The sequence below is a fragment of the Bos mutus genome, chromosome 3 (genome assembly GCF_027580195.1).
Source record: "Bos mutus isolate GX-2022 chromosome 3, NWIPB_WYAK_1.1, whole genome shotgun sequence".
Classification (NCBI taxonomy): domain Eukaryota; kingdom Metazoa; phylum Chordata; class Mammalia; order Artiodactyla; family Bovidae; genus Bos; species Bos mutus.
In genome coordinates, this window is record NC_091619.1 from 103622150 (window position 1) to 103762752 (window position 140603).

The 140603-nt window shown below is 53.6% G+C and overlaps 2 protein-coding genes across 8 annotated transcripts in view; both read left to right on the top strand.

The window, feature by feature from the left end:
* The first annotated feature begins 17191 nt into the window (after positions 1 to 17191).
* On the top strand, positions 17192 to 101486 carry PTPRF (protein tyrosine phosphatase receptor type F). Of its 2 annotated transcripts, XM_070368324.1 has the most exons (34): positions 17192 to 17387; positions 24257 to 24333; positions 31397 to 31532; positions 40184 to 40329; positions 40515 to 40656; positions 52537 to 52725; positions 61176 to 61286; positions 70715 to 70984; positions 72500 to 73081; positions 73296 to 73432; positions 73874 to 74018; positions 77456 to 77761; positions 78440 to 78633; positions 81589 to 81615; positions 82919 to 83036; positions 83116 to 83694; positions 84362 to 84459; positions 84621 to 84874; positions 84971 to 85064; positions 85620 to 85838; positions 86115 to 86269; positions 88792 to 88907; positions 92701 to 92798; positions 95818 to 95941; positions 96087 to 96262; positions 96988 to 97107; positions 97399 to 97553; positions 97629 to 97914; positions 98017 to 98195; positions 98409 to 98535; positions 98718 to 98843; positions 99092 to 99246; positions 99326 to 99461; positions 99812 to 101486. In XM_070368324.1, the coding sequence occupies exons 3-34, from the start codon at positions 31442 to 31444 to the stop codon at positions 99878 to 99880; spliced, it is 5724 nt and encodes a 1907-aa protein (XP_070224425.1). In that variant the 5' UTR covers positions 17192 to 17387; positions 24257 to 24333; positions 31397 to 31441; the 3' UTR covers positions 99881 to 101486. The 2 variants fall into 2 exon arrangements, with proteins under 2 accessions (XP_070224425.1, XP_070224426.1); XM_070368325.1 differs by lacking the exon at positions 81589 to 81615.
* A 30873-nt stretch (positions 101487 to 132359) lies between these two features.
* Positions 132360 to 140603, top strand: part of KDM4A (lysine demethylase 4A) — a 42269-nt gene continuing 34025 nt past the window's right edge. For 2 of the 6 annotated variants that reach the window (XR_011463750.1, XM_070368328.1), the window contains exons 1-6: positions 132369 to 132580; positions 134723 to 134899; positions 135557 to 135732; positions 138108 to 138222; positions 139604 to 139797; positions 140125 to 140216. Coding sequence is in view for 5 of the 6 variants with exons in the window: in XM_070368328.1 (XP_070224429.1) it covers positions 134762 to 134899; positions 135557 to 135732; positions 138108 to 138222; positions 139604 to 139797; positions 140125 to 140216 (715 nt within the window). In the remaining variant the exon portion in view is untranslated. Of the gene's footprint in view, positions 132581 to 132704; positions 132777 to 134722; positions 134900 to 135556; positions 135733 to 138107; positions 138223 to 139603; positions 139798 to 140124 lie in introns of those variants that run through there. The other 4 variants (XM_070368327.1, XM_005898355.2, XM_005898354.3 and 1 more) reach the window with 4 other exon arrangements.

The following is a 140603-nucleotide window of genomic DNA, read 5'->3' on the forward strand; positions in this document are numbered from 1 at the left end:
TATAATTTTTTGTATGGCAAAGACTAGGAGTAAGTTGGAAGGTACAAGGAATAGGAAGAGAGAGAATATTAACCATATGGAGTTAAGATCTTATTTCAAATTACATTTATTCTTATTTTGTATCTTGTCATGATGATATTGAGTAGTTTGTATGCAAGAAGCTGTCCTATAAAATTCTATTCTAACTACAATCGTTTATTGTTTTATAACCCTTAACCTTGAGACTATGATGCCTGTTTATTGTAGGAAATTGTATTTACTTATTGTAAGTTTGTTATAGAAAATTGAACTTTCCATCAACCTTGTAATATTTAACCCGCTGAGTATAAGTTCAGTGCTTTTGTTTTATTTAAACCAACCAGCAAATGTAAGTGTGGTAGAATTTCTTGGCATTTGGAAAAAGTATTTGTAAGTTCTTTCCCCCTTGTAGAAATTATACAAGGAAAACAAGTATTAATTATAGCTGACTCACATTAAAAGCACAATGCAGAATTTAAACTTTTTCTGCCACACCTTGGACTTTTCAGTTACACAGAAGACCAACACATTGTCCTTTCTCTGCCATGTGTAACAAAGAATCCTAATTAAAATACCTTCCAAGGAGGAGTGGTGAGGGAGGTGGGTTAGGTGGATTGGCGGGGTCATACAGGAGCACAGATTAGCCAATCTGTGGGCTTCTGCATGCCCTGTCCTCATTCAGGGCCTGTGATTACCCTAGACATCTTAGAGACCACTGGGCATCAAAGCTGATCTAACGTTGATTCCCAGAGATCCAGATGCCAATAAACTCCAATAGAGTGGGAGTGTGTGGCATTGGGGGCAAATAAAGATCTGAACCTGAATCCACATCACATAAGTTCCAGTGAGGCCCAAGCTCTACCCTGTGATCATTCCCCAGTTTGTGAGGTGTAGCCAGAACTCACAGCTCCAGCTGCTTCTGATCCCCGCCCTGTATGGGTGAAGAGGTCTTTTTTCAAGGGAAAGACCTAGTGTGAGCCCCTGGAGTCTCCCTCTCCATCTAAACAAAATAAAAGGTATCCTATCTTCCTGGGACAATTGCATATGTTGGCAAAACCACTAACAATGTGAAATATACAGGATTAGTGACTCCCATCGCATATCAATACTTCCTCATTTCTTTTGGCCACAGCCTTGGAGAACGGCAGTGGATCATCACACGCTTCCTTAGTGACGACTGTTTGCATCTGTTACTCCAGATGTGCTCAGATCATACATGTCCACACAGCTCCCTGCACGGCTGCCTCCCCTCCATGTTGTCTGGCGCTGCTTGATCAAACCATCCGTTTTCAATAATTACACCTTCCAGCTGCTCCAGAGCCAGGTGTGACTGTAACCTCCCGTGCCCTCCCGCCCTGCACTGTCACCGCCACCCCCCCGCCCCCCCGCCCCCGTCTCTCTTCTTCTTCCATCCATTGCTGGATGCTCTTTGCTCCTCAGTATATTCCTTATCGTTCCTAGTGGGATGATGGGGTTGCCAGCCTCGGTCAATACTTCCGGGCAGTTTTTACTGACACTACTCACCATGACTCTGTGATTGTGGAAGTGAGGGAGAAGCAGAGTTTACTATAAATAACTGTAATATTAGTCAGAAAAAAACACACACCTAAAGCGCTAAAATCACTGTTGACTTCTTTTTTAATATTTACTTTTATTTATTGACTTATTTGACTGTGCCAGTTCTTAATTGTGGCATGCAGGATTTTTTTTAATAGTTGTGGCGTGTGAACCCTTAGTTGCAGCATATGGGAGCTAGTTCCTCGACCAGGGGTTGAACCCCGAGCCCCCTGCACTGGGAGCATGTAGTCTTAGCCACTGGACCAGCAGGGAAGTCCCCATTGTTGATTTTTGACTTGAGTTTTTCTTCCAATCTATACAGAATGTATCCAGAGAATTTTCAAGGATAACTGGACCCTAACAGCACCACAGTCTACAAGGGCCTTTTCCTGCAGGCTCTCAGTGTAGTCAAAACCACCACGCTCTGACACTGGGATGAACAAAACCCTCACCTGAACCCTCTCACTCTCATCTCTGGCTTGACCTGTCCGTGTCTGGTCATTCCTTCCATCCTACAGAAGCTCCCTCCTTGGGCTCTGGTTCAAGCTGTCAGTTGCTCAGTTCCATCTGGTTTCACTCTAGATATTGAGGGATGGGGATGAAGACGAGGGCTGTTGGCTGGGAGAATATCAAGAAAGACAAACTCTTCCTACCACCGTCACAATCTCCTCTTGGCACCTGGCCAATGTGTTGTTATGTACAAAGAGCTCTTGTCTCTGTGGTCAGGAGTCACATGGCCATGTGCCCTTTTGGTCACTCTGGCCTTTGTGTATCTCAGGCTTCAGGAAGGCAGATACGGGCCCGGAGGGGGCCTTGTGATACCACCACAGCTGTCATTTCTATCTCGGAGTGGTTTCCACAATTTCCCTCTGACTTTGAAGTGGGATTCTAAACCTCATTACAGCTCAGGCCTGATCAATCTTCATTTCTTTGTGCCATAAATCTGCAAGCTTGACAGTCAGAGTGAGGTTGGACTCTGGAGTGTGAGAATGGTTTAATCTAAGATGCAGGTAAGTAACACCCATCAGGTGAAAAAAATCCCAGGCAAGACCCAGCCTTTAACCCCCACGTGACTAGATCTCCCAGAGCCACTGCTTCTGTCACCATCTGCCAGACAGGAAGTTGGTCTCTGCACATCATAAGAAAGTGAAAGTCACTCAGCTGTGTCTGACTCTTTGCGACCCCATGGACTGTATAGTCCGTGGAATTCTCCAGGCCAGAATACTGGAGTGGGTAGCCTATCCCTTCTCCAGGGTATCTTCCCAACCCAGGGATCGGACCCAGGTCTCCTGTATTGCAGGTGGATTCTTTACCAGGTGAGCCACCAGGGAAGCCCCTGCACATAAATCCCTGCATAAAATCCCCCTAAGCACATAAAATCCCCCTAAATACAAGCCCAACTCCCCTGTGACTAAAAGTTTCCTGGAGCTCTGGAAGAGAAAGGTGTGTGAACCTCGGCATAGCAGAATCCCCTCAGGTCCCTACTCCTTCATCTCTGCTCAAGGCAGAACCCACATTCACCCCTTCTATCCCCATCCATCCACATCTCAGCCTCTCTCTGCCAGCCTGGCTGTACTCCTTCCCTGCTCTGTATATCAAAATCCTGCAAGCATGAACATACCACTCAGCAAACAGAAGCCCAGTCGTTAGCTGAATAGCTAAACTAACCAATTGTTGTTCCTCAAGGGGGCATGACCCTGGGGGGACCCCAGTTTATCCCACCACTCCACGTTCAAAGGTTAGAAAAAGTCAAAATGTTATCTATGGTAAAACAGTTCCTTGTTTTTGAAATGAAATTTCCACTCATCCCCAACCCAGATTAAAGAGTTCCATCCATGCCAAGGTTGGGACAGAACCACTCTTTCACCGCTATTCTCAACTGTAGGCTTTTATTTGTTTTTACTAAGCTCTCCTCTAACAGCAGCACCAACAGAACTTTCTGCAGTGATGGAAATGCCTCACAGATGCACTGTCTAATATGCTAGCCACTAGCCCAGGGGGCTCCTGAGCACTTGGAATGTGACTTGGGTGACTGAGAAATAAGATCTCTAATTTTGTTTGCAATTTTATTTATCTATTATTTATTTTTGGCTGTGGCGGGTCTTCGTTGCTGTGTGAGGACTTTCTCTAGTTGTGGCAAGCGGCGGCTTCTCTCTAGTTGCAGAGCTCAGGCTTCTCATTGCAGTGGCTTCTCTTGTTGCAGAGCACGGGCCTTAGGCTGGAGCTCCAGAACTCCATCTCAGTAGTTGCGATGCACGGACTCAGTTGCCCTGTGGCGTATGGGATCTTCCCGGACTAGGGATGGAACCCACTTCCCCTGCATTGGCAGGTGAATTCTTAACTACTGGGCTACCAGGAAAGTCCTAATTTTAATTTCAATAACCACATGCAACTGTGGCTACCACTTTGGGCAGCACAGTTAGTTCAGTTCAGTCGTTCGGTCGTGTCCGACTCTTTGTGATCCCATGAATTGAAGCACGCCAGGGCTCCCTGTCCATCACCAACTCCCAGAGTTCACTCAAACTCAGGTCCATCGAGTCGGTGATGCCATGCAGCCATCTCATCCTCTGTTGTCCCTTTCTCCTCCTGCTCCCAATCCCTCCCAGCATCAGGGTCTTTTCCAATGAGTCAACTCTTCGCATGAGGTGGCCGAAGTATTGGAGTTTCAGCTTCAACATCACTCCTTCCAGTGAACACCCAGGACTGATCTCCTTTAGGATGAACTGGTTGGATCTCCTCGCAGTCCAAGGGACTCTCAACAGTCTTCTCCAACACTACAGTTCAAAAGCATCAATTCTTCTGCACTCAGCCTTCTTCACAGTCCAACTCTCGCATCCATACATGACCACTGGAAAAACCAGAACCTTGACTAAACGGACTCTAGCCTAATTCTACCAGTTCTACTCTTCTTAATTCTAAGAAGCTGTCAAAGAAACTCAAAATTGAATTGACTGTAGGATAGTGCTCAAGATGTTGACTAGTTCCTACAGTGTCCTCTCACTAGGAAAAATTTTTCTCAGGTCTAAGTACCTGAAAAAGCAAAGCTGCTCTTAACAAGTGAGTCTTTTTTTTTTTTTTTTCAGTCTTAAAGACACTATGAATTGCATACTCAATTTGTTTCCTTTTTCTCTTTGGCTGTTAGGAAGCTCAGTCAAATTTAGAGGCTCTACCTTTGGTGCCTTTGAATATTAATATCATCCTCAGTTCCATTTATTTCTTTCCTACCCCATTGTCTTGTATGGGATGGGATGCATATAGAATGCCAACACCCTTCTCCACAAGAATAATCTTTGGGAGGAGGTGTACATTCAGGCATTACTGATCAACTTGGTGAAGCCTGCAGACATGACTCATGAGTTATCTTGGGGAACTGAATGAGGGAAGGGAAGGGATCCAGGGAGTGAAACCCTTATGCTGGTGGGGAAGGAAGGGATTTTCTTTGTTGCAAGGGGGCATTGATAAAGGATGTAGCCCAGAGAAAAAGGAGGGCAGGGGAGTGAAGTTAGCATTTGCTTCCTGAAATACTTAGCTCTCTGGTCTCAGGGAAAGTCCTAGTTATTACCCAGTTGTAATTTTTCTGCTGTGTGTGTGTAGCATTAAATGATGGGAGAAGACAATGGCACCCCACTCCAGTACTCTTGCCTGGAAAATCCCACGGACGGAGGAGCCTGGTAGGCTGCAGTCCATGGGGTCGCTAAGAGTTGGACACGACTGAGCGACTTCCCTTTCACTTTTCACTTTCATGCATTGGAGAAGGAAATGGCAACCCACTCCAGTGCTCTTGCCTGGAGAATCCAATGGACGGAGAAGCCTGGTAGGCTGCAGTCCATGGGGTCGCACAGAATCGGACACGACTGAAGCGACTTAGCAGCAGCAGCAGCAGTAGATTTACAGAGCTGGGCGACTATCACCACAAAACATTTCCATCACCTCGAAAATAATCCTTGTGCTCATTTCTAGTTACTGCATATTCCCACCAGCAACCACTAACCTACTGTCTGTTTCTGTAGATTTGCCTTTTCTGTACTTTTTATATGTATGGAATCATACAGTATGTGACCTTTTGTGTTTGGCTTCTTTTGCTGAGCGTAATGTTTTTGAAGTTCATCTGTAGAAGCGATCAGTACTTTATTCCTTTTTATTGCCAAATAGTACTCTACTGTGCAGACAGACTACATTCTGTTTATCCATTCACCAGTTGATGAACATTTGAGCTGTTCCTACTTTTGGGGTATTGTAAATACTGCTGCTGTGAACTTCCACACATATAAGTTCTGTGGACATATGTTTTCATTTCTCTTGGGAAGATACCCAGAAGTGAAGTTGCCGGGTCACGTGGTAAATTTGTGTTAAGAATCTCCAACTGTTTCCCCAAGTGTTGCAGTATTTCACATTCCCACAATTAATGTGTGAAAACTTGTTTCTCCATATCCTCATCAGCACTTGTTACTGCCTGCCTTTTTTATTACAGCCATTGTAATTGATGTGTAGTGGTATCTCATTGTGCTTTTAATTTACCTTTCTCTAATGACTAACAATGAGCATCTTTTCATGTGCTTATTGACCATTCATATGCCCTCTTTGGTGAAATGTTTGTTCAATACTTTGCCATTTTTAAAAACATTTACCCATCCATTTGGCTATGTCATGTCTTTGCTGCAGCACACGGGTTTATCTAGTTGTGGCATGGGCTCAGTAGTTGAGGCCTGTGGGCTTAGTCACCCCGTGGGATGTGGGATTTATTTCCCCGATCAGGGATCACACCTGCGTCCCTGCATTGGAAGGTGGATACTTTTTTAAATTAGTTATTTATCTGGCTCCGTCTTCATTGCATCATGTGGCTCTCTCGTTGCCGAGCACACACTCTAGCTGTGGTGTGCAGGCTCAGTAATTGTGGCTGGAGGGCTTAGTTGCTCTGCAGCACGCGGAGTCTTTCCAGGCCAGGGACGGAACCCATGGCCCCTGCCCTGCACATCAGATTCTTAACCACCAGGGAAATCTCACCCATTTTAAAATTGAGTCATTTGTCTTATTATTGAGTTGTAAAAGTTCTTTACACATTCTAGATACAAATCCTTTTATTAAGCGTAAGATTTGTAAATAGTTTCTCCTAGCTTGTAACTTGTTTTCACTTTCTTAATGGTGTTCTTCGAATTGAAAAGTTTTTAATTTTTGTGAAACCCAATTTATTATTTTTTCTTACATTGCTTGTGCTTTTAGTATCATATCTAAAAACTCTTTCTAACCCAAAGTCCTGAAGATTTGCTCCTATGTTTTCCTCTAAAAGTTTTATAGTTTTAGCTCTTAGATTTGGGTATATGACCCGTTTTGAGTTACTTTTTGAGTACAGCATGAGATAAGAGTCTAAATTAATATTTTTGCATGTGAATATCCAGTGGTCTCAGAACTGTTGGTTGAAAAGACAATCTTTCCCCATTGAATTGCCTTGGCACCTTTGTCAAAAATCAATTGACCGTAAGTGTACAGGTTTATTTCTGGGCTCTAAAGTCTGTTTCACTGATTAGTAGGTCTATCCTACAAAGTCTTGAATACTGTCCTTGTTTTGTTTTGTTTTTTTTCATCCTTTTCCATTTTTGTTAACTGGGAGAATAGGCCAATCCCCTTCTCTTTCCCCAAATTGATATTAGCTCTTGGCAAGAATGTAATTGCCAGCGTCCTAAAATCAAGCCATCAAATCCTCTCTTGTGAAAATCATTGAGAAGTCATTAAAGGGACTAGGACCATATTCTTATTCAAACAAATCCCAAAGGGGATCAAGAAAGGAACAGACATCCTACCCTTGCCACAATAATCGGATTTACTGATTCCCAGGGAAAAGGGAAGACACGATGCTAATTTGAGGCAGTTAAGGAATTATTTCCTTTCTCAGTTTGGCTTTAAAATGTACTAGGCCTAAGAAGTAGTCTTTAAGGGTATGAATGTATTTGTTTAACAACTTCAGTATTTAAGGAAACCAGTATGGATATGGAATATTGAAAAGAAAATCCTTGAAGTAAAGAAACCCACCTTGAAAAATGGGAAGTAGAATGCCAACACATTTCCCACAAGAATAATTTTGGGGAGGAGGTGTCCATTCAGGCATTATTGATCAAATCTGCAGATATGACTCACAAGTTATCTTGGGGAACTGAATGGGGGAAGAGAAGAGGTCCAGGGAGTGAGACCGCCATCCTGGTGGGGAAGGAGGGGCTTTTCTGTGTTGCAAGGGTGAATTGATGAAGGCTGCAATTCAGAGAAAACCTGTCTAAAGGAGGGCAGGGGAGTGATGTTAGCATTGGCTTCTTGAGATACTTACCTCTCTGATCTCAGGGAAAGTCCTAGTTAGTACTCAACTGTAACTTCTTCTTCTGCATTGTGATACCTCTTCTAAGCTGCCCTGTCCTACACTGAAGCAAGTCACACATGGCAGCCCAGCCTCATATGACGGTCTTGGGAAGAAGGAAAAGGTGCTATGGTGAAGGCTGGAGGATTCCACCTCCTACCTCTTTGCTGGGGTTCCGAGGGAGGAAGCAAAGTTTTCTCGAGCAATTTACATCCCAAGCGCCAGGTGATGACCAGCATTATGAGATGCGATCACCCACAGAGCTTAGAAGAACATTTAAAATGGTGCACCAGCTTCTAACTGAATAACGCAAGGGCGATCTAAGACCGAACTTCTACTTTTCTGCTTAGGTTAGATGAAATTCTAAAGGGGGTGGTATTGGGGAGAGGGAAACATTTTTCAATGTATTCATTTAGTCACAAATATAAGGAGAGTCTTACTATGTACCAAGCATCTTAAATGTTTTTTAAGTTTTCTATTTTGCTTATTGACTTATTTTACTTTTGGCTGTGCTGGGTCTTCGTTGCTGCATGCAGGCTTTCTCTAGTTGCGGTGAGCGTGGGCTACTCTTCGTTGTCATGCATGGGCATCTCGTTGCAGTGGCTTCTCTTGTTGCCGGGCACAGGCTCTAGGCTCACAGGCTTTAATAGCTGGAGCTCGTGGGCTCAGGAGTTGTGGTGCACAGGCCTAGTTGTTCCTCAGAATGTGGGATCCTCCCAGACCAGGGATTGAACCGGAGTACCCTGCACCAGCAGGTGGATTCTTAACTACTGGACCACCAGGGAAGTCCCATTTATGTTTTTAATAAGTCACCTAAGCCTTTTAAGAAAGAAGGTAGGGTAGAGAAAGAGGGAAAAGAACTCAATAAATCTTGGTTGAATCGATGAACTTTAAGAGCCAGATGGCATGAGCCTTAAATGAGCAGGAATTTTTCCATGAGGCTGAGAGGAATAATGATGTGGGCGTGGCTTTCGTGAGCAGGAAGGCTCTGCCCTGCCTCCTTAGTCTGCACTTGTGGAGAATGGCAGCTTCCCTGGAGACAGTTGCCAGGTCCTCAGTGAGGCAGAAATTGGAGGCAGGCCTTCTGAAGAGGCTGAGGGTATCTGCAGGACAACAGGCGAAGGCTGGGGAGGCAGCAGTGTGAAGCTGGATCAGGAGAAAGGAAGTGCAGAAGGAGGCTCATGGATGCTGAAGCTGGCACTCATTAAAACAGTAGCTGAGGATTACTAGGATATGGGACCCCAGTGGGATTAGCTTTTAAGTGGTCCTCCAAACCAATGCTATTAGAGTCTTGGTTGTGCTAATTCTGATAATCATCAAATAGCTTCTATTTTCAAGAACCTGTGATATAAAGCTCAAATGACGCTCTTTACAAACACAGTGTTATGTCATTCCTACAATGCTACAAAGTAGGTAGTATCCCCCTTTTACAGAAGAGGAACGTGAGGCTTAAACAAGAGAAGCAATTTGCCCAAGACCAGGTAGCTTGTAAGTGCCACAGGCATAATTCAGGTTGGCCTGCCCCTAGTAACTGATTTGTCCTGAGTGTGGCCAGTTCAGCCTGGGTGTCTGGTGGCACTGGCAGCTTTGGGGAGCCCTTGGAAACCTGGAGGTGTCTGTGGTATAAACCTGTGTGGATCCAAAGCCTTGGTCAGAAGCCCCTACTACACTTATGAATCCCAATGCCCACGTGGCCGGGAACCCCCATGGACTCTACCCACCTTCCAGATGGGGTGAGGGGCCCAGCGAGATATGTTTGCATAATTACGTGTGGAAGAAACAAGACACTGTAAGAATGTCTAACAAACAACTCTGACCTACATCAGGGAAGGCTACCCCAAGGAAACGATGCTTGCACCAAAAGTTGAAGAATGAACTAAAAGGTGAAGTGATGGAGTAGAAAAGTCTTCTACAAAGAATGGTTCAGGGACTTCCCTGGTGGTCCAGTGGCTAAGACTCCACATTCCCAATGTAGGGGGCCAGGTTCAGTCTCTGATGGGGGAACTAGATCCCGCACACTGCAACTAAGAGTTCACTGTCGCAACTAAAGATCCCGCTTGTTGAAACTAAGTCCTGGCATAGCCAAATAAATAAGTATTTTTTAAAGAGAATGTGCAAAGGCCTGGTGGCTGGGGCGGGTGGGGACACAAGTATCTGAGGAATTGAAAGGAACCTAGCGCAGATGCAGGGCACTGAGCAGTGGGGAGCATGGTGCTGGATGATGTGGGAGGCGGGCAAGGGAGGGCCTTTAGTACTTGCTCAGGAGTTGGCTCTTTATCCCAGAGCAATGGGAAGTCATTAGAAGGTTTTAAAAGGGGAGTGAGTGACATGATAAGACTGGAGCAGGGTGGGGCAGACGTAGTGAGATCAGTTAGGAGCCACTGTAGGAGTCCAGATAAGAGCTAACAGTAGCTTGGACCAGTGAAGTACTGCTAGAGATGAAGAGAATGGGGTAGATTAGAGGTGCTTTGGAGGTAAAGTAAACAGGATCTGGGGATGGTTCCTAGGATTCTGGTTGGCCTATTAGGTGGACAATGGTGCCATTCACCAAGACAGAGAACCCCCAAGAGAATGAGAACCGTGTGTTAGGTCTCAGACATGTTCAGGTTGAGGTCCTCTGAGAGATGGAAGTAGAGATGACGAGGCTGTTGGCTAGGATCCTCCTGGTCAGGAGAACAGGAAGTTCTCCAGGCTGGATGCATAAAGGTGTGAATCATCAGCAGATGAGTGGTAATCGAAGTGGTAGCACAGATGAGATCACCAGGGAGGGTCCACAATGAGAGGGAGAAAGGCCTAGGAATGAGCTCGAGGAACACAAACCTTTAGGGGAGGAGGGTGACCCTACAAAGAAGCCTGAGAAGGAGACCAAAGAGACAAACCAGGAGAGTATGGTATCAAGGGACTCAAAGAAGCTAATGTTTTAGGAGTTTAGTAATCAAGACGATTAGTAAGATGAATGCTGGGGGAAAATGCCCATCGTGTTTTGTGGCATGGAGGACCCCGTTCAAATGTTATGCTCTGGGGAAGTTGTGGGAGGTGAAAGCAATGTTTGACTGAATGTCTGAGTGGACAGGAATGCCCAACGGCCAATGGTGGGAAGGGAGCCAGGGTTAAGGTTGCAGGGACAGGTTGGTGGAAAAGATCCAGGTAAGGTGCGGGTCAGGGGTGGGGTGGCTAGAGAACTCAGAGAAAGAGGGGATAACAGAGAGAGGCTGTCAAGGATGGGCAGGAGATGGGAGGAGGGGTGTTTCCTCTGAAGCAGCGAGGGTGGGGGGTGTAGGGAGATGTGTGACTGTGCTAGTAAGGCACTGGGGGGTTCCTGTCTGCAGCTTTAATCCTATAAAGGAGCAGGCCAGGTCACATCTGCCAGCAAGGAGGAAATGGGCTGGTTGGAGGCTTAAAGAGAATGGTGAAGGTTGAAAACAGCCATTGCAGAGAGGTGGGTTCCAAGCTGTGGGGAGAAAGGTGTGGAGGGCCCGCGTGCAGCTAGCAGCTGTGATTTACGGGAACAGCACTCTGACCCGTGGGGTTACTTGGCTGCTTGAGCGAGCACAAGAAGGCGGACAGGAGGGCGCGTCTGGAGCTGGGGGTCTGCCAGACAGATACCATCAAAAGGCAGAGAGGCAAAGGGGCTCAGGGGATTGACAAGAGTGTAATTAAAACATTAGGCCTTGGTATGTAGGTGGGACAAGAAGAAAAGTGAAGGCAGGAGAGAGCGGGTACATTAGGAGAACACAGGCCCGCAGCGGGGAAATCTGAGACCCAACAGTCATCTCATCTCCAGGCTCCCTGAGCAAGGCGGGAGCAGCAGGTGCTGGGGTAGGGATGGTCGAGGCCAGTGTTGAAGGTAAGAACAGGGGGCCTAGCAGCCTGCTGATGGGGATGTAACGAGGTCAGAGCTGGTCTGTGAGCACTGGCACCGAAGGGACCCAGGCAGAGGGCAGGAAGTGGAAAAGACCACGGAGAAGTCCACTAAGCTGCAAACAGGCATGGCTGTGGGACTGGGCAGTAGGCAGGCGAATAGTCATTGTGCATGCATGCCAAGTCTCTTCAGTTGTGTCCGACTCTTTGTGACACTATGGACCATAGCCTGCCAGCCTCCTCTGTCCATGGAATTCTCTAGGCAAGAATAATGGAGTGGGTTGCCATTTCCTTCTCCAGGGGATATTCCCGACCCAGGGATCGAACCCGGGTCTCCCGCATTGGCAGGCAGGTTCTTTACCACTAGTGCCACCTGGGAAGCCCAGGTAGTCATCGTGTCAAGAGCAACTTCAGTGGAGTGATGGTCCCAGAATGCACGTCACAGTGGGCTGAGTATGCACAGGAGACGGGAGAGTGGAGGCTCCCTGTGTCAACAGCTCTTGGGTTCGCAAGGATGGAGAACAGAGAAACGCTCCACCTCTCCCACTCTGGAGGGGCTGGTGGAGTCAAGGGAGGGGAGTTTTCAGGATGGGAGAGACTTGAGCGTGACGGAGAGTTGATAGCAATCAAACAGTAAAGAGGCTGCAAATGGGGTCAGCCCACTTGCCACTGGGGGGCGCACCTCAGGAGGGAGAAAGGAAAGAACAGACAGGGTGGGTTTCTGGATTTGATAATTGAGAGTGGGGGTGTCCCCACTATTTTCTCTGAGTTTGAGGGGAAGTCATCATCAGAGTGTTCTATTGAGATATTAACTCCTGTCTCATTTACACATACACCCTCCCTGCTCCCAGCCCTCTGCTCTCCCGCCCCCCGCTCCCCTGCAGAGTGACTCACCAGGCAGGAGTGAAAGGCATTAGCCAGGCTTTTGCGTTCCAAGGCCGGAGCCTTTTTCCTCCCACTCAACACCTGAGATGGTACACAGTTTTGTGGTGCTGGCGTCTGAGTTCTTTCTGACTGGGCTGAGAGACAGAACACCACCGAGTCTTAGGGAGTTGGTTCCCCAGCATCGAAGAGGGGGGCAGGAGGACAGGCGTTCCCCATCCCACTCTGGCATGCACCCCCACCCCCAGAAAACGACTATGTGTGACTGCAAACACCAAGGACTAAGGGCTGCGACTTTGAGGGTCCGTGAGGGAAACCCCCATAAAGAGCCAGGGGTGGGGGAGTGGCCCTGCAGATAGGGGACAAACAGTGGAAGCCCCAGGGCAGGGACGGCTGATCTCTGCAACAGCAGCGCCGGCCTGAAACAGACCTCAGCCTTTCTCCTCAAAGAGGACCACAGACTGAGCATCTTTGGGGCTGCGTGAGCCCCTCGGCGTTTTTGGATCACTGGAGGGAGGTGAAGGAGAGCTGTGAGTGATATGGAATTTTCACAAATCTGGTGGGTAGGGACTCAGGCTGAATTTAATTTGATTTAGACCCACTAAGAGATGACTAAGAGCTGTATTTACGTCATGAGTTGGAGCAGAATGTCCAGTGGGCCCAGGACCTGGACAAAGGGTGAACAGTGAGTGGGAGCTGACATCTGGCTCTCCCCCTACCCTGCCCCCCTGGGGCTGGAGCCCAGCAGACACAGACCTACCACGTGGTAGCGCTCGGCCTTCACAGATGAGCACAAGGACGTCCCTCCCCGCGAGGCCCAGGAGCAGGGCAGCAGGTCAAGTCCACATGGACCCCAAGCTCAGAGTTTGGCAGTCTGGACCGAGTCTTGGCTCCTCTCCTTCCACAGTGCTCAGGCACACACAGGCCCAGCCACCTGAGGCTCTCGTCCACATGCCCCCAGGGCCCAGGCCTCTGGTTCTTTTACCTCGGCCTTGTGTCTAGTCCCAGGCACTGGGCACACTGAGGTCTGGGCCGGCTGCTTGCAGCCAGTCTCATGCCCCACCTCAGCAAACACCTGAACCACGCATGGTTCTGAAAGATGGGCGAGCAGGGGGCTGGAGACCAATGGTTTGAGGTTCTGAGAACCCTGTGTCCCTGAGGGGGTTGAAGCAAGAGCCTGGTTGGTGTAGCATTGAGTGGGGCTGCCGACTTCAGCCACAGGCGAGTAAGGCCCTTGGCCCATAGGGCTTTCCAAGTATTAGGTTCACAGACCAGGCACTGCTGAGCTGAGGGAACTGGGCTGTCAGAGCTGCAGACCCACTGAGGCCCAGTCTGCAGGCAACAGGTCAGCAAACACCACAAGCCCCTCTCAGGCCAGGCCAGGCCAACAGAAGCCCCAAGTGTGGAAGAGATCTGAGGCTTGGTCAGGGAGCCTTCCTCACCTGGTCACTTATGTCTGACGGTCCCTGAGCACAGAAGGGGAAAATCTATCTTTTCAATCCTTTAATACAAATCTATTGAGCAGCTTTTGTGTATCAGGGCCCAGTACTGGCCACTGGGGTGCGGCAGTGGACAAGGCGGGCTCCTTCCTCCTGCCCTGTCCTCAAGGAACCCACCACCTTTAAGGTGGGGGGCAGACACAGATACTAACGGTGGTGACACCCAGGGTTTAGAGTTTGGGCAGGCAAGACCCCACTCAGCAAGAGGTTAGAGGTAGCTCCCTGGAGGAAGTGATGGCTCCAAATAGGTACCATTGTTTCCAGGGGACTGACCCCACTCAACATAGAGTCTTCTTATATATATATAGTGTGTGTGTGTGTGTGTGTGTGTGTGTGTGAAGCCACTGTCACTGACTGACATCTTTTTTAAAAAATATTTTATTTATTTATTTGGCTGTGCTGAGTCTCAGCTGCGGCATGCAGTATCTTTTTAGTTTAGGTCCATGGGATCTTCAATTGTGGCATGTGGGATCTAGTTCCCAGACTAGAGGAACCTAGAGCCCTAGGTTCCCAGGGCTTGAACCTAGGCCCCCTGTATTGGGAGTTCAAAGTCCTAGTCACTAAACTACAGGGAAGTCCCACAGAGTAAGTCTTAAGAGGTGTTTTTTATGACTATGTGTGACAGATTTTTGTGTGAACTGAAGCCCAAAAGTCAAAAGCTATCTCTGTCTCTTTCCCATCTCCTCCCCTCCTCCCTTGTTCTCTCTCCATCCCCACTCTCGCTCACCTCCCTTGGGATGATCTCTAGCCCCTTTCTATATTTCAAATTTTACAGGTTGCATTAGATGAGGGTGCAGAGGGAAGATGCCCTGTTTCTGGTCCAGTGACTGATTGAATGAGGTGCTGCTGCCTGAGAGGGGACTGCTGGGGGCTAGCAGATCTGGGGTGGGAGAGACAGTGAATTCAGTTTACCTGACCAACAACTGAGGAGTGGTCTAGAGAAGACTCTTGGAAATACTCAAAACATTGCTTCCCTGGTGGCTCAGACAATAAAGAACCTGCCTGCAATGCAGGAGATCTGGGTTTGATTCCTGAGTTGGAAAGATCCCCTAGAGAAGGGAATGGCAACCCACTCCAGTATTCTTGCCCAGGAGACCCATACCAGGGAGATAGATTTGGAAGTCATCAGCATTTGGTTGGTGGTGGTGGAGACGGTCCATGGGCAGAGAGCAAGAAGGGACAGTGTAGACAGATCCTGGGAGGAATAGGAGATGGTAAAAAAGAGACTGAGAAATGGCAATCAGGGAAGGAATATAGGCCACTGAAGCCAAGAAGAACTGTTTTCACGAGTCAGCAAGGAGCAGGCTTCACTGGCCGGAAAGTATACTTTTTTAAATTTAGAAGAAACCCTCCCCCGAAGCCTAAACTCACTCCACTTCTGAAAAACAGGCCAAAATGTCTAAAGATGCACAAAACTTGCAATACCTCCTCCACAGGACACCAAAATTATCAGTGGATAAAAAACCACAGACTAAGAATGTTCATTTTTGATCCGTTTGTCATCTGGAATCCGGATCTGATTGTTTGCCCAGAATCACTCCCATCCCCTTCTCACACACGAGGGGGCGCACATACACCGCCTCTAAATTCAAGTCCTGGGCAAAAGCAGGCAGTGAATTAGGTGGTAACCATAACTCCACTCAGCTCCTAGCCCCAGACCCCCCACCTCTACCTCTGCCCGGCACATCACATTGTGCTCCTGGAATCCAGGTGCTTCAACAATCTCCAGACTTTATTTCTCACCTGACCCTCAGACTCACAGAGATATCACAGAGACCCCACAGATCAGAGGCCCCATAGGGGTCCTCATCCGACCTAGGCAGTCAGGGTAGGCTCCCCATCTTTCATGAGGGGGGCAGGCAGGAGAGGGCTGATGTGATATGGACTGCACAGTAGGTCTGAGATCAGAGGCTTTGGTGCCAAGGTGTGTCTCTTGGTTTGGAGCTCACCAAGTTCCTATGAGTTAGGACCTGTAGTAAATCTTTTGGTAAGTTATTGGTTTAGCCAGAGATTTTATAGGGTCAGCATTTAAGTTTGATATGAGGAGTCAGAAATTCAATACTGAGGTTTGTATCAGGCTTGGAGGACACTATTTAGCGGTGAACTAAGGGCCAATTAGGACCTGACTCAGGTCTACCCCAGTTGGCATTGTTGATTTTGGGGCGCTGGCCAGCCTCAGGTTGGGGCTGACATCGGGTCAGAGGAGTAGAGTGAGTATGGGGCTGCAGTGAATTTGTATGGAGCTTCTACAAAGCCAGTCTCATAAATCCTAGGTTCCAAGATTACCACTAGAGGTGAGTCAAGTTAGGGTCTTAAATGGCCCCTCAAATGGACGAGGTCTGAAGTCAGTATTTGTATTAGGGTCCTTTTCTGGGGACTCAATCCTAGTTCACAGCATGTTGGTATTGACCTGGGGCTGGGACTGCAGTATTAAGAGTTTTATGGAAAGGCTTGGGGTTCACAAAAAAAAGTGCTGGGTAGCTACCATAGCAAGGTAGCTATTGGACTAAGGTTCACACAGGGATTGGGGCTCAGCACTGGTACTGGGGTCCATTTAAGGACCAGAATTGATGCTGGGGTCACGGTCAAGTAGAGGTGATAACGGGGTTTTAGCCTAAGAATTGGTATTTCAGTTTAATATAGGGGTTCAGATTAAAACTACTACTCGAGCCAATTTCACGGCAGATTTAGGGGTCTGGACTTACTATTGAGTTGGGGTGGGTCCGGGCTCAATAGCAGATTCAGATCTCTATGGAGAGAAAATGGGGTCCTAGAGTAATATCAGGCTCACATTTGGATTGGAAGCCTATAGTAGGATCCGGACTTCGTATGGAAGTTTGGGTCTGCCCATGCTTATTATTGGGGTTCCGGTTCTGTACTGGGGTCCGGGTCGGTTTAGACGCGGGGTTGGGTTGCGGTCTCGGGCCTACGCGGCTCAGCAGCTCTACCAGCGAGAGTGCACGAGGGGAGGGGCGGCGCCGGGGACGCGCACGGCAGGGGCAGGGGCGCGGGCGTGGGCGCGGGCACGCGGCTGGAGCTGGCGCGGGAGCGGCGGAATCGGTGGCGGCGGCGGCAGAGGCGGCGGCTCCAGCTCCGGCTCCGGCTCCAGCTCGGGTGGCGGTGGCGGGAGTGGGATCCGGTGGCGGCGGCGGCGGCAGAAGAGGAGCAGGAGCAGCGGCCCCAGAGGCTTGGGGGGGACATGCGGACCGACGGCCCCTGGATAGGCGGTGAGTGACCCCCGGGCCCCCTTCCAGTTCCCTCCGCATCGGTCCCTTCTCCACTCCCCCGCCCTCTCCCACGTTCTCAGAGCAGAGCTGGGGGCGGTCCCGGGGGGCCGGGGGCGCCGCTTAGGCCGGGCCGCGCCCCCACCTGCCGCGCCCGCCGCCTCGGCTAAGCGCCCCCACCAAGCCCGGCGGCTCCTCCCCGCATTACCCCGCGGCAGACGGACCCCCCCACCATCACCCTGCCGCCGGCTGGCTAGCTCCCTGCCGCCCCTCGCCGCCTTCTCCTTTCTCCGCCTCGCCCCCTCCCTCCCGCCGCACCTGAGCCGCAGCCCGCGCCGCCCCCCCACCCCCCGCCCAGCGCAAAGTTTCCCTTTTGCGTCGGGGCTCCCCCTCCTGGGTCCTGCCTCTTGTGCCCCCACCACCGGCGCGGACACGCTCCGGGGGCGGCCCTCAGCCTCCCACCGCCTCCCCAGCTCCGGGCGGGTCCAGGCCGCGCCCCCACCCCCGCCACACAGGCGCCCCCTCCCAGCCGGCGGGGGATCCGCAGCCGCCGCGCCCCCGTCTTGCTCGCGGCCCGGGCGCACGTGCCGTCCCGGGGTGCGCGGGGCGCGAGTTTGGAAACCCCCACCTCCCCACCCCCAACCCAGGTCGCCGGCGCGGGCCGGGGAGGCGCTGGGCCGGGCTGTACCCGCCCCTCCCCGGGTGCAGTGACCCGAAGGCCCTGGGGCGACCTGTCCCGTGAGGACGTGTCCACTCGGACCCGCTCCGGAAAGTTCACTCAGTCGCCGCCCGGCGTCCCGTCCCGTGTTGGTGTGCCCCGGTCCTCATCGCTGTGCCCACGATCCTGTCTCGGCTTATTTCTCCTTTTCCCTCCGTGTTTCCGTCTCTCTACGCCCTTCAAAGCCTCTGGATCTCTGTCTCCCCGTGTCGCGGCCTCCCACTTTCAACCCACTCCACCCCCCAAGCAATCCCGGGGTCTCTCTGCTGTCTGCGACTCCCTCCGGGGTCTCCCTGCTCTCTCTCGCTGGGTCTCTGTGTTCTTTCTCCCGGCTCTCAGTGCTCTTTGCCGGGTCTCTGTGTTCCTTCTCTTGGGTCTCTGTGTTCTTTCCCTGGGTCTCTGTGCTCTTCCCGGCTTTCTGTTCTCTCTTCTCAGGTCTCTCTGCTCCCTCCCCCATCTCTGGGTCTCCCTTCCCTGGTCTCTGTCGGGTCTCTTGCTGGTCTCTTAGTGTCTCTGTCTCCCACGGACAGGAATCTCTGCCGCCCCTTTGCAGAGACCCAGACCTCCTCCTCGTTCCTTTGGAATGCTGCCCCTCTGGTTCTTCCACCCCAGGGTGGGGGATGGGGCTAGTTTTTCTCCTCTTTTCAACACCCCCCACCCCCCAGTGCAGGGCCCCCAAGTTGGAACAGGTTGATGGGTGGGTGCCGGGTACCTGTCTGAGCAGTAAAATGGAAAGGAGGCTGCTGGCAGGAGTGGGTGGTAGGGTCCTCTGGATTCCCCTGGGCCCTCCCCCCCTCCACCCCCGGGGCAGGCCTGGAGTCTGGACTGCGAAAGTGTTGGTGATGAAGACTCCCCTTGGGCTCCCAGAGTGACCTGGTGTGGGATCTGACCAGAGAATCCAGAGAAGTGCATTGGGGTGAGAGGCCTGGAAAAGGATCCAAGGCTGGTGCTTCCAGGGGATCCTCAATGGTGAAGGATCCACCAAGAAGGCAGGAGATCTGCTGAGGGATCCTTTGAGAGGCATATGGCATCCAGTGGGATCCAGAGCAAGGTTCTGTCAGAAAAATCTCAGGAAATTCTATGCTTGGCTCCTTATTAACTCTTGCTTCAGGGAGCAAGAGAATCCCAGTTTTTCACTGATGGTATGAATGAGCCTAGGGCTTCAGGAAGGAGTAGGTGAGCCTCCCCAAGCACAGCCCCCCACATCCGCAGCCCCAGCCCAGGCCACACACTCACAGCCCCCTTTTCCACACTCAGCTCACCCTCCCCCCCCCCCACCTCCACTCCACATCCACTTGTCTCCCCAGTGCCCTCTCATTTGCACACTTGGGCCTGCGCAGCAGCCAGAGCTTCAAAATCTGCTGTGTTTGCACGCCCATGTCCCAGTCTGCATGCTTGCTTACACCCTCACTGCTCCCCTGTGCACAGCCTAGGAAGGGTGTGTGTACACGTGCAGCCTCATGCTTTCTTGTGCACACATTTTCTCATACATTTTTGCTTGCCCAGTTTCCCCTTGTCCTTGGAAACATCTCTGTAGTTCTGTTTTCTCCTTGCTCTTCCTCTTCCCTTTTTTCTCCCTTTACAAAGAAAATAGTTTTCATATACTTTCTTCCTTTCTCCTTCCTCCTGCAGCTCCTGGCCTCCCCTCTGGTCAGCCTCGTGCACATAGCGCGCATGTGTATGGTGTCCCGGCTTCTAAGGGAGGAGGCTAGGTTTGGGTGCTGGTGAAGCAGTTGGGGAGGGGATTTCGGAGAGTGGGGGAGCGTTGCAATAAGAGCAGCCTGGCTGCTTTCCTTGGGAATTGTATTTATGTGCAGCAAAACGCTGGCCTTTGCTCTCTGTGCTCCCTCCACTCTTGTTCTCGTCAGTCCTGACTGTGGAAGTCCAGTACAGTCAGCAGGAGATAGGACCCAGACCTCTTCCTACAGAGGCTGTGACACATACTACAGCCCCTCCACTTTCCAGTTTGAGACCTTGGCGAGATCCTGTTCTCCCTGAGTCTCAGTTTCACTCCCTATAAAATGGAAGAGGTCGTCCAACCCTAGCTGGTTGCCAAGGCTGTCGTGGGAATCCCCTGTGTGGCAGTGTATCAGCAGCAGTGGCTATTGCTTCCGGTGTGACTGATACTGCTGTGTGCTTGGACCAAGCTTGCAGCCAGGGCCCTGCCGTTGAGAAGCTCATGGTCCCTGGGGGAACAGACTGCATCATGAGAATGCAGAGCAATTCAGTAACCTCTTATTGATTGCTGACTGTGTGCCAGACTCTAGGCCAGGCACTTTCAGCTGGGCTGCCATGCCTCCTATGGGACTAACTGCTGTGTAGAAGAGGCAGCCCACTTCTTAGGAACTGCTAAGGTTAAGCCCAGCATCAGCTTCACCTAAAGCAGCCACCATTCTGAACTGAGGTTAGAAGATTGGAGGAGTTCACCACAAGTTCAGAGATCAAGATGAGATGAGTCCCAAAGAAGACCAAGAAAATGGGCTATCTGAATTGGGGTTTGAGGGATGAATAGGAGTTTTCCAACGGAAGAAAAGGCACTCCAAGCAGGAAAAAAAAAGTATGTCTAAACACCCAGAGGTCTTATCACTTGTGGCGTGTTCGGAGATAGAGCAAATCTAATGCCATGTTAAGTAACTATGACTTTACTCTGAGAACACAAAAGGGAAACACCAAATAATTAAAGTTTGAATGAAAGGGAGGGGTGTGTGGAATGTGCTGTGATCAGATTCATGTTTCCAGAAGAGGATTCTGTGGCTGTGGGAAGTAAATAGAAACAGGATACCCAGTGAGGAGAAGGGTGAAGGTAAGTCAGATGAGAGAGAATGGTGGTTTGGTAGCATGGAGCCATTTAGAAGGCACACGTTTATTAGGACAGGATGATTTATTGGATGTGGGAGTGAGGGAGAGGAAGGGGTCTAGGTTCCTTGGAGTGACTGGGTAGGGCTTTCACTGAGCCAGGGACTTGGGGATGAAAGGTGGATTTGGGGAGAGGCAGATAATAAGCTCATGGTTCGACCTGTTGGCCTTTGAGATGCTTGGAACATCTGAGGGTGGGATGAGGGGGTCTTTTAGGAGGGAGATGTGTGTGAGAATCTGGAGCTTGGGGGAGAAGTCTGAGGAAGGATGGAGAGTTATATGAGAGCATGTAGAGCTGTGCCCAAGAGAAGACAGCCTCACTGGTAAAAAGTGCAGACTCTAGTTTCAAACTGATGGGTTCAAAACCACTTAATAGCAGTGTGACCTTGAGCAAGTTGCTTAGCATCTCTGAATTTGTTTTCCCTTTTGTCAAAGTGGATATAGCAGAAGTCCATATCTTGTGCGGTGGTTCGAAGATTGAAGTTAATATGCAGAAAGTGCTTAGAATAGGGCCTGGCATCTAGTAAGTATTGCTGTCTCAGTGTTAGCAGTTCTTATTATAATAATCATCAAAGGGGGCGGTGCAAACCCAGCCCATCAGAATCACAGTGGGAAGGGCTTTTAAAACTCTTTGGGCATCTGCTCACCTAAAGTAGCTGCAATTCTGAGCTTTGGTTCGCAGGCTGGAGAGTGCCTAGCCCTCAGCCCTCAGCCCTCATGCCATCCCTGGGATCATGCGTGTTGCTCAGGTGTATCTGACGTTCAGGTGGGCTAGTGTGAGAAGACTAGAGGATGAAGCCCTGGGGAAGAGACGTTGGGAACGGGGGAAGGGGATTCTGAGAAGGGGCGGCCTCAGCGTGCTGGGTCCCCTGTCTCCCCACCTGCCCTGGCCCTGGGCGTCAGATGAGGTGTCTGCCTCTGAGGTCCAGATGTACCCAGACTCTGTCCCCAGTGTTCAGATCTGTGAACAGTCATTTGGCTCCTTGGCAGTGTTTCAGCTACTTCCGGGAACTGTTCTGGTGCAGCTATGGGGGCTGCCTGGGAGCCGCTTGAGAGAAGTGTCCGTGCTCCTCTAGACTTCAACTTGCTTCTGATCCTGCTGCCAGGCCGGCTTCCAGACTTGGCAAATGATAGAGAGCCCTGCCAGGGGCCAGCCCTGGCTTAGTGCCAAGGCCTGCTCACCTGATCCTGGTCACAAATGCCAATCTCGCTCCTGAGGCCTTTGTGGGTGCCAACTGGTGATTCCTAACTTGGGTCCGGTACCAGCCAGGCCCTTTCTGAATAGCTCTCCCGTTGGTCTCCTGGGTGTGCCTGGCAGGCCTGGCTGATGCTGTGTCTGGGGTGGTTCTGGGAGCTCTGCAGGTGACCCTGACGGGTGATTCCGATCACTCTCTTAGGTTGTTTTGGGCACTGGTGGCTCCAGGTGCTGTTCTAGCTCTTCTGGAATCCTGTTTGTGCTTCAGGGTCTTTCCACGGGCAAGGTTCTCTGCCTGCTTTGTCTGTCCTCTGACCCACCTCCAGGCCATTAGGGGCACATCCCCCTCTATCCAGGTGTGGCTCCTGCTCAGCTTAGGTCCAAGCACCAGGCCCAGGGCTCCTGGTGTGGCCCTGGGCGTGGTCATAGTGCAGCTGGCTTGGGGGACCCTCCCCATTCTCTGCCTTGGACTCTGCCCCAGGGTCCCTGAGCAACGGTGGAGCTGACAGCTTCACGCCTGGCCCTGTGAGGCCCCAGTGGGCGTCCCCAGACAAATGGGCCTTTGAGTTTGGGACATGGAAGCTGGTTGTCTGGCCAGACCCACCTGGCAGCCTGTGTGCTGGGAGCAGGGGCCACAGGGAGCTTTATGGAGAAGCCGGTGGGCTGGGGGCAGGAAGTGTGTGACCATCCCGAGGCCCAGGGCTTTGGGCTCTTGGGGGAGGGGGCAATGGAGGTAGGAGAGGATGTGAGCTTCAGGGTCAGCATGAATGGTCCTGGGCTGGCTAGGCCTGTCCTGGTCAGTCAGGATGGGGCTCTGGCCTGAGGATGTCCCCTGTGTTGCAGAGGTGGTCAGTCTCAAGTGAGGCTGATTCCCAGGTGCCAGGTGTGGGGGGTTGGCCTTGGGGGCTCCCTGACCCAGTCCTATGGGTCTGTTTGGGGAGGAGCCAGGGTGGAACTGCTGTGTTGGGCAGGATCCCTGTGTGCGTGGCAGCGTGAGACCGAGGAGAAACCCGTGCAAGGTGCGGCCCGAGTAGAGCAGGCAGCAGGGAGATGGTTGCTGAGCAGTGGGGAGGGGGCTGTGAGAGCTGTGGGCAGGTCAGACCCTTCCCCCACCCAGGAGGGGACCCACTCCAGGTCGGGGCTCAATAATGGCTCCAGAAGGACGGGGCCGGGCCCTGTCACTGTGTGTGTGCCAGTGGAAGAGGCATCCAGGGGCACACCTTCATTTTAGAAATTATAGAGCAGCACAGAGTCAAAAATAAACATTGCTTCTGAAGCTTCTTTGAAGGCTCCATGCATGTTGGCGCGGTTCTCCCCAGGTTGAGCTGTTTTCCGTGAACTCATTCATGTGTCCATCTGCCCAGTTAGCATATATTGACAGAGCACCTACTATGCGCTGGCTTTCTGCTGGGAGCTGGGGACCTGGAGCTGAGCCGGCACGCACCAAGCTTATTATGGTTGTGACTCAGCGGCCACTCAGCAATTGTGTAAATAAATAAATCATCACATCTGTGGTCAGTGCTCCGAGGCAAGGTCCAAGTGTGTAGCCTGGGACGTCCTGGAAGGCCTCCCTGAGAAAGTGCCCTTGGCTCTGAGAACCGAAGGGTCACTGGTTAGAACAGGTGGGGAGTGCAGTCCTGGCAGTGGAGCAGGGCCCAGGCAAGGCTGAGAGACTGTAAGAGTATGGCACATGTGAGGATCAGAAGAGGAAATTGTCAGGCTGGCTGGCTGGCAAGGGAGCACGGCCAGGTGGGGCTGCGGAGGTGGGTGGGCAGAATTGCTGTGCTGGAAGGTCACGCTAAGGAGCTTGGACACAAGATTTTCTCCCGAGGTCAGGGGCTTGCTCTGTGTTGTTCACGGCTCTATACAGGGTACCTGGCAGAAAGGCTGGCGCATAGTAGGTGCTCAGGAGCCTGGAAGGAGTGATTGAATTAAGCGAAGAGATGGGCATTTTTACTAAATGGAGATCGTCCTGCTTGAACGGTCCCATAACCTGCTTTTTCCACCCCTGCATAAACAGCACATTTTGAATGTCTCTGTGTCAGTACATGTTCTGCTGCGGTGCTGTTCTTAACGTTTCCTCGTCCTTTTCCCTCTTTCCAGGAAGGAGCGGAGGCCCCGGTGCCCTGCCCTCGGTGCTGGTTGTCCAAGAGTGACTGGCGTGAGCAAGCCAAAACCTGGTGAGTGTCCAGCCAGGTAGGGGTGCGGAGGACAAGGCTGGGCAGTTCAGATTTAGACTCAGACTGGTGGAGAGCCGTGCAAGGATTGTCGCCAGGGGACATGGTGATGCAGGGTGCATGTGGCAGAGAGGTAATGGAGGCCTGGACAAGGAAGGCAGTGGTGGAGGTGGAGAGGAGGGATTCGAGTGCTATTTAGGGAGGCCGAGTAGACAGGACATGGTGAAGGGTTGAATGTGGGGCAGGAGGCGGGGGGTGGCGGGGGGAGGTGTCGCTGATGGCTCTCGAGTCTCTGGCTGGAGTGGGTGGTGGAGGTGGCTGGGGAATGATATACAGCTTGTCAGCTGCTGTAGGTGTGAAATAGGCTTCAGGATAACATTGCAGGACCTCCACCAGGATCTCTGTGCTTCCCATTCACCATGTTTCTCTAGAAAAGACTGTTCCTGTTGACTGTAGGTTGTGGAAGAAAGAGCAGGATCCTCACAAGATCTGGGGTCCATTCTTCCACGTCTCTTTGAAATCGACTTCTATCTGCTAGAAGCCCAGAGCGTAGTTGCAGGGGATGAAGTTGGAGGGTTTGGTTGCAGTTGAAGTGTGTTAGGCCTTGGATGTCAGACTAAAGATTCTCCTGAGCGCGATATGAAGGCACTGAAAGTTCTTACTCAGAGAACCTGCATCCGCACATTCATCCGCCCGTTCTCCCATTCATTTGTTCATTCATGAAACGTTATCTGCATGTCTACTGTGGGCTAAAAGCAGCAGGCAAAGCTGAGGGCCTTGATCGGATATGCATTTCTGTAAACTGAAGGGAGTGTTGGTTTGTGTGCAGGAGGGGCTGGAAGGGAGTGACCAGAGGCAGGAAGCCCACTGAAGACAGGGGTGCTGATGAGATCTTCCTAACGTGGTGGTTGTTGGGGTAGAGGCAGGATGCATTCAAACGTATTGACCAGCTGCACAGGTGGGATGAGGAAAAGGGAGAATTTGAGGAGGCCCAGCTGGCTTGGGTGACTGGTCGTGGTGGTGCTCGTCGCTGAAGTAGGGACCTGGAGGAGGGGTTGGGGAGGATGGGTTCTGGTTGAGTCTGAGTCCTCTGCAAGTGCCCTGAAGGCAGAGCCCATGACTGTCTTGTTCATCACCCTGCCTTCTGGCTCAGGGCCCCATATACCCCCCTGGACAGTTCTGCATGATGGCCAGTGAAGAGGTCTGTGGAAGAGATGGGTTTGGCCTAGGGAGGGGAGGAAATGAGCATGTATCGGGCATCTGCTGGGGGCCAGGCCCTGTGTGTGGTGAGGCGGGCTTTGGGCGTCTGTAGAAGATGCAGGGGCAAGGCCATGTCACTGGTCGGAAAGGTCAGATGGGGAGGAGGGGTATGGGGATACCCATCACCTGTCCATCTACCCATTATGGGTCTGACCTTCCTGGGAGCCCAGTCTCAACAGAAAAGGGGCCTGAACATGGAGCCCCTCTGTCCTCTGGGGAGGCCACTTGCTGATGGCATATGTGAGGGGTAGGACTAAGGTGTGCTATGTGGCTGGGCTTCTGGAGGCAAGACTGACTGGGAGGGGGTGGGCAAGAGGCCTTGAGATCTAGAGGCCTAGGTTCAGCTAATGTAAGAGTCAAGCATACCTGGGGTCTTGGGGTCCAGGGTACTCATAGGGCCTGGGTTCTGGGGCAGGGGCCAGGGCAGGATCTAGGGGACATCAGGGAACGATCTTGCTGTCCATATTCAGTTCAGTTCAGTTCAGTCGCTCAGTCGTGTCCGATTCTTTGCAACCCCATGAATCGCAGCATGCCAGGCCTCCCTGTCCATCACCAACTCCCGGAGTTCACTCAGACTCATGTCCATCGAGTCAGTGATGCCATCCAGCCATCTCATCCTCTGTCGTCCCCTTCTCCTCCTGCCCCCCATCCCTCCCAGCATCAGAGTCTTTTCCAATGAGTCAACTCTTCGCATGAGGTGTTTCTCAACCTCAGGACTGTTGACATTTTGGACCAGATAATCCTTAATTTTGGGGGGCTGACCCGTTAACTGTAGGATGTCCAGCAGCATCCCTCGTTTCTTCCTACTATGCCAGTAGCACTTACCCTCCCCCATCAGACAATCAGAACTGTCTCTAGACATCGCCTGATGTCCCATCGTGGGGCGAGATCACCCTGGATTGAGAAGCACTGGTCTGTGCCACTTTCTGCTGCCTTCTTTGTGCTGTACAAATCTGGAAAACTGAGGAGGGCCACTCAGGGAAGATTCGCACTAATCGGCCACTGGAGCTGAGTTCTGGTGGGTGAGTAGTGGCTGGGCCAGGAGAAGGCCTTTTTTCCAGTGGAGAGAACAATGAGTGCAGAGGCCTGGAGGCACCACGTTGGTGAACATTAACCCAGGGGAGCCTCCACTCCCCAGAGGAAGGAGGCCAGAGGGCTGGTGGCCTAGGAGTTATAGCTGTAGGAAGGTGCCTCTGCTGGCCCTTTGGTCTCCTGCCCCCAGAGCTAAGCCTCTGCTGGAGCTCGTGCCTCCCCCAGCGACTCTGGGACAGTCTTCCTAGGATCCCCATCCGCTCACACAGGAACCTGAATTGCTGAGGGCTGCCAGGGGGTCAGGGTCCCAGCTTCCTGGGTAGGGGGGGCTGATTCTGGCTGTGCCCTAGACCCTGACCAACTAGCTGGAGGAGCAAAGGCGGCCTGCTGCCGGCCACCTCCTTTCTCGGGGCCGAGGTCACGGCACGGCTGAGACTGATGTATTCCCGTCTTAATCTGGTGGTTGGTTTGGTGAGAGTTGGAAACATGTTGGTTTTCCCTTCCCAAGTGTAACAAGGCCTGTTTCCGCCTCCGCGGCCGCTGCTGCAGTGCCACGCGGTGAAGTGTCCGGGACGTGACAAAAGGGCTCGGTTAGCTGCCCGCCGGTGAGAAGATGAACAGCTCGCGGCGCTGCCCGCCCTCACATTCCTCTTGCCCAGGCGCTGGCCTCTCCCCTTGGCCGGCCGCTCCCTGGGGCCCTGCATACCCCTCTTTTTACTAACATCCATTCTGGGGCCCCAGGCCCCACTGGGAGCCAGGGTCCTGGCCCAGGGAGGAAGTGGGGAGGAAGCTGTAGGAACAGGTGGTATTTGGAGACTAATTAATATTTGTGAATAATAACACGTGCCCAAGGGAAACAAATCAATCTGTGTTTGCATATTCATGAGGAGGCCTCGGAATGATCCCAGCTGTTCTCCAGCCAGGGAAACACCCCCCACACACCATGGCTGGCGTCACATGGTCTCTCTGGGGCAGCCCCCATTGAGGCTGGCAGGGGTGGATGGCTGCATGGAGGTGGCCTGGCCTCTGTTTACAGGCCTGTCCGAGATGTTTGTGTTTGAATCCTATGGCTTGGTGTGGTGCCTGTTCCTTTTTTTTCCTCACAGCAGCGATCCCCAGGCTCTTCAATTTCACAAACCAGTACAATTTCCAGAAGGACTTGGAGGCCAGACTTGGGGTTAGCCATTTTTATTTTGCCAAAGTAAGGACATTATTAAAAAATAACTGGTATCTGCTATCCCCCATCACTTCCTATAAGAAAGGACATTTTAACACCAAGGACAAAATTTCAGAATAAAGGACAGTTCTTCCCAAGAAAGGGCAGTTGGCAGCTTTATGGTGATGTAGTAAAGAAAAAGGATATATGAAAACCATCCTGAGTGTAGAAAAATGGCATCCAGTGATACTGTACAATAGCATTCAGTACGGAGTTGTTTTCCTACCCAAGTGTGTCAGTTGGTAGAACCGACGGTCCGCAGTGCAATCCAGAGACGAGCCGAGTGTGCAAGTGCTCAGGCTGTGTTTTCATCTCGGCTGTTGAGAGTCCAGACTCACCCAGCCATGGGCAGAAGTGGACACTCTGCTCCTAACGCCGTCGCACTGAATTCAGAAGGTTCTCGGCCACCCCAGGCAGGAGGGTGTCAGCCCGCCTCCCTACTGCCCTCCTGCCGTCTCCTCCCAGGTGACCCTGAGCACCCTGGGGCTGGGGGCAGGGCCAGTGTCTAGACCCGGGGCCTGGGACTCTGATGGGACTTCAGCGTGGGGCCCTGAAGCTGGGAGCAGCCTGCACCGCCTGACACTGGGGTGGGCTCTGTGCCCAGAGTCGGGGCAGAGGCAGCTTGCTTGTACTCGGAGCTGATGAGGGAGAAGCCTGGCCGGGACAGCGATGTGCTGGCCAGAGTAATTCCCTGAGAACGTGTCTGTATTTTGTGTCCCCATGTTTCCCCATCACTCTGGGTGTCCCCATGTCCATGGAACTGCTGGGAGAAGCTGTCTAGGAGGGAACATCATCTTTTCAACCTCTTTACCTCTGTCTCCTCTTTCTGCATTTGAGCAGTGACCTTGGCACTCCAGACCCAGATACACAGGGCAAGCCAGGAGTCCCCAGGTCAGGGCCAGTTGTCTTTGTTTCAGTGGCAGTGGGCTTACCAGAGGCCCAGTTTCCTGACACCCATGGCCAGAATCTCATCCAAGAGGATACCACACGATATCTGCTCTGGAATAACAACCCCACGATGGCTGTACTGGGCTTCTCTGGTGACTCAGCAGTAAAGAATCCACCTGCAATGCTGGAGACTCAGGTTCAATCCCTGCATCAGGAAGATCCCCTGGAGAAGGAAATGGCAACCCACTCCAGTATTCTAGCCCGGGAAATCCCACGGACAGAGGAACCTGGTAGGCTACAGTCCATGGGGTCAAAGAAGAATCAGACATGACCAAGTGACGCTGTGGCTGTACTGGGGACTGAACACCCCCTGATATTGATAACTGGTGTTATTTATCTGTGATAATGTACCTCGGTGATGTCCATCGGGCAGCTGCACACCCATGATGTCTGTCCACACTCACATGGCGTCTGGCCAGGATGGCTACACCTCCATGATGGCTCTGCCTGGGAGATGCACTGCTTGTGATTACTATGCCAAGGCAGCTACAGGGGATTATGGCTCAGTGGCCATTATACTGGGGAGTTACACTCCATGATGGTCGTGCTGTGCTGTTCCTCCACAGTGTCTCTCCCGTGTAGCTTCATCACCTCTACATCCATGCAGAGAGCTGTGTGTGTCTGCACTGGTGGTAGAGGGGGCAGGCTCACACTTGGACTGCTTGTACAATACCTGGGGGGGAAACCTCTGTGAATTCCGTATTGCTGCACCCCGTGATGTCTGTACTAGTCCCCTCTGCCTTTGTCCTTTGGTGCGACATGCCACTGATATGCATACCAAGGATGCAGGGTGGTTTTATCAAGGGCCCATACCCCCGTGACAGCCCGGCCCGGCAGCTCACCACCTGATGTCTGCTGGGAAATTGAGTATCATTGGTCACGGTGCAGCATGACAGTGCCGTGGTGACCAGGCCCAGACAGACAGGGCCTTAGTGATGCATGACCTCCATCCCAACTTGGCCATACAAGGCATCACGGTGGGGATGCCCTCTCTCCTGGTCTCAGCTACCTGAACTCTGATCATTCAGCAGAACCCCAGGTGTGGGGTAAATGGGGCTGGATGCCCACCAGGCTGCCTCAGTGTTCTTGCTTTTGCTGCTAAGCCCATCTCAGACTTCTGGTAAGATCTTGAGACAAGAGACAGCTCCCCCCTTCCCGTTTGTGGTCAGCCCCTGCCTCAGTTCACAGTCCTCCTGCTTTGTCCCAGCACCTTGGCTCCCTTTCTGCCCTCTGCCCTTCTGAACTTTGTCCCGGTTGAGACTGGGGTCCAAGTTCCAGGGCAGAGCAGAGCCATCTTTGAGTCCTGTCTCTTCCTGTTACCAGCCCTGTCACCTCCTTGCAGATTCTCTCACCCTGTGGGTCTGCCGGGTCTGGTCCCCTCTCCCACCCGAGTCTGTAGGTACCACCGTGGAGCCCCGAGGTGTGTCCACCAGCACTCTGTGCCCTGTTGTGTCCCCAGGGCATTAATGAGGGACTTTGTACACCAGCCCCTGTCCCAGAGCAAGGTGTGAGTTGAGCTGGTGGGCACTGGAGCACATCTCCTGAAGCCCCCTGAACGGGAGCCGTGGGAGAGAGACCCTCAGGAGCTCGCCATCAGGGCTGGGGAGTGATAGCGGTGTGTCTGTACCGTCTAGTGTGACTATGCTGAGTGCTCCACATGGGTGCCAGGTAGAGTGTGTGTGGAGGGGGAAGGAGCACACCCAACCGAGGAGCCCTGTAAGCAAAGGCCTGGAAGCATTCAGACCATCCCGTATGGTCTTCCCCTGCCCAGGTTTCTGGCTCAGCCCGGAGGGCAGTTGTGAGTGAGTCACCATCTGAAGCTTGCCACCCCATCAGTTGATCTGCTCTGGGCCACTGGGGTAGGGCAGAGGAGGTGTGGGGTTGACTCTCAGGGTCCAGCACCCCCAGTCCTGGCCACTAGGGCCTCCCTGTGATTTCCCTGTAGAGAAGGTTGGTGCCATGGGAATTGGGTAGGATGAGGGTGGCCAGGCAGGGCGGCTGCAACTCGTCCAGAGCGCGTCCTGGCGAGTCCAGACGGGTTGCGGCTTTGGCTCCAAGCCTCTGATACCTGGATCCTGTCTGCCACTGCCAGGGCTGTGCTCTGAGGCCTGTGCCCAGCATGTGGGCTCTGCTGGGCAGAGGAGGCGCAACAGGAGGCCCCAGAACTCTGGAGTTCCTGGCCTCTGTGGGTCTGCTAACTGCTCTGGCTTGGTCTCCGTCTCCCCCTGTGTGTCCGTTGGACCCCGTTTCCCTGTCCCAGTCTCCTTACGGAGGCGTGTTGGAAACTCTAGGTCCGGAATGGAACATCCCTGTACATCCTCTGGTCTCAGAATCTCCTGCCCTCTACTCAGGTTCAGAGAATGACCTGAGGGCCTCTTGTACTCTCCCTGTGTATGACTCGTGGGTTATCCTTGGGGTCTCCAGGGAATTGATGAGGCGTCTGGGTTTGCACAGGATTTGGAAGTTCTGGATGGTCATTGCACACTCCAGGGGGGGGGTGTCTGTTGAACCAGGTGGTCTTGGTGGTGAGTGGGAGCCAGGAGGTGGCGGGTGGACAATGGGACATGGGTGGATACCAGCCAGTTAACTCTGCCCTTATCTCCATCACAGGTTGATTGTCCCAGGCTGTGGTTGGCCGCGGTGCTAGAGCCCCGGATGACCCCTGAGCCAGCCCCAGGGAGGACGATGGTGCCCCTTGTCCCTGCACTTGTGATGCTTGGTTTGGTGGCAGGTGCCCATGGCGACAGTAAGTCTGGCCCTCAAGGTGTGGGGCCTCCCAGATGGAAAGGATGCGTTCTTCCTAGTAGGACTCTGGAGGGGGGATGGGACCAGTCACCAGGAGAGACCGGATGGCTAATACACCTCCAGACCTTCTGTCCCAGAGAGGCCTCCCGCTTGGAGCACCCGCCTCCAAGGAGCACCCCAGCCCTGTACTTCCCGGGAGCACTCTGTGTAATACCCGCCTGTCTCTTAAGGTGCTGCAGGGTGAGGCGTGTGTGAGTGTGACCCTGTTTGTGGGCTGGAGGTGAGACATGCCCAGGATTTGTGTGGTCACAGATGATGTGCTCAGGCGTGTCTGTGTCCACTGCTGTGGACCTGTGCAGAAGGCACAGTGTGGGTTGCATCAAGGGATGGTGTGGGAATAGGGGGGCCGCATACAAGGAACGTGTGTGGGTGTGTGAATGGGACACCAGGTGTGTGCACAGGTCCAGGGAAAGGTGAGAAGGGAGCCACCACAGCCCTTCCCCTGGTCTAGGCCCTTGTAGACGCTGAGCCCTTCTTTCCCTTCCCCACTTCAAGGCAGTGGGGGCATCCCCTCCCCCAGCCCCTCAGCCCTTAGAATGAGGGAAGATTGCACTTGGCCACAGGAAGCTGGACTCCAGCGCCCCTCCTTGTGTGTTGGGGGAGGTGGGATTGTCCCCTGCCCACATCCAACTCGGAACTTTGGTTCCTTTCCTGCCGCCCTTCCCCCTGCCTGGCACTACAAGACTGGCCGCAGCCCGCCCCGTCACCATGGTTACCACTGCTTGGTTACTGGTGGGAGGCGGGGCACAGGGCAGATTTAGCCAATCTGCACACGGAGGGGGAGGGGCGAGGTCGGAGCCAAGGTCCCCGGGAAACGGGGCTGTTCCCATCCTGTCTGGAGCCCAGAGGTGGCCCAGGGCCAACCTGGGGGTCAGCCTGGGGGTCAGCAGTCCATAGGTTCCCTCAGCCCCCTCTCCCAAGTATCTGGGTGCAGAGCTCTCTCCTTGCCCCACCCAAGCCCTTTCTCCTAAGGGCTCATTAATTATTCAGGACCAGATCCTGGAGGGGGTGGGACTGGAGAGCTCCACCCTTTGTCCTCCAGGCTGAGCTGGGTGGGGCTTGTGGGGCAAGGGGGAGACAGGGTATTCCTCTTGGGGTTCGGGGCATGGGGTGATGAGAGCCTTAAGGTGCTGGTGATGAGAGGGCCAGGCTAGCAGGAGCAGGGCAGAGTAGGGGGTGCTGGAGAGAGCTGGAGCCTGCAGGGACAGCCCAGGGTAGAAGTCACTGGATGTGACTCTGAGATGGCAAGGAGGCCAAGGCTCATCAGAGTCAGCCCCTGGACACTGACTTGCTGGCCTTGCTCCCCCACCCTCGCTCTGGACACTCGTAGGGCCTTCAAATGGGAGCTTGAGAGCAGAGGGAGGACCACTCTGCGGGCTGTCAAAGACAGTACACCCGGGAGTGAAACTGCCTCCCCTCCTGCTCAAACCCAACATGCTGGAACCTGTGCCCACACCCTCATCCCCCCAGACCTGCCCATCTTTCTGTGTTCTCTCTCCTGTGAATGGCTTTCCCACCCACCCAGCCACCCAAGTGAGAAACCTGGGCCTCCTCCCACTCTCATACCCACATCTAATCCATCACCAAGTTCTGCTGTTTCTCCCTCCTGAACATCTTTGGAATGCATCCACCTCTCCCTCCACGGCCTCATCCAAGCCAGGCTCAGCGCTCTCTGGGGCCTTTGCAGGCCACAACCTCCTGGTGGCTTCCTGTCTCCAGTCTCTGTTCCATGGTGGGAGTCAGGGTGCAAAATGAAAACCTGATCATGTTGTCTTTCAGTTGAAAATCCCTTGCTCTCTGCTGCCTTTCGGTTGGAGCCTTGGGGTCCAGGCCCTGCATCTTTGAGCCTCTGCAGCCTCATCCTCCACCTGCCCCATCCTTCACCACACCCCCGCCGCGCTGACTTCTCAGTTGCTCCCGTGCTCTTCTGTGTCCTCTGATAGGAACCCTCTTCCCCATCTCCTTCGCCTGACGATTTCCACTCACCTGGAGCCATCACCTCCTCCAGGAGCCTTAGTCATGTGCTGCTCCCCTGGGCACATGTGACTCTGTGTCAAGTCTGCGAGTCCCAGGGGGTCAGACCATTGTCCAGCTCAGGGCCTGGAGTTTGGTAGATGAGTAATTGAATTGGAAGGGTGGAGTCAGGCCTGAACCCCTAGTAGGAGCGGAGTGGAACAGAGCAGTCTAAGAACCTCCATGCTGGGCTCTTAAGGACCAGAGCCCAAAGTCTTGAAGTCAGGAACCAGCTGGAGATGCCGCAATAGGTGAGTTGGGTTCTGCTCACAGGCAGAGAGCGGAAGAGGGGCATGGGCTAGGGGCTGTGATGACCTGACCCCAGGAGGCAGGGTCTGCCTCACATTGCACAGACATGTGGATTTGTCCCCGCCCCACACCCTTGGCCAGCCTTAGGTTGGGCCTGGGGGGCTTCTAGCCAGGGCAAGCAGGCAGCATGGACAGAGCTGCTGCAAAAGGAGGGGCAGGCGCTCCAGAGAATTGACGACCGGAGCAGCGGAGCGCGGAGCGGACAGATGTGTTTCTATAGGCCTCTTAACGAGACAAATGAATGGGGGCCCTGGCCTCTGAGGAAGTGCAGGGAAGGGGGCGGAGAGGCAGCTGCCAAGAGTTAGCCCAGAGGCCCTGAGTCAATGCCGAGTCAAGTCCAGCGGGGACCTGGGCGTGGGGCTCGGGGGCTCCCCCAGCCAGGGCTTGTGTTTCTGAAGAGGGCAGCCTGTGGGGCCAGAGGTGGTCCTGAGCAGGAGGAGGTTTCTGCTGATCCGCTGTGTGCTTGTCAGGTGCTCAGTGGGAAGAATCCACAAAGGCCTGCGTCTGGAGCCTGCGGTGGGGTTACTACAGCGTGTGCTGTGCTGGGGGCGGTGCTGGCACCCCCAGAGGTAGTGACCTAAGCGTCGTGGGAGCGGGTAGGAGGCTTCCTGGAAAACCGGGGCCCTGAAGGGTGAGTGGGCATTTGCTAAAGGGGGGGTGTTGCCTAATGAGATGGGGGAACGGGCTTCTCCCTGGAGCCCACGAGAGGACCACCGTGAGGACCATCTCCCTTTTGTTCCCGGACAGCGTAGGGCAGACCAGTTACTTGAAATCATAGGAGCCCAGAGCAGGATGCGGAGAAGGCATTGGCGACCCAGTCCAGTACTCTTGCCTGGAAAATCCCATGGACGGGGGAGCCTGGTGGGCTGTGGTCCATGGGGTCGCTAAGAGTCCGACGCGACTGAGGGACTTCACTTTCCCTTTTCACTTTCATGCATTGGAGAAGGAAATGGCAACCCGCTCCAGTGTTCTTGCCTGGAGAATCCCAGGGACGGGGGAGCCTGGTGGGCTGCCGTCTATGGGGTCGCACAGAGTTGGACACGACTGAAGCGACTTAGCAGCAGCAGCAGCAGAGCAGGATGCCTAAAGGCTAGAAGTATGGGTGGGTGGGTAAAGTCCTACTAAGTAACTGGGGATGTATCTGTCATCACAGCCCCGACCCGGTCTATGGAGCTGGAATGGGGCGGGCAGCGTGCTGCACGTGGTTCAGCGGTGCCTTCCCCACCCCACCCCCGCCATCCTTGGGGAGGCCAGACCTGGTGGCCTGTCTAGACTCTGCCCTCCGTGGAACTTCCGGCAGCTTGCTTTCCCTCTCAGGGACTGTTTTCCTATTGCACAATGAGGATAGTCACTTCTACCTGGAAAGGTTAACTGAGGTCACATGTTGAAAGCACCTGACACTTCGTACGTGCTCCCTCCATCCCAGGCCATGACCTGGAGCTCCCTGTGTGTCCCCTGGGAGCCCAGGGTTGTCTCTGAGCGAATCTCCCTCCCGGGGATGCCAGAAGTGGTCACAGGAGCCAGCGTTAATGAGTCCCCAGCTCATTAGGCTGTTCAGGGCCGGGGAAACCTGCCTCCTTGCCCTCCCTTACAGCCCCTGGCTGCTGCGTGTCTGTGTGCCTGTGTACAAGGGGCTGCAGGAAGGTACAAAATAGCAGTTATCTCCCTAGGGAGTAGCCTCAGGCAGCTCAGTTTGGCTGGGCCCTGGGACTCATGGCCCCCCAGGGCAGCCCACTTGTTTCTTCTCCTAGGCCACTCCCTCCCACTTGGCATGGGCTCAGCTACCTAGGAGTGTCCAAGGCATATGCCCCTGGGAGTTGCTGCCCAAAGGCCTGTGCAGCCATGACTTCCATGTGGTCAGGGAGGGGTGGGTATGGAGGGGAGGTGGCCCCACATTCTGATGGGGCAAAAAGCCCCTCCAGGCATGTGTCCTTGGGAGTTCTGTTCAGACCCTTCCTGGACGCCAGCTCTGGTCAGTACTGGGCAGAGTGGTTAAGTCACTGAGGTTACCTGCCTGCCTGGAGACGTGACCAGTGACTGTAGCCCAGAGGCTGAGGGGCGCAGAGCAGGCTCTCATAGGCTTTAGGGCAGGGTGCACGAGAGGGTCTGGGCACATGGAAAGGCAAGGGGGATGCCCATGGGCTTGGGTGGGATGGCATCGCCACAGGACCTGAGCTGTGTCCCGCACAGTGCTTGGTCCGTGGCAGGGACTTTTTTTTTTTTTTTTTTGAAAGAGTCAAGATAGGTGAGCCCCGAGAGGGTAGCAGGAGTGAGTGTGGGAAAGGCAGCAGGGGGACAGGATTTGTGCCCCCAGAAGTCCAGCTGGTGAAAGAGGTGAGGGCTTGGCAGAGCTGTGGGATGAGAGGTGCCTTCCTGTTGGGGGTGAGTGGGCTGAGAGAAGTGAGGGTCTGGTCTGATGAAGAGGAGAGACCTGCCCCCTGGACTGCCCCGGGCTTGCACACTGCCAGTCTTTGCCAGAGCCTGGTGGGTGGGTGGGCTGGGCAGGGCCCTGGCCCCTCTCCAGCCTCCCCGGGAGGTTCCGCCTCCTCGACGGCCCCAGGCCTTGGGCACCGTCCAGCCTCCACTGTACTCAGGCCTTCCCCTTTCTCTCTCTCGTGACCTGTACCTGGCTGCCTCCCCAGCTCCCGGTTCTTTGTTTGGCGCAGAGGCCCCACCCCCGGGCACACTCACCCGGCTGTCTGGTTCAGCAGGTTCCAGCCTCTGGTTTCTGCAGCTGGCAGGTTGAGGCAGGAACCAGGGGGGTTCCACCCCGGGCTGCTCTCCCCAGCAGGTGTTGAGGGCTCCCCAGTGTGGTGTGTGAGGGGCCGGAGGCCTCCATCCTCCTCCGCAGGCCTTCCCCCATGGTCTTCAGGTCACCTCCCTTGTGCCCCCCACTGCCCTGTGCCAGGAATGGGGTTGGCGCTGGGACAGGGAGGGAATCAAGGCAGGCAGATTTCTGCCCTGCCCAGGGTTATTGTTCTCTGTCGGGAAGCAGCCATGAATCAAATACTCCTCCACAATGTGGAAAAAGTAATAACCTCACACGTGTACATAACAAACCGTCAGCAAAAGCAGTAGCCTCACACGGGACGTAGCAAACCATGAGCACGGCTGTGAGGCAGAGGGGAGTCACCAGAGAGCCCCAAACACAGAGCCACGCCAGTCGAGGTGGGGGCGACCGCAGAGGGGCAAGGAAGGTTTTCTGAGGAAATGATGTCTAAACTGAGACCAGAAAGGTGGATAGGAGACAGTGGGTAAGGAGGTGGTCTAAGAGGTTTGTGGCAGGAGGAGCAGCTTATGCAAAGGCCCTGAGGCGCAGGATGAGCATTGCTCATCCAGAGGATGGGAAGCCAGGGCTCGGGGGGTGTGAAGGGCTGGGGTCAGACCTGGCAGGGCTCTGTCCACCACGACAGGAGTTTAAGTCTTGTTTCAGAAGCCATGGGAGGCTTCTAGAGGGTTTTGATCAGGGAAGAGGCTGCCACTTCGCTCCGGCTGCTGAATAGAGACTAGGCTGGAGAGGACAAGACTGGAGGCAGGGACTCAGCTGGTTAGGTTGGTGCAGTGTCCAGTCGAGGGAAGGTGTTGTCTGGACTAAGGTGGTGGCAGAACAGGAGAGGGGAGCTGCAATCTGGAGGTGTGGGGGAGGGGTATGCAGTGTGCAGAGGGGTGGGCAGGAGACTCTTCCCCACCCCCGAATGTGGGAGGAGGGGTCCTTTCTGAGAAGACCTGACTGAAAGGACCAGCGTACAAAGACAGGCTCTGCAGATCGGGAGTGTCCGGAGCCTCCAGAGGGCAGTTGGGGCAAGAGTGAGGGAACCTGAGGCTCTCTGAACCTTTGTGGTGTCCCCGTGCCACTCTGGCCCCCAGCAGGTTTGCGTGTTACCCCAACAGGGCTGCTCTCGCCCCCTCTGGGTACTCCCAAGTACAAGTCAGATAGGTCCCCAAGTCTCCCTCCTCCAGGGAAGCCCTAAGCTGTGCTTAGGGTGGAATGCTGGCTCAAACCCTGGTTTCCACCAGATCAGTGTTGATCTGGCTGCTGTTTGACCTTCTGAGCCTCCCTCTCCCCATCTCTAAAATGGGGATGATAATACTACTGGTGCTAAAGAGGGTGATAGCTGCCCACAGGCGAAGTCTACTACATGTCCAGCTGTGGGAGCAGCCTACAGACACCGTTACATTTTGTCTGCCCACACCCCTGCCTCTAGCACTGTTTAGCAGATGAGGCTCAGAGATAGTTAGTGACCTTTCTTAATAATTACACAAAACCTCCAGAGCCCACTGGACCCTGGGGTACTGGGTAAGATGGACCCCTCCCTGCTCCCTGCAAGGCTGAGCCCTCCCAGCTCTGCACTGCAACTGTCACTCCTGAGCCTAGCGGTTGGTCCCCAGACCCTTCCCTCAGAGACACTGCTCCATCTGTTGTCCCTCTTCTCTGTACTGGATCAGCACCTTCTCTCTCTGCTGGCTCCTTCCCATCAGCATTTAAATACCATCTTTTGGGCTTCCCTGGTGGCTCAGTGGTAAAGAATTTCACCTGCCCGTGAAGGAGACCCAGGTTCAATCTCTGATCCGAGAAGATCCCACATGCTGCAGAGCAGCTGAGCCACCCACGCACCACGACTGTTGAGCCTGTGCTCTAGAGCCCGAGACCTGCAACTGCCAAGCCCGCAGCCTCGACTACTGAAGTCCGCTTGCCCTAGAGCCTGTGCTCTGCAGCAAGAGAAGCCACCACAGTGAGAAGCCCATGCACCACAATGGGAGAGAAGGCCCCGCTCTCTGCAACTAGGGAAAAGCCTGTGCGGCAGTGAAGACGCAGCACAGTCAATAAATAAAATTATTTTTAAAAAGTACTGTCGCATCTTAGGAAAAAAAGAAACAAGAATGTAAAAACCTCCCTCCAATCTTCATCCCCTCCGAGTGCCATCTTTTCTTTCTCTTCCCCATCACAGCCAGTGTCCTTTAAACAGTCACTGTACTCTGCTCTCCACTTCTTCACCCCCAACTTACTCCTCAGCCTTCTTTGGTCTGGCTTTGGCCCCTGCCACCCCCCTGACTCTGCTCGTGACAAAGCCTCCAACTACACCAAGGCGAACTGTTTCTGCCAGGTGCTTTGGAGTCAAACAGGCTTGAATTCAAATCTCAGGTGTGCCGCTCATTGGCTGTGTGACCTCGGGCCAGTGACTTGACCTCTCTGTGCCTTTAAACTGGGGACAACAAGCAGTGGAGGACTAAATGAGATAAAGTACCAGGTACAGAGTGGGATTATCATCATTGCACAAACATGTTTTTGTGCCAGAGACCAGGCCGGGCCTGGCCTCATCAGCACCGAGCAGGTGGTCTGAAAGGTCACTTCTCACAGTATCAGCCTTCCTGGAGCTGTTCATTGGCCTGATTAATAGGAAATGGATCCGCTGTCGGGATTAACGAGGCGTTGCTACATCTTAATGAAGGCCCCGTTTCCCGCATCTCATGACCCTGGGTGGGATTCCAGGTTGACCCTGTTGTATATCAGAGTGGTGTGGGTGGGCGTGACCGTACAGTGTCCGACCGTACAGTGTCCAAGCCCATTCCCTTCTCCCCCTCCCGCTGCTTCTCGGTGGAACTCTGGGGAGACGTCCAGGCCGTCAGAAGACAATCACCCAGTCAGTGGGAGCTGGGTGGGGAGGGTAGATTTACAGGACAGCATTCACCTGGGAAGACATCCAGAGATAGGACGTCTCTGGATTAGGACATGGAATGTCTAGGCCTCCGGGACTGATGGTGCGTGGGGGCTGGGGAGAGGAGGAGTCATGGTTTCTGGCTCGAGCCTTGGGGTAGGTGGTGGTACCATCACCTGGGTGGAGAGCAGTCATGTCTGCGAGAGAGGCTGGGCCGTTCCCAGCAGCTCTCAGCATGCCTTTGTCCTGGAGCTTGGAATTGTTGAGGGGATGGGAGACGGAAGAGTGAAGCAATTAAAGTACAGACTCAGTACTCCAGACTCAGTTGCCTGGGTTCAAATCTTGGCTCTGCCACTAAGCAGCTGTCATGTTGGGCAAATCCCATCACCTCTGTGTACCTTGAGTTCTCTATAAGCAGAAATAAAACCCACCTGAGGAGCTCACAGCTCTTTGAAGAGCGCCTGACACATAAGAAGCACTGCGTAAGGGCCGGGCATCACTACCATTGTTTCCTTTATAGACCTTCCTTCCCCTCCCCCACGCCTGCCCGCTGTAACATAGGCCATGTCTGCAGTGACCATCCCTTGGTGACTTGATGTTCCTCTCTCTCCAGGCAAACCTGTCTTTGTCAAGGTCCCCGAGGACCAGACTGGATTGTCAGGAGGGGTGGCCTCCTTCGTGTGCCAAGCCACGGGGGAACCCAAGCCGCGCATCACATGGATGAAGAAGGGGAAGAAAGTCAGCTCCCAGCGCTTCGAGGTACAGCCTCGGGTGGGAAGGGGCAGGCAGGGCCCCAGTTCTGCCTGTTTTGAGGTCTGGTCCTATATCACATCCTCTTGATCTCCCGCCCTGGGGGCTTTTTCTCAGCAATAGAAAGGCTGAGCCTGAGCAGGCCCCGCTGTCTGTCCCGAGCAGGCTGTGACGGTGTGTCTATCCTCTGGCAGGTCATTGAGTTTGACGACGGGGCAGGGTCTGTGCTGCGGATCCAGCCACTGCGGGTGCAGCGAGATGAAGCCATCTATGAGTGCACGGCCACCAACAGTCTGGGGGAGATCAACACCAGTGCCAAGCTCTCAGTGCTCGAAGGTACCTGCTGGAAAGGGATGAGGCATCGGGGGGCGGGGAGACTCACGTAGGGGATCAGCCAGCCAGCCAGCCAGCTCCGGCCCCACCGTGGACTGCAGTGTGTTTGGCCATCCTGGGGTCAGAGAAAGTCAGTGGTGGACAGCGATGATCGCTGGGTATTTGGCATATGCGTGGTGTCTTTGTGTTGTGCTGAGCCGGGGTGTTGCTTGGCTGGGGTCTGGGGCCTGACCTGCGGTGTGAGGTGGTAGCTACGTATCACTTGGGGTACATGATTCGTGGCAGTGGATGTGATTTTCTTGTGGAACCTGGCAAGAGGCTTCAGAGAAGTGTGTTCCCAGTCGCTGTTATGAGCAAGGGCCCTAGGCTGGAGGCTGGGGCTCTGTATGTGGATTTTAATGACCTCTCTCACTTGGTGGCTCCTCCATTCATTCACAAACATGCCCTGATGACTCCTTGTGTTCTGAGAGTTATCTGACCTGATCCTGCCCTTGCGACTTCAGTCTCCAGTATGTTCTGCGTTCTGTACGAGAGGCCCAGGGGACTGTGGGGGGTGGGGGGCGCACAGGGGTTCAAGGGAGGAGGGAGCTGTTGTCTGAGTCCTGAAGACAAGTGGCAGTTGGGGTGGGGGCCTCGGTGGGGAAATAGCATCAGCTCACACCCAGGTCCAGAGGCAGGAGACCATGGAGCTTTCAGGGAACTCTTGAGTGGTTCCATTTGGCTTTGGGGTGGCGGGTGGCTGGAAGACACAGTAAAGTGGGGAAGAGTAGGTGGTTCAACATGAGCCTGGAGAGGTTGGAGGACAGATCACACCGGACCAACCAGGCTGCGAAACACTTTCCTGGGGACACAGGAAGCCGCAGACAGGGAGTGACATGATCGCCGCCCACCCCCACCTGCCACGATGAAGGCAACAGTCTGACTATGTCTGCATGTATTTTCAAAACATGGCTTGGACTGTTGCTTTAAAAAAAAAATTGCAATACCAATACCTGTTCACTGTTGAAATTTTGGTAAGTATAAAATAGCACAAAAGAAAAATTTAAAATCACTTGTTTATCTTACCACTACTATTAACATTTGGTTATTTCCTTATAGTCCATTTTCTGTGCATGCGTTATATATGTAACAAAAACGAGATTACATTCTGCCCAATGATTTGTAGACTGCTTTTTAAAAAAACATATGAACATCTTCCTGCCGATTAAGTATTTTTCTGCTTCATTGTTTTTAATGGCTGTGGGGGAGTGTCACATGCAAGCACCCTAATTTATTCAGCCATTCCCTTATTGTTGGACACACATGTTGTTTCCTGTATTTTGGTTGTATAAATAAGGGACTGTGTGCTTCCTTACAGATGTGTTCACTTTCCTGATTATTTCCTAGATGCACGGAAGTGGAATTGCTTGGTTAAAGGGCCACATGCGATGTTTAGCCTTTTCAGTATTTCCAGAAGACTGTGTCAGTTTACACACCCATCAAACAGGGCATGAGAGGGCCTCTTTTCTGCACATCCTCACCAGCAGTGGGAATTACCATTAAAAAAATCTTTGCCAAGTTAATAGGCAAAAAATGGCATCTCAATTTAATTTGCATTTTTTTGATTACGAGAACAGTTGAATATCTTTTTGTGTTAGCCGTTTTTACACTGTGGCTTTATGTGTTCACGTTCATATCCATTTGGTAACTCCTTTGTGCCTGTGTGTCTCCTGCGAGGCAGGGCAGGGCCCTCCAGCTTAGAGGGGCAGCGGCTAGGGTCAGGGGCTCTGGACCGCTTATTCTCTTTTCCTTGTGACCTTGGGTGAGTAGCTGTGCCTCTGAGCCTCATTTTACTCCATCTGTAAATCGGGGATGTGATGCCTGCCACCCAAGCTGGTTGGGAGGATTAAATGGGATGCAGTTAAGCACTTTGCTGGATTCCGGCCTGAATGGTCGCTGCTGTAGGGCTGAAAGCCACACACCCTAAGGTCCACACACGTGAGCTGCCTGCGCCTGGTGTCTGTGCTGCCTGGCCTCTGGGTGACGCAGCCCCCACCGTCCACTCCCCTGAGGGGCGGGGGCCCAGAGGACAGGCCCTGCACCAGGATCCCTGACGGTTGGGTGCTCTCGAGCTCCTCCCTGCCACCCCTGACCTCAGTTTCCCCACTCATGACCTCAGGATAAGTATTTCAGCACTGCCGTCCCTTCTGTTGCTCGCTGCCCCAGCAGGAGCCATCTGCCCTGCCCTGGCATTTGGGAGGTGGCCGAAGGGCCAGACTGTGGCTCCCACCCCAGAGGGCATCTCTCAGGCCCTCGAATTAAAGGGAAGAGAGACTCCTTATTAGTGTTGGAGGAAAAGTCCCCACAAAGTCCCTACATGCTAGTTCTGGAGGGGCCTTCTTGGAGGAGGGTTTCTGTAGCAGGGGACAGGGGTGTGTTCATGCTTCTGGGTGTGAGAGGTGTCTGATGAGATTGGGGAGCGCATGGCAGCCCCAGGCCTGCTCCTGGCCCGGTTGAGATGGAGCTGTGGGCCTGAGTGAGCCCCCCTCCTGCTCCTGAAACACAGCACCCGGAAGGTGAAATGCTGACTTGCCATGTTGGTCTGCGTAACCTTGACTGGCTCTGGGCTTGGCAGAAAGGAGTGGAGTAGGAGGTCGAAAAGGTGCCAGAGGGCGGGGCCTGAGGAAAGCACCTCCCCGCAACCGTGCCAGGCCTCCCCTGCTAGCCAGAGAGGCTGGGTGTATGTAGGAGTGGGGTGAAAGGATAGTTTGACTACAGCTGTGGGCTTGGGTCAGAAGAGAGCCAGGGCCATTCCTGGGAGGAGGGCTGGGGAGAGGAGGAAGCTGGCTTGGGGACTGGGACTCAAGGTTGAGTTCCTTACATGCAGCGCAACATGCACTGCGTGTAGCTCAGCACACGCTGGGCACTTCAGAGGAGTGGCCCGGGGCTCCCTGGGATGACTCGGCTCAGCTGAGAGGTTGCTGTATCCCCGGCCTGCGTGTCCATGCCGGGCTCCCTGCCCTGCCTTGCTGTGCCAGGCCCAGCTCCTCTCACATTTGAAGCACCCCACACCACTCCCACTCCGTGGCCTTTGCACCCAGCTCCCTGGGCAAGACTGCCACTCCCAGGGAGTCCCGATTGCCCAGCAATGCTCAGCCGGCTGCCTCCCCACCCCCTTGGCCCGGGCTGGGTACAGGGTGGGGGTGCCCGGCACAAGCTAGCTGGGGGTGAGCTGCCCAGCGTTCCTGTCTGAGTGGTAATTGAAGCCATTAGCGCGCCAGCCTCTCCCTCGCCGGGTAATGGCAGGAAAAGCTCTTCTCACTCTGCACTCTTGAGGCTGAATCACTCCCCCTCCAACCCGCCTGCCGACGCCACTGAGACAGGGAATCTGACATTTTCCCTCGTGAGGGAGGGGGAGCTGAGGGGGAGGGGAGGCAGGCCTTGCTTTCCGGCCTTTCCTTCCAGGAGGTGGGGGAGCCAGGAGGGTCTTGGAGCTCAGTCTGGAGGTTCAGGATCTGCCTGGGCCAGTGGGTTCCAGCCAGGAGGTACCGTGGTCAGGAAAGCCCCGGAGGATGCCAGACAGCAGAGGTGTGGCCCGGGCCCTGGTGACTTGGGCAGGTTCTGGAAGGGTCTAGGAGAAGGGGAAGGGGGAGAGGGGGAAGGAGGAGAAAGGCCAAGGAGCAGACATGAGCCATTCTGACTTGTCTTGGAGGGCTTGGCTTGGCGGACTCAGAGCGCAAGAGGCAGCATTTGCTTGTGGTCATGGAGACAGCAGACAACACGCACCCGTGTGGTGGCGTGTGTGCCCTGTGCGCTCTCTGGAAGGCTGTGTGTGTGAGGTGTGTGATGTGGTGTTACAGTCTTATGGGCTGTGTGTGCCTTATGGGTTGTATAGAAAACGGGGGCTGTGCATCCGACTGTGTGTGTGTGCATGCATGCGTGTGCTTGTGCGTACGTGCATCAGGCAGTGTGTATGTGGTGTGGTGTATACAGCAGGTGGTGTACGTCATGCCGTGTGTGCATCAGACAGTGTTTATATGGCGTGCGGGCTGAACAGCAGGTGGTGTGCATGTTATGGGCTGTTGTGTACAGCGGGGGAAGGGGTGTGCAGCAAGCAGCCTGGGCCCAGTGTGTGCAGTTAGTCTGGTGCTGCAGGAGGCCAGAGATGTTGGACTCATTGCCTCCAGGACCCCACAGGATCCCTGCTCAAGGCTGGTGGCCGGCCAGGGCAGCTATACAGAGATGGATGTGGGGCAGAGTGGTCAGCCTGAGCTGTTGTCAGTGCCTGAGAAACTATCCTTCAGCAGGCCAGGGCGAGGGGCACCAGGGAGGGATCCTACCCAGGCCTTGGGACTCTCTCCTCTTCGTCTCCTTCCCCCACTGAGCCCCGGCTCCCTCTCTCCTGTTCCCACCTGGCCTTGCTGTCTGCTGGTGGCTGACCAGGACCACACCACTCCAGGTCACAGAGGCCCAGGAATCCAGGTGCCTGCATGGCGTGCCTGGTCTTGCCCTCTTTGTTGGGGATAGGCTCTGGGGGAGGCCTGCTGTCAGGCCTGTGGGGTAGTGACTGGTGGCAGGAGGTGGGCAGTCAGTGCTGGGCCTGGACCCCCAGGCTTGGCCGTGGTTTTGGCCCTGGTCTGGGGACTGTGGGATGATGAGGCCCTCTTGAGCCCCATGCCAAGCCCCTTTGAAGATGAGGACTGATGAACAGCATACAACCCTGGCCTGCCATCCTGGGCTGGCTGCACCCGGAGCATGGCCAGTACAGAAGCTCGTGTTTTCAGGGTGGGTGGGCATTTCCCCAGGGAGTCAGCTCTCCCTGCCCCACCCTCCTCCGTGTCCCTGACCCAGGGCTGATGAGGGGGTGGGGCGTTTGGGTAAAGGGCTATCACAGGCAGAGGCCCACCATGCCCCTTTCCTGTTGCCTGCGTACGTGTCCAGGTAACGGGCTTGTTTTGAGGAAGCTGGGCCCATCACCTCCCTGATTTGCATCCACAGAAGGCATAGAAAGGGCCCCTAGAACCTAGCACCTAGAACCCAGGCCAGCTTCTGCCCCTTCCCTCACAGCTGAGGCATTACCTAAGTGCTTCTGGCCCCATGACTGTGGAATCTGTGACCTGTCCCTCCAGCCCTGCTGTGACCATAGTCACATTCAGGACTACACAGATATGAGGCTTTGCAGCCATTCCCTGGAGAGATCTGAGCCCCAGACGTAGGAGTGGGAGAGGTGTCGGTAGGTGGGCATTGCCAGGAAGGTCTTGAAGATCTAGGGAAGAAGAAACCTAGAGAAGATTCTAGGTTTCTTGGTACCTGGGTTCCCTCACTTCTTTCTAGTTCTGATCTATCTTCTGATCTATCTTGGGGCCCAAGTGGATCCCTTTCTGAATGGTTCCTCCTGTGGGGTGGGCAGTAAGCCTGCCTCTTCTGTTAGCCACAGACACTGGATGCCTTCTCTGTGCCCAGCCTGCCCCTCCCACCCCTGCAGTCACAGGTATTTACAGGGCCCTGCTGTGTGCGTGGCCCCCTCGCCTACAGCCCTTGCCCCAGCCTCAGGACCGCAGCAGAACCGGCAACTCTGGGAACAGCTAGCCAGCTTGGAGGTTTTAAATGCCCCTCTGTGTGCACATCCTCCACCCCTGATGAGGTGTCCCCTGCCTCTGGTTGCCAGGGGAGAGAGGATTTTAATCAGGGGAATGCCTGATAAAATGCGTGCTTCAGAAAGGTCCCTGAGGGTGCAGAGGCGGGCACTGGAAGACCAGTGAGAGGTCAGGGCAGCGGCCCAGGCAAGAGGTGGCAGTGGCCCAGACCCAGGCAGTGCGTAGAGGAGGAAGGGAGACTGGGTTCCATGCAGTTTAGAAAGCTTGCCTGTGGGACTTGGGGAGGCGGGTGACTCGGGATTGCTGGCTCCGGGCCATGTAGATGGCAGTGCTATTTGCTCAGGTTCAGGTATGAGAGGAGGACCCGTTTGAGGGGCAAGTTGATGAGTCCACTTAGAAATCTGTTGTAGTAGGTATGTGTAGGCATCCTGGGGAGGGGTGTCAAGGAGGCCTTGTTCAGATTTTGCCTGGCACTCTGAGGGACAGCTGGAGATAGGGGGGAGAGAAATGGCAAGTCTTAGGGAGCCAGAGGACAGGAAGAGGGCCTGGATGGAGCCTCAGATGCTAGGTCTTCCTATAGGGGTGAGTCCCTGGAAGTCAAGAGAAAAGAATCTGAAGGAACAGGGAGGGGTGCTGTCGAGAGGTCGGGCAAGATGACTGCTGAGACGTGGCCTCTGGACTTAGCTCCATGGAGTCATGGTTGACCTTGGTGAGCATGCTGGTGTCAAGCCATGGGGGTGGCAGCTGGGCTGCAGGGACCTGAAGAGCAAGAGGGAGGTTCTCAGTGGTCTGGAGGGCCCGGGCCGGAACCTAGTTGGGGTAAAGGGACCGAGAGAATGGTCCTGGAGTAGGACTGAGTTGGGAACCCTGGGAGGAGGGTTCAGCGTGGGTCAGACCCCAGAAGCTGGAATGTGGAGGGTGCAGACCTGGGGCCAGCCCCCGGGGTCACCTGGTGGCGTGCGGCTGGGAGGCCTCACCAGCCACGTTGAGTAGAGCCCTAGGAGGCGCCAGGGAAGTCCTGGGGAGGAGGGGATTGGGAGGGGGAGGCCTCGCCTGCTTGGCTGTTCTCGGCGACAGGCCCCAAACAGCTCAGATTCAAAAACAAAACAGGCTTTTAAGATGCCAAGTTTGATGAAATCTGAGTGCTGGAAGAGGTGGGAGTTTTCTCTTAGAAAAAGCTGAAAATGAAGACTGAAAGCTGCGAAGGGAGCCCAAGGCTCCCCAGGCCTCCCTGACTGCCTGGCAGCTTGGGGGAGGGGTGGGGCTCTGGAAAGGGTGGGAGCCTGCAGGTCCAAGGGGCCCTTCACGCTTGCTCAGGGGTGTCCTGACCTTGACCTTGCTAAGGATGGGGCTGCCTCAGGGACAGGGCCTGAGGTGGCCTTGGCTCCCTTAGAGTGCGGGCGGGCTGGGGGAGCCAGCAGCCTCGCTACCCACCAGGTCCCCTCGTGCGTCTCCACACGTCTGCGGTTCCCGGCTCTGGCCCCACAGGCGTCTCCAGGCGACTCGCCACGTCAGCATCCGTGTTGCTCTGCATGTCTGCACATGTGTGTTTCCGCGTCTCTGCGTGCCCTCCCACTGGCTCTGCTTGCGTGCGTCTGTTTCCACAGGTGCTTGTCGCTGCAGGTGCCCCTCCGCACGCACGTGGATGTTTCTATTTTTGCACCTGTCTCTCTCCATGTATCTCTCTGTGGGGCCCTGGTTGTGCACGGATCTAGGTGTCTGCGTTCAGCGAAGAGGTGAGGCCAGGTCCAACACTCAGGCACCGGGAAGGGGGTCAGGCCTACAGACGGTACACCCCAGGCAGCGGTGTAAGTGTGTGTGTGTGTGTGCGTGCCTGCGTGCGCACAGAGACGCCAGGAAGCTGGGTAAACACGAGTGAGGAGTTCCTGCTGACAGACGGTGCCGCCGCTCCGGGACCCCGCGAGGCGTCTCCATCTGTCCGCCTCCCTGGTGCAGCCCCCTCCCTCTGGCCCAGACTCCGCCTCAGGCATCCCGAGCTGAGCTGGACAAAGAGACCTGTGTGTGCTTTGTAGGGGGCGGCAGCAGCCTCCCTCCCCCACTGGCCTAGGCTGATCCCCTGTCCACCCCCACCCTAGCCTCATCCATCAGGCCTCAGCTCCAACCAGCCTCACCTTCCCACTGTCTCCCTCCCCTCCCCCAGCCCTAACTCGGGCAGCCCCTCCCTCCCTCCCCACAAAAAGCTCTCCCTGGCTGCTCATGCTCAAGTGTTCCCTACTTCTGCATTTCCCTCCTCCTTCAGGAAGCCACCAAGATAGCACTGATCCAACTGCATTCCTGCTGTGGGGACCTGGGCCAAGCTCTTGTCCCTGTCTGAGCCTTAGGCTCCAAACACCCACCCCCCGGCCCCCGCACCCTTTCTCTGCCCAGTGAGGATGGCAGAGAAGAAATCAGGGTTCCCACTGCAGTATCTAAAGACCAGTGTATATGCACACGTGTGTCCCCAACCCAGGTACACAGATCTGTGGGCAGACCCTGGGAATGTGTGCGCCCTAACTGCATGCAGGCAGAATACACAAAGAGCTGTAGAGGCTTCCCAGTACCTCTGAGGTCCACTAAAGTCCCCACGGGTTTTTCTTTTCTTCGCGGGGACCCTTTTATCAGAGGATGGACCGACCTTTGCCTCAGAGGGACACACTGCAAAAACCTGGCCAGGGGCAGATGTGGGGACCTCTCCGCTCTGTGCGCACTGAGGGGGCAGCCCCCAGCTAGGCGTCGATTGAGCGGGAAGGAATCTGGGCTCCCTAGAGTTGGGGAGTAGGGTCTTGAGTAGGGGTGTTGTGACTCAGCTCAGGAGGGGACGGGAGGGGTCGCAGCGGCTCGGACCGCGGATGCGCGCACCGCTTGGACTCGCAAGCGCCGCCTTTCCGCCGAGGCGCCGGCTCTCCGCCGTTGCCATAGTTACCAGGAGGTCTGGAGTGGGGAGGGACCCTTCCTCCCGCGGCGCTGCGCAGCCCCGCCGCCCTCAGGATGGATTTTGAGCGGACTCGGCGTGACCAGTCTGTGCCGGTGTTGGAAAGTGGTGCGTGCCGGCGGGTGGCCGTGTGTGGAGCAGTCGTGTTCGTTTTGCAGAAATAAAAACGCGGCGGCGTTGTGTGCAGGGGTCTGCGATGGAGCGCCCAGCCAGAAGCCCAGCCGGCAGAGGGCGTGGTATGGGAGCAGGATGGTGGCTGGCTCCCGCAGGGCCATCCCGAGCCCAGCGCCCACACCCTGCCCAATGTGGGGTCCCACCACCTGGTCTCATCCCAGCCCCACCTCGACTTAACTCTGTGGCCTTGGCAGGTTCCTGGATCTCTCTGCGCCTGCATTTGCTCATATACTTTACACAGTTTCAGTAAAGATTAGATCAGTTTGTAAGGCATTTTAATGCATTATCTGGAACTAGGAAGTGCTCCATAAACCTGACCTTTATCCCTCTACCTGGGCCTCTGTTTTCCCCGTTGTTGATGGGTTTGAAGTGATCATGTGATGCCAGCCTGAGGAGGAATTTGCCCTGGTCCTTAGCGTGAGTGGTTCAGGGTACAGTGACCCCAAGCTCCTGCGGTTCAAGGTACAGGGGTTATGTGAAGAGGATAAACGTGACAGTCTGATGGTCGGTCAGTGTACACCAGCCTGCCCAGGACTCAGCTTGGCCAGACGGGCACAGGTGTCAGTAAGTGGCTGCTGTCCTTGGCTATATTTGAATGTGCCTGGGGGTGGGGGTGCTCCACCAAGTGAGTGTGGAAGGAAGAGCCAACAGCAGGTCATTCCTGAAGGGCTGGAGTCCTCCTGTGAGACACGCTCCCCCCACCAAGGTGCAGAACTGCAGCCTTCCGACTTGTGCCTGGAAGCCTAGTTGGCACAAGGGACTGGCTTTTGGGTCCCGCTGTTTTATGGACTCTTCACACATGCCGGTTTTAGGCTCTGGCGGCTATGCCTCAGGGATGATCTGAGCCAAGGACGGAGCCATTGAGGGCACGATAATTGAGGGAGGAAAATTAATTGTCCTTAATTTGGCACGATCCCAAAGACTTTCCCCGTGTTAGGAATTCAGAATACATTCCCAGGACACAGGGCTGCAGATGTATGTACTTCTTCCCTTCTCCTTGATCAGCACCTTGTGGGTAGAGATGGAGGCCCACTGACTCCTGGGCCCTAACTCTGGCAGGCCCTGCCCCGCTACCACTCCACTGCTCAGGAGGGCTGAGCAGGTAGAATTGAGGCCTGGGAAGAACTAGACTGGTGCCCCAGTGGGCTGGGATGGCTCCAACAGCCCAGAGTGTCCCCCGGCTGTTGGGGAGTCCAGGAAGGGTGGAAGTGGATGGAGCCCTGCCTGGGCCTTCCTGGAAAAGCTAGTGGCGGCAGGACCAAAGGAAGCTGTTTCCCTGCTTGGTGCATCCCAAGTCCTGCTTTCATTTCCATCCTCCCTTTTCTTGCCACGGTTAACATTTTCCTTTTAAAAATCAGAGCTAAAAGTCAGGATGCTGTGGCATCATATTTACAGCCAAACAGACGCTGGATTCATGTCTGGAATTTATAGGGCTGCAGGTGGGGAGATGTTCTGCCAGCTACCTAGAGAAGCTGGGGAGGTGACTCCTACTGGTCCCCGCCCCTTCCCCCGACAGGGTCACAGTCCCTTAGGGATGCTTAGGCAGCTGGAGCCTTGGCAGAGCGCCCCCTGGGGTGTGGCAGCAGAGAGAGGAATGTCTTGCCCTTGCCTGCTGGGGCTCCTCCAGCTTCCTCTCCTGCCTGCCCACCAGTCACCTCTCCTGGGTCTCTGGGGGGACCAGCCCTGCCAGCCTCTACCTTCCTCCTTTCTGAGGATGCCACTTGCCTTTTCCCTGGTATGGGAGCTGACCTCAGCAAACATCCCCGCACACTCGAGCTGGGCCTGTGGGAGGGAGATGGGTGTGGTGCTGGCCTCCCCAACCACGGGGCCCCGCTCCTCTATCAAGAAACTGACAAAGGACAGGGTTCCCATTCCCCTACTGGGTGTGCAGCCCGGCATCCACACTGGTGGAGAGGCTCTGCCGAACCACCACACTCACTCTGTGGTTTGCTCCTGGCAAGGGGCGCCTCTCACCAGACAGGAAGGGGGCCCCAGGCCCAAGTCTTGGTACTTGCCTGCCCTGGTGGCCCAGCCCTTGCTATTATAATAATGTCAGCCAGTAGTCCTTGGGTTCTGATTCTTTGTCCGATACTTTCCAGCACGTTATGTGCATCATTAGATGTAGTTTTCACGATGACTTTATAAGGAGGGCACTTGAACCTTGTTAATAGATAAAAATGGATAAAGGGAGAGGATTAGTAACACTCCCAGGTCGCAGAGCTAGTTAGTGATGGAGGCGGGAGCTCTACTTGGTCTGCACTTGTCCAGAGTCTGTGTTCAGCCCCATGTGCTCCCAAGGGTGGGGAGTGGGCAGCCTTGCCCCTGTCTGGGTCCCTCAGGGCTAATGCAGGAGTCCGTGTGCAGTGGGAGTAGGGGTGTGCTGCTGCGGTCCATCCCTGTTGCTCCTGTGGACATGACTGCTCTGTGAGCCCCCAACCACTGGCAAGCTGGGAGAAAGCAGTAGCCAAGGAGTTTTGCTTCCCTCATCAACTTTTGATGTCCTCACAGGGCTTTTTTTTTTTTTCCCTTTTTTAAATCTCTTCAGCCTCCACATGCTCAGGCCTGGGTTCCCAGGCCTGACCATGGCCTCCAGGGTCAGGACTGAGTAAGGAAGGAGGTTCAGGGTGGGCACCAGGGATTGAAGATGGGTCATTGGTAAGGCAAAGGGTGCCCAGAGTCAGGGCCAGAACCCAGGCGGTGACATGGGGCTCTGTCCCTGGTGGAGCTGAACGCTGGATGCAGGCAGCAGAAAGGACACTACCCACGCACACAAGAGGGTGGGGACTGGATGGCACAGGGAGCCTCTGGGCTGAGTTGTGGCTGGCGATGCCACTGTGGGAGCCATGGGCCCCCTACAGCCCAGTGTCCATGAAGCACATGCTTCTGTGGCCAGGAGAGGCTCAAAACTTATTTTCCCAGGGCCTGGAGAGGTAAGTACTCATGTCTGCAGTCTGAGGCCTACTTCTCAGACCTGTAAACTCCCTGGCGGGACACGGTGGGCTCCCTGGCAGCTCGCTGACCCCGTGAAGGGCACAGCTGGGTAGTAGGGCTCCAGACTCTGGTTCCTCACGTCAGGGCAGGCGTCGTACTTAGAATGCAGAAAAGAGAGGAGCCAAGGGTCACAGCCACTCTGGGAATCATGACGGTCCCATCCGGCAGGCAGTGCCAACCCTAACATGCACATCTGCTCTCTGTCTGCAGAGGAACAGCTGCCCCTTGGGTTCCCCTCCATCGACATGGGGCCTCAGCTGAAGGTGGTGGAGAAGGCCCGCACGGCCACTATGCTGTGTGCAGCAGGCGGGAATCCAGACCCTGAGATCTCTTGGTTCAAGGACTTCCTCCCTGTGGACCCCGCCGCGAGCAACGGCCGCATCAAGCAACTGCGTTCAGGTGAGCAGAGGGCTAGGGTCGAGGGGCCGCGCAGACTTCAGGAAAGGTGCTGGGCTGGACCCCAGCGCTTCTCTCTTGGGCCTGGGAGCTACGGGAGGCCTTGGCCTGGGTTGACCTTCCAGGGCTGAGCAGAGGGTACCTGGTGGGTGGGCCAGATACTGCTGTAGGCCCACCTGAGCTGCCCAGGAAGAGAGCTTGGCAGCGAGGGCTGCTCATCAGTGATTCCTTCACCTTCCTGGGACTGTCCGACTCCACACTACAGCCCGCCTCTGCACCTGGAGGTACGAGTGTCTTTCCCAGCCTGTGTTGGGCTCTGCAAAGGTGCTCTGTGGGCATTCATCCTCCACCTTCCCTGGAGCCCGGCCTGAGAGAGGGGCCCGGACAGTGCTTCTCTGTGCTTCTCTGGACGTCAGGGAAAGAGGCCAAAGATGTCTGATTCATCAGGCTTCCAAAGGCTGGACCTCAGAGGCTTGCAGCCAGGGGGATGTTCAGCCATCCTTTGGCCACCCGGGCCACCCGTCTCCTCTGGATGTCTCAGTCGAGCCAGCTTGGAGCCCTGTGAGCAAGGATACTGCCTTGAAACCGGGCGGGAGGTGTCGCCCCGTCGATCGATCTGCCTGCGAGGCTCCCGCCAGGATAATTGATTCCGTTTTTGTGGGAAGGGAGCCTTGGAATCCGCTTGGCTGCAGCTCTGCATCTGCCGCCAGTGCAGGCTGGGCTGGTCAACCTCAGTCCAGGAGCCCTCCTGCCAGCTGTGGGATGGTAGGCTCGGGCCGGGTGGCCAGCACCAACGTACCCATCAGCTGCGGTGTCAACACCGCAAAGGAGGTCATAACCCTAACCCCTCTCAGAGCCTTGCCGGCTACAGAGGTGTCATGTCACCCCCTGGGGTGCCAGCCCCTCCACACCAGCTCCCGCCGGGTGGGCGCCCCCATGGTGCCCAGGGAAGGAGGAAGGGATGAACCACCCAGCAGGGACAGGATTCTGGTCCCAGCTGCGGCCGCCTGAGACAGCCTACGAAGTGTTAGCTCATTTAATTTAATTAAAACTCAACAAGATGGAGGCAGCTGTAGCGCAGTTAATTAAAACAGCCATAATCAAGGCAGGAAACAGGCCGCCAGCGTTCGCGGCCGCTGCCCAGTGTGGCACAGCGGCTGCCACGGTTCGGCTCCTCTGCGTGTCCCCGCAGCCCCCAGGCAGGCTCCCCAAGCAACCAGATGGTCCTCCCCGCAGGCCTGGCCTCCGCCCGGCACTGTCTGTGGCAGCAGTTCCGGGAAGGCACGCCGTCTCGCGTGTTCCGTTTGTTAAGTATTTATGTGGCGCCTGCTGTGTGCCGGGCTTGGTGCCACCCATTCACGGCCCCATGAGTCAGCTCGTGCATGGTATGCTGCTCACTGGCCTCCTCAGCCTCTCAGCAGCCACCCTGCCTCCCTCTCAACCCACTCGCTCCCCGGTTGCCCCGGCTTCCCTCTTTTCCAAGCGCCCCTTCTCTGCTCGGCAGCCCGGTCTGCTCATTCCTCCGGGCAGGGAGCGCGTGAGCCCTGCTCTTGCCCCGTAGACAGAGCTCTTCCCCCAGCTGGCTTACCCACCCCTGTAGCTTCAGGTTCCATCTGTCTCCACGCCTGCAAGTCCCTGTTCTGTCATTCTAACCCAAACATCCTGCTGGAGTCCTAGACTAAAAAAAGCCCTCTGGCTTCTGGGTGTTACCCTGACCGTGAAGGGTGCTAACTCCTTTCCGAACAGTGGTGCCCTGCTTCCACTGACCCTCTCTCTGTGAGTGGCAGCCCCTCTAACCCGGAACTTAGGACATACCCCAACTCCTGCTCTATATAAGGAGCTCCCTAACCCTCTTGATTGGTCACCCACATGGCTTTCACGTTGGTCCTCTTTTCTCCTCCTGTATCCCAGGTCACTGGACACTGCTTTCCAAGCTCTCCCCTTGAATCCGTCCTGCAGCACTGGCAGAGTTTCCTGTCTGTGCCCCGTATGCTCTGATGGCCTCGGTGGCATCTCGTTGCCTCCGTGGTCACGTGCACACTCCTGAACAGGCACACACAGCCCTTCTCACTCTTCCCTAGCTCACATCTCTAGCTTCTTCTCATCAGGTCCTGGCTTCACCCACTAGCTTCTTGGCCTCACTGAAGTTATTTAACTTTGAGCTTCAGTTTCTCATCTTTAAAAAGGAGTTACAGTGAGGATTAAGTGAGGCAGTGGCAGTGAGAGCTATAGTTGACTGGCCTGTGAGGAGGGTTCTGTGAATGGGGCTCTTTGTAGCTCCAGTCACTCCCCAATTTGTACCGAGTCCCCCAACCACATCCTCACCCTCTGCTCACATTCACTAGAACGTGAAGCCCCCCTTCTCTGCGTGAGGCCCACTCCTTTGGGACTCGCCTTGCTATGTGTTGTCACCATCTGGCTCCAGCTCTGGTCACTTAGGCTGGGTGTTCTGCAGGGAGGGCCTGGGGTTGGCTCCTGCCTGCAAGGGCCTGGCAGGTGACCAGCACAAGCCCAGCTCTAGGACAGATATCTCTGAGCCCTGAGGATAAACGATTTACTGATTTTGGGCCCTGTCCTTGCAGACCTGCTTCTCAGGTCCAGGGAAACCTTTCTTGTTTGACCTTTCCTGCCACCTGAAAGCGGTGACCTAAGGGTAATGGCCCAGGATCCAGCTTCTGGGATGGCATCTGAGGGGGCCTCAGTCATCCCACTTGCTCAATAATCAGACTCTTTCCATCACTGCTTGACCCTGGTCCTGACCCTTGACCCAGTAGCTGATGCCCCTGGCCTGTACGGTTTAGAAGGGTGTGGAACTGTGCCGGGCACATCTGACAGGGGCGTCCCTGATGGAGTGGAATAGCCCCGAGCACTCAGCTTTTACAGGGACCTCACAGTTTACGCATCACCAACCGTTTACAAAGTGCTTTTCTGCCTTTGGTTGCACTTGACTCTCTTGCAACCATGAGAAGTAGGGCAGTTTGTGATTATCAGGCCTGCTTTACAGGCGAGTTAGGGAGTCACCCACCCGGGATCACGTGGAGATCCGAGGCTGGGGATATCCCCTGGGACTGCATCTAGGGCCTTCTACTATCGCATCTGACTAAACTGGGGCCTGGGGAGAGGCTGGGCCCTGCCAGGGCCCCAGAGCGCCACAGCCTCGTCTTCTCCGAACCTCAGGCCCTCCCCGACTGTACCCAGAACTCCTCAGGTGTCTGCGGACTGAGCCCCATCACATGGCATCAGAGCGTGGCTGCCTGGAGCAAAAGCATGAGACAAGTGCGTATGCCCAGGCACGACCCCTGCTCAACAGGTGCTTTCTTCTCCAAAGTGACGTCACCTGCTGCCACAGCCTGTGCCTCTTGAAGGATTTGAACTTGAGACCCGGTGTGGGCCCCAGAGGAATGGGCACAAACTCAGGGAGAGTGGAAGTCAGTCAGGAGTGGGCAGCATCACTGGAGCCAAGACGGGGCTGACCACCAGGTGGGGACTCCAGACCACTGCTGTGGGCCCCCACGCTCTGCCAAGTCCGGAAGGAGCACTGGGACACCTCAGTGCTGCACTCATCCCACGGCCTGAGTGTATATGCCACCATCCCCATCACCGTGGAGGACCACTTGCCCACACTGTCCGCTGCTCAGCCAGACACCTGAGCCTGGATGCCAGCATCTGGCTGCAGAAAGGCCCACCGGCCCAGACAGGTGGGCCTGAGGGCTGCAGCCCCCATTCCGTCCTAGCACCAGCTGGTCTGCCAGGAGGGCCTGCTGCCAGCAACAGTCCCTTTTATCCGAACACTCTGGCACCCCTCAGGGGTAGTGTGGGTCTGAGGGACCCTCCAGTCTCCCACACCCATCACGGAAAATGGAAAAGACAAATTCTTTCAGTTTGGTGGGGAAACGGCTTTCCAGAGAGGCCCAGAGTCTTGTCACACAGCAGGTTCGGTTTTGGGATTACTGAGGCCAGAGCTAGGGGTCCCAGCCCTGGAGCATTTAGGTGGCCACCCCTTCCCCTCCCTTTCCCTCTCCCCCTCCCATGTCAGACCTGCACTGTAGTAGATCAGCCTGTGGACATTGTGGTCTCAGGACCCCTGGTTGTAAATGTCAGAGGATCTCCAAGAGCTTTTGTTTGTGTGGATTATTTATCAGTATTTGCCATATTAGATGTTAAGACCAAGAAAATTTTAAGTATTTATTAATCCACTTTAAAATAATTTTAAAATCCATTACGTGTTAACATAAACAACATTTTTTTTAATGGAAAATAATTATATTTTGTGAAACAAAAGCGTTCAGTGAGAAGAGCGGCCCTGTTTTACACTTTTACAAATCTCTTTAATTTGGGGTTTAATAGAAGGCAGCTGGATCCTCCTGTCTGCTTCTGTCTTTGGTCTATTGTGATATCACATCCTGATGCCTCCAGGAGACTCCCTGTTTGTTTATGAGAGAACAGGAATGAAAAAGACCAAAAGCTTCTCAGTAATGTGAAAATGGCTTTGACCTTGCAGACCCCTGAAAGGGCCTCAGGGACCCTGAGGGTCCATGAAGCATGCCCGGAGGATCACCGGGAAGATGACTCTCCCTGGACCGTCTCTGTGCGCCTCACACACTGCCCAGGGCCCAGCGCTGCCTTCGCCTTCTCTGCAGCCTCTGAGTCTGCAGGAGGCAGCCTGGTCCAGTGGGAAGGCTGTGAGCCAGCCCTGGTTGGTTCCTGCCACCTCGTAAGCTGTGTGACCTGGGGCTTCGAGCACTTGATGTTCCTCAGCCTCTATTTCCTCATTCTTGCGGACATGGATAATTCCTCCTCAGTGGGTGTCAGGTTCAATGAGCTGTAATCAGTGTTTGTCTCCAGCACACTGCTTTCCCCAGGAGTGGGCAGAGAGGGGCAGGGTCGACAGTGCTGACCTGGACCTGCCCATAGGTCCCCGCTCCTCTGGATGGGGCAGCCGGAGAGAGGGGCCGCTGTTGGGGAGGGAGCCAGTCTAGACCTGATAATAGCCCCGCACCGGGTGTTTGCAGGGTGAGCCTCTGGCCCTCTAGGCTGCTGATTCCCAGGGTTACAAGGCAATGAGCAGGCAAAGGGGTGTGAGGCATGGCCTCTGCCTCTCACCAGCCAGGTTGGGGGTACTCTGCAGGTCACTCTGTTCAGCAGGGTTGAGTGACCTCACAGGGATCTGCCACCCGATGGTGAGGAGGGGGCTGGTGTGTGTGTTTGTAGGGGGCTGGTCTGGAAGTGGCCTGAAGTGAGCCCTCCCTTTAGCCCTTTCTTCTGTCTGCTTAAATGCTTTGCTTTGGGTAAGTCCTCTGTTTTGAAATCCTACTCAATCTTGTGCACTTCAGGGACACCCTTCAGGGGTCCCTGCAGGGTGGGGTTATCACCTCTTCTCTTCACTTTCCCCCTCCATTGACCTCAGCCAGTGGGGTCTGCAGGAGCCCTGCCTCACCGTCCTGATTCCTGCCACCCCCCAGCCCTTCTGACCCAGCCTCAGTTGCCCCCCTCCTCAGAGCCATGCCAGTGACCTGGGGAACACAGCTTCGCCTCCACGCAGCTGGCGCTTGCTCACATACCACCTGCAGCGGCCTTAGCCAGACCTCAGTTTCTCCGTGTATTTATTAAGGCCCTCTCTCGCGTTTTATTTTATCTGATTTGGCTTTTTGTGGCTTTCCTTCCTTTTGTACTAATGCTTCTCTCTGATCTTATTTGCATTCAAATTACCTCGCCAGGTGGTTCACCAATCAGAGGTAAGAATGCTGTCCGTGCATCTCGCCACGCCACGCCTCGCCACGCCACGCCGTCACCACCACTCCATCCCGTCCCGTCCCGTCGTCACCTCCCCCATCCCCACCTCTCCAGCCTCCTCATCTCCAGCTCCGGCCCCTCAGCACCACCGGCCACCACACACATCCACTCTCAGCCATCCCCTCCTGTGACTCATCCATTCCAAGTCTGGATTGTGGACATAACTCGGCTCTTCCCCGCCTTGGGGCTGCAAGCCCACCGACCAGGCCTTCTAGGCCAGCCCCGCAGACAGAAGGGGCTCTGCTGACTCCTACAGGGAAGCCGGGCCCTGGTCTTCAAGGCTGGCCAGAGATGGAGAATCTTCCCATGAGGTGGGGGAGCATGACCAAGCCTTGCCTTCCATCTCTAGAACCTCCTTGGTCTTGGGGCCTTCAGTCATTGCTAGCTCCCCCTTCAACATCCAGCCCTGTGGTAGAGTGAGGCTCCCCCTGTAAATCTCTCAGTCCAGCAAACGCTGGGAAGGACTGGCAGTTAAGACTAACACAGAGGCTGGAAAGCCAACAGAAATCAACAGGGTCCTGGGTAGCCTGATCCCCTGACCTGTGCTTTCATGCTGCAGGACCCTACATTCAGGGATTCCAAGCCCAGACTGGACTCAAAGATCCACGAAGAGCCATGTTCAAGTTTGACTCAACTTCGTGTCCTTTGAAAACTCAGTTTCTCTCTCTTGAAAGTCTGTTTCCTCCTGTTTAGGCTGAGGCCAGGGACCCACCTCATGGGGCATGATGACTAGAGCAGAGGGAGAGGATTGGGTATGGTCTGGCCCAGAGCAGACATCCTGTAAAATGGTGGCTTCTGTAGTGTTTGTATTCACATCGCTTTCTCCCCGCCTCTCAGTATCCTTGGGCACCTCTAGACCCTCAGAGTTCAGGGCCAGGCTGTTTTCAGAACAGAAGATGGGGCCAGGCCCCCACTGCCGGCTCATGGTATTGGTTCCAGACTTGGGGGTTTCTGTGTGCAGTAGTCTCAGGGTCTGCGTGGGGTCCCCTGACCAGTCCTGGTTCTTAATGCAGGGGAGCCTCCTCCTCCACCCAGAATCCCACCCAGGTACCACTTCCTGCTCTCACCTGTGGCACCAGCTTCCAGGACTCTCCTCTACCCTCAGCTGAACTGACCTTCGTACAGCCCCCTCTCCCCTTGGCCAGGGGCCTGACCCCCATTTGCTTGAATGAGCGTTTTCTGTGACAGCGTCCATCCATCCCATAAACATGACCTGTTGGGTGCCCGTCAGGGCTGTTCTCGTAGGAGCTGGGTATTTGGCATGTGTCCTGGGTCCTCATGCTCCCTGATGCTGGTGGGGAGGGCTGACCAGGACCACAGAGCAGGCCAGCCCTTTCTCCCTCTGCGTTGGGGTCGAGCCTAAGCATTGCTCTCCCCACCTCCCGTGTTCATAGCCCCTCCTGCTGCCCAGCATTTGGGTGATGAAAGAGAGGTATTGGGGGTGAAGAGGCTGTTACATGCTACAGCTCAGACCTGCAGTGGGACCCCGCCCCCTGGAGCCTGGGCCCCGAGAGCTCCTCGTGGCTCCTGTCCCATTGGGTCAGGCGGGATCAGGCAGTTCTGTCTGCGTCCTGTGTGGGTGTAACTGTCAGCCGGCCTGGGCTCTGGGAGGGGTAGGTCTGTGTAGGCAAGGGTTTCTGTCAGGCTGTGTCCTGTGGGGTTGTTAACTGTCCCTTGGAGCGTCCTGCGTGGGTGTGACTGTCTGTCAGCTTGTTCCAGGGAGCAGGTGTTGCTTGTGCCTTGGGGTGTTCTGTCATGACGGTTCGCCCGGTGTGCCCTCTCCAGCAGCAGTGTTCTTAGGCGCTTACTGCCCGGGCTGGAGGTGGCCAAGTTCTGGTTTCGCCCCCACCCCCCACCTCGCCCTCGCCTTGGCCTCCCCTACCTGGTACCTGGACCTGCCAGGACTGGTCCCAGCCCTTTCCTCCGCCCTCTGTGAGGGTCATTTTCAGCGCCCACCTTCTACCCCCACCCCCACGTCCGGCTCCTATCTGTCCGTCTGCGGCCAGAGCAGCCCTTTCGGGCGCTGGCCTGAGTGGGAGCTGCAGCCTCCATTAGCCTCCTGAATTATGCAGGAGCCGCGGTGGGTCGAAGCACTTTAGCAGGGACCAGGCTGAGGAGAGGAGCCGGAATGGGTGGGGCTGGCGGGGGTGGAGGTGAGGGCGGGGAGGAGGGGTGCTGTGAGCAGAGGCTGCTGGGCACTAGGCCTGCAGGGCCAGCCCTTCCTTCCTGTGGGTTCTGGTGGGCGGTAGAATCTCAGGTCTTGCCCGAGGAGGGCATCGCACGCTCGTGGGTTCCAAGCTGCTCCCACCCACGCCTGGCTCCATGATGCTCTGATTGGGGATGCTCATTAGCAAACAGGCTCCAGTACTGTGTACTGGCCAGAGCGTGGCAGATGCTTGGTGGAGTTGGGGGATGGGGTGGAGCCCCTGGCCGAGCCCACAGGCCCGGCTAGACCTCGAGTGGAGAGGGCTTGCTATCTGGAGCATGACCTTCAGTTCTGTCCAGGAGGCCTCTGGGCTTGTCAGGGAGAGCTTCCCAGAAGCAGCACCTGTACCAGGTGTGGCCCTGATGCCTGCCACATCTGGTCGACCCGAGCCTCAGGTGTTGTCGAGACCCCTCCTCAGGTTCCAGGCCAGACCGCCGTCTCTGTGTCCCCACAGGTGCCTTGCAGATTGAGAGCAGCGAGGAGTCGGACCAAGGCAAGTACGAGTGTGTGGCGACCAACTCTGCAGGCACTCGTTACTCGGCCCCTGCCAACCTATACGTGCGAGGTAAGGACTCAGGTGGTGCCCAGCTCTGCCTGACTCAATGGAGCAAGCCGCAGTAGCCGGGCTTGCTGCCCAGAACCTTGGTGTGGACCATCGGGCTGCCATGGGCCTTGTCTCTCCTCCTTTTCACCTCTCTGCAGCAGCCATAGCAGCAGCAGCAGCTCCCACTGGGCAAGCTCCTAACATCCACCCGACTTTGCCTTCCTCCCGCAGGCCCTTTGGGAACAGCTACTCTTGGGAGCATTTGTATCTCTTATAGGTCCTGCCTCATGGGCTTGGAGCCCCATGAGAGTCTAGAGCCTTTCCAGCAGACTGTGTGTGTGTGTGTGTATGAACATATTCACACCTGCCTGGTCGTCCTTGAGTCTGTCCTGCCCGGCCCAGCAGGGTGGGCTTCAGGCCAGGTGTACCTGCCTTCTGACCAGGTTTGCCTTGGCGCTTCCTGGGGGAGGAGCCAGGTGTGCCTTGTCATCAGCCAGGACCCTTGTGTAGGGGGGTGAGGCCCAGGCAGCTTTGAGCCCCTGCAGGTGGGCACCTCATGCGTTTGAGGTATTTCTCGCTGGGACTAAGCGGGTCACGTGTTCACAAGTCCAGGTGCCCAGCAGAGAGGGTCTGGGGCTGTTTTGGCCTGTCCAGTCTCTGTTATGCTCATAGCCCAAGGGGAACCAAAGCTGGCCACCTGCCCCTTCCTGAGAACACTCTGGGTTTTGTGTGCACAGTGTCCAGGAGGGGCCTTTGGCACCCCTCCTACCTCTACCATCCCCCCAGTTAATCCTCCTTCACAGATGGGCGTCATGAAAAGTGAAACCGTCTCCCCTCGGGGGATTTCTAAAGGAAAGTGGATGCCGCTTCTTTGCAGTGATGATTTCATCACGCTAAGTGCTTAGTATAGCATCACAGCGGGCGTCGTCTGCCTGTCCGCCCAGGCCAAGCGCGGGGCAGGGCGGACACAGTGCCCTGTCCCACCTTTCAGGGCCACGTGGTCAGACAGACCAGAGAGAATTAGGCCATCAACCATGAGCTTATTAAGGGGCTGTGCTGTCAGTGCACAAGATCCCAAGAGGCCACAGGTGATGGGCAAATGGGGCTTCAGAGAGTGGCTGATGCCTCGTCAGAATTGGGGGCATGGGATGGGAGGTCCCCATTGGTCCCCTTCTCAGGTGTTCTGCTCTTCAGGGCTCACCGGAGCTGCCCCAGGGCCTGTCTTAAGGAGCAGCGTCAGGGCATGGAGGCCAGGAGCATGCAGGTCACCCAGATAGCCAAGATGAGTATGTCAGAAATTGCACGGCCTTCCCCCCACGCTGCCCCCAGCGGAGCTTCTGACCAATACACAAGGTCCTAATGAGTCCCCTCTGAGAGGAGCAACTGAACGACTCTCCTCAGAGACCTCCCTCCTCCACCCAGACTGTTCCAACTGCTGTGTGGGCCTGACCTAGCACTTCTTCCAGAAGACCATCGTGTTGAGACTGTGGAGTTTCGAGGCCTCAGCAGTGAAGTCCTTCACTGCATGTGGCTACACCAGGGAGAGGAGGGGCGGGCAGAGCTGCAGGCACCGTACTGAGGCAGGAGGCCCAGAGCTGGGGTGGCTGAGCTCCTCGTCGCCATCTTGGCTGTGCGGCGTTCTCTGAAGTCACCGTCACGCTGGCCTCAGCCCGAGGTGGGACAGTAGGTCTCTTTGGATGAGCTGAGCTCAGCTGCTGTAGCTGGTGGCTCGGGCTCTGATCAGGGGGCTCTTACCTCCTTGTCTGTGGGAACTTCACTGTCTGCACGTGATGGGCTCAGGCAGGACTCTTAACTGGTTCCTGCCATGGCCCATCCCCCACTCCCACGGGTCTTCCTGAACTGCCTTCCCGGACCCATTTCCACAGGCCTTTTGGGCTGGGAACATGGGTGTTCCTTTAGTTCTAGCCCCACTTGCTGCTGCTGCTGCTGCTGCTAAGTCGCTTCAGTCGTGTCCGACTCTGTGGGACCCCAGAGATGGCAGCCCACCAGGCTCCCCCGTCCCTGGGATTCTCCAGGAAAGAACACTGGAGTGGGTTGCCATTTCCTTCTCCAATGCATGAAAGTGAAAAGTGAAAGTGAAGTCACTCAGTCGTGTCCGACTCTTCTCGACCCCATGGACTGCAGCCTACCAGGCTCCTCCGTCCGTGGGATTTTCCAGGCAAGAGTACTGGAGTAGGGTGCCACTGCCCTCTCAGAATCCTAAAATAGGGACAGCCTCGCTTTGGTTGTTCCTCGCTCTTACTGGCACACACACACATTCCTGTGGGGCCAGTCCTCAGTCCGTCCCTAAGACGTGTCTGATAGCCAGGCCCCCACCTGAATCCGTACCCACCCTGCTTTGCAGAGAGAGATTTGCCCTGTACCCCTAGGACAGAACCCTAAGCTGTGCTGCTAGGACCCTGGCATCTGGGGTCCACCCCCGCTCCTCATCATGGTCTTGGCAGAGCCCCTGCTTTCTGCCCCAGCAGTGCTGAGAGCCCCATCAGCCCTTTACTTTTCTGGGACAGCCTCTGTGGTGCTGGCCACCAGCTCTGTATCCTGAACCCCTCTTGGGGGTGGGCACGCATGGAGAAAGCCCCCAGTGCTGGCCTGTGCCCGCCTGCTTCCCGGCAGAGCGGTGGTAAAGCTTCCTTCCAGACAGGGCACCTGTCACCCTCCAGGCCAGTGGGAGGCCGGCCCTGGGCTCAGCCTTAGCATCGAGGTCAGTGGGGACACCAGCTCAGGGTTTCTCAACCTCAGCACCATTGACATTTGAGACCAAGTAACCCTACACTCTGTGGGGCTGTCCTGTGCATTTTGGGGTGTTTACCGACCCACTGGATACAATAGCACCCCCTGGTCACCGCTCACAGGGTCTCCAGACCTTGCCCAGTGTAGCTTGGGGGAATCCTCTTCCCCACCATTACGAAACACTCTTCAGATGGACAGCCTCACTCTGGCTCTTGTCTCCATCCATCTCTAACTCTCTTCTGCCACGTCCATGGGGCCCGAAGTCATGTCTCCTCCTCGGATTTGGCTCCAGTGTCCACCTCACACGCCTCCTCTGTCCCGCAGACTAGGGGCCCCCTCTCTCAGACCCTAAGTGGCTGCATTTCATAGGCCTGTGCGTGTAGAGCTCCCAGCCCGGTGCTGGGCACACAGAAAGTGCTGGGCAGTCAGTAGCCGCTGCTGCCGCGGGGAAAACACCATGGGGGCTGCACCACCCAGTTTCGTCTGACTTTGCTCAGTTGCCTGCAGCTCCACCCACGGTCTAGCAGGCCCAGGCATGCCGGGTGGACCAGCCTTTCCATCCCACTACCTCCCCCAGTGACTCACTCTCTCCTTCCATCCACAGCGTCTCTCTCGTCTAGCTCTTAGGACGCACAGCTGCCAGGGACCAGGGAGGGGCCACGCTTTCCACTGAGCCTGGCCTGCTTGCCCCCGCCCTTCCCCACTTCTCTGCAGGGACCTGGCCGCTGGGTCGCAACTGTCTGTAAACGGGGCGACAGCTCCGTGGCTTCTCCCCACAGGCTCCAGACCAGCTTCCTCACACTCTGGGGCCGCGCAGCATGGGGCTTCCTCAAGGTGGCGGGGTTCTAGTGGCCCATGTGCCTCGGTGGGTTTGTGGGCTGGGTGGGCCCTGAGCTCAGTGAGTCTGTTTGAGCCTTGGGGTGCGCGTGAGGCATGGGGGCCTGCCTGTGCCACACTCCCACCCGTCCCTGTCCCACCCTTTGGCACCCGGCACCTGCCGGCGGGACCCAGCCCTGTCCGCCCGTATCCTCCATGAGTCCTGAGTCTTTTGTGAGCGGCGTGGTCCGCGCGCACCTGTGGGCACGTGTGTGTGCGTGGGGCACAAGAGTCTTGTCTCGTTTCCGTGCTGTGTGGGCAGATGAAGGTTGGCCTGTTTTTACTCTCTCTGTGTTTCTCCTTGTCTTTTTTTTATTCCCTCCTCATCCTCATCGCACTCTGCCATCAACCCAAACTCTCATCTCTCAGATCAGCGAGAAGGTTGGTCCTTTTCACTTCTTATCCATCTACAGTTCGTCCATCGACGGGATGCCCCCGTCAGTAGGGACCAGAGGGCTCGGTCAGCTCTTCGGGCTCACCCCAGTCAGGCCTGCCCACCCGTCAGGCTCTGCACTCCCATTGTTCGAGCCGGCAGGCGGGCAGGACCAGGGGTGGGTGGGCAGGTCCCCCTGCCCCGCATGTTTCTGCTGCTTGGGTCCCTGACCACCCCACGTGTCTGCATGTCCCCTTAGCTGGGCTCCCCTGCTGGGGAGGTTGGGTGGGCACGGTGCATGGCACAAGACTGGGCCCTGCCTTTGTGCCCAGGCCAGGCCAGCTGTCTGCTCCAGGTGGAGCTCAGAAGTGGTTGTGGGCTCTGCAAGAGCTGTAGGGCTTTATGTGCACCTGTGAGGCCTTCCACAGTTCCCCCCATCCCCCCTGCTTAAAATCCACATTTGCTAGCGCTCAGCTGAAACCATTGGGAAAATGAAGGGGAAGGCTAATCTAGAATGAGCTCACCCCTCAAGATCCTGCGGCCCAGGGTGAACGTCCTCCAGGGTCTGCACTATCCTTGAGCACCTCCCCGAAGCTGGACGGACAGCAGCCATGCTGTGCCCACCGAGCTTAGTGTCGGGCAAAGGGTGAGTGGCGTCACCTTGGCTCACTGAGGAAGCGTCCCATTGACTGGTCTCTTCCCTCTCCAGCGAGATCCAGGTGAGGGCCTTCCCACCTGGTCCAAGCTTCCCACCTTCTCCCAGACAGCTGGCATTTCCCCAGCCCCGCACTGGGTGCTGGGCATCATTTGACCAGGAGCTCGCATCTGACCGAGCAGTCAGCTGCTGCCTAGAGCCATGTGTGAGCCTCGCAGCAGCCCTAGCATGGCCGTGGGTCGGGGAGGGCTTCCCGGAGACCTCGCAGCACCCCATTCCAGAGCAGTCTCACACCCTCAGGGCCAGGCCCCTACTCCTCGCCCTCAGTCCAACAGCAGGGGCCGAGGGGCAAGGACACAGGCGGCAGTCCTTCCTGTGTCCCTTGGTCTGAGCCGTCAGAGGAGGCACTCCCGTCCACTGGGCGAAGCCCCAGGGAGCAGACCCGGGCCACCTGGTGTCCTGTGCATTCTCTTTGTGGGTTGGGTTTCCTCCACGAGGAGAGGGAGCCTGTCGGGAGGAGGACTGCAGCCTTGGCTCAGAAACCAGCCCTGAGCATCATCATATGCACTCCTGAGCTCTGGGGCATTTCAGTTACACCGTTTCGCTGACCGGGCAAATCTGCCTGGGGCGAGTTCAGAAAACGGTCATCAGCAGAGAGAGCCCAGCCTGCCACCGCCTCCCCCTGGGCCCCTCCCCCGCCCTCCCGGTCCCTTGTCCCTTCTCCTTTTACCATTCCATGGTTCCACCAAAAATAATATTTAATGGGAAGGCAGAAATGAGTTTCTAAATATTCCAGGGGGGATTTGCCGTGCTGGTAATTTGTTTGGTGCTGATAATTACATCTTACATTTTTCCAGCTTTACTTAAAACTGTGTGCCGAGTGCGCTGGCATTTAATTACTGCTCTGCGGCAGCCACAAGGTTATTTATTAAAGAGTTATTTTATCTTGATACGGTGGATCCTGCCCCTTATCCCCTCCTTAATGTTGTGTTATTTTCATCAGAGAAATTTCCGCAAGTGAATGCCGATTGCGGGGCTGCCTCCCCCCTGCGATTAGGCTGTCACTCCACTGAATGCCGATGCCTCCAGGCGCCGCACCGCCCTATTATAGGGGGTTGTCAGCTCAAATAATTAGACTTAAAAGTTACAGCTGAAATACAATCCAGAAATGGCAAGGCCCTGTTTTGGAAATTGTCTATAAAATGTCAGCAGTAAGGATGCTCGGGGAACAGTAATAGACCGTCATTGTTGGAGCTCAGGATTAGACCCTAGGTGCGTTTTTTCCCCGGCCCTGGTTTTTCCTTCCCTGCTGTTGCTGCTGTCAGTAGACCCGAGTCCAGGGCGAGTCCTGCCCCTTCTGGAGGCCTCGTGTCAGTGACTGCAGGGAGGCACCAGCCACTCCTGGCGCTTGGGACAGCGGGGTGACCATCCAGAACTCGGGACTCCACAGATACTCAGGGTCCCAGGAAGTGGTCACTTGCCTCTGTTACCCCCACCTTCTCTCTGTAGTCCTAGCCCCTACACCGTGGGGAAGATGAGTCTGCTCTGCGGCAAACCTGTCCAGGCTCTTTGTGTTGGCTGAAGCCCAGCAGGCCTGTGAAGGGACGTGCCCTGCTGGAGCGTGCCATCCAGGAGTCCCTGGGCTTGAGGCCCTGCCCTGGTGCTAGGGGTGATCCTAAGGCTCACCTCTGACCTCTCACTCATCCTTAGCCCCTGGGGTTCTCCCTTCCACTTGCATCTGGAAGGGGGGAATTTAAAAATAAAAACAAACCCTTCTCAATGTTAGTTCCCCAAGGGCCCTTATTTCCTAATAGTGGCGAGAACACCTTGTCCTCCGGGACTGTTTGAGGTAAAGACCGGTCAGTTTTCTTCACAGCTTAGGTTGAGACCTAAGGTTTATCCACCAATGACCTACTTCCTTCCCCTGGGGCTCTTTGTTCTCATGTCCAGGGACCTGATCGGGTCCCAAGATTCTGCCACTGACCACCGTCAAGCTGGCAGGTGTGTCCCTGACACAGGCTTGAGGCCCATCCTCATGCCAACTGGAGAGTGTTTCTCCCGGCAGCCTCAAGAGACCCAGAAGCTTCTTCATGGAGCCGCCTGGGTCTCTCTTTTCACCCTGTGAGCCAGGGCTCAAAGGGCCCTGAGCTTTTCATCCCACGGACCTGCTTCCAGTACGTGTATAAACACGTCCCTGAGTGTCAGCTGTCAGTTCCCGCCTCTTTAACTGGGAGGTGCCGGCATCCACAGCGTGGAAACCCGCAGCCCAGAGGAGGTGCCCGAGAGTGGTTCTCTTCCCCCCAGACCCATTTGGATGCCCATGAACAAGGAGGAGATGGGGAAGCCACTGGCAGAGAGGAGAGGCAAGGACAGAGTTGGTCAGTTAGGACCGCGGAGCCTTTTTGCCTTAGCCAGGCTACAGAGGGGAGAGGCGAGGAGAGAGTTGGTCAGTTAGTGAGCCTTTTTGCTTTAGCCAGGCTACATCTCCACCAGCGGGCATGCCGCTCCTCATGACCTGTGCCCCAGGTTCAGCACCAGAGCCCAGGGAGTGCCTGCACCATGTCCGAGCCTCCCAGCCTTTTGCTGTTTGTGGGGAGCGCTCAAAGGAAGCTCTTTGTCGTGGCTTTCTCCTGCCAGCCGTGCCCCCGGGGTCCACCTGTGCCCCTGCCGCACAGCACTGCTCTGCCACCCAGTGCAGACTCCCGGCTTTAGGACAGATGACAGAAGCCCACTTCTATCAGCTTAACGCCAAACATGGAAACTCTTGTCTTACAAAACTGAAAGTAGAGAAGTAGATTTGGCGTCAGGCACGGCTGGATCCAGGTGTTTAAACAGTTCGGTCAGGCATTCTTCTGTCTCTGTCTCTACCTCTGCTCTCCTCAGTAGCTCCTTTGTTCTCAAGCAGGTCCTGTCGAGTATTGTGAAAGGTGGTCCCCAGCCTCCCACCCCCCAGGTTAGAGACCAGAAGTGGAGAGGAAAAGCCACGTGTCTTAATAGTTTTCGCAAAAGGCCAAAGGTTCTACCTCTCGAGCCACATCTGGGTCACATAGCCCATGAACCAAAAATGGGGGCTGAGATGGTTCTCCTAAGAAGATGGGGATGCCAGTTCTGGGAGGAGACACGCTGACACCACAGTGAGCGCGGGGCACCGAGGGAAGTAGACGCGGCCCCTGGCGCTGGCTGTGGCACTGGCGGTGCTTTGGCTCTGACTGGAGGCCTCAGAGGGAGGCAGTGTGGGTACAGTTGAGGCTGAGTAAAATGAGGGCTGAGGAGTCATTCAAAGCTCGGTGCGAGAGTTTTTAACTGGGCAGGTAACGTGAACAGATAAGGATTTGTGCCGGCTGTTTGTGGAGGGCCAGTGACCGGGTCGGGGGATGACCAGAGCAGGAGGAGCAATGGAGAACACAGCACAGCAATCCAGGGAAGGATGGTGGCTTGGACTTTGGAAGTGGCATTCACCTGTGGACTTGGCAAGAAATTAGAGTGTTGGAAAGCTATCTTAGGTGGTGCTTTAGCAGGACCTGGTGATATGCTGGATGTCTGGTCTGTGGGTTGCAGCTTTGACCTCTGTGTAATGAGGTCACAGGTTGGACCAGGTGGTGTCTGCAGTTACTTCCAGCTCTGATTCCATGCTTTTGGGCTGAGCGAGCAGCAGTCTGGCATCTGTGGTGGAGGTGTTCCCGATGTAGCACCATGGGTCCTTTGCATGCCTGGGCTCCCCAGCAAGGACCCTCAGAGACCTGCACCCTGAGTGATGCCCTCTGGGTCTAATCTTAGCCTCGCTGCCTGCCTTCTTCAACCCTGCGTGTAGGGGTGCCCAGGAAGGACACACCCCAGCCTCTGCCCACCAACTGCATGCCCTGTTTGCATGCCAAGCATGTCTGCCCATGGCTAGGTTTTGCTTGCCTTCCCTCCTTCTGCATGTTCCGAATGTCTTTACCAAGCTCGAGACTTTGGCAGGCGGGGTGGGAGGGGGGTCCAGGCTGCACCTTGAACTGAGAAGCGCAGAACAGCTTCTTTCCCGGGGAGCCCAAGGTTGGAGGTTGTGGCCAGGCACAGCCACCCTCCCCCTTGAGACCCTGTCCATTGGTGCCGAAAGCCGTCTGCTTGGCACCCTCATCATGTTACTGCCATCGTCATGCCCATCCTGCCCGCGGACCACGTCCCTGGCCCGCCCAGAACTCTGGCCCCTGTCCAGTCCCTCCTGGAAGCAGCCCCTCCTCTTGGGTTCTCAGGCTCTGCCAGGCTGAGGTCCTGGGAGGTGGTCCTGCTGCTGCCCTCATCTCTTCCCCGGGGATCACAGCCTGGAGGTGGAGGCAGTGGCCTCAGAGAAGGTGGCCACATCACTTCCGGGCTGACCCTCTGCCCTGCCCGAGTCCTGCTCTGAGGACCCTCCACCCTAGGGTGTCTGGATTTCTCGCACTAGTGCCCCAGCTAGCCCTGCTGGAGACCCTCCTTGGTGGGGGCAGGGGTGGGAGCAGGTAGAGGTGGGCACTGGAGAGCAACCTGGGATGTGGCCCCTACAGGCCTTGCACTGATTCCCCTGTAATCCTGGGCCTCAGTTTCCTAGGCTGTAAAACGGGAGCTTGGTTGCAGAATCTCTCGTGTTCCAGACATTCCCTGAGAGCGGGGGCTATTCTGGCCCCAAAGCAGAATGGGTGGGGGTCAGCCAGGGCCCAGGAACCCCACCCCTTGGCTCTGACGAGAGGGGCTTCTTGGACGAGGGGCCCCTGCCCTTCCACCCGCACACGTGCCCTGCCCGGCCTGTGAGCGCCTCTCTCCCTCCTCCCGCAGTGCGCCGCGTGGCTCCGCGTTTCTCCATCCCTCCCAGCAGCCAGGAGGTGATGCCGGGCGGCAGCGTGAACCTGACGTGCGTCGCCGTTGGCGCACCCATGCCCTACGTGAAGTGGATGATGGGGGCCGAAGAGCTCACCAAGGAGGACGAGATGCCGGTCGGCCGCAATGTGCTGGAGCTCAGCAACGTGGTGCGCTCCGCCAACTACACTTGCGTGGCCATCTCCTCCCTGGGCATGATCGAGGCCACGGCCCAGGTCACCGTGAAAGGTGAGCCTCACTGGTGTGCTGGCCATGGCCCGTGGCCTTCCCTGGACTGGGCGGGGAAGGGGGGCATGACTGCCGGGAGATGGGTGGGGCTGAGGGTTGTTACCCTGCTGGTGCCTGGCCCTGGGGGTCCTCCTGGCCCTCAGTGGTGGACAGAAGGCTTTCTGTCAGAAACTGGCTTAAATATTTGAGCTAACAGGTGCTAGGTCCCTGCGGGGCAGATGCCGTGCTGGTTAGGAAGCACAGGTTATATTGTTCAGGTGGCGTCACCCTGGCAAATAGATTCTCTTGTTGTTCCCATTTTATAAGTTAGGAAACTGAGGCACAGAGTTACAGGGAAGTAAATGATGGAGCAGGGACTTGAACCCTGGGGGTCTGAATCCACCACACACCCCTCTAACCATAGAACTGGACCCTCAGCTTTCCCAGCCTCCCAGAAAGAAGGATGGGAAACAGTAGCCAAGGCAGGTGGGTTCTCTCTGCCCTGGCCCTAGGACAGCCACATGTAGATCAGACTCCTTGGGGCGCTCTGCTTCCAGTCTTCCCTCTGATAACACCCCCATTCTGCAGCGTGAGTCCTCTGTTTAACAGGGCAGCATCACATTATAGAAGGGAGAAACACCCTGCGGTGGCTTCTGACTGCTTTTAAGATAAAGACCAGGATCCGCACTGCTGTGACCTGAGCAGGCTGACAGTCCCAAGTGTCACCTGCTCTCACCCCACCCTTGCTGTCACTGGCTCCACCTCGCTCTCCAGGTCTCAGTCCTGGGAAGCTTTCCCCAATCACCCCATTCAGGGACACCCTGGACTTTTCTCCATCTCAGCACCCTGCTTTCTGCTGCATTACACATACCAGAGCCACGATCATTGCTCGCTGATCGCGTCTCTCTCGCACTGGTGTATGAACCCCATGAGCGCAGCGACGTGACCGTGTAACAGCGCGTCCTCAGCCCTAGCGCAGTGCCTGGCGCCCCAGCAGCACTCAGTTTGTGAGTGCCTGTTGTTCGGGGATTGGCTGTGGACCTGGGACTTCTCCCCTCCTTTTGAGCCAAGCCATGGTGTCCGTGGGGCCAGCAGCCCCATCCGTCTCTCTCAAATCCAGGATCATTCCCTGAGGAAATCCCTTCCCTCTCCCCGCCCCTGTTACACACACTTGCCAATGGGTGAGCCCAGATGCACTGCAGAGGCCTGTGTGTCTCCCATCTGCACGGGCCCAGGCAGGCCACCTCTGGGTCCGTTTGCTCAATGAGCCACCAGGGCTGGTGTGAGGTCCAGGGAGTCCTAGAAGTGACTTAGGTGGACACCGAGTGACCCAAGGCCCCTGCAGGCACTGACGGGCCTGGCCACCAGCCCCCGCTACCAGACCTCAGTGGTCACCGAGGGCTTTTCAGGCGATTCTTTGCAGGGGAGGGCTGTGGGGGTGGGGTCAACCACACTCTGGTTGGATGAACCCCAGGGCAAGGTCAGCTCCTGGGGTCATGACCTCAGGCAGCCCTAAGCCTTCCACTTTGTCCCCAGCCCTGCCGAAGCCTCCAATTGACCTTGTGGTGACAGAGACAACTGCCACCAGCGTCACTCTGACCTGGGACTCTGGGAACTCAGAGCCTGTATCCTACTATGGCATCCAGTACCGCCCAGCGGGCGCGGAGGGCCCCTTCCAGGAGGTGGACGGCGTGGCCACCACCCGCTACAGCATCGGCGGCCTGAGCCCTTTCTCAGAGTATGCTTTCCGCGTGCTGGCGGTGAACAGCATCGGGCGCGGGCCGCCCAGCGAGGCGGTGCGGGCGCGCACGGGGGAGCAGGCGCCCTCCAGCCCCCCGCGCCGCGTGCAGGCACGCATGCTAAGCGCCAGCACCATGCTGGTGCAGTGGGAGCCGCCCGAGGAGCCTAACGGCCTGGTGCGGGGATACCGCGTCTACTACACCCCCGACTCCCGCCGCCCTCTGAGCGCCTGGCACAAGCACAACACAGACGCCGGGCTCCTCACCACTGTGGGCAGCCTGCTGCCTGGCATCACCTACAGCCTGCGTGTGCTGGCCTTCACCGCCGTGGGCGACGGCCCCCCCAGCCCCACCATCCAGGTCAAGACGCAGCAGGGAGGTAGGCGCAGGCCAGGCTGGATGGTACCCCCCTCCCTCGGGCCATGAGCCGGGGGGTGGTGGGGGCGGTCTTTGGGATGATGAAAGCCCGTATCTGCACACACAGCCGCTGGGGAGGCAGGGTGGGGGTTGGGTGAGGCCCTGCCTCCTTCTGCTGGGGGCCCCTGCCCTTGGGGGATTGGCGAGGCTGACGGCGCCTGGCTGGGGTATTGCAGTGCCTGCCCAGCCCGCGGACTTCCAGGCCGAGGCGGACTCAGACACCAGGATCCAGCTCTCGTGGCTGCTGCCCCCGCAGGAGCGGATCGTCAAGTATGAGCTGGTGTACTGGGCGGCAGAGGACGAGGGCCAGCAGGTGAACACCCAGCAGTGTGGAGGGAGGGGGGCTGCTCCCGGTCCTGGGGGTCCGTGCTGGGCTCTCCTAGGCAGGCTTTCCTGGATTCTGGGGTCGTGGGGACACAGCCCCTTGAGGCTCTGGGACCCTTGCTGGCCTGTGTGGTTCTGTAGTCTTTGTCACCCCTGTGCTGGGGACAGAGCTCCTAAGTCCGTCCTGGGTCTCCTCGGCTCTGTGGCTCTCATGGCACCAGCAGAGCCCTCAAGTTCCCCAGGCCACCATGTCCGTGGTGTTCCCATGCCCATGTGGTCAGTGAGGTGCCCTTGCATGGGCCACGTGGCCACATGGCAGGGAACCAGCCCTGCAGCTACAGTGGGTCCACAGGGATCAGTCCGTGTTGGGGGTGACCTCTGAGTGACCTTTGAGGTCAGGGTGGTCAGTGAGTGCTCTTTGCTCTTCCAGCACAAGGTGACCTTCGACCCCACGTCCTCCTATACCGTAGAGGACCTAAAGCCCGACACACTGTACCGCTTCCAGCTGGCCGCCCGCTCTGAGCTGGGGGTGGGAGTCTTCACCCCCACCATTGAGGCTCGCACAGCACAGTCCAGTAAGTGTCTCCCAGAGCCACGGCTGCTACAGCTGGGCGGGTGTACACACATGCGCACCCTTTCCCCTCGACCAGGCGGGTGGTCAGTTCCGCTGGGCCCTGGGCTCAGTCTGGATCCCAAGTGAGGGACAGGTAAGTGCCCTCTAGTCTGCATCCGGGCGGCTGCTGCCCTCGCTGCTCCCTGCCCACCTCCTGCCTTCCCTCAGCCCTGCCCCCGCCCAGGTAAGTTCTGTGTGTCCTCCCCCACCCGCTCTGTGCTGGTCACATTAGCCCGCAGCCACCCTCCATCGAGGCACCGCTGTGCTCGCTGTGTTTCCGAGCTGCTCCAGCGGCGTCTTCCCTCCTGTATCCCCACATCTCATCTCCCTGTTACCCATATTCCTGCCTCCTGCCCCCTCCACGAGAGTCCCTGTGAGCCAGGCAGTCTCACTGAGCCAGCCTCATGGGGGGAGATGAGGCCGCACTGGGGCCGTGTGGCACTCGCATGTTGGACTGTGCATGAGGCTGTGTGTGTACGCATTTAGGAGTGCTGCGTGCAACTGTGTTCCTGCGTGAGACTGATGCTGTGAGTGTGTCCATGTCTGAGCACCCAGCTGTGCAGCCCCTGAAGGTGTCTGTCACTGTGGCTGGGTCTGGGTGTGTCCATTGGCTGTTCTTAGGATTGGGACCCAACCAGTGTGTCTCAGGGTGTCTGGCTCTCTGCACCTCTCCCTCCCGGCGACAGATTGCGAGCCCATGGGCTCTCTACTCACATGGCCACAGTGAGCCATCATCTGTGAGGTGGCCTGTGATAATGGGGCCAAGTATGTGTGGCTGGTTGGGGTCGTGGCATTGAGACGGCACGTGTGATGACATGTCATGGTCCTGTGAGGCCCCTTTTGTCACATGGGATTGTGTGAATGTGCCGTGTGTGACTTGGTGTTCCTGGATTCATCCTACAAGCACCTGCCACACTCCTGCCGGGGCCCATGCACCCTGCTGGGAGTAGCACAACCATGACGTGGCCTCTGCCCACGGGGGTCCTTGTCTAGTGGGGAAGACAGATATTAAACCCACAATTACCCAAATGAGCTTTTAATTATATTTGTGTAAAGTGCCGTGGAGGAAACAAACAGTGGAGAGAAGATGTGACGGGAAGCTGGTGTTATCTGAGGGGTCAAAGGGGCTTCCTTGGGTGACACGGAAGCCCTAGGCAGGGGGTCAGCAGGTGCCAGAGACCTTGAAGCAGGAAGGCGCCTGGTTGTGGTCAGGGTGAGCAGCCAGCCAGTATGGCCAGAGCAGCCCCCTGACGACAGCATCAGGGCTTTGGGGACAGGAAACAGTAGAGCTGCCTAGCTAAGGGTGAGAATGCGCGGAACAGCCCAACAGCACGCTGGAGACGGGAGGCGGTGTGCGTCGTTCTAGGTAAGTGGTGGCGGCTTAGGGGAGCTGGAGGTGGGGGTCGGGGGTGGTTTTGAGAGCTGTCTGGGATCCCGCTGGCCAGACTTCGTGACAGATTAGGTGTGGGGGTGGGCTAAGGGAGGGGGTGCCTCGGGTGCAGCCTTGTACATGGTGTGCAGACCTGGGAGGAGAGTGGTGCCACTCACTCCCTGGGATGGGAAGTGAGACAGAAGCAGGCACGAGCGGCACGCCTGGTGCAGAGGCCCCCAGGCTCGGGAAGCTGTGTGCCATCCGGGCGCTGATGCTTGGCGGGTGGCCGGGATCCAGAGCTGGGGCTGGAGTTCAACTGAGAAGGAGGACCAGGGATGGGAGGGACTCCAGGAGACGGCGGTGTCTTGGAGGTCAGAAGAAGAGAGTTTCAAGAAGGAGACCAGATGTTGCTGCTGAGTGGTCAGGGCCAGAGTGTGACCACTGGGTGTAGTAATACGCAGGGGTGGACCTGGCGTGAGGGGCTGAAGCCGACTGGCGACCCAGGAGGCTTGTGTGGGAAACACGGAGGTAGAGACAGAGGCTTAGCTGAGAAAGGGGACACCGCAGCTGGTGCAGTAGGGGAGGCTGTGGGGCCAAGGATGGGATGTAGGAAGACTAAGATGGGGAAATCTTGAGCACACATAAACGTCATTGGAAATGTGTCCACGAGAAGTAGACAGTGCGGAAAAGAGGATAGTTGGCACCTTGGGAAGTGAGGAAGAGGGCAGAGCACGGGCAAGGGGAGAGACTGGCCTTGGACAGGAAGGTACTCCCTTCCTTCCTGGGGTGGGGGAAGGAGAAACCCGCAGCCAAAGCTGGCCGGTTGGTGGGTTTGGTACCGAGAGCTGAAGGAGCTGCTGTCGGGAGGTCTTGGTTTTCTCTGCAGAGTAGGAGATGGGATTATCTGCCGAGAGGAAGGGAGGTTTGAGGAGCGTGGAGGAGGTGGAAGGTGTTTTACGTCAAGCGGCGTGGTAGGGGGTGGCGGGCAGAGAGCAGAGGCCAGCCGACAAGCGTGGATCGTCCCGGGAGCCATGGGCACTCACAGGGCTCTCACCAGCCTTGGCAGGTTCTTCTACCTGCCCCGTGTGCTGCCTTGAAGGGGGTGGGGGATGGGGTCATTCAGAACCTGCTGCAGGCTAGGCAGGAGCTCAGAGTTTGGCGTGTTGGTATGAGTGGTGAGCGTCTAAGCTGAATAGCAAGGGCAGTGAGGATGGTAGGTCAGCAGATGGGGACCCTGGGGCTGCAGGGCAGGCAGTGGGCTGGGGACCCTGAGCAGCTGAGCTGGGCCATGAGGCGAGGGCCTGTCAGGGGGTGTTGGAGGCCAGTTGTAGAGAGAGTGGCAGTGTCTGGGGCAGGACGCCCTCAGTGCAGGGAGGAGAAGGCTCTGAAGGTGAGGGACTTGGGAGCCAGTGGGTTGAGGGGCTGCTGGCATCCTGGGCAGGGTGGTGACAGAACTCACGATGAGAACACCCCCGTGATGACAGCGGAGTTCTCAGTGGGACTGGGGTCTGGGAATGATGAGTGAGGGCCCCTCTGATGGGTCCTTTCCCTTAGACTGCTCCGGGGGCTTTGCACCTTGGCCATAGACACCCTGTCCAGGCAGACACAGGCTCAGGCCGCCTCGCGCCACAAGAGCCATCAGGTCACTTGTCCTGAGAAGGGGAGAGCTGTGGGCACAGCCATGAGTGGTTGTAGGCGTGAGCAGGGATGAGGGTGGCATGGCCTCTGTTGCTTGTGTGTGTCTGATGCCGTGTGTGTTTCGTATGAGACAGTGGATGTGTGAGGCGCTGCGTTAGAGGCCTGCGTGTGTGTCTGTGTGCGTGTGTGGAGAGCCTGTGGTCCGGCGGGAGAGCTGGGCTGTCTGGTGGCCAGTGGCGGCAGCTTGCCTGGAGGGGCCCCGGGAATAACCACGCCACCCCCCCGGGGAGTAGCCCGCCTGGGTGAGTCTCCGTCCTCCGTGACCGGTCGCTGTGCCTGTGGCCCCCCACCCTCCATCTGCCTGCTTCCCCCCCATTTGTCTCCCCCAGCCCCCTCCGCACCCCCCCAGAAGGTGACGTGTGTGAGCGTGGGCTCCACCACCGTCCGGGTAAGTTGGGTCCCGCCGCCGGCCGACAGCCGCAACGGCGTCATCACCCAGTACTCGGTGGCCTACGAGGCGGTGGACGGCGAGGACCGTGGGCGGCACGTGGTGGACGGCATCGGCCGCGAGCACTCCAGCTGGGACCTGGTGGGCCTGGAGAAGTGGACGGAGTACCGGGTGTGGGTGCGGGCGCACACGGACGTGGGCCCCGGCCCCGAGAGCAGCCCGGTGCTGGTCCGCACCGACGAGGACGGTAGGCAGCGCTGGGGATAGGCGAGGGGAGGGGCGGGGGACAGGAGAGCTGCCTGCTACGGGTGAGGATGCACGGGACAGCCCAGCAGGACGCTGCAGGCAGGAGAGGCTGTGCCTCGGTCTAGGCAAGAGGTGTCCCCACCGGACACCCAGGGCTCAGCCTCCCGAGCGCCTCTGAGGGACTCCCCATCTTCCCAGTACAGGCTTAATGGCCCCGCCTGGGGAGATGGAGCTCGTGGGACAGCCTGTGCCTGAATCCCAGCCCCGGAGCTCCCCAGGCAGGGGAGCCTCAAAAGGCTGAGGCCAAAGAGGGCGAGAATCAGAGAGACTGGTTCTGGAGACACTAGTGAGGCTCACCTCACTAGATGTCAGGGTGACGCGGGGCCCAGAGGAGACAGCACAGATTGTGCTGACTTGGGCAGGTCGAAGGCCTGGTGCCCCACCTCCCACCTTGGTCCTCCTCCCCACCGAGTGAGGCAGTCCTGGGCCCAAGGGCTGCAGAGTCCCAGGCTCTTCCCCGTGCAGGTGGAGGGAGCCCTCCACGTTCCTCTGCAGGACAGACAGTCTAAGGCAACCGCATCAGGGGCAGTGGGGTGCGGAGGCATGGCACTGCAGCTGTGCTGTGCCCGCCTGACTTCCTTCTCCACGCACCTGACTTCCTCCTCCTTCTGGTCCTCAGTGCCCAGTGGGCCACCGCGGAAGGTGGAGGTGGAGCCGCTCAACTCCACTGCCGTGCGCGTCTCCTGGAAGCTGCCCGTCCCCAGCAAGCAGCATGGCCAGATCCGCGGCTACCAGGTCACCTACGTGCGGCTGGAGAATGGCGAGCCCCGCGGCGCCCCCATCATCCAGGACGTCATGCTGGCCGAGGCCCAGGTGTGCCCCCGGGAGGTGGTGGGGTCGGCAGGCAGGCGGGCGAGACCATCACATTCCACTTCCTCTTTGGAACCCAGGTTCGCTCCCCTCCCCTGCCTGCTCTCAGAGGGCCGGTGACACCAAGACATGCTGTGGCATTTGGGGAAGCGCTGAGACCAGGAGGTTAGGGCCAGCTGCCAGGATCACTCCCTTCTCTGTCTTGGGTCTGCCTGAGCTGTCCCAACCCAGGCTTGGCCAGCCCCACCTGCCCTGGTGGCAGTCCCAGCCTGGCAGTCACCTCAGTGGCTCAGCCACTGGTGCCAGCAGTGCAGAGCTCTGTCGGCACGCACCCAGGCCTCAGCCCAACACCCCAAGCTCTCCTTGGCGGCTCGCAGGAAATGCACCCGCTGTCTGTTAGGCTGGGTTTTCGAGCTGTGCCTTCCTCCTCTCACAGCCAGGGCGGTCACCTCCCCCATTTGGCTGTTGTCCTGGCAGAGTTCCGTGAATCGGGCCAGGCTGATGTTTGCTCTCAAGGGCTGGGCTTACGGCCCGTCTCACTCACACCTCTACACCCTTCCGTCCTCAGGGGATGGTGCTTCTGCCCAGGAGCTTGGGGTGAGGTTCCTGGGGTATTCTCAGCACTGTTTGGCTATCCAGGAGAACCTGGGGCACTGGGAGACTGGGCGAGCGGGCCAGAACTTCCCAGGAAGGGGTGGCTAAGCTCAGATATGAGACCAGGTCTCAGGATTCCTGGGAAAGGCCTGTAATTGCTATCATAACTTCCCTCCCCACATAGTCTGTTGAAGATTCACGACACCTAGCGGCGTGTCTGTGCTGAAGGGCTTTCTGTCCAGAATCAGGGCTGTGAGGGGGTGGAGCCTGACTTACCCCCAGAATGCAACCCCCCGCCCCGGCCCCCGGTCTGGCTCTTCACACCACCCCTGTCCCGCAGGCTGGGATCAGACTGGTGTCCTTCGTGCCGCACTTAGGGTTGGACTCACCCACAGGCAGGCAGGGCTTTCGTGTCTCCAGCTCCGGCTGGCTTCAGTTTTCTGCCCAGAGGCCACGCTGTTCCTCCTCTGGGCCTACCCAGCACTAAGGGAGCAGGGGGGAGAAGGCGGGCCTGTGACTACATTCCTGGGGCAGGTTGAGGGCTCTTCCTGGAGCCTCGGTGGGTGGACACACCCACCCAGAAGCATCCCGGGAATGGGGAATGGGCTCCCTCCGGCCCTGCCGCCCCAGGAGACCAGCAGCACAGCTGCAGCCACTGCGGCTCCAGAGAAGCTGCTTCTCTTCGGGTGCCCCCTTCTGGTCCCGAGTGGTTAGAAGGGAGCTGGGCCGGAGGACGCAGGGCACTGTCCTCTTGGTCTCAGATCTCCTGTGACAGGAGGTAAACATGCGCCCGAGCTCTAGGGAAGCCGAATGAAGGTGGAGGACCCGCCTTTGTATCCCCTGACACCCGGACTGGGTCATTGTGCTCCAGGCCAGGAGGTGAGCAGATGGGGCCTGGTCCCCAGCCTGGCCACAGGGCCCAGCTGTCCCCCGAGTGCCTGGTCAAGGACATCACAGCCTGTCCTTCCCCACAGCACCATCTGCTCAGCCCAGGCCTCATCAGTGGCGTGCGTGCCCCCCACGACTGTTTGGCCAGACTTGTCTCCCTTCATGTGTGTGTCCCCATCTCCAGTCTGTTTCTCGTGGCCGCTGACTCCACCTCCCTGTCTCTTTTTTTCCCTGTGGTCTGTTTTTCCTTCCTCTCTGTTTCTGTCTCTCCCTCTCGCTGACTGCATTTTCATCTGTCTGTTCTCTTCTCTCCTGTGATCCCTTCCGTGCTCTGGCCCTGTGTTTTGCCTCAATCTGTTTCTCTTTCCCTTCGTGTCTCTCAGTCTCCCCCTTGCAAGGCCCTCCACACCTATGCCTGGCTTGGATAGCAAAGGCAACCCCCATCCCCCTAGGCAAGGAACCTAGAGCAGGGCTGGGCCCAGGCACACCTTAGAAAGTGGCCGAGGCCAGGAGGGACGGCCGAGGGCCTCCTCCCATATCTTGTCCCACACTCCTTGCAAGGACTTTCAAGACAGCTTCCCAGAACAGGAGCAACTGGGATTGCTGGACAGAGATCAGACCAGCACTGTGAGGCGGTTGGGCCAGAGGACCCCATGGTCGGGGGATGGCATGGCCCCGCTTCCTGTGCTGTGCTGGACAGCTCTCAACCCCCAGCCCTCCAGTGCCCCAGAACCTTCCTCCCTCCACCCTCCATGCACCACAGCCTGGAGAAGAACATATTGAGAATCAGCAGCAGCAGTAGCGCCAGCCCAGATCTGTGCCTTCCTATCTTGATGTTCAGGTATCCTGGGAAGGAACTGGGTCTTTCCCAGTGCCCGTAGGGCAGGGTCCAGACTCTGAACTTGGCACTCATGGCCTCTGTCATCTTGCTGACCAGTCTGCCCCGCCCCTTCCAGCCACAGCATAGCTTCTGCTGTTCCTGGGACAACATCACTTGCCTAGAGCACACTGCAAAATCTGTCTTCCCAAGTGGGATGCTTCTGAGAGTAAAAGATGTTGTGAGTAATCATACCAGGACAGCAAGCTTAGACCAGGACTGTTTCCAGCAAACCAGTACAGCCACTTCTGTGTACAATACAGCACTTCCGTGTCTCCCCACCCCTCTGCCTGAGCTGTAGGACCCACCCCCTCAAGTCTGGCAGCCTCTCCCTCTAAGCACCTCCAGGCGGCGCCCTCCGACCCCTCAATGTCAGGGAGCCCTGTTGCTCTGGCCCTCTGCCCTCCAGGTCTCCCCTCCTCAACCTTGATGCCCCCAGCTGGGCCTGTGAGGCAGGGGCTGGGATCTTTGGATGGCGAGTGGTCCTGGGGTGCCACCCCTCTGGCTCGTGCCTGCCACCAGCCTTCCCCCAACCAGGCCCTCTCAGGGTCAGAGTCCTTCACATCCTGTCTCCCTTTCTCTCCCCGTCCCGCGGTCAGTGGCAGCCAGAGGAGTCCGAGGACTATGTAAGTAAGAGGTGTGCGAGCGCGGGCAAGACCTGGGTTAGGCTGGGCTCGTGGGACACTCCCCCTCCCCCGCCTCTCCTCCCAGCCTGAGCCGCCAAGATCCACAGGGCACCAGCCACATCTGGAGAAAATTGGCGTTTACGCCAAGCCCCGAGCTGAGCAGTGATTGGCATTTTCTCTAATCCTTACTTCTCGCCTGTCAAGCAGCAATTTCAGACCAGTGTTCAAGATTGACCGGGCCCTGGCCCTTGCTCTGGCCAGATGGGGATGGAGTTAAATCCGATCCTGATCGTTAGGCCTTATTGATCCCTGGAGTGAAAAATCACCTGCTCCAGGTCCAGGCTGGGAGGCGGGTCTCGGGGCTGGGTTCCGGCATCGGTGTGTTCTGGAGCCCCAGCCCTGGGAGACCCTCCAGCCAGGGCAGAAGGGGCCTGCGAGGGTTTGGTGGCCGCTGCAGTGGCCCCACCCGAGGCTCAGAGCTGGAGGGACGCCAGGGCTGGTGGTGACAGCTCTGTCTCCACTGCGCGGTGGTCCCCTTCCTCTTCCCACTGTTCCTTCTGTGTGGTGTGGCTTGGCCTCCCATGGTGTTTTTCCGCATGTCTCTGGAAATGATGCCTTGGCTGGAAATGGGCATGTGGGCAGGGCCTGCCAAGGCAGGGGGACACTGCCCTGGCTGACTTTTCAGGCGTCACTGGAGACAGTGTGCTCCCCAGGGTTGGGGGGTTCCCTGTCCTCTTCATCTCTCTTCCCTGCCCCAGCAAGCTTTGCAAGGCATACGGTGCTCACAGAGCCAGGGCCTGGATGGGGACAGGAGGGGTCCTACTCAGTGCTGCAGGGTGGTGCCTCGGCCCACCCTTCACTTCCCTCTGGTGTGCGTGTGCATGCGTTAGTGTCTACAGGTGGCCCTCTGCCTGTGGGTGCAGGAGGAGCCGCAGGCTGCATGGGTGTGCGTGCCAAGAGCCGAGCGAGGTGCTACGTGCGAGCGAGGCTGTCTGCCCTGTGTGTCACGTGTGCCCGGACCTCACGAGGTGTCATTCACAGTACAATGCAGTGAAGGAACAGTGTGGCCCTTTGTTCTTGTCTGAAAGGAAGAATGAGCAGCTTGTCTGCCTCAGGCTTGTGGCTCCCCGGAAAGGCTGGGTCCTCCTGGGCACACATCCACCTGCCTGTACTGCCTCCCGCAGAGTCCAGCACCGCACAGCCCCCCTCCCAAGACCTCTGGCCCACGTGCCTGGGGTGGCTGGCCCGGTCTGGTCCCTCCTTGCTCTCCTGTGATGGGAATGGGCCCCTCCTCCTCCTTTAGGAAACCACCATCAGCGGCCTGACCCCGGAGACCACCTACTCCATCACCGTGGCTGCCTACACCACCAAGGGGGACGGTGCCCGCAGCAAGCCCAAAATTGTCACGACCACGGGGGCAGGTGAGTGAGGCTTTGGGGTCAGAGCTGAGGGCGGGGCCGAGAGGAGGGCAGGGCCAGAGCCCAGTGCGTGGTTGTTCAGTCCCAGGACGGCCCACCATGATGGTCAGCACCACGGCCATGAACACGGCGCTGCTCCAGTGGCACCCGCCCAAGGAGCTGCCCGGGGAGCTCCTGGGCTACCGGCTGCAGTACCGCCGAGCCGACGAGGCGCGGCCCAGCACCATCGATTTTGGCAAGGACGACCAGCACTTTACGGTCACTGGCCTGCACAAAGGGGCCACCTACATCTTCCGGCTCACTGCCAAGAACCGGGCTGGCCTGGGCGAGGAGTTCGAGAAGGAAATCACGACCCCCGAGGACGTGCCCAGCGGTTTCCCCCAAAATCTGCGCGTGATAGGGCTGACCACATCTACCACGGAACTGATCTGGGACCCCCCAGTGCTGGCGGAGAGGAACGGGCGCATCACCAACTACACCGTGGTGTACCGTGACATCAACAGCCAGCAGGAGCTTCAGAACGTCACTGCTGACACCCACCTGACGCTCTCCGGCCTCAAGCCAGACACCACTTACGACATCAAGGTCCGCGCACGCACCAGCAAGGGCGCCGGCCCGCTCAGCCCCAGCATCCAGTCCCGGACCATGCCCGTGGAGCAAGGTGTGTGCTGCGGGCACGTGGCTACGCCTGGGGACCTCTGCTCTCCTTGACTCACTGACCTCTGGCGACTGTGAGCCACCAACCTCTGGTGTGTGACACTCCAATCTCTCATGACCATGATCACTAACCTCTAGTGAACAGGCGCCACATTCTCTGTGTGTGGCCTCTGACCTCTGCTGTCCTTGGCCTACTGACCTCTGCTGGGCAACTCCAATCTCTCGTGACCTTGACCCACTGATCTCTCATGACTGCATCACTGCTCTTGGGTATGCAACACTAACCTCTTGGGGCCACGACCCCCTGACCTCTAGTGAACACGGTCCACTGTGCTCTGGTGCGCGGCCACATGGCTTCTCGTGACCGAGTCCCACTGACCTCTGGTCACTCTGACCTGCTGTCTGTAAGCTCCAGCTTCACCCGTGCCCTTCTGGAGAGCCTGACCACGGGTCCTGTGGCTTCTGCCCCACTCGGTTCTCACCATGAGGAAGAGCTGGGACTGGGAGCTGAACTGTGTGCAGTGGAAGCTGGCGGGAGTGGGGGTTCTGGCCCTCTGCAGCCATCCCTAATCCCCTGCCCCCCCCAATCTCTTCCCAGCGGGGAGCCCTCCAGGCCCGGTTATCCCCCTTAGGCAGTCAGAGGTGACTGTTCTCCCCTTACATCCCAACAGTGTTTGCCAAGAACTTCCGTGTGGAGGCTGCAATGAAGACATCTGTGCTGCTCAGCTGGGAGGTGCCCGACTCCTACAAGTCAGCAGTGCCCTTCAGGGTAGGTGGGGCCGGCTGGCCCGGCACACGCAGTCCTGCTGCGGGGCCCACGTTGCAGTCCCTGCCTGCGAGTCTGTGTTCACAAAGCTCTGTCCCGCAGGCCTGGGAGGGGGCCCCTCACCCGAACACGCCACCTGCGCCCCCGCTTCCCTTCCCGTGCAGATCCTGTACAATGGGCAGAGCGTGGAGGTGGACGGGCACTCCATGCGGAAGCTGATTGCAGACCTGCAGCCCAACACCGAATACTCATTTGTGCTGATGAACCGTGGCAGCAGCGCGGGGGGCCTGCAACACCTCGTGTCCATCCGCACGGCCCCCGACCTCCTGCCGCACAAGCCACTGCCAGCCTCGGCCTACATCGAGGACGGCCGCTTCACCCTCACCATGCCCCGCGTGCAGGAACCCGCACTGGTCAGGTGTGCAGACACGTCTCCGGGGGCTGCGGGGAAGAGGGCGGGGCTGGCCATGCAAAGCCAGGGGAGGACGGTCCTGACTCTCCTCTGCCCACCCAGGTGGTTCTACATCATGGTGGTGCCCATTGACCGCATGGGAGGGAGCATGCTGGCGCCACAGTGGAGCACGCCCGAGGAGCTGGAGCTGGACGAGGTGCCTGGGGACCCGGCCAGGGCAGCCCTGATGGCAGTCCCATTGCGCTGGTTGGCTGTGCCCCAGGGACTCCCCCCAAACTGGAATTATTTTCTGATTGGCAGCCTGCCCGCGTCTCTGAGGAGACGCACTCTGAGCTGGCTCCTGGGAGCTTTCAGAGAACTCCTGGGGGGCTTACAGAGACCTCCCCAGAGGGGTTTGTGGAGGATCCCCTGGGGTGCGAAGTGGCAGAGACATCTCTCAGATCTAACGACTCTCAGGCCCTGTGAGCCTCACAGTCTCCCAGGGTTTAGAGGCCACAGACGGGCTCGAGTGGAACCCCAGCAGTGGTGGGCAGCCAGCCCTCTCTGGTGAGGGTGAGGGGCAGGTTACCCAGAGGGCCCCTTCTTAGCAGGTTGGCTGGGAGGAATGGCACCGCCTGCTGGTGTCCGGCGTGGCTCTACATGGACAGTGAGTCAGGCCGGGCTCAGGCCCCTAACACGGAAGGTGAGCCTAGCCTCAGCCCAGGAGCGTGTGCTCCAAGGCCCCTGTGTGACTCCTGTGCTCTGCTGCCAGCTGCTGGAGGCCATCGAGCAGGGCGGCGAGGAGCGGCTGCGGCGCCGGCGGCAGACGGAGCGGCTGAAGCCATACGTGGCCGCTCAGGTGGACGTTCTCCCGGAGACCTTCACCTTGGGGGACAAGAAGAACTATCAAGGCTTCTACAACCGGCCGCTGTCTCCAGACCTGAGCTACCAGTGCTTTGTGCTCGCCTCCCTGAAGGAACCCGTGGACCAGGTCTACCCGAGACCCCAGGCCTGACCAGACACCCCCAGACCGTCTCAGACACCCCAGAGGCCCCAGACCTGCACTGAGGTCTCAGGGCACTAACCCCTGGGATGCAGAAGGCCAATCCGACCTGGCCCTAGGGGCTCAGTGAGCTGACCAGGCCCAGGTCAACCTCTTAGTTCCGGGAGACCTGGTCCAGAGCCCTTTCTCCAGGAGTGGGGGTTGGAGGATGGGCAGTCTTACCCCGGGGCTCACCCGCTCTGCTGTTCCTCCACTGGGTCACAGAAGCGCTATGCCTGCAGCCCCTACTCCGATGAGATCGTGGTCCAGGTGACACCAGCCCAGCAGCAGGAGGAACCCGAGCTGCTGTGGGTGACGGGCCCCGTCCTGGCAGTCATTCTCATCGTCCTCATTGTCATCGCCATTCTCCTGTTCAAGAGGTGAGCGCTCTGGTGGACGGCCACCTGCCCGTGGACCCCCAGGCCTGCCCTGGCTAGATACATGCAGGCCGGGGCAGCCACGCCGGCCTGCAGCCCAGGGTGCACGCTCCTGGGCTCTGAGGGGAGCCAGGAGAGCGAAGCAGTGTGTGTGCACACCCACTGGTGTGAGCCTGGGTGTGATGAGCAGCCGCGCACCTTCACAAAGGATCTGTTCGGGTACATCCCTGGGGCATGTCCGTCTGTCTGTCTCTGTGGTTTGGTGGATGTGAACCTGTCTGTCTCTCAGCTTCAAAACACCACCTTCTCCTGGCCCCCTACCTTCAGTATCCCCTCTGCCACCAGCCCTAGATGACTCCCAGCCTGACTCCCCTGCCCAGGCCTTGAGAGGTCCAGACCCAGCTCCAGGTCCATGTGCCCACGGACACTGACTTGACAGACGTTTATTAAGTTCCCACTGTGACCACAGCATCCACAGCTGTCCCAGACAGAGGGTGTCTTGACCGTTCCCACAGCTCTCCCCGCAGGGTCCCTGTCACAGGGGATGGGCCCCCCTGCCCCCCCCACCCAGTTACTAACCAGAAATCCAGGTGTCACCCTCCCCCCTCCCCCCTCCCACTTCCCCCCAGTCTCTCGTGAATGTCACTTGACCTGCCCCCCACCCCACCGTGAGCTCCCCATGAGGTAAGGCACACGCACGTGGCACGCCTCAGTCCTGCCTCTCGCAGCTGCGGCCTCCGCCTCTTCTCACCGTGCCCGTTCCTCTCTGTCCTCCTCCCAGCCTGAAGGGTATTTGCAAAGATTTACTTTGTCACCCTCAATATAAAACTTCTCAGCTTTAACTAGAGAGTTTTATAGCCTGTCTGCAGCCTGACGGTCCATCAGATGCCTGGCTGCTCTGGCCCCTGCCGCCAGCCCTACGTCATCGCTGAACTAATGCAGTTCCCGGCCGGCCTGGCCTGCGCCCCTCCACTGCACTCTTGTCCCCTCCTTGGAGACGCCTTTCCAGGCTCTGGTGCCACGAGGCTCTGCCAGGCCCCTCCCACTCCCTGCTCACACCGTCCCCCACTGAATGATGGTGCTGCCATGGGAACATCGCTGGGCCTGTTTCCAGCACCCAGCACAAGGCTGTCAGCGCGCACTTGTTGGACCTTGTGTCTGCACACAGGTGCACACCCGAGGGGGCCTGTGCCCAGCGCCCTGTCTCTCCCGGCCTTGGACCCTGACCCTTGACCCAGTGCCTGCTACCTGAAGTTAGCTCCTTCCTCCCAGGGTGAATAGGGACAAGCTCGCCTGGTTCAGGGCCGGAAGATCCCTGGGTGGGGACCTGAGGAGCGACTCCCACACCCACTCAAGCCCCCTCCACTGCCGTCTGGGTCCTGGTGTAGGCCAGGAGAGGTGACCCCCTCCCTGTGAAGGCCACGTGGGTGCCGTAGATCAGTCCGCAGTGTCCCCGTGTCATGAGAGGGCCTGAGCATGTGTGGCGGAAACAGTGACGGTTCCTTTCTTCTGTCCTTGCCTGTCTCTCGGGACCTAGTAAACAAGAAAGGTAGGAGTCCTTCCTTCTCTCTTCACACGCCTCCCCCTTCACTTCTTGTCCTCCTGCGCACTGCGGGCCCATCGGGGAGGGGCACTGCTTGGACCAGAAGCCTCCTGGCCTGCGGCTGTCTGGTCAGCTCAGCAGACGCCGGGGCCAGCTCTGTCACTCTCTCCACCTGTGCCCTGCACAGGGGGTGCCCCTTCTCAGGAGACAGGCTTAGCTCAGAACTCCGATGCTGCCCATGCATGCATAGGCCGACTCGGAACTCCCCAGAGCCTGCCCCCGGCTCCCAGGTGTCTGAGGTCACCGAAGCGCTGCAGGAGACAGAGCCTGGCCTGCGTGCGAGGAGCGCTGGCTGCAGGGCAGTGGGGAAGTGTGTGGTGCGTACTGACGCACACTTGCATAAGTTTCCTCCCCGACACAGCTGTGTCCACTGCGCAGAAGCCTTGGATACTTGTCAGCAGATGGACCCCACAGTCTGTCTTTGATCCTGTCCCTGTAGACTGGGGAGCCGAGGCCAGCGAGGGAAGACTGCCCAGCTAGGGAAACGCCTTCCCCTGCTGCTCTGTGCCTTTACCCTGATCCCGAGAGCCAGACAGCGGGAGCCCAGCTCTCTGTGATGTTTGCATATCTTATGTGTCGTTTGCATGTTTACTCCTGGTGGCTCCTGCTGCCTCAGCGTGGGGGTCTTGCGGACAGCAGCCACTGCCCAGCCGTGACCTGTCCCTGTGGGAAGGAGCTACCAGCCTCTGCGACCCCTTCCTTTCTTGCTGTGCTGGCCCACTGTCCACTCCCTACCCCTGCTCTCTCCCCATCCCACCCTGTGAGGCTGCTCTGGCCCTGGCTCCCCTGCACTCAGAGACCCCAGGCCGGGATGGGAGGGGCAGAGCTGTGGACACAGAGCTCTGGGGCAGCCAGCCATGCCACGTGTCTCTGTCCTCCGCCTGGACCTCGGTTCTCACCAACCACCCTTCTGCCTGTCCAGGAAAAGGACCCACTCCCCATCGTCCAAGGATGAGCAGTCAATTGGGCTGAAAGACTCCTTGCTGGCCCACTCCTCCGACCCTGTGGAGATGCGGCGGCTCAACTACCAGACCCCAGGTAGGGTGGCTTCGCCAGCCTGCCTGCCCCGCCTGGGTGTGCCGGTCTCTGCCCAGGGATGCTGGCCTCACCCTGGCCCCCATTTCCTGTTCCTGCCTTCCACCCTTCTCCCTGAACCCATCGACTGTGATGAAGTGACCAAGGAACGCCTATATCCAGTGGCTGGACAGGCGCTGCAAGGCCTGGAAGCCTCAGTGGATGGGGTGAAGCTCCTTAGACCCTGACCTGTCTTCAGTCAAGCCCTCCAAATATAGGTCCGGGATCTTCACAGAACCCACATCCCAGGCCCGGGGTGCCAGCCCCTGTACCTGCATTCTGACCCCTGCACCCAGAAGAGGGGTTTGTTGGGGAGGTGATGGCTCATCAGATCTTGTGGCAGGATGTGGGTGTCTGCACCTCACCCTTCCTGATGGCTGGGCCCAGATCTTCCGTGTGAGCCCTGGGACCCAGCACAAGACTTGGTGCCTGCCCCTCCTTCCCCACCACTGTCATGGGCTCTCTGGATGTCATTCCCTGTCTGCACCCCAGCAGACACAGCTCAGACTTCTTCCTGGGGGAGGCAGGGTCATTCCTCGGCTCCCAGGTGCTCTTTCCATCATGACACCTCTCGCCCTGGGCTGGGGTTGCCTCAGTGATAGTCTGAGCTCTGTGAAGCCAGGAATTGTCTTCGTCCTCCGCCATCTCTTGGGTTGTGCGCATGGTGGGTCTTGTTAGGTGCCTGTGAAACACACAGCTGAATGAACGAGTGAGCTATAGCACACACAGGGTTTGTGTGTGCACGAACTACTTAGCACTGAGTGCTGAATGACCGCACCATTTCATGGCTGGAAACAACAGCAATGATGTTAGTCTCACAGCTTTTATGAGTCAGAGATTCAGACAGGAGCATAGCAGGAGCCGCTTGTCTCTATTCCAGAATATCTGGGGCCTCGGCAGGAAGACTCATAGGCCAGAATCATTTAAATGAGAGGTCAGCAAACTGTGGCCTGGGGCCAAATGTGGCCCACCACCTGTTTCTGAAAATAAAGTTTTATTGGAACACAGCCATGCCCTTTCATACATGTACTGTCTGTGGCTGTTTTCACTCTAGAGCAGAGTTTAGTAGATATGATACATACCATATGTCCTTAAAGCCAAAAATATTTACTCTCTGGCCTTCTATGGGAAAGTTTGCTGAGCACAGAATCCTGGAGACTCGTTCATTCTTGTGTCTGGTGCTTGACACTGGAGTCAGCTATGGGTCCACCTGGGGTTTTCAGCTCTCTTCCTGACATCACTCCAAGTGCGTGTGTCCTGAGAGGGAGAGAGCCAGGCTGTTGCAACCAGGTGTGGTCAGATCTGCGAGGAATCAGAACTCCAGGGTGCTGGGGTCTGGAGGGCAGAGAAGCCTCCCCTGAGAGGGATGCAAAGCCCTGGGGGCCATAGGCAGGCAGAGGGGCTGGGAGAGACCTCCTTTCGGTGACAGTGGCGGGTGCAGAAGCAACGGGGCGCTGTGTCCTGTAGCACTGGAGCTGGGCGTGTTGAGAGCCCAGAGCTAAGTCTAGAGGGGGAGTCACAGAGGGTGCCTGCACACCAGGCTAAGGGGTTTGGACTTCATTTTGAGGGCGCCAGGAAGGCATGAAGGGTTTTCAGCAGGGGAGCAATGGGGTCAGAATTGAGCTCTAGAAGTGTCACCCTGGCTGTGGTGTGGAAGGCAGATTGGAGGGGGAGAACCTGGGGAGGCAGACCGTTGTGAAGGTGCTAAGGACCTGGGCATGGGGGCTGGCCGTAGGGACCTGGCTGAGCAGCAGAGCTTGGGCCTGATTCCCTGTGGGGTGAGGAAATAGGGCCGGGGTCCCAGGATGGCTCCGTGGCTGCTGGTTGAGCAGTGGGATGGCAGGTCCAGGGGGACCTCCACACCGACATCCAAGCCTGCAAATAGATGAGCTCTCCCCGGAGAAGGGTGCAGAGAGGGGAGAGCGCGGCCCAGGAGCAGCCAGGGAAGGAGCTGGAATGTTGAGGAAGGGTAGATGCAAGGATGGCCAAGGAGGGGGAGCCAGACAGAGAGGGCGTTGGGGAGAGGAGTGTCTCTGAGGCCAGGCTGAGGGGGCTGTGCGAGAGCCTGTGGCTTTGGCGGTTGGAACCTCGGAGAGGTCCGAGTCCCGGGCAAGGAGCCTTTCAGCGGGTTGAGGCACTGTCAGTGGGGGATGAGCCAGTGGATATGCAGGCCCTGCTGGGGTCTGGATCCCTGTGGCTGTAGGGATCTGGGAAGGGAAGGCAGGGTGGAGCACAGGGGAGCCGAGGTGGTGGTATAAGGGATGGGGAACCAGAAGGTCAGGAGGCTGTGGCCCGGGGCGGGCCTCGGGGCGGGGCATGGTGAGGGTCATCAGAGGTGCTGAGGTCAGGGGACGAGGCTGCTGGCCGGGAGAGGGGTCTCTGTGCACAGGGTTATCCAGGGAAGGGAAACAGCGACCAGAAAGAAGGGTTGGCTGGAATGGCGGCACTGCTGAGGGTCCCCCTTCCCATGTTTTTAGTTCAGCGAATGTTTATTATTTTCTCTCGTAATCTAACTTTCCTTCTGAAGATGCTTGAAATGCACAGAATTGCTGAGAGAGCGATGCGGTCCCCATCTGCCCATCCTTGTTGGGGACTCACCCTTCTGTTTCTCACCGCATGTGCCTTCCCTCTCTCTAAAAGCACACTTCTCTTTTGCCAAATGATCTGGAAATAGCCAGGGTCAAACTTGATCACCAGAGGCCACAACGTTGGCTCGGACCTAGAATTTCTTCACAGGAAGAGGCCCCCAAGGCCGTGCAGGCTCTAGGGGGTGGGAGAGGGGCGTCTGTCGCTTGGGCAGGGTGGAGCAGAAGGGGCTGCGGTGGGCCAGCCCTCCGAGCTCCCCAGACCCCCACTGGCTGCGATCCAACAGCAATGTAACCAGAGGTTAACGGGTGTCCTCTTGCCCCGCTGTTTTTGTTCTTTTTCTCTGCAGGTTCCAGTGTCCCCAGTTGCCCGAATATCTCAAGTTAGTTTTTCGCGTTCCCCATCTGGGGCCCACTCTGGCTTCTGTGTGTCTCCTCTACTTCTCTCACCCGTCGCCTCTCTCCTTCCTTGAGCTCTTCTCTTCCCTTTTCCTGTCTTTGCTCCACCTTCTCACTGCCCCGTCTTTTCCTTCTCCATCCCACTCTCTCCTCACCTCGCCCCCTTCCTCTGGCCGCCCCGTCTTGTCTCTGCCTCTCCCACCTCCCGACTCAGTCCGACTCCTTTCTGGTGCCTCTCCCATCTCCTCGCCCCAGCGTCTCCCTCCTCTTCTCTTCCTCTCCCTCTGAGTTCTTCCTCATCACTCTACCGTATCGCCGTACATCATGATCACTCCATCCACATGCTGGGTGCTGGGATGATGAGGTCACAGAGCCTCCCATGGTGACTGGCGCCTTGAGGGCAGGAGCACTGTCCAGAGGAGGGCCTGCGGGCGGGGCACAGGCTGAAGCAGCCCAGCCCCGTCCCGTCCGCCGGCCTCCACCTGGGCGTCTGGCCCTGACCTGGGAGGAGGGCCAGCCACTCAGCACCGTGTCACGTGGCCATGCCCACTCGTGCCCACGGCATACATACCCCCCTGCCCTGTCCCCTCCCGCCCCCCGGCCGCTGTGTGCCCTGCCACCCCTGTCGCCGCATGTGCCGCTGTCTCCATGCCACCAGTGCCGAGTGCTCCATGGTCACACGTGTTCACATGCGCACATATATGCATCGGGCTGTCTCCGCCACCAGCTCAGGCCCCACGCTAACTCTGCTCATGTACCCCCGCTGCTCCCAGGTATGCGAGACCACCCGCCCATCCCCATCACCGACCTAGCTGACAACATCGAGCGCCTCAAAGCCAATGACGGCCTCAAGTTCTCCCAGGAGTACGAGGTGAGACATCCCTTCACTGCCACCCCTGCCACCACCATATGCCTGGCCCCAGGCCAGCTCCTGTCCTGCCTTGGGCCCCTGCTGTGTGTTTGGGGAGTGGGTGGTGGGCTCCAGGCTGCCCAAGAGCACAGACTGAAGGGGTCAGCAGTAGCCAGTGGGGAACTCAGCTTCTTAGGTACTGGGCCTGGTCAAGACCTTTCAGGCACTCCAAGATTAGGACACAAAGTCACATGCCCCTGTGCTAACAGAGGCAGATAGAAGGTCATAAACACAATTAGTAATAATAGCTGGCATTTGTAGAGAGCTCCCTGCCAGCCAGCTCCAGGCTAGGCACTCTGCATGCACCATCTATTTATGTCCTCCTTACAACCCTGTGAAATGGGAACCAGTGTTATCCCATCTTACAGATGAGGAGGCTGAGGCTCTGAGAAGGGAATGACTTGTCTAAGGTCACGTCACTGATGAGTAGTGGCACCCGTCTGGCAGCCTATGCCTGCACACGCGTGTGCTCAGAGTGTCTGTCACAGAGATGGGGAGTCTGGGAGCCTGACTCCTGCCGCCTGGGCTGCATAAACCCTCCTGCTCTGGGTGCTTCCTTCACTGTGGTTTCAACCCTACCTACTCCCAGAAGGCGCTAGTGGTAAAGAACCTGCCTGCCAGTGCAGGAGACATAATAGATGTGGGTTCAATCCCTGAGATGGGAAGATCCCCTGAGAAGAAAATGGCAAACCCACTCCAGTATTCTTGCCTGGAGGATCCTATGGACAGAGGAGCCTGGTGGGCTACAGTCCATGGAGTCACAAAGAGTCATGCAGAGTCACAACTAAACCGACTGAGCATGCATGCACGGTGGGGGCTCAGACTTCAGAGCACTGCTTCACAACCTGGAGTCAAGGCTTCTAGCTCCCAGCTGGAGAGGTGCTTTGCTAGTGAAGGAGGTGATAAGGAGAGCCCAGACTCCCCTGAGGAGTACTGGCGAAGGTGTTGTTAAAGCATCTTCTGCCTCAGCCCCACTCAGTCCCCACTCCCGGCGCAGGCCTGGCACAGGATTCGCCTCGGTGGATGATGGATGGATGGGTGATTGAAGGGCTAGCTCTGCCCTGCCTGTGCATCCACTCCCCTCCAGTCACATGTCCACCCTCCACTGTGCTTGCTGTCCTGGGCACCAGGGCTCCACTTCCAAGGGCTGTGGGTCAGGCTTCTGCAGAGGAAATTGAGCTTGGCAGGTGAATTGATGATCACATCTGCCTAGAGGACAAGGTGCTGCCTCTTCCTGTGGAGCTCCCACTGGGGGGCCTGCCCTGCACAGGGCCCCACCACAGAGGGGATAGAGCCACCGAGTCAGGCTCCCTGCCTCCAGTTCCCGTGAGGCCTTCACTCATCCAGTTCCACGTCCCACTAACCCTTCCTCCTGTGGGGCCCTGCACCCCACTGTCCAGGCCTGCGGTGTCCTTCTCTCACCTTCTGCTGCTTCTCTGCTCCCGTCTGCGCTCCCCTTACAGACCTTCCTCCTTCAGGAAACCACCTCTGGCCACCCTGGCCTGCCAAGAGCTTTTCTGCAGCCAGGATCCGACAGCTCTGTTACCTTTAATGATGAGCATCATCAGGCACTTAGCTTGTGCTTGCCACTGGGAGTGTGGAGACAAGTGCCCACAGGGAGTTCAGTCCGTAGGGAGATGAGTGCAGACAGATAACGCTAAATGTGACCTTGTGCCGTGGTGTTAAATATGCAGATGTGCAGAGAAGGTCCTCTGACAGCAGCACGAAGCAGGCAGGCCAGGGGTAGGGTGTGCTGGGGTCTCATGGAAGTGCTCACTGACCTGGGGAGAGTGACAGGCTGGTGCAGAAACCAACAGGCAGGTGTTGTGCTGTGCTGAGAACTTCGGGTCGTATTCATCTGTAAAAGGAGGGTAATAATAGAGCTGGTTTCATAGGAGGATTGGGAGAGGGAATACAGAGTGCAGAGAATAGCGCCATGCACACGGTAAGATTTTGCTGAGATTCAGCTGTTATCATCCGAAGTGACAAGGAACCATGGAAGGCATTAAGCAGGGAATTGATCATCAGATTGGCATTTTATAAGAATTGTTCTGGCTGCAAGACAGAAAGAGGCAGGGAAAGAGACAAAGGAAAGAGGCAGGGAGATGCCCAGTCTGAGCAGGGGTGGCCCAGCTGAGGCCCTGGCAACAGGGTGGCGAGAGCCAAGGAGCTGGGGGAGCATTGGGACGTGGTGACGGATGAGACGGGGGGCACAGAGGAGTTTGGAGGATGACTGGCAGGTTGTGGCCGCGGCTTTGGGGTAAACGAGGATAGAGCCCTTCACTGAGACAGAACCCCAGCAGCAGAGCCAGATTTGCACAGGGGAGCTGATGCTCAGCTTGGCAAGGGCTGAGACTAAAGAAGTGTGGGGCATCCTGGTGGGATATCAGGGGCCTGTGGGCTCTGCAGACCAGGGCTCAGGGGAGACTCTGGGCTACAGCTGAGTTATGTCAGCTCCAGCATATGGCCGTGAGGTCATCCAGGAAAGGTTGGAGAGTTCAAAGAGGGCCTAGGAATGAACCCCAGAGAAGCACTGTGTCCTGCCTCCGAGAAGGAACAGCCGGAGAGGGAGGAGGAGAGCTGGGCGAGGCCGTGCAGCGGTGTCTGGAGCCCAGCAGCACTGGGTCATGCACAGCTGGCTGCCTCTCACTTCTGCCCTCGTTGGCTAGCTGGGCGCAGGGCTTGAGGGACTTCCCCTGCCCTCTCCCCACCCCTACCACTCTCCTAGGCAAGGGGATTTGGTACCTTGGTCAGAGGAGTCTTCAGTCTGTAACCTTGCTGACCAGTGCCATGGTAGCCTCTGTGCTCCATGGCTGGGGAGCTGGGGCTCAGCCTTCCCCAGCACCACGGCACAGAGCCAGTGACTGTGGCCTGGGAGCAAAGGCAGATGTGGGCACAACCTGGAGGGCTGGGTCTCCTGGGGGCACTAGGTAGAGATCGGCTGTTACCCCACTCCACCTGCCTCCTTCCTTCCCTGCAGTCAATTGACCCAGGACAGCAGTTCACGTGGGAGAATTCAAACCTGGAGGTGAACAAGCCGAAGAACCGCTATGCCAACGTCATTGCTTACGACCACTCTCGAGTCATCCTTACCTCCATCGATGGTGAGCCTAGGGCGGGGCCCCCTCGCATCCCCTGGCTCTCCTCCTCCTCCTTCTTACTGGGTGACATCTCCTCCTTCAGAAGAGGCCCACTGACTAGGTTGGAGGCCCCGAGATAATGCTCTCCCATGTCCCTTCCTGCCTGTAGGTGTCCCCGGGAGCGACTACATCAATGCCAACTACATCGACGGCTACCGCAAGCAGAACGCCTACATTGCCACGCAGGGCCCGCTGCCTGAGACCATGGGCGATTTCTGGCGGATGGTGTGGGAACAGCGCACAGCCACTGTGGTCATGATGACGCGGCTGGAGGAGAAGTCCCGGGTAAGGCTGTTCAGGGCCCTGCTGAGGTTGGGGGGTCAGGTATAGATACTCGGCCACCAGGTGACTTCGGGCACCTCTTCTGTCCCTGTGGGAAGACGCCCTTCAGGGGACTTACCAAGTACTATTGTTCTCCTGGGTTGTCCTCGTATCCCAGCTGCTGGGCGCTCCTGGGACGTGGTGTGTTCCCCAGACGCCAGTGGGTTCCTACCGTGTTAATATGTTGTCCCAGATGCTGTCATTTTCCAAGAATGTTAACATGTCCCCCAGTTACTGCATGTTTCTGGGACGTTCACGTGTTCCCTAGATGCTAGAGCGTTGCTGGGGCCTTAACACATCTCCTAAGTTAATTAGTGGAGTAGAGCTGCTGTTATCTGCTTTTGCACAGCAAAGCATTGACTGGAACATAAAATTTACAGAGCTTGAAAATGGTGTATAAACGTTATGGGTAAATTTGGCAGAAAACGCACCTGGTGCAATCTGGTCATGAATAAATGATTTTCAGTTCCATCCCTCGTTCCCCTCGCGAGGGCAGGGGTGGCGGCCTAGTGTGAGGTCCTGATTTGGTCTGGTGAGGGGGTGGTGTGATGAATCTGAGATCTCGGGGGCCAGGGGCCTGGCAGCCAGCACAGCTGGACCTTCCACCGGCTCCTGCCCTGGGCCCTGCCTGTCGGAGCCTTTGGGTCCCTCTAACCCCCTTGCCCGTTCCCCCTGCTATCTCTCTGCAGGTGAAATGTGACCAGTACTGGCCAGCTCGTGGCACTGAGACCTACGGCCTCATCCAGGTGACCCTGCTGGACACGGTGGAGCTGGCCACCTACACTGTGCGCACCTTCGCGCTCTACAAGGTGCAGCCCCGCCCCCGTGCCCGGCCCCGCCTGGGGCCCGTGTCCCGTGGTCTGAGCGTGCTGTGCTGGGGGAGCGGGGGCGAGTGGGAGTCCGGTGTTGGAGGTGTGAGCGGGCCATGCCGGCCGGTGCTGTGGGCGGGACGGATGGAGGCAGCACCTGAGTTCCTTCAGGCTGCCCCGTGTGACTTCTGAGTCCCGTCAGAGAGCCGGGGTCTGGCCTTGGTGTTGGGGCAGGCTGTAGCAGGCATGCTCCTTGCCCACTCACTCCATCTCTGCTGCTGTCCTCCGCAGAGTGGCTCCAGTGAGAAGCGGGAGCTGCGTCAGTTCCAGTTCATGGCCTGGCCAGACCACGGAGTCCCCGAGTACCCGACCCCTATCCTGGCCTTCCTGCGGCGGGTCAAGGCTTGCAACCCCCTGGACGCGGGGCCCATGGTGGTGCACTGCAGGTGAGGGGGTGCTGCCACCAGGGCTGGGTCAGAGGTGAGGGAGGCCTCTGCCCAGGCTGAGTCCTGTTCCCGCAGCGCGGGCGTGGGCCGCACGGGCTGCTTCATCGTCATCGACGCCATGCTGGAGCGGATGAAGCACGAGAAGACAGTGGACATCTACGGCCACGTGACATGCATGCGGGCGCAGCGCAACTACATGGTGCAGACTGAGGACCAGTACGTGTTCATCCACGAGGCGCTGCTGGAGGCTGCCACATGTGGACACACGGAGGTGCCCGCCCGCAACCTCTACGCCCACATCCAGAAGCTGGGCCAAGTGCCTCCCGGGGAGAGTGTGACTGCCATGGAGCTGGAGTTCAAGGTGGGCTCGGGGCTGGGCCTGCATGGCTCCAGCGCCTGGACCGGGTCATGGGGACGGCCCCCCCAAGGAAGCCCGGCCTGACCACCCCTCCCCTCTCGCTAGTTGCTGGCCAACTCCAAGGCCCACACATCCCGCTTCATCAGCGCCAACCTGCCCTGCAACAAGTTCAAGAACCGCCTGGTGAACATCATGCCCTACGAACTGACCCGTGTGTGTCTGCAGCCCATCCGCGGCGTGGAGGGCTCCGACTACATCAATGCCAGCTTCCTGGATGGCTATCGGTCAGCACGCTCGTGACTGCCCACCATGCCTATGAGTAGCTGGGCCCGCGCCTGGCCAGTAGGGGGCACAACAGAGTTGGGCTGGCCCAGAAGACCTGGGTGGGCTTCCTAGAGAGCGGGTGATCTGAGTGGGGCCCCAAGGGACTAGGCAGCCATGGGGAGACTCGAGGGGCAGCAACACCTCCAGCATATCCAGTCTTGTGTCCGCCCCAGACAGCAGAAGGCCTACATAGCCACACAGGGGCCTCTGGCGGAGAGCACCGAGGATTTCTGGCGCATGTTATGGGAGCACAACTCCACCATCATTGTCATGCTGACCAGGCTTCGGGAGATGGGCAGGGTGAGCACACCAGCAGCCTTCCTCAATCGCATCCTTTCCCTTCCAGCCCCGTAAGCATAGTCTCAGACCCTTACTACCACCTGCGGCTCCCAAATCCTCTGGAACCTGGAGCTCGCCTTCCCCGCTCCTCTCTTCCCCACCTCCTCCCCTTCTGACCCCAGGGCCGGGCCCTCTGTCCACAGGAGAAATGCCACCAGTACTGGCCTGCAGAGCGCTCTGCTCGCTACCAGTACTTTGTCGTCGACCCGATGGCTGAGTACAACATGCCCCAGTATATTCTCCGTGAGTTCAAGGTCACGGACGCCCGGGTGAGTGGACAGGGGAGTGTGTATATGTGCATGAAGGTATGTTTGTAACACTGCCTGAGCCCCTCTGGGGTGGGGGCTGCCTGCATGGTACCCCAGCTCCAACCGTAGGAATCTAAGGTAAGGTGTGGGGGCAGTGAGCCCATTTCCCAGTATGGCTTCAGGGTGCTTACCTGTGCTGATGCACTGCCCGCCTGGCCAGGGGGTGCTGCCACTCCAGCCCTGACCCTTGGCCCTGCCACCTCTCCCAGGATGGGCAGTCGAGGACAATCCGGCAGTTCCAGTTCACAGACTGGCCGGAGCAGGGCGTGCCTAAGACGGGCGAGGGCTTCATCGACTTCATCGGGCAGGTGCACAAGACCAAGGAGCAGTTCGGGCAGGACGGGCCCATCACGGTGCACTGCAGGTGGGGCTGACCCCGTGGAGGGCTGGGCGGGTCGGGGGCCTGGGGGCAGGAGCCCTGACCCAGTGCTCTCCCGTGGCAGTGCTGGTGTGGGCCGCACTGGGGTGTTCATCACGCTGAGCATTGTCCTGGAGCGGATGCGCTACGAAGGCGTGGTTGACATGTTCCAGACCGTGAAGACCCTGCGCACACAGCGCCCAGCCATGGTGCAGACGGAGGTATGCAGGCCACTGGCCAGGCTGAGGCTGGCTCCTCCCAGACACATGCCCCTGGCATTGCCCAAGGCGCAGGGGAGGGGTGACCGGACACACTCCCCGCTCAGCAGCTGTTGCCCTGGGTGCCAGTGGTATGCCTGGCTCCCAGCTAGGGTCACACGTGGCAGTCCTTACACGGGTACACAATCTAGGGACAAACTGGGATGGCAGGGGGGAAGCCCGAGCAGATGTCTGGGTCCAGCCCCTGCTCCTGGCCAGCAGAGGCTAAGTCCATGAACCGTTGGCTGCAGTGCATGTGCCCTTGGCCATGTGGGGGGGTATCCGCCCATGCTGACCGGCCCCCTGTCCCGTAGGACCAGTATCAGCTGTGCTACCGCGCGGCCCTGGAGTACCTCGGAAGCTTTGACCACTATGCAACGTAACTACCGCCCCCTCTCCTCCGCCACCCCCACCTGGGGGCTCCGGAGGGGACTCAGCTCCTCTGAGCCATACCGACCATCGTCCAGCCCTCCTGCACGGATGCTGTTGGGACCACAGCATTTCAGGAACATTGCCACACTGCACAGAGAGCCCAGAACTGCCCTGGGCAAGGGGGTGGGCCCGCAGGCAGGCACCACGGCATGGTCTCTGTCCGCTAGGCCTGCCCCGGAGCCACTGCGAACTCTCTGTTCTGCTGCCGCGGTTCTCATGCTTCTCATGGGGTGGGGGGGATGGGAGTGAAGCCTCCCTTTTTATACATTAAGTGGGATTATAGACAGGGATTATAGCCTCTTCCCTCTGACTTTTCTTTTTGCAAATTCTTAACTGCAGACTGGGCTGCTGTGGGGGACGGGGGAATAGTTTGTTTTCTCCTTGAGTTCATTTTGGATCCTTTTCTTTGGTACGACTTTCGCTGCTGCAGGACGGAGCGTGCCTTCCCCATGTGTGTGGAGCCGGGGCCGCCAGCCTGAGCGGAGGCACCGCTGATCTGGCTGCCCTTCCAGTCCTGCTGACAAGACCCTGTTTCAGCCAAGTGGAGGGAAACACATTTGGGGGGTTTAATTTCTGTTCCATTTTTCCGTAAGAGCCTTATTTGAGGCCCCACAGACAGTGGTGGGGGAGAGGAAACGGGAAGCCCTCACCCCCAGTCGTCTATTCCAGTGCGTGTGTAACATTCACAGCCCAGACCACAGATGTGTCTGGGGGAGCAGGCGTTCCTCATCACCATCATGTTTTGCAAAGGTTAAAGATAAAGCAAAGATGAAAAACAAACACAAAAAAATCCAAAAAAAGAGAAAACCCAAGAAAAAAAGAGAGGTACCCCCTGGCCTCTGCTTCAAACACCTGAGAGGGAAGGTGACTCTAGGTGCCTGGGGGTTCCCTCTGGGTCCACAGAGCCTGCCTTTTGTCTGGCATTGCAGGATGGCACAGTGTTGGGTAGGCTGTGGGTCTGGCCACGTGGCCGAGACGGTGGGCGCTGGTCAGGGTGTGTGCCACGCCCCACACACCTCAGGGCCAAGCAGGGGTGCGGCTGGCCGTTCAGGTCCAGGCCAGTGGGCCTGGTAGCACACGTCTGTTCTCCGAGCGGGGGCCAGATGACTTCCTTCCCTGGTTTGCAGCTGTCTTCAAAGCCCCCAAGGAGCTCTCTTTTCCACTCCTTCAAGATGCCCTCCTAAACCAATGTGGCAAGACTACTGGACTTCTCTCAATGGTACTATCCTCAACCCTTATTATCTTGGCTTGCTGGGGGGCAGGGAGAGGGCCTCTTCCTCTGGGCAGCACTATCTAGGTAGGTAAGTGGGGGCGGGAAGGGTGCATAGCTGTTTTAGCCGAGGGGCGTGAGACGGGCGTCCCCAGGTCTAGCTAGGCTGTCAAGACCAACAGTCCAGGGTTGGTGATGTTGAATGAGACATTCGTTTTTACCTTGTGGACGCTAGTGCTGTAGAGTTCACTGTTGTACACAGTCTGTTTTCTATTTGTTAAGAAAACTACAGCATCATTGCATAATTCTTGATGGTATTAAATTTGAATAATCAGATTTCTTACAAACCGGGTCTCTCGTCTCCGCTCTTTCTGGAATGCGAGTCTGGGCTGTCAGTCCCTCCGGGTGAGTTCTGCCGATTTCCTGCTCCTCAGGAGACAGTGTGACTGTCCTGAGGATCTGGTGACGAGACAGGCTCCTGGGATGGTGACCAGTTTCAAAAGGGAGCCTGAAGACTGAGCCACCAAGCATGTGGAGGGACCACCCTGACATGAGCCCCAGCTCCCGGGGCTGGCAGCACACCCCTGCCAGATTCTGGGTCGCCACATCTGCTTCTCCTTCACCTCCTCCCTCTCCCTTTCCCCTGCTGTGAGGAAAAGAATGAAACTGCAGCAGTGGTGGCCAAGACCATATGGAAATTGGTTACAGGATACTGGTAATTCCCGCAGTGTGGGTGTCAGACCCAGTGTGGCCATCTGGCTCCTGGACACAGAGCAACATTTGTAGTGGTCTCTCCACTGGTAATCAGATAAGTCCTACCAGGTTGGAACCTTGGAACTTCTGGGGATAAGAGAGACAAAGTCCAGAACAAGTGGAGAAGAGAAATACATGTGATCAGCAGTGACCAGACTAGAGAGAGTATTGTGGTGAGCCCAACACAGAGGTGCTATGGCAGCACCTCACTCTGCAGCGGGATCAGGAAGGGCTTCCTGGAGGAGGTGACGTAGGCTGGATTCTGAGTATTACATAGGCTAAGAAGGTTTTGTTTCAAAAGATGAGAACAGCATTTCCAATGGAGAGAGTAACTTGTACAAAGGCACAAAGGCTTGGAAGCAAGAAACAGACTAACAAATATGATAGATTACAAAGAACACCCATGACTGGGGTAGACAGACATAAGGAGACTGAAGGCAGCTGAGGGGTTTGAGCTGGTTGTGGACCCTCTGCTGGGTGGCGCGCGTCTGTACCACGCTGAACAGAGGCTCTATACCATGCCTTTGAGGCCTTCACTGCCCCCCAGTGTTGCCAGAGGTCTCTTTGGTGGCCGCGGTTTCTCTAGCCCCTAGCTCAGTGCCTGGCGTATTTCTTTTCATTCAGAAAAACAGTGCCAGCATTGCATTATTCTTGATATTAAATTTAAATTTCCTAATAATGAGCCATTAAACACTTTCAAGTGAGGGTAGGTATCAGATTGTCACTTGAAGAGCAACAGTATATGAACTGTATGAGGCAGGCTCTGCATACACTGCTTTATGGACATGATCACTTAGCCTCAGAACAACTTAGCAGGTAGACCACACAGGGCAAGTCGGTGCCAGAGCTGGTTACGGCTGTTCCAGAGCCCCTGCTCTTTCCATTGCCTGGTGCCAGACTCCCTCTTGGCTGTCACCCCCTCCCAACCCACTCCTCGAGGCTCCAGGGCTCCCCATCACAGTGTGAGGCACCCCATCTACAGGTTCCCCGATCAGGCATCTCTTCTCTTCCTCCCTCACCCTCACAACTAGTCACCAAACCCTGCCCTTTTGGCCTCTTCTGCACCTGTTTGATTCTCTGCATTTCCGGGACCCGCCCTCTCCTGCCTGGACTGCTGCCATGCCTGCTCCCTGGTCTGCCTGCCCCCAGCCCTGCCCCAGCCAACCCATCCTCGGCATTGCCACCAGAGTGATTCTGTTAGCAGACGTGACCACAACACTGTCCTGACAAGCCCCGGCCAGGCCTTCACAGTCAGCCCAAACTCCATGGGTTTCTGAGGCTGCAGGACCCTGCTGTGCAAGTAATTTGAAATAGGTATTCTTCATGTGATTCTCACAGCAGTGTGTGGGGTGGGTCCTATTAGGCCATTTTGTAGATGAGAAAATCAGGCCTCATTCACTCATTCAACAGATAACTTGAGCACTTGCCGTGGGCTACTCATCGGGGCACAGACTTCTGCCCAGGTGGTGTTTATCCTCTTAGCAGGAGGATAACATGCACGCAGGAAATAATACATGGATATAGTTTGTTAGAAAACGATAGGTTCCTCAAAGCAGGGAGGAGATTAGATACACAGGGAAGGTTTGGTTAATAATCAGGGTGGTCGGAGGAAGCAGCATTGAAAAGATGGGATTTGAGGAAAGACAAAGCTGCTGATAGATTGGCCTGAACGTCTTTGAAATGAGCATCCAGGCTAAAGGAGCAGCTGCAGCAGAGGCCCTGGGCGGGAATGTGCCTCCTGGGTTGAGGCACGTGTGGCCGTGACATCGTGAGTAGGGGATGGGAGAGCAGCGGAAGATGAGGTTGGAGAGGAATGGGGCAGCTTCTAGGCCATTGGGAGGACTTTGGCAGAAATCCCGGTGTGGTGAGCGGTGGCTAGATACCAGTTCTGTCTTGGAAGCAGAACTAAGAGGATTTGTTTACAGACTGGATGAGAGAAACGAGTCAAGGTTGACCCCACAGTTTTGGTCTGAGCAACTGGATGAAGTTGCCATTTACTGAGATGGGGAAGCTGTACATAGGAGCTGAGGAGTTTGGAAATTTCAGGAGGGTCTGCCTGACTCTCCAGAGCTCTTTCCCCACTGCTCCCTGCCCATAGCTAGAGACAGAATCAGATGCGTAGAGGAAGAAATATATATATTTAGAAGGAAATACACCAAAAGCTGTGAGTGTGGGTGGCTTTTTCCTTCATAATTTTCTAAATTTTCTGAAAGACTATTTTAAAAAGGAAAAACTTTTAAAATAGTATACCCAATACTTCATTTTATTTCACCATGCTACGCCTCTTGGGGGAATCTTAGTTCCCTGACCCAGGGAATCAAACCCATGCCCCTGAAATGAAAGCGCGAAGTCCTAACCACTGGCCTGCCAGGAAACCCCTGACACTTCATTTTTTGGAACAACAAAAATCTTCCATATAGAAGTGTAAAACATTAAAGTTTCCACCGTTTCCTTGCCCCCCAACTCCCTGGGGGGAATTCCAATTTATTCTTTATTCTTCTGGGCATTTTATATGAATCTTGAAACATGTATAAACTTTATTTTTATACAACTATCGTCCTGTTGTTCATAGCTTTCTGCAAATTGCTCTTTTCATATTAGTGGGAGCTTCCTTCCATGTTTTTACCTGAGTGACTGAACTGAAACTGCTACATACTCTTCTATTATGGATATGCCATAAAATTTTTTAATGGTTATTATTGTCGCTTTTTTATTAAAGGAAAAAGTAGATACAGACTTTCTGGGTGCTATAGTGGATAAGAATCTGCCTGCCAATGCAGGGGTCACAGGTTCGATCCCCAGTCCGGGAGGATTCCACATGCCATGGAGCAGCTAAGCCTGTGAGCCGCAACTACTGAGCCCAGGAGGCTTAGAGCCTGTGCTCCACAACAAGAGAAGCCACCTCAACGCAAAGCCCGCACAAGGAACCAAGGAGTAGCCCCTGCTCACCACGGCTAGAGGAAGCTTGCGCACAGCAGTGAAGACCCAACACAGCCAAAGTTGAAAAGTAGATGCATACCTTTTCTTTAATAAAAATAATTTAAATCATGCCAACAGTCTTAAAAGACACAAAACCAAAGGTAAGGTTTCCTCCCTCCTCCCCACAACAGTTGCACCCCCTAGAGCTTCTGATTTTAGTCGTTTGGGTGTAAGCAGTACATCTTCCACAGTAAGCTGCATAGTAGCACACCTGGTGCTGCTGCTGCTGCTGCTAAGTCGCTTCAGTCTTGTCTGACTCTGCGTGACCCCATAGACGGCAGCCCACCAGGCTCCCCCGTCCCTGGGATTCTCCAGGCAAGAACACTGGAGTGGGTTGCCATTTCCTTCTCCAGTGCATGAAAGTGAAAAGTGAAAATGAAGTCGCTCAGTTGTGTCCGACTCTTCGCAACCCCATGGACTTCGGCCTACCAGGCTCCTCTGTCCACGGGATTTGCCAGGCAAGAGTACTGGAGTGGGGTGCCATCGCCTTCTCTGACACCTGATGAGTCCTCACAATAAAACCTGTGGAATTCGGTCAATTTAGGTGAACTCCCACCTGTTCCTCTTGATTTTGTTATATATCTCTTTTCATTCTTTACAAGCTCTCTCATGACTAAACAATATATTTAAATATTTATTTCCTGATTTATCATCCTTTTGACTACCCTCTATGAAGAATGAGAAAATTAGCTTACTCTCCTTGATTCTCCCTCCTCCAACTACCATTTTTTTATTTCTCATTGTCAAGGTTTATAATATTTTCTGATCTGTTGGTGGAGAAGGCAGTGGCACCCCACTCCAGTACTCTTGCCTGGAAAATCCCATGAATGGAGGAGCCTGGTAGGCCGCAGCCTATGGGGTTGCTAAGAGTCGGACACAACTGAGTGACTTCACTTTCACTTTTCACTTTCATGCATTGGAGAAGGAAATGGCAACCCACTCCAGTGTTCTTGCCTGGAGAATCCCAGGGAAGGCGGAGCCTGGTGGGCTGCCATGTGTGGGGTCGCACAGAGTTGGACACGACTGAAGCGACTTAGTAGTAGTAGTAGTAGATCTGTTGGTATAATTGTCTGATCCTAAATATCAAAAACCTATAAACAGCATTTTAACTGGATGTTTATGAAAAATCTTTCAAGCATCAATTTCAAATAAGTCTCTACTTTTTTATTTCCTTCCCTTCTGGAGCACACTCCACTCCCACAGTTTCTTATACAGCATTTTGAGCCTTTTTCTTTACTTTGGTAGAATACCTCTCACAAATTTTTTCTCATAGGATTATAAACTTTCTGATTATTGTATTCCTAAAAATATCTTTTTCTTACATTCACTCTCAGTTTTAACTTTGTCTGGCATGGGCTTCTTTATTGGAAAAAAAAAAAAAAATTGGGGATATCCCTGGCTAAGTGATATCCCTGGGGATATCACTGGTTAAGACTCTGCACTTCCAGAGCAGGGGAGCGTGAGTTGTGAGTTCAGTCCCTAGTCTGGGACCTAAGATCCTGCATGCTTTGCAATGAGGCCAAAAAAAAAAAAGTTTCCAGAAACTTTTAAAGCTATTGTTTCTAGTACTGTATGAACCAGTTGTTGAAGGAGGAGGGTTATATATCACTGTTGATGCTTTGATAACAGGTTTCTTTATCAAGTTACCTTGATATTTGCTTGATCACCAATTTGATTTTTTTAATTGTAAATTCTGAACTTAAACCCAGTTCAGGCTTCACTTGGGAAGAATGACCCTTGACTCAGGGATCTTGGGCTTGTGCTTTTCTCAGCCCTGGTTTATCCATCAATCTGAGTTCATCTACTTACTATCTTTCAGAATTTTTCTGTTTGAGAATCCTTTGGAGTATAGCTAATATGAGTATCTAAATTGGGGTTTTCCCCCAAAATACTTATTTGTTTAGGTCACCTTTCTCCCTGTCCTGATTGGTAATGCCTCCTTTTTATCACATTTGAAGTTCTTATAAGTACAGAGTCCACTCTACTCTGGGCCTGAAGTTTGTTTCACTTGTCCGTTCATCTAGTCTAAGCCAGAACTACTCATTTAACTTGCATGGCTTTGTTTCATTATCTGACACAGCTACCTAGTCCCCCATCATTATATTTTTTCTGAAAACTAATTAGTGCAAAAAAATAATAATAATTAGTGCCAGTCCCTGTTTTTCCTTTACTAGATATTAAATTATTTTTTGAAAACTCCATCCTCAATTCTGATTGCAGATTTTATTGATAAAATTGACAACAATGTATCTGAAGAATATATGTTAATGTAAAAGAAAGAAAACCTGATTGGACTCCAAATGAAGCCTAAAATTTAAAGTCAAAAGTAAGCGTGCCCATCCAGCCCTGCTGAGAGGGAGGAAACACTATTAGATATGTGCAGCCATCCCAGCTTCTAGAACGGGGGCTGTAAGGCAGGCAGTGCAGGCTGTTAGCATCCCCAGGGTCCACAGCCCAGTGCTTTAGATGTTATGCTCTTCTTCAGCTCTCGGTTCATCTCTCCTTGAACCTTTCACTCCAGCCTTATCTAAATACCAGAGTTTCTCAGGCACACCTTGCAAAACTTTTGTAACAATCAAGGGGTTAAATCTAAATCTTTCAAATCAATAAGAACAAAAGTAAACACCCTAATAGAAAAACAGGCATGGACACAAATAGGCAATTTACAAAAGAAGATACACAAATTCCGATAAAATAGGGGAAAATACTCAGCCTCACTATTAATCAAAGAAGTACAATCGAAGGAACAGGAAGGTACTAGTCTGCGACAATCAATGGACAAACAAATGCTAATATGCTGTGGGGATTTGAACACCCAGGTGGCGCTGCTGGTAAAGAACCCACCTGCCAATGCAGGACACCTAAGAGACTCTGGTTCGAGACTCCATGGGGCCCGGAAGATCTGGAAGAGGGCACGGCAACCCACTCCAGTATTCTTCCCTGAGACTCCCATGGACAAAGGAGCCTGGTGGGCTACGGTCCATAGGGTTGCAAAGAGTCAGACATGACGGAAGCAACTTAGCACACACGTGCATATTGCTAGTAGGGATATAATCAGCTTCTATCTTTTTAGGGGGAATATTTGCCTTGTCTATCAAAGGCTGTAAAATATGCTTTGCCTTTGATTCAGTGATACAATTTTAGGAATGTATATAAAGGAAACGATCATACAAACATTTTAAAAAATCTATAGGCAAAGATTCATGGCAGCATTGCTTATAATACTGAAAAGTTAAAAACAACCCAAAATAGACAAACACAAACATAGCCTACAGCCTGGCTCAAGTGAATTTGGAGGCCATCAGTATATACATCACTTGGGAGCATTTTAGAAAATGAAGCTCAGGCCCCACCCTAGACCTACTGAATCAGAATTTGTATTTTGACAGTTTCTTAGGGCATGTGTAAAAGAAAAAAGCACAGGCAAAGATATACACTAAAATGTTAGCAGTGATTTTTCCAGGTGGTGATGCTCTCTGTTTGGTTTTCTGTTTGTTTTTATTATTGTTGTTGTTTGCATCAACTCCCCATCCCCACCCCAGTGCGCACACACGCACGTGTGCGTGCACACACACACACCTTTATGGACTTCAACTGTAAAAAAGGAATCTCCATACTATTTTTCCCATGCTAGTAGTTGGGGCCAAAAACATAGAAAAGGTTCTGGAAACTTCAGGACAAATGAGGGTCCTCCACCCCCTGGCAGGACAGATTAGATGTGCCCCCTCCCTGGATGCTTCTCCCATTCATTCTCCAAACAACACATCTCCCAAAGAGCAAATCTGATCTTGTCAACCCTCCTTAGAACTATTCTGAAAGTGAAAATGTTACTCACTCAGTCTTGTCTAACTCTTTGCAAATCTATGAACTGTAGCCCCGCCAGGCTCCTCTGTCCATGGAATTCTCCAGGCAAGAATGCTACTGCTGCTAAGTTGCTTCAGTCCTGTCTGACTCTATGCGACCCCGTAGACGGCAGCCCACCAGACTCGCCGTGCCTGAGATTCTCCAGGCAAGAACACTGGAGTGGGCTGCCATTTCCTTTTCCGATGCATGAAAAGTGAAAAGTGAAAGTGAAGTCGCTCAGTCGTGTCTGACTTTTAGCGACCCCATGGACTGCAGCCTACCAGGCTCCTCTGTCCATGGGATTTTCCAGGCAAGAATACTGGGGTGGATAACCATCCCCCTCTCCAGATGATCTTCCTGACCCAGGGATCAAACCTGGGTCTCCCACACTGCAGGCAGATTCTTTACTGTTTGTGCCATCAGGAAAGCCCTGTAATCCAATTTCCCAATGCCCCTGCATTGGCAGTGCAGTCTTTTTTTTTTCCCAACTTTTTTGATAAATTTTATAGAAAATTTCAAACATCAATAAAATTGAAAGAACTTTACAGCAAGCACTCCTAAATCTACCATTAAATTCAGTCATTAACATTTGTATACTTACTTTACTCCATATTTATCCATCTATTTATCCCTCTATCCATAAATCTATCTTAGTTTTTTATGTAATTCAAAGTAAATTTCAGGTATCAGTACATTTCTGATACTTCAGATGCTTTAATATGCATATATAACCAGAATTCAATGTTTTCCTCATAGCTTTCTTTTTTTCCTGTTGATACAAAGCACAGACACAGATGCACAAATCTTAGATGTTTTTTAACAAAGTTTTGACAAATGCAAACAGACTGTGTAACACTGACAGCATGCTTCATCACAGTCATTGCCCAATCCAAAGTACAATCACTGATTTTTTTTTTCCCCAGAATAATTTTGCTTGTTTAGAAATTCTTGTGAAAAGAAAGTGAAAGTGAAGTCATGTCCGACTCTTTGCCACCCCTTGGACTTGTAGCCCACCAAGCTCCTCCATCCATGGGATTTTCCAGGCAAGAATACTGGAGTGGGGCAGTGCAGTCTTAACCACTGGACCACCAGGAAAGTCCTAAATGTAACCCAATTCCTTAAAGGCTACAAGGTCCTGTTGGATCTGCCCTGTCATTCCAGGGCAATGAAGTGTATTTCCCTCGGGTGCCTAGTTCTCTCCCATCCTTTCACACATCGTTCCCTACCTTTGCCTGGAAACTCAGCCCACCACCTTGCTGACTGCCTCCTAGCCCCAGGCCTCCTGAGGCCAGGACATCATCTCTTCCAGGAAGCCTTCCCAGGAATGGTTGCTGCTGCTGCTGCTGCTAAGTCGCTTCAGTCGTGTCCAACTCTGTGTGACCCCAGAGATGACAGCCCACCAGGCTCCCCCGTCCCTGGGATTCTCCAGGCAAGAACACTGGAGTGGGTTGCCATTTCCTTCTCCAACAGGAATGGTTAGGGGTCCCAATAGCATAGGCACCTGGTCTATGGCGCTACAATCGGGTTGTCAGATTCATGAGGGCTGAGGCTGCATCCCCGTGGCCTTTGGTCTCTGCATTGAGTGGGGACATTTTGAGGCCCAGATTCAGTGACATCCCTAAGGTGTCTGCTGGCTCTGTCATTCAGTCCTCTCAGGGGCAGTTCTGGCTCAGAACATGGCAGCTGCCTGGGACTGGCTATTTTTGGGGGTGCGGCCCAGCCCTTGGGAGGATGATGAAAGGAGTACATATTTCTTTAAAGCAGAAGACACCCCTACTCTAAGGAGGATGCCCCTCACAAACATGGGTGAAGCCCTTCGGCCTGCCCCAGGGCCTGCCCCTCGATGGTCCCTGTTGCAAATGCATTTTCTTGTTCCTCTCCCTCTGATGGGCACTTTCTTTATGAGAATGTGTCCATGGTAGACAAATGCAGAGGTGTGGTGGGAGGTGCCTAGATGCCCTTCCTGGCACACCTGAGCCAGGACAAATCCTCACAGAATCCTCTTTTGGCCCCTATCTTCCCCACCCTCGACCAGACAGCCTCATATCCAGCTGTGCTGTGGGTCCAGTAACCATATCACTGTGTTGATATTATTCTTGCTTCTTCAGCTATTCCCATACTAAAATAGGGGGGAAAAAAAGAAATTATGTAGGCAGTGGTGGAGAAATTAAATGCAAATTGGCATTATAATTATTGTGTGATTCATCTATCTCCTCCATTGGACTGTGAACTTTTTGAAGATAAGGACCCTTGCCTTCCAGCCTAAAGGAGGGACTCAATAAATGTTAAAAGGATAACAGGGCTTACTAGTTTGCGTTAGTGGTAAAGAAACTGACCACCCAATGCAGGAGGCATAAGAGATGTGGGTTCAATCCCTGGGTCGAGAAGATCCCCTGGAGAAGGAAATGGCTACCCACTCCAGTATTCTTGTATCTTGTATTCTCCAGTATCCCCTGGAGAATCCCATGTACAGAGGAGCCTGGAAGGTTACAATCTATAGGGTTGCAAAGAGTCAGATACCACTGAAGTGATTTAGCACAAAAAAGGATAACAACAGACTGGTTCAAGATTGGGAAAGGAGTATGTCAAGGGTGGATATTGTCACTCTGCTTATTTAACTTATATGCAGAGTGCATCACACAAAATACCAAGCTGGATGAATCACAAGCTGGAATCAAGTTTGCCCGGAGAAATATCAATAACGTCAGATATGCAGAAGATACCACCATAATGGTAGAAAGTGAAGAGAAACTAAAGAGTCTCTTGATGAAGGTGAAAGAGGAGAGTGAAAAAGCTGGCTTGAAATTCAGCATTCAAAAAAAAAGATCATAGCATCCAGTCTCATAACTTCATGGCAAATTGATAGGAGGAAAAGAAACAGTGGCAGACTTTATTTTGGGGGCTCCAAAATCACTGTGGATGGTGACTACAGCCATGAAATTAAAAGACGCTTATTCCTTGGAAGGAAAGCTATGAAAAATCTAGACAGTATATTAAAAAACAGAGACATAACTTTGCCAACAAAGGTACATCCAGTCAAAGCTATGGTCTTCCCAGTAGTCATGTACAGATGTGAGAGTTGAACCACAAAGAAGGCTGAGCACTGAAGAGCTGATGCTTTTGAACTGTGGTGCTGGAGAAGACTGTTGAGAGTTCCTTGGACAGCAAGGAGATCAATCAATCCTAAAGGAAGTCAACCCTGAATATTCACTGAAAGATCTGATGCTGAGGCTGAAGCTCCAGTATTTTGGCCACTTGATGTGAAGAGCCAACTTATTGGAAAAGACCCTGATGCTAGGAAAGACTGAAGGCAGGAGGAGAAGGAGGTGACAGAGGATGAGATGCTTGGACGGCATCATCGACTAAATGAATATGAGTTTGAGCAAACTCTAAGAGATAGTAAAGGACAGGCAAGCCTGGTGTGCTGCAGTCCATGGGCTGCAAAGAGTTAGACATGACTGACAGACTGAAAAACAAAAAGGATAAAGTGGGAGGAGTTTGATCTGGCCCTGAGGCAGGATGAAAATCTGATTGTTGGGTGGATTATGTTAATAAAGCCACTGGATGAGCAGATCTATTCAAATCCCTGAAGGATGATGCCATCAAGATTTGGCATTCATTATGCAAACCTGGAAGACCCAGCAGTGGCCACAGGACTGGAAAAGGTCAATCCTCATCCCAATCCCCAAGAAGGGTAGTACCAAAGAATGTGCTAACCATTGGATGATTGCAATCATCTCCCTTGCTAGTAAGGTCATGCTTAAAATCTTACATGCTAGGCATCAGCATTATGTGAACCAAGAAATTCCAGATGTCCAAGCTGGCTTTAGAAAAGGAAGAGGAACTAGAGATCAAATTGCCAACATTCGCTGGATTACAGAGAAAGCAAGGGAATTTCAGAAAAAACATCTATCTCTGTTTCATCGCCTACGCTAAAGCCTTTGATTGTGTGGATCATAATAAACTGTAGAAAGCTCTTAAAGAGATGGGAATACCAGACCATCTTACCTGTCTCCTGAGAAACCTTTATGTGGGTCAAAAAGCAATAGTTAGAGCCCTGTATGGAACAACTGATTGGTTCAAGATCAAGAAAGAAGTACGACAGGGCTGTCTGCTGTCACCGTGTTTGTTTAACCTATATGCTGAGCACATCATGAGAAATGCTGGGCTGGATGAGTTACAAGCTGGAATCAAGATAGGCGGGAGAAACATCAACAACCTCAGATATGCAGATGATACCACTCTAATGGCAGAAAGTGAGGAAGAACTAAAGAGCCTCTTGATGAGGGTGAAAGAGAATGAAAGAGCTGACTCAAGACTAAATATTTAAAAAAAACTTAGATCATGGCATCTGTCCCCATTACTGCATGACAAATAGAAAGGGAAAAGGTGGAAATAGTGACAGATTTTTTTATCTTGGGCTCCAAAATCACTGGACAGTGACTGCAGCCATGAAATCAGAAGACAGTCGCTTCTTGGCAGGAAAGCAATGACAAACAGAGACAGTGTGTTGAAAAGCAGAGACATTACTCTGCTGACAAAGGTCCTATAGTCAAGGTTATGGTCTTCCGAGTGGTAATGTACGGTAGTGAAACCTAGACCGTAAAGAAGGTAGAGCACCAAAGAATTGATGCCTTTGAACTGTGGTGCTGGACAAGACTCCTGAAAGTCCCTTGGACAGCAAGGAGATCAAACCAGTCAATCTTAAGGGAGATCAACCCTAAACATTCACTGGAAGGACTGATGCTGAAGCTGAAGCTCCAGTATTTTGGTCATCTGATGCGAACAGATGACTCATTGGAAAAGTCCCTGATGCTGGGAAAGATTGAGGGCAGAAGGAGAAGAGGGTGTCAGAGGATGAGATGGCTGGATGGCATCACCCATGCAATGAACATGAACTTGGGCAAACTTCGGGAGATGGTGAGGGACAGGGAGGCCTGGCATGCTGCAGTCCATGGGGTTGCAAAGAGTCGGACATGACTGGGCGACTGAACGACAACATGGCTGGGCTGCCAGAATACCAACTTTTAGAATTTCTTCTCCCAGCTCTTCTGAGGCCCTTCCCTTCCTTTCTCCTCTCACCCTAGGCACAGACCCTAGTCAGACCCTAGAGGGTCTTCCCACCTTCAACCTCCTCATCTAGGTGGGGTCAGCATCCACCACCCCAAACTTTACCCTCTCCCTGATGAACTGCTTGTCACCCCATGCCCCACCCAATGAAAGGAATGGCTCATATGGAGATATACCAAGGAACAATAGCTCTTAAGGAAAGAAGAAACAGGACTTTCCTCATGGTCAGTGGTTAAGAACCCACCTGCCAGTGCAGGGCACACAGGCTTGATCCCTGGCCTTGGAAGATTCCACATGCCATGGAGCACCAGAGCCCATGCACCCTAGAGCCTGTGCTCTGCAACGAGAGACGCCACCACAGTGAGAAGCCTGAGCACCACAGTGAAGAGTAGCCCCCGCTCGCCGCAATGGAAGAAAGCCTGTACAGAGCAACAGAGACCCAGTGCAGCCAAAAATAAAGTTTTTAAAACAAAGAAAGAAGGATCAACCAGGACCTGGACTGGACTTTGACCTGTGATGAGGTTTTTGGCCCCAGAAGCAGACTCCTCAATCAGCCCCTACAAAGACCTTGTGTCCCAGGCCTCTTTCCAGGGATGGCCCCCTCTAGCCTCCCCTCGGGCACATTTTCAGGGCAGCCTCTGCCGTTCCTCCCATCTGAGCTCCTACATGGTCCCAAAGATTTAAATCCAAGAAACACATGGCATACATCTACGCTGTGCTGTAATAATGCCTGCTAGCACCACTCACCACTTATGTGCCAACCACTTTACCTACATTGTTGAGACTGAATTCCTCCAACAGTCTTGTAGAGTAGCTCATATCAGTATCTCCTTTTGCAGCTGGAGACTAAGATTCAGAGAGGTCAAGCAACTCACCCTAAGCCACACAGCTACAAGAGAAGTTGAATCTAAATTTGAACCCGGATCTGTGTGACTCCTGAGCCTGAATGCTTAAGCGTTATACAAAATGCAACCTGTGTGGTTTCATATTCCTGGAGTGTACAAAAGTCCCTTCCCTTAGAGGCTTCGCTGTATGTTGGGAAACAGACATTAGTCACAGAGATCTTAACGCACTTATGTAATTACAGACTCTCCTAGATACTCTCCAGGAAGAATGCCTAAAGCAAGGAGAACAACACAGAACCAGACTGGGAGTCAGAGAGGCTTCTGTGAGGAGATAGTCTTTAGTAAACCTAAACACAGAAATGGTATGGACCTAACAGAAGCAGAAGATATTAAGAAGAGGTGGCAAGAATACACAGAAGAACTGTACAAAAAAGATCTTCTCAACCAAGATAATCACGATGGTGTGTTCACTCACCTAGAGCCAGACATCCTGGAATGTGAAGTCAAGGGGGCCTTAGAAAGCATCACTACGAACAAAGCTAGTGGAGGTGATGGAATTCCAGTTGAGCTCTTTCAAATCCTGAAAGATGATGCTGTGAAAGTGCTGCACTCAATATGCCAGCAAATTTGGGAAACTCAGCAGTGGCCACAGGACTGGAAAAGGTCGGTTTTCATTCCAATCTCAAAGAAAGGCAATGCCAAAGAATGCTCAAACTACCGCACAATTACACTCATCTCACACGCTAGTAAAGTAATGCTCAAAATTCTACAAGCCAGGCTTCAGCAATACGGGAACCGTGAAATTCCAGATGTTCGAGCTGGTTTTAGAAAAGGCAGAGGAACCAGAGATCAAATTGCCAACATCTACTGGATCATGGAAAAAGCAAGAGAGTTCCAGAAAAACATCTATTTCTGCTTTATTGACTATGCCAAAGCCTTTGACCGTGTGGATCACAATAAACTGTGGAAAATTCTGAAAGAGATGGGAATACCAGATCACCTTACCTGCCTCTTGAGAAACCTATATGCAGGTCAAGAAGCAACAGTTAGAACTGGACATGGAACAACAGACTGGTTCCAAATAGGAACAGGAGTATGTCAAGGCTGTATATTGTCACCCTGCTTATTTAACTTATACGCAGAGTACATTATAAGAAACGCTGGCTGGAAGAAGCACAAGCTGGAATCAAGATTGCTGGGAGAAATATCAATAACCTCGGATATGCAGATGACACCACCCTTATGGCAGAAAGTGAAGAGGAACTAAAAAGCCTCTTGATGAAAGTGAAAGAGGAGAGTGAAAATGTTGGCTTAAAGCTCAACATGCAGAAAACTAAGATCATGGCATCTGGTCTCATCACTTCATGGCAAACAGATGGGGAAACAGTGGAAACAGTGTCAGACTTTATTTTTGGGGGCTCCAAAATCACTGCAGATGGTGACTGTAGCCATGAAATCAAAAGACGCTTACTCCTTGGAAGGAAAGTTATGACCAACCTAAACAGCATATTCAAAAGCAGAGACATTACTTTGCAAACAAATGTCCGTCTAGTCAAGGCTATGGTTTTTCCTGTGGTCATGTATGGATGTGAGAGTTGGACTGTGAAGAAAGCTGAGCACTGAAGAATTGATGCTTTTGAACTGTGGTGTTGGAGAAGACTCTTGAGAGTCCCTTGGACTGCAAGGAGATCCAACCAGTCCATTCTAAAGGAGATCAGTCCTGGGTGTTCATTGGAAGGACTGATGCTAAAGCTGAAACTCCAGTGCTTTGGCCACCTCATGCAAAGAGTTGACTCATTGGAAAAGACTCTGATGCTGGGAGGGATTGGGGGCAGAAGGAGAAGGGGATGACAGAGGATGAGATGGCTGGATGGCATCACCGACTCGATGGACATGGGTTTGGGTGAACTCTGGGAGTTGGTGATGGACAGGGAAGCCTGGCATGCTGCAATTTATGGGGTCACAAAGAGTCGGACACAACTGAGCGACTGAACTGAACTGAACTAAAACCTAAACAGTTTATTAAAGAGCAAAGATCTCACTTTGCTGACTAAAGTCCATATAGTCAAAGTTATGGTCTTTACAGTGGTCATGTACAGATGCAAGTGTTGGGCCATGAAGAATGCTGAGCACTGAAGAATTGATGCTTTTAAACTGTGGTGTTGAAGACTCTTGAGAGTCCCTTGGACAGCAAGGAGGTCAAATCAGTCAGTCATAAAGGAAATCAACATTGAAAATTCAACGCAAGTACTGATGCTGAAGCTGAAGGTCCAGTACTTTGGTCATCTGATAGGAAGAGCTGACTCGGTGGAAAAGACCCTGATGCTCGGAAAGACTGAAGGCAAAAGGAGAAGAGCATGGCGGAGGATGAGATGGTTGGATAGCATCACCTCTTCAATGGACATGAACTTGGGCAAACTCTGGGAGATAGTGAAGGACAAGGAGGCCTGGAATGCTGTAGTCCATGAAGTTGCAAAGAGTCAGACAAGACTTAGTGACTGAACAACAGATGTCCTGAGGCAGCAGGGAGTACAGTGCCTTTAAAGAGTGTTTTAGAAAAACAGAACAAAGGCCTGTATGGCTGGAGCCCAGAGAGCGAGGGACAGTGGGGCAGGATGGGGTGGAGAGTGGCCAGTTGCCAGATCACTCAGGGCCTGGTAGGTCATGGCAGGGGGCTTGGAGTTCATGGTGAAGGCACAGGGAGCTTTTAAAGGGTTCTCAATAGAGTTGTGAATTCAGATTTGCTTTTTAGAAAGATCACCCCGGCTGCTGTGTGGAGAACAGATTGAAAGGGGCAGTGGTTGCTGGGGTCCAGGAGAGATGTGAGAGGGCTTGAAATGGGATGGTAGAGCCAGGGAGGTAAGAGGAGTAGGGTTCAGGACAGAGTTTTGAAAGTAAAGTCAATAGGATTGGATGTGGGCTGCAAGGGTGAAGAATCAACACAGACTCTGCACACCTGGATAGAGACTGGTGCTTTTACCGAAATGCTCAAGAATGAGGGAGGAGCAGGTTTAGAGGAGAATCAAGAGTTTGGTTTTGCCGAGTTTGAGGTGCCTGCAAATGTCCAAGTAGTGGGATAGAGTCAGTTTATCTTTGTATCCCCAGAGTCAGCACAAATAAGTGTTAGTTGCTCAGTTATGTCTGATTCTTTGTGACCCCATGGACTCTAGCCCGTCAGGCTCTTCCATCCCTCAGATTTTCTAGGCAAGAATACTGGAGTGGGTTGCCATTTCCTTCTCCAAGCACAAAATAGGTCCTATTTAAAATATCTTTAAATAAAAGAATGCACTGGAATTCCCTGGTAGTCCAGTGGTTAGGACTCCAAGCTTCCACTTGCTAAGGGCCAGGGGTTGAATCCCTGGCTGGGGAACTGAGACCCCACAAGCTGCTCGGCCAAATAACAGCAGCAAGGAATGTACGTGGGTTGAATTTGAGTCAAGTCTTGAGGAATGGAGGGGATTTGGCTTTGAGATGAAGATATTTTGGTGCCTGAGATAAAGATGGTACAAAACAAACAAACAAAAAACAAGCCAAGTAGAAGAGCTGGTGGAAGCAAGGGAGAAAGGTGTGAATGTGATGTAGAGGGGGCCCACAGGGCGTCTCCTGTTGTGCCTCTCCATGGCTTCTGTGCCTTTGCTGGAATGCTGAGCCATCCTCTGCTGGGCGGGAAGGTGAATCAGAGCCAGAAAGAAACTTTCTGTTTCTGTTAAATGTAGAGATCCAAGGTGTATTTATGGGTATGCGTGTGTCTGCCTCAGGGCACTTTTATATTTGCATTTTTATATTTTGTAGGCTAGGAGGCACTGGTCTTTCCAACTGACTTTGTCTGCAAGACTGAATTGAGCCTGAATTCTCTTTCTCTATACCTAGACTGACCTGGCTGCAGAAGCTCCCCGCAGTGATCCAAGCTGAATAGGTCAGGCTGTGTCAATGTGTTTCTGTTGCTTATAGATCGTGGCTTCTTTCCTGGGCAACTAGTTATCAGGCCCTTTGACCAAAGCTCCTGAGAAAGATGTTTACATTCAGCAGCTTAGTCCATAGGCAGAGATTGGAATGCTACTGACTCAGAGGTGAAAGTCAAAGGCATCATTAACATACAAACGAAGTCCTTCCTGGTCCTTTACTCATTCAGTTCATCATTCACTCTTCTTTTTTACAAATATCCTCAGGCTCAGTGTCTGTTGCAGGCTACTTAACTTCAAGCTGAGCTAGTTCAAATCATAAAAGGTGATGCTGTTAAAGTGCTACACTGAATATGCCAGCAAATTTGAAAAACTCAGCAGTGGCCACAGGACTGGAAAAGGTCAATTTTCATTCCAATCCCAAAGAAGGGCAGTGACAAAGAATGTTCAGACTACCACACAATGTCCTCATCTCACATGCTAGCAAGGTAATGCTCAAAATTCCTCAAGCTAGGCTTCAACTGTACATGAACCGAGAACTTCCAGATGTACAAGCTGGGTTTAGAAAAGACAGAGGAAGCAGATCAAGCTGCCAACATCTGCTGGATCATAGAAAAAGCATGGGAATTCCAGAAAAGCATCTACTTCTGCTACATTGACTATGCTAAAGCCTTTGACTGTGTGGATCACAACAAACTGTAGAAAATTCTTAAAGAGATAGGAATACCGGACCACTTTACCTGCCTCCTGAGAAATCTGTATACAGGTCAAGAAGCAACAGTTAGAACCAGACATGAAACAATGGACTGGTTCCAAACGGGGAAAGGAGCACGTCAAGGCTGTATATTGTCACCCTGCTTATTTACATCATGTGTAGTGCAGGGCTGGATGAAGCACAAGCTGGAATCAAGATTGCCAGAAGAAATATCAATAGCCTCAGATAAGCAGATGACACCACCCTCATGACAAGAAGCAAGAGGAACTAAACAGCCTCTTGATGAAAGTGAAAGGGGAGAGTGAAAAAGCTAGCTTAAAATTCAGTATCAAAAAAATGAAGATCACGGCATCTCGTCCCATCACTTCATGGCAAATAAATGGGGAAACAATGGAAACAGTGAGAGACTTTATTTTCGTGGGCTCCAAAATGACTGCTGACAGTGACTGAAGCCATGAAATGAAAAGATGCTCCTTGGAAGAAAAACTATGACAAACCTAGACAGTGTATTAAAAAGCAGAGACATCACTTTCCCAACAAAGGTCCATCTAGTCAAAGCTATGGTTTTTCCAGTAGTCATGTACAGATATGAGAGTTGAACTATAAAGAAAGCTGAGCACCAAAGAATTGATGTTTTTGAACTGTAGTGCTGGAGAAGACTCTTGAGAGTCCCGTGGACTGCAAGGAGATCAAACCAGTCAATCCTAAAGGAAATCAATCCTGAATATTCACTGGAAGGACTGATGCTGAAGCTGAAGCCCCAATACTTTGGCCACTTGATGTGAAGAGCCGATTCACTGGTAACGAGCCTGATCCTGAGAAACACTGAAGGCAGGAGGAGATGGTTGGATGGCATCACCAACTCGATGGACATGAGTTTGAGAAAGCTCTGGGAGATAGTGGAGGACAGGGAAGCCTGGCGTGCTGCAGTATATTCAGTTACAAAGAGTCAGACATGACTGACTGAACAGCAACTTCCCTGCCTTCCAGTTTCCTCAGCTATAACATGGGGATGGTGAGACTTCCCCAATCCTTAAAGCTTCACCTTCCAATGCAAGGTGTGTAGGTTCCACCTGTGGTCAGGGTGCTAAGATCTCAAGTGCCTCAGGACCAAAAAACTAGAAGGTAAACAACAGAAACAATATTGTAACAAATCCAATAGACTTTAAAAAGAGTCCACATAAAAGGCAGTGGGGGAAGGACGGGGTGGGATGAACTGGGAGAGTAGCACTGAAACATACACATTATCTTATGTAAAATAGATGGAAGTGGGAATTTGCTGTATGACACCGGCTTAAGAATCTGCCTGCAATGCAGGAGGCCCAGGTTCAATCCCTGAGTCAGGAAGACCTTGGAGAAGGGAACGGTTACCCAGTCAGCATTCTTGCCTGGAGAATTCCACAGACAGAGGAGCCTGGCAGGCACAGTCCATGGGGTCACAAAGAGTCAGATGTGACTGAGTGACTAACACTTTCACAGGGAGCTCAAACCTTGTGATCTCTGACAACCTAGAGGGGTGGGTTGGCGTGGGAGGGAGGCTCAAGAGGGAGGGGATATATGTATACCTATGGCTGATTCATGTTAGTATATGGCAGAAACCAACACAATATTATTGTAAAGCAATTATCCTCCAATTAAAAATAAATTAACATTTTTTAAATGGTCCGCACAAAGAAGTCTAGAAAAATAAAAATAAATAAAATGGGGATGGTAATAATGACTTCTTCAAAAATTCATTCTGAGGATAAAATCCCACGCTTCCTTAGTGATCCAGTGACAAAGAATCCACCTGCCAATGCAGGTGTCAGAAGATTGCACATGCGGCAGAGCAGCTAAACCCGTGTGCTGTGTCTGCATGCTGTGTGCTCAGTCATGTCTGAGTCTGAGTGACCCCATGGAGTGCCAGGCTCCTCTCTCCATGGGATTTTCCAGGCAAGAATACTGGAGTGGGTTGCCATTTCCTACTCCAGGGAATCTTCCTGACTCAGGGATCGAATGTGAGTCTCTCTGATCCCCTGCTTTGGCAGGTGGGTTCTTTACCACTGTACCACCTGGGAAGCCTGTAGGCCACAGCTACTGAGCTCGTACTGTAGCGCCTGAGAGCCACAACTACTGAAGCCCCTGCATCCTGCAGCCTGTGCCCTGCAACAAGAGAAGCCACCACCATGAAAATCCCGTGCACCGCGACGAAGAGTAACCACTGCTTGCCACAACTAGAGAAGGCCTGTGTGCAGCAACGAAGACCCAGTGCAACCAAAAATTTTTTTAGAAAACGAAAACTTCAGAAATATCATTTGACTCAATATAATATTTAGTGAGCACACGCAAAGAGCCAGGGCTGTCCTAAGTGCTGAGGATCTTGGTGAACAAAACAGATCCCTGCCCCCACAGTGGCAGGTATTCTAATGGGGAGAGTTGAGCAACAGAAAAATAAATAAAGCATGTAGTGGTGGTCCCAGAAGGCTTCAGTGAGGAGGTGATATGTCAGCAAGGCCCTAAAGGGGGTGAGGGAACAAGCCATTCGGATTTGATGGGATAGGGAAGTGGAACAGTGAAGGAGGGAGGGGACGACACAGGGTTGAGGGTGGGGGGAGCCTGCAGGCCATTATGAGGACTTGGCTTCCCTCCAGAATTAGATGAGAAGTCATTTGATGGTTTTAAGAGGAGTAACTTGATCTGGCATCTAGTATTAAAGAATCACTCTGCCTGCTGTGTTGAGCAGACTGCAAGGGGCCTGGGAGAAGCAAGAATTATGCTGATCAGGCTACAGATGATGGTGGCTTGGATCAGGTGGTCACAATGGAGGTGGAGGAAAGTGCTGGGTTATGGATAAATTTTGGAGGCAGAACAGAACTAAATAAATGTTAGTGTCAATGCACCACAAGCACAATTCATACAAGAAAAAATTGATAAATGAGACTTCATCAAAATTAATAACGCTTGTGCTTCAAAAGACACTATTAAAATGAAGACAGGGAAAACTCCCTGGCAGTCCAGTGGTGAGGACTCCACACTCTCACTACTGAGGGCACAGGTTCCAATCCCTGTTTGGGGAACTAAGATCCCACATGCTCTGCAGCACAGCCAAAATATGGAAGGGAGAAAAAAAGTCGCAGAGTGAAATAAAATATGTTTAAAGCCTATATCTGATAAAGGACTTGTATCTAAAATATATAAAGAACTCTTACAACTCAGTATTAAGACAAACAACCCAGTTTAAAAATGAGCAAAATATTTGAAGAGACATTTCACCAAAGAAGATATGTTAATGGTCAATAAGCAAATAAAAATATACTCAACATTATTTGTCATCAAGGAAATACAAATTAAAATCTCAATGAGGGAATTCCCTGGTGGTCCAGTGGTCAGGACTCAGCACTTCCACTGCCGGGGGTCCAGATTCAATCCCTAGTCAGGGAACTAAGATCTCGCAAGCAGAGCTGCATGCCCTAGAAGTAAATTTTAATAGTAAAATAAAACCCCAGTGAGATACCACTTTATATCCACTGCTGCTGCTGCTGGTGCTAAGTCGCTTCAGTCATGTCCAACTTTGTGCAACCCCATAGACGGCAGCCCACCAGGCTCCCCCATCCCTGGGATTCTCCAGGCAAGAACACTGAAGTGGATTGCCATTTCCTTCTCCAATGCATGAAAGTGAAAAGTGAAAGTGAAGTCACTTAATCGTGTCTGACTCTTAGTGACCCCATGGACTGCAGCCCACCAGGCTCCTCCATCCATGGGATTTTCCAGGCAAAAGTACTGGAGTGGGGTGCCCTTGCCTTCTCCGTTATATCCACTAGAGTGGCTATAATAAAAAAAAAACAGTAACAAACACTGGCAAGGATGTGGAGAAATGTGAAGAGAGTAATGAGAATGTGAAATGGTACAGTTGCTTTGGAAAACAGTTTGGGAATTTCTTAAAAAGATAACCATAAATTTACCATCAGTTCAGTTCAGTCGCTCAGTCGTGTCTGACTCTTGGCCACCCCATGAATCGCAGCATGCCAGGCCTCCCTGTCCATCACCAACTCCTGGAGTTCACTCAGACTCATGTCCATCGAATCAATGATGCCATCCAGCCATCTCATCCTCTGTCGTCCCCTTCTCCTCCTGCCCCCACTCCCTCCCAGCATCAGAGTCTTTTCCAGTGAGTCAACTCTTCACATGAGGTGGCCAAAGTATTGGAGTTTCAGCTTCAGCATCATTCCCTCCAAAGAAATCCCAGGGCTAATCTCCTTCAGAATGGACTGGTTGGATCTCCTTGCAGTCCAACGGACTCTCAAGAGTCTTCTCCAACACCACAGTTCAAAAGCATCAATTCTTCAGCGCTCAGCCACAGTCCAACTCTCACATCCATACATGACCACAGGAAAAACCATAGCCTTGACTAGATGGACCTTTGTTGGCAAAGTAATGTCTCTGCTTTTCAATATGCTATCTAGGTTGGTCATAACTTTCCTTCCAAGGAGTAAGTGTCTTTTAATCTCATGGCTGCAGTCACCATTGCAGTGATTTTGGAGCCCCCAAAAATAAAGTCTGACACTGTTTCCCCATCTATTTGCCATGAAGTAATGGGACTGGATGCCATGATCTTCGTTTTCTGAATGTTGAGCTTTAAGCCAACTTTTTTCACTCTCCACTTTCACTTTCCTCAAGAGGCTTTTTAGTTCCTCTTCACTTTCTGCCATAAGGGTGGTGTCATCTGCATATCTGAGGTTACTGATATTTCTCCCGGCAATCTTGATTCCAGCTTGTGCTTCTTCCAATCCAGCATTTCTCATGATGTACTCTGCATAGAAGTTAAATAAGCAGGGTGACAATGTACAGCCTTGACATACTCCTGTTCCTATTTGGAACCAGTCTGTTGTTGCATGTCCAGTTCTAACTGTTGCTTCCTGACCTGCATACAGATTTCTCAAGAGGCAGGTCAGGTGGTCTGGTATTCTTATATCTTTCAGAATTTTCCACAGTTTATTGTGATCCACACAGTCAAAGGCTTTGGCATAGTCAATAAAGCAGAAATAGATGTTTTTCTGGAACTCTCTTGCTTTTTCTATGATCCAGTAGATGTTGGCAATTTGATCTCTGGTTCCTCTGCCTTTTCTAAAACCAGCTTAAACATCTGGAAGTTCACAGTTCACGTATTGCTGAAGCCTAGCTTGGAGAATTTTGAGCATTACTTTACTAGCATGTGAGATGAGTGCAATTGTGCGGTAGTTTGAGCATTCTTTGGCATTGCCTTTCTTTGGGATTGGAATGAAAACTGACCTTTTCCAGTCCTGTGGCCACTGCTGAGTTTTCCAAATTTGCTGGCATATTGAGTGCAGCACTTTCACAGCATCATCTTTCAGGATTTGAAAGAGCTCAACTGGAATTCCATCACCTCCACTAGCTTTGTTCGTAGTGATGCTTTCTAAGGCCCACTTGACCTCACATTCCAGGATGTCTGGCTCCAGGTCAGTGATCACACCATCGTGATTATCTGGGTCGTGAAGATCTTTTTTGTACAGTTCTTCTGTGTATTCTTGCCATCTCTTCTTAATATCTTCTGCTTCTGTTAGGTCCATACCATTTCTGTCCTTTATCAAGCCCATCTTTGCATGAAATGTTCCCTTGGTATCTCTAATTTTCTTGAAGAGATCTCTAGTCTTTCCCATTCTGTTGTTTTCCTCTATTTCTTTGCACTGACTGTTGAGGAAGGCTTTCTTATCTCTTATTGCTATTCTTTGGAACTCTGCATTCAGATGTTTATATCTTTCCTTTTCTCCTTTGCTTTTCACTTCTCTTCTTTTCACAGCTATTTGTAAGGCCTCCCCAGATAGCCATTTTGCTTTTTTGCATTTCTTTTCCATGGGGATGGTCTTGATCCCTATCTCCTGTACAATGTCACGAACCTCATTCCATAGTTCATCAGGCACTCTATCTCTCAGATCTAGGCCCTTAAGTCTATTTCTCACTTCCACTGTATAATCATAAGGGATTTGATTTAGGTCATACCTGAATGGTCTAGTGGTTTTCCCTACTTTCTTCAATTTCAGTCTGAATTTGGCAGTAAGGAATTCATGATCTGAGCCACAGTCAGCTCCTGGTCTTGTTTTTGTTGACTGTATAGAGCTTCTCCATCTTCAGCTGCAAAGAATATAATCAATCTGATTTCGGTGTTGACCATCTGGTGATGTCCATGTGTAGAGTCTTCTCTTGTTTTGGAAGAGGGTGTTTGCTATGACCAGTGCATTTTCTTGGCAAAACTGTTAGTCTTTGCCCTGCTTCATTCCGTATTCCAAGGCCAAATTTGCCTGTTACTCCAGGTGTTTCTTGACTTCCTACTTTTGTATTCTAGTCCCCTATAATGAAAAGGACATCTTTTTTGGGTGTTAGTTCTAAAAGGTCTTGTAGGTCTTCATAGAACCATTCAACTTCAGCTTTTTCAGCATTACTGGTTGGGGCATAGACTTGGATTACTGTGATATTGAATGGTTTGCCTTGGAAACGAACAGAGATCATTCTGTCGTTTTTGAGATTGCATCCAAATACTGCATTTTGGACTCTTTTGTTGACCATGATGGCTACTCCATTTCTTCTGAGGGATTCCTGCCTGCAGTAGTAGATATAATGGTCATCTGAATTAAAGTCACCCATTCCAGTCCATTTTAGTTTGCTGATTCCTAGAATGTCTACATTCACTCTTGCCATCTCTTGTTTGACCACTTCCAATTTGCCTTGATTCATGGACCTGACATTCCAGGTTCCTATGCAATATTGCTCTTTACAGCATCAGACCTTGCTTCTATCACCAGTCACATCCACAGCTGGGTATTGTTTTTGCTTTGGCTCCATCCCTTCATTCTTTCTGGAGTTATTTCTCCACTGATCTCCAGTAGCATATTGGGCACCTACTGACCTGGGGAGTTCCTCTTTCAGTATCCTATCATTTTGCCTTTTCATACTGTTCATGGGGTTCTCAAGGCAAGAATACTGAAGTGGTTTGCCATTCCCTTCTCCAGTGGACCACAGTCTGTCAGATCTCTCCACCATGACCCGCCCATCTTGGGTTGCCCCACAGGCATGGCTTAGTTTCTTTGAGTTAGACAAGGTTGTGGTCCTAATGTGATTAGATTGACTAGTTTTCTGTGAGTATGGTTTCAGTGTGTCTGCCCTCTGATGCCCTCTTGCAACACCTACCATCTTACTTGGGTGTTGGGTATCTCTTCATGGCTGTTCCATAAGACACAGAAATCCCACTCCTAGTTATCTATCTCTAGTTCCAAATCGGAAAAGGAGTACATCAAGGCTGTATATCATCACCCTGCTTATTTAACTTATATGCAGAGTACATCATGAGAAATGCTGGACTGGATGAAGTACAAGCTGGAACCAAGATTGCCAGGACAAATATCAATAACCTCAGATATGCAGATGACACCACCCTCATGGCAGAAAGTGAAGAGGAACTAAAGAGCCTCTTAATGAAAGAGGGAGAGTGAAAAAGTTGGCTTAAAACTCAACATACAAAACAACAACAACAACAAAAAAAAACCCAACATACAGAAAACTAAGATCATGGCATCCGGTCCCATCACTTCATGGCAAATATATGAGGAAACAATGGAAACAGTGAGAGACTTTATTTTGGGGGGCTCCAAAATCACTGTAGATGGTGACTGCAGTTATGAAATTAAAAGACACTTGCTCCTTGGAAGAAAAGCTATGACCAACCTAGATAGCATATTAAAAAAGCAGAGACATTACTTTGCCATCAAATGTCCATGTAGTCAAAGCTATGGTTTTCCCAGTAGTCATGCATGGATGTGAGAGTTGGACTATAAAGAAAGCTGAGCACCGAAGAATCAATGCTTTTGAACTGTGATGTTGGAGAAGACTCTTCAGAGTCTCCTAGACAGCAAGGAGATCCAACCAGTCAATCCTAAAGGAAATCAATCCTGAATATTCATTGGAAAGACTGATGTTGAAGCTGAAACTCCAATACTTTGGCCATCTGATGTGAATAACTGACTCATTTGAAAAGACCCTGATGCTGGGAAAGATTGAAGGCAGGAGGAGAAGGGGATGACAGAGGATGAGATGGTTGGATGGCATCACTGACTCAATGGACATGAGTTTGAGTAAATTCCGGGAGTTGGTGATGGATAGGGAGGCCTGGCGTGCTGCAGTCTATGGGGTGGCAAAGAGTTGGACACGACTGAGCGACTAAACTGAACTGAATTATCTATCAAAGTGAAAACATCCATTCACATGAAAACTCATACATAAATGTCGACAGAATCCCTATTCATAGTTGCCAAAAAGTGGGAAACAACCCAAATGTTGATCAATACTACCAAAGGATACTATTCAATACTAAAAAGAAATGAAATACTGATATATGCTATGGCATGGATGACTCTCAAAAAATTAATGCTAAAAGTCAGACACAAAAGACCATTCACTGTATGGTTCTATTTGCTTGAAATGTCCAGAAAAAGCAGTCCTATATAGATAGGAAGTAGAGTTGCCTCGGGTTGGGAGTGGGGATTGAGAGTGATTATAACTGGACATGAGGGATCTTATTGAGGTGGAAGATTTTACTGAGGTGATGGAAATATTCTGCAACTGGATTGGTTGATTGTTACACAGTTACCATCAGCCACTACAACTATGAGTTAGTGCAGTCAAGAAAGCAGATGTTTTTCTGGAATTCCTTTGTTTTTTCTATGATCCAATTTTGAGCATTACCTTGCTAGTATGTCAAATGAGTACAATTGTATGGTAGTTTGAGCATTCTTTGGCATTGCCTTTCTTTGGGATTGGAATGAAAACTGACCTTTTCCAGTCCTGTGGCCACTGCTGAGTTTTCCAAATTTGCTGGCATATTGAGTGCAACACTTTCACAGCATCATCTTTTAGAATCTGAAACAGCCCAGCTGGAATTCTATCACCTCCACTTGCTTTGTTCATAGTAATGCTTCCTAAGGCCCACTTGACTTTGCACTCCAGGATGTCTGGCTCTAGGTGAGTGATCACACCATCATGGTTATCTGGGTCATTAAGACCCTTTTTGTATAGTTCATCTCTGTATTCTTGCCACCTCTTCTTAATCTCTCCTGCTTCTGTTAGGTCCTTACAATTTCTGTCTTTTATTGTGCCCATTTTGGGGTGAAATATTCCCTTAGTATCTCCATTTTCTTGAAGAGATCTCTAGTCTTTTGATTCTATTGTTTCCCTCTATTTCTTTGCATTGATCACTTAAGAAGGCTTTCTTTTCTCCCCTTTGCTAGATTGTAAACACCACAAAAGCAGCTAAAGGTTTGTCCCCCTCATTACTGGTAGGTGGAAAGATTCTGAGAGACTTTTTGCTGGATCTGATAGGAGTAACAGGTGCTGCTGATACTATCTCTTTCCTCCATATCCCTATGAATAGGGGCAGGTTGTCTGGAGCTTCAGCAATCTCTTTATGGCTATGAAGAGCACACATGAAGGTCAAAGCCAAGTTGTGAAGTATGATGGAGAAAGATGAAAGGAGACTGTGTTTTTGGTGACTCTGTGGAACATTGAGCCAATGCCAATAAATGCCCCTCTTCCCTTCAAACTTTTTATTACATTTGGGAAAAATAATTTTGTTTAAGTTACTGTTGCTAGGGTTTTGTGTTTCTGGCAACAGAACACATTCCTAAATGATACCACCAATAAGACCCAAGTGATCCTCTCAAGATTTTTGTCTCATGGAAGACGATGGGCATGTAAACAAATCTAGGCACTTGTAAAGCACTTGCTTTGTGAACTCTGTGTGGGTGAAGTGATGGACCATATCAAGGAATCCCTAGTTGCAAACTGGTTTCTGGCCTTTTTTTGAGGGGGGCGGGGAAGTGATTGGATGGATGGCTGCCTCACTGAGATAGGAGTCCTAGGAGGTGGAGCTCATTTCTGGAGTGAATAGATTAGTTCTTTATTGGGCATATGGGTTTTATATACCATGGCACCCCACTCCAGTACTCTTGCCTGGAAAATCCCATGGATGGAGGAGCCTGGTGGACTGCAGTCCATGGGGTCACAACTGAGCGACTTCACTTTCACTTTTCACTTTCATGCATTGGAGAAGGAAATGGAAACCCACTCCAGTGTTCTTGCCTGGAGAATCCCAGGGACGGGGGAGCCTGGTGGGCTGCTGTCTCTGGGGTCGCAAAGAGTTGGACACTACTGAAGTGACTTAGCAGCAGATACCCAGGTGGTGGAGGGGGTGGTGTCCGGAAATAGGAGGATATATGGATCTGAACTCAGGGGAGACTTTATGGGAATACAGAATGGGTGTATCAATGTGCACTCAGTGTGCACATATGAGTGAAGCCTGAGAGTGAAAGTGCATCGAGCTCTTGTTTCAGGCTTTATGCTAAGTGCTTTGTATCATCACCACCACCATCATCTTCCACCATCACAGCTAACATTTACTGAGCACTTAATACCTTCCAGCTTGACTTCTAAGTGCTCTGCCTGCAATATCTCATCCAGTTCTCACAACTTAGAAAGGGAAGTGCTATTCCAATTTTAGCTATAACTAAGGATTAGAGAAATTAAGTAACTTGCTCTAGGTCATAATGCTAGAGCTGTAAAACACCTATGTGGGTTTGTAGAATGAGAAAAGAAAGAAAGAAAAGAAAGTGAAGTCGCTTAGTCGTGTCCGACTCTTTGCGACTCCATGGACTGTAGCCTACCACACTCCTCTGTTCATGGGATTTTCCAGGCAAGAGTACTGGAGTGGGTTGCCATTTCCTTCTCCAGAGGATCTTCCCAACCCAGGAATTAAACCTGGGTCTCCTGCATTGTAGGTAGACGCTTTACCGTCAGAGCCACTAGGGAAGTCCTCTGGTGTAGAATGAGAGAAGAGGACAAAGGTCAGAGAGCCATGAAGACTTCAACATTTTTTTTCTTTTAAAAATAATTTGCTTTTTAAAATTAATTTTGTAATTTAATTTTAAAAATTAACGTATCGTATACATGGAATGTTATACATAACTTATAAGTGTATATAGCTCAAAGCAATGTGAACACACCACTGTAATAACCACCTTGCAGATGGAGAAAACAGAATATTACTAACACCACAGAAGCATTCCTTATGCTAACCGCCATCATTCCCTGTTCCCACCCAAAGTTAAACCCAACTTGGTCTTCTTTCACTATAGATTAGTTTGCTTCAGATGTGAACATTTAAGGGGTGAGAAAGGAAAGATGAGTGTAAAAGGGTGACTAAGATAAACTGGTCAGAGATACAGGAAGATGAAAGAGAAAGGGATTGCAGTTCCACCTCTCATGCACACAGACCAACTGGAAAGCTAGTGATACAAAGTAACAGCAATCCTGGAAAATCCTTTTTGGCCTCAGTGGGAAATGTTACAAGATTAAATTCCTGGAGTAGTTGGTAGTAAAGTGGTGCTAGTAACTGTATCCATGCCCAGGGCAGCCAGTCAGTGAAGCAAGCACCTCATGTTTGGGGGCAACACTGAGGAGAGTGGTGGGTGATTTTCCTTGTTATGTATACTCCAAGTTGGATTCTTCAGACTTTTAGCAATTTTCTGAGCTAACCAATGTAATCTGTTACCTAACACAGTAGGTCAAGAGAGAAAACCTTTATAACTGTTGTGAAAGGCTATTGGTTGCCTACTCAAAAGTCATTCCCTTGTCTTTTTTTGAGAAATAACTCTGCTTTTTTAGGGAGAGGGTGGGGTTGGGGGGAGGACATAACCAGTCCCAGGGTGTGTGTGTGTGTGTGTGTTAGTTGCTTAGTCGTGTCCAACTCTTTGCAACCTCATAGACCTCCTCCGTCCATAGGATCCTCCAGGCAAGAACACTGGAGTGGGTTGCCATTTCCTTCTCCAAAAGGGACTATAGAAAGAAAGAAAGTGAAGTTGCTCAGTCACGTCTGACTCTTTGTGACCCGGTGGACCACAGCCCACCAGGCTCCCCCATCCATGGAATTTTCCAGGCAAGAGTACTGGAGTGGGTTGCCATCTCCTTCTCCACAGCCTCAGGGTATAAATTACAATTGCTCTACGTCCATTCCATTCTACCTAATACTTTGCCAGCATATATTAACTCTCATCTTTACAACAATTCTGCAAGGCAGATATTACCTTTTCCTTTTCAGTGATGCGAAAACCCAACCTCAGAGGAGCGAGTAGTTTGAACACAGATCTGACTGCACAGCTCTTTTCAGTGCACCACAGACCTACTCATCTGGGGGCACTTTTGTACATCTTAATAACTCAGGTTGAGAGTATTCTACTTTTCTATTTGACCTATCAGACTGTCCTAGCTGCTTCCTTCCCCATCACCCCTGACAATGTGGGGCTCCTTAGGGCGACTCACGACCCCTCAGGGACAGTTCCTAATGACTTCCAGGAATCCTCCTCGCCCTCCACAAGTGTGTCTAATGACTTCCAGCATCTTCTCCCTCCTCCCCAAGAGCTACTCCTAATGACCCCCAAATCTCTGCTTACTGAAGAACAGCTTTTTAATGACCCTAAGGACATTTGCCCTCAAAACTTGTCCTAATGACCCTCAGAGCTCCTTTCCCCTTAGGAACTGCTCCTTTCAAGAAATGTCCCGGTTTGCCGGCAAGTGAGGGGGTTCCCAAGACCCTTGATTAGCGTTTTAAAAACCGAGACAGCGCTGCCCAAACTGGGACAGGTTGGTCACCGAGTCGGGAATTCTTTGACCTCAGAAGCTACCCCTAAGGGTCCGGAGCGCACTTTTACTTTAGGTAAGGGTTCTACTCACCCCGCAAAAGACTGTACCCACCCTTTAGAAACATCCTACAACGGCCTCATTACCGCCTTTACTCTGGCCAACGATCCCACTTCTAGGCACTCAACTGTCTTAAGTCCAGACTAGCTACGGACAGCCCGCCTTCGATTGGCCGGCTCTGCGACTCAGCCGACGTGCTCAGTGGCCGCAGTCCCGGGTGGTACTACTTTTCCTCCTGGCAACAGCCCGAGTCGGCGCTCATAGGCTGAGCAAACTGATACGCCTAGACTTTGGGGATGCTTCACAGCGCTTTCATTGGCGGGTTGAAGCTTATGGCGGCCCCCGGATTGGTTGACTTTGTGGAGCGCTGTGCGGCTGCGCAGAGGCCGACTTTAGAGGAGGCGGAGTCTCGTCCTTCGCCGGCTGGAAAAGCAGGGTGATCGGCTAGTGGCGACAGCAGAAGTCGAGCCTTAGCCCTTTTTGGGGCAGTGGGCTTTAAGTAAGAACTACCAGGTTTTTGAATCCTTTAGATTTGTTGCTTCTGTAGCCTTGACCGTGATCGCCGGTGGGGGAGGGGCGAAAAGCGGCCTTCTGCGGTGAGTGATAGGCATAGCTTTCGACCAATGGAAGCAGGCGCTTCTAAAATGAGCCCTGAGATTGGCCCTTTCCAATCTCTTTTGGCAAATGGGCGTCGGGAAGGGTGGGCGGGTCTACTGGGCCTTATTTTCTCTTCCTGCAGCCCGGCCTCACTCGCCTAGGCGGCGGGGCCGGGAGGGCCTGGACGTTTACGCGGTGAGCTTCGGAGACCTTGGGAGCGCGGGGGCTACCTTGGGAGCGATCCCTGCGGGATCCGATGCGAGGGGAGGGAGCGGGAGTTTGAGATAGTTAGTAATAGCTGCCTTTACTGAGTTGGTAAGTACCAGGCCTAGTGCTTAGCGTTTCGCTTGCATCATCTGAGTTAATCACAGCAACCCTGCGGGGTAAGGAGGTTGGGATCCCCATTTTACAGGAGGAGTAACTGAGACTTGGGCAATTTACACAGCCAGGGTCACACAGCTGATAAATGGCAGACACTAGATCTGTATTCAGAGTTGTTTTAATTCTGGGGCAGTGCTCTTTTAAACCACAAGGCTTTGTTGCTGAGTGGGGGAAGGAAGGTGTCAAGGAACAGGAGCTTTCCCGAGGGAATAGATTGAGGGAAGGGGATCCTAGAGTAGAAGAAAGGGAATGAGCAGATGATGTAAGAGCAAGGAAATCGGTTGTTCAACAGTTACTGAGTGTGTACTCTTGTGTCGTGCATTGTTCTAGGTTTTGGGTATACAAAGATGAATAAGGCCAGAGGCAAATGAAGCCTCTTGTGGGGCTTTGGAGGCTTTGGGATGGGGCCTAACACTGTGTTCACATGATTTATATTTGCAAAAGTAAGATACTTTGTATTCTTTTCTTAGGAAAGGGGTCTTCAAGATTGCATAAAACTTGAGGTTCCTTTACACTTGGATCTGCCCTTGCAAAGGGCTTAGATTAAGTGGAGATTATGATGTAGGCAGCACAGAGAAATGGAGCACTGGGAATGCATTGCAGGACTTTGGGTAAATTTCCTGGTATGTAAAACAGGGATTACAGTATACCTACCGTGCACAGTTTGTCAAGGTGCGTAAAAGCACCAGGAAATGGAAGCTGGAGAGATGCAGGTACTGGGACTTGTCTTCTCTACTACCTTAGACAGTTCTGCTCCATGCTGTCTTCCTAGTCTTTCACTAGATTGTTGGTATGTTGGAGGAGTTTTCCCCCTTCTGATCTCTCCAGCTCTCAAGGGGAACTCTTGGAGCTGAACTGCCATGATTTTGGGTCTGAGATTTGGGGGAATTGAGTGAAGAAAAGGACATAAGTTTTTTGCTTCTAAACTGTTTTTAGCTGGTATGCTCGGTTCTTATTCAGTTGAAATAGTCTATTGTGTTACCAGGCAGTGGGGATGCACCCACTTAGCCAAAGGCCTCATCTAAAAACAAAGTAGTATTTATTTCACCTCCAGTCAGTTATGAAGTTTGCCCTGTACTGCCAATTTATTGCCTGTTTTAATTTTGTTCTTTGAGTTCTGGGTACAGTGCAATTGGACTAGTCTCTACCTTGATTTCATGTAACTGTGCTGAAACTGCATTTCGGTGTAGCTATGAGAACAATTTCATTTAAGGGTTTTAAAAATCGTAGCTCTGACTACTAATATCAGGATGCTTTTTAGCCCTTTAACTTTGTAATCTTGTAGCTAAGTAACTTTTCTTAAGAATCTAGAATCCTGTTTGAAATCTGTGCCTTAGAAGGAAGCCCGTAGATAGATTTTTATTTAAAAAAAAATCAGGTTGTAGTATATGAAGTTGAATACTTAGAATTAATTAGCCAAGTATGAACAAGGGAGCAGCTGTAAAGATGGGCGGGGCAGCTGCTTTGTCAGATGGGACCAACAACCAAATAATTAGTTTCCCTTTTTTAGTTGAGACAATGTCTCCATTAAATGAGGTTTGAATACCTGCAATTTTGATACATCAGAATCATTTAGGCAGAACCTTTTCTATCCATTTATCTTACTCATTTAAATAACCTGCCCCAGGCAGATTCCAGGTGTGAGGTCTTCTTGGTGCTGCAGACTTTCTTCCTCTTTCGCTGTTTTCAGCACTGACATTCCCAGCATTCAGTCTTAATTACATCTTGTATAATTTTATGCTCTTAATGTATGTCTTCAGATTTCTGCCTGACCAAAGTGACCTCAAAAAGGAGGGAAGATGGCTTCTGAATCTGAAACCTTGAATCCCAGTGCTCGGATCATGACCTTCTACCCGACTATGGAGGAGTTCCGAAACTTCAGTCGTTACATTGCTTATATTGAATCCCAAGGAGCTCATCGGGCTGGGCTGGCTAAGGTGAGGGGTGGAGGCCTTTGGGACTGAGGGCGGCAGTAAGATTTTTCCTAAATGAAGCCTTGAAGAACAGTTTTACTGAAAGGCAGGTGGGGTGGTAGTTGAATATATGCTGTCCTATTTACAAGTTAATTCCTTTCGTTAACATCTGAAACATCTCTTTTTTTAGGTTAGAGGAGAGCTGTTGAGAATCTTTAAAAGGGAGGGAAAGAGCCAGTGTCCCAGGGCCAGCTGCTGCGGTGCTTCCATCTCTTGGTGGAGAGGGTGTTTTTATCAAATCAACTTCTCTCTTTCTCGATTTCCCTCTCTTTCTCGGTTTCCCTCTTATTCCGCACTCTCATAGTAATTTGGCTTCCCATATGAACTTTCTGTTAGATTGAGAGAAAATCAACTCTTCAACCTCCTCTCTTGGTGCCCAGATAATATTCTGAGGCTGAAAATGAATGAATATTCCTTACTTTAGGTCATTGCGTCTAGGCAGCTAGTTGGTAGCAGAACTGGATCAGGGCTAGCTTGACAGTGTGACTTTTGCCGTGTTTGAGTGAGCATGGTTAAATCCACGTGACTTTCTAGTAAAATCAGCTGTTGGCCTGCACACTTCGTGGACTCTGATCATGCTTGCGAGGTTTCTGATCTCTTTGTTCCTTGTGTTCCCTACAGGTTGTTCCTCCAAAGGAGTGGAAGCCACGAGCCTCCTATGATGATATCGATGACCTGGTTATTCCTGCCCCCATCCAGCAGCTGGTGACGGGGCAGTCTGGCCTCTTTACTCAGTACAACATACAGAAGAAGGCCATGACTGTGCGAGAGTTCCGCAAGATAGCCAACAGTGATAAGTGAGTGAAGCACGTTCCTTTTAGCATCGGGACCTTATATTTCGTGGGCAGAGTGGTCTTCAAGACTGCTGCCATCCTACTGAAGTCCCCTTTGCTCAGCTGCTTTTCTCTGTCTCCTTTGCTGTTCTTTGCATGGAAACATTTCTCTTCTCAGTACACAGTCACAGTCTAAACTCGTCTATGTTTTTACATAGAGTAATCCCATTGCTTTTCCTTCAAAAGTAGGACTTAATCATTTGCAAGGTTGCAAAGGGGAAACTTCTAGTTGGTTCAGAGGCGCTTTGGCCAGATGTATCGATAACACCCACTTATCAAAAAGTGGCCTCGGTAGAGTAAGTTAATCTCTTCCTTCTGGGTCCTTCTGTCTTTAATCATGTCAAACTCCTCACTACCTATCTCATTTTTTCTATGACATTAACCAAAGGTGAGTAAACTAACAAGCTGTTTGCTGTTTTCTGTCACTCCATGGTCATTGGTACATTCTTGTCTCTGTTGGAAGTGTCCTTGTTTAGGTCCGCTGTTTTCCATTGTTTTTCTGTGCTGTTTTTAATAATTTCGCTCTCATTTGACCTCAGATATACAGAGAATGAATTGTGCATTCCCCTTGTTGGACTGACTAGTCATTCTTATCCTCTTGCTTGAATCTTCTCCTTTCCCTTGTGTCTCTTCATTTTGAGGCTCCATAAGGGATTCGTCCCTCCCCCTCTCCTCACTTTTTCTCCTGAGTCCTTTTTGGTCCACAAACGGCTGAATTGGCTTCAGCCGGTCAGATGTTTTGTGCCTCCGGCTCCGGCTTGGCTGTGGAGAAGCCCCGGGGAGAGCCTCAGCTCGCCAGGCTTCACACTTAGAGCGCTTTGTAATCTCACATCAGGTCTCACTCTTGCTCCATCTGTGCTCTGCCTCTTTTCCTTGGACTTATCACAGTTCTGAATGTGGGCTCCCAGTTTTCTTGGCAGTCTAACTCTTAAAAGCATCTCCTTTGCTGGCCAACCTGCTGTCTAATTAGAGAATCTGTGTAAAAGCCTGTTGAAGCAGTGTGCTGTGCTCCACAGATATGAGCCTGTGTCGTCGTTCATGTCTGCTTCCTAGCTCTGCACTGGGCCAGGCACACTTGCTTTGTTTCTCCTGGGGTTGGTCTCATTCAGTCCCCGCCTGCCCCCCTCGGTCTTCTAGTCTCCTCTCATTAACATATAGTAGGCCTTGCCTTTCAGGATATCTGTTCTTAAATCAGTCAGTCTTTTCTCTTCATCTGAAATACAACCAGTTCTTACCCTTGATTTCTGTCTGCATGATCAGCCAGTTTTAAGAAAATCCAGTAGGTAACAACCTAAATTTATAAAGCAGATCAGTTGGAAGTAGCTATTTGTATTTAAAGGGAACTTCAGAGTTCTAAACTTCATTATCCATTAGGTTGACATCAAAATGTAAGGCAGCATTTAAAGTAAGATTGTTTTTTTACCCCCCCAGTTAACCTCATTATCTCCACACAATTTCAGTTTGGTCTTCCATTCCTTATCATATATATTTTTTTGCCAAGTTATACTGTGTATTTTCAAATACTAGGTTTACACGTTACTCTTTAAATTGTGTAATACTTTTTAAGTGGTTTGAATTTTTAAAAAGTTTATCTTGGAATAAGTTCTCAGTATGTGATTTTATTGAGCTAAAGAATATAGATATTTTTAACAGTATTATGTGGAGATACATATGGATAGGGTGTGTGTGTGTGTTTGAGCATATGTATGTACTTGTATTTCGCTCAATGGAACATTTGATAATGCAAAAACCTGTTTTTATGTTTTTAGGACTATTTTATATTTTTATTAAACTATTTTGTTTTCAGGCATGCTTATTTGTTGGATGTTAGCCACACTGCATAGGATGGTGGGAATGCAGCAGAGACAATTCAAGTGAGCCCTCTTGGAGACACTTCCTTAGAGTGCAGGGAAGTGACTGCTGTTCCAGGGCCTCACCTCTCCATGTGTGGGCGGGTTTTTGGTTGTCTGTGGATACACAGGGATTTGCAGTTGTTGGTTCTCACAAGTTTGTAAGCCTGTTTTCCCCCTGGGTGGCCAGGCCACTTGTGAGTGGAGCAGGGAGTAGTTTTAGTAGGGTCTTTTAAAAGAGTGGAGGATAGCATTCTGAAGGAAGATGGGTTTACATCTCGGTGTATGTTATCTTCCTTGGGCCTGGTACCCACAGAAGGGAGGTTGAGGGAGTTAGTGGAACCTTGAAGGCCAAGGTTATGTCTTGTTCATTTGAAATGTCTTGCTATCCCTGGAACAGGGGATTGTGTCTAGTGCTATCCATAATGCCTGATGAATTTAGTCTCTTATGAGTGGCTAACCCTTTTTTTTTTTTCCCACTTTTGAAAGGTACTGTACCCCACGCTATAGTGAATTTGAAGAGCTTGAACGGAAATACTGGAAAAATCTCACGTTCAATCCCCCAATCTATGGTGCAGATGTGAATGGCACTCTCTATGAAAAGGTGAAAGTCACTGGAATCTCTATGCAGCGTTTTTGCAGTTTTGTGATTTGATACCATTTTCATCTGCCCAGCATGCAATAGACACCTAAAAGCTGTTTGTCTGTTTTGTTTTTTTTCCTTTTTTTTTTAACCATTTTCTTTATTTGGCTGCATAGGTCTTAGTCGCGTCTCACAAGGTCTTCATTCTTGGTGGTGGCACGCAGATCTTTAGTTGCAGCGTGTGGGGTCTAGTTCCCTGACTGGGGATTGAACCTGGGTCCCCGCATTGGGAGAAATGATTCTTAACCACTGGATTGCCAGAGACGTTCCCCTAAAAGCTGTTTTGCTGAATGGGTGTTTGCACAAAAGAGTGGTCCACCGCCAGCTGACGGGCTGTGCTCGCTTAATCGGGGGTAGTTTTGCATGTGACTGAATTTTATTTCTCCCAGTCTACATGTGAATTGGATGATATGGTGTTCTTTGCAAGGGCCATTAGAATAGTCTGTGGGTGGTAGCTCTGATGAGTTCTAGAGAGGGTGGGATCACAGTAAATGAAATGTTGGGGAGGGCGATGTGGTTTCTGTGAAAAAAAGATCACTGACTAATATAATGAAAGGGGTATATATTTAAGAAAAGAAACATTTAGATTTTGAGAATCTTCCAACAAGAGTCTATAGAAAAAGCTGTTTTTTAACGAATTGCATTGGCTTAGGATATAGTGGTTTTGGACAGCCTTACATGTGGTGCAAAAAAGGGCTATTTGGGACCGTTTTAGGATGATTTGAAAAATCTATAGAGTGTTTCAGGGATTATCACTCAGATTATTGTTTTTGTAAATTATTTGAAGGAAGGCGTTTAAAAAGTGCATTCCAATTTTGCTGTTGATGATCACTTTTTTGGGTGGTGGGAAGTGAAGCTTGTAGGCATAAATCCAGAACGTCTTTACAGGAGGTGGGCTTCTTGATGACCTTTTTAATTCAGGGTAACACTGTAGACTTTTTACTGAAGACACTGCCCAGTGGAAATAAGGGCTAGGCAAGTCACAAATTAGTAAATTCCCATGCTTTGTATTTGTTGTGATTTGAGAGGTCTTTCCTCTTTTGACCTAAGTTTATTTGGGTTCTGTGCCAACTGTTCATCTTGGGTTTAGAACAGGTGGCTATCACCTCGCTTTCTCCTCTTTCACTTACTAGTGTTCAGTGTTGCTTTGCTCTTTGGGGGCATAATGGCATCAATTCCAGTGGCAGCTCTGAACAGCGAGTGAGAGGTGCTGTGGTCTTTATGTCCACACAGTCTCAACAGTGTGCCAGATCTTTGTTAAAAGTGACAGCTCACCTGTGACCTGCTCTGTAATTGGTGGGTTCAGAGCCTCAGTTTTTATTCAATCTAACATCCTCTGCAGCATGTAGATGAGTGGAATATTGGCCGGCTGAGAACCATCCTGGACTTGGTGGAAAAGGAGAGTGGGATCACCATCGAGGGTGTGAACACCCCGTACCTGTACTTCGGCATGTGGAAGACATCCTTTGCCTGGCACACCGAAGACATGGACTTGTACAGCATCAATTACCTGCACTTCGGAGAGCCCAAGTCCTGGTAAAGTCGGCCTGCAGTTGGCACCGGGGCTGGTCAGCTCTGTGTGCACATGGACCACCTTGGGATGGAGATAAAATACAAATACTGGTTTGGCAGGCTTGGGGTGGGACTGGCGTGTTACGTTTTCTTCCGACTTTGAAGCAGCGAGGTGCTGTTAGAGCGCTGGGCCTCTCCCTGCCCTTGGCTCTCCCTGCCCTTGGAGCAGCAGGTTTTAGAGGGCAGGGCACCTAGTCCCATCGTGTGGATACGGAAGGTGGCTGAGTGACCGAGAGCCACGGGGGCTCTCCCAAGCTCTCCCACTGCTGTCTGATTTCTTTTTCTGAACAGGCCTGAGGCATTTCTTAGAGGCAGATTTCCAAGACTGGAGTCGCTCCTTCAGATGATAGAAAGCTTTCTTTTCCTCATGGAAAAAATATTTGGTGAGCAGCAGTGTGTGCCTAACCCACGAGGGGGCGCGTGGTCACTCGGCATCCACTCCCTGCTGTTCATTGCAGCCGAGGCAGATTCGCCCTCTCGTCTGCCTGCTCCCACCCATCCATCTCAGCACGTCAGCGAAGGTGGTGCCTTCAACAGAGCATAGGACCGATGAGGCGCTCACCCTCACACAGATAGGAGACTGATCAAGAGAGAGAAAGTGGGAGAAAAGCTGTGATGGGGAACAGTGGGTGCAGTAGGTCCACACAGGAAGGCACATGAGCGCTAGGCCTAGAGAAGCCTCCCCTGGAAGAGGTGATGGCCAAGCTGAGGCCTCGCATGTGAGGATGTGGCTGGGTGGGGTGGTGGGTTAGGAGGGATAGGAAAGCGTG

What these genes read in the sequence shown, in the direction of transcription:
- PTPRF (XM_070368324.1), top strand. Translation starts at nt 31,442, where the DNA reads ATGACCCCTGAGCCAGCCCCAGGGAGGACGATGGTGCCCCTTGTCCCT. An exon ending in GACCATGCCCGTGGAGCAAG is followed by an intron (nt 83,695 to 84,361) that starts GTGTGTGCTGCG and finishes ACATCCCAACAG; the next exon opens with TGTTTGCCAAGAACTTCCGT. An exon ending in GGCTGGAGGAGAAGTCCCGG is followed by an intron (nt 96,263 to 96,987) that starts GTAAGGCTGTTC and finishes ATCTCTCTGCAG; the next exon opens with GTGAAATGTGACCAGTACTG.